General features: G+C 31.0%; 15 protein-coding genes, 1 long non-coding RNA gene and 1 pseudogene across 37 annotated transcripts; 7 read left to right on the top strand and 10 right to left on the bottom strand.

Annotated features, from left to right (window-relative positions):
• Window positions 1-4,096: 4,096 nt before the first annotated feature.
• LOC100791702 (calmodulin) lies at window positions 4,097-6,307 on the bottom strand. The gene is made up of 2 exons (XM_003545425.5): window positions 5,970-6,307; window positions 4,097-4,804 (listed from the first exon to the last, which is right to left on the bottom strand). The coding sequence occupies exons 1-2, from the start codon at window positions 6,043-6,045 to the stop codon at window positions 4,431-4,433; spliced, it is 450 nt and encodes a 149-aa protein (XP_003545473.1). The 5' UTR covers window positions 6,046-6,307; the 3' UTR covers window positions 4,097-4,430.
• A 9,264-nt stretch (window positions 6,308-15,571) lies between these two features.
• Window positions 15,572-16,825, bottom strand: LOC102665147 (uncharacterized). The gene is made up of 3 exons (XR_001384559.2): window positions 16,726-16,825; window positions 16,206-16,546; window positions 15,572-15,918 (listed from the first exon to the last, which is right to left on the bottom strand). It is a non-coding gene; the product is annotated as an uncharacterized lncRNA (long non-coding RNA).
• Window positions 16,826-17,864: 1,039 nt separating this feature from the next.
• On the top strand, window positions 17,865-24,216 carry LOC100527858 (Orn domain-containing protein). Its single transcript, NM_001251613.4, has 8 exons — window positions 17,865-17,969; window positions 18,708-18,842; window positions 19,406-19,482; window positions 20,510-20,591; window positions 20,855-20,910; window positions 21,883-21,975; window positions 22,493-22,583; window positions 23,768-24,216. Exons 1-8 carry the CDS (start codon window positions 17,897-17,899, stop codon window positions 23,887-23,889), a joined length of 729 nt encoding a protein of 242 aa, NP_001238542.3. The 5' UTR covers window positions 17,865-17,896; the 3' UTR covers window positions 23,890-24,216.
• Window positions 24,217-24,588: 372 nt separating this feature from the next.
• LOC102664671 (protein TRIGALACTOSYLDIACYLGLYCEROL 2, chloroplastic) lies at window positions 24,589-27,877 on the bottom strand. 4 transcript variants are annotated; one of them, XM_006595734.4, is made up of 6 exons: window positions 27,532-27,688; window positions 26,694-27,284; window positions 26,039-26,368; window positions 25,664-25,779; window positions 25,147-25,237; window positions 24,589-25,057 (listed from the first exon to the last, which is right to left on the bottom strand). In XM_006595734.4, exons 2-6 carry the CDS (start codon window positions 27,213-27,215, stop codon window positions 24,965-24,967), a joined length of 1,152 nt encoding a protein of 383 aa, XP_006595797.3. In that variant the 5' UTR covers window positions 27,216-27,284; window positions 27,532-27,688; the 3' UTR covers window positions 24,589-24,964. The 4 variants fall into 4 exon arrangements, with proteins under 4 accessions (XP_006595797.3, XP_006595800.3, XP_006595798.3 ...); XM_006595737.4 differs by having other exon boundaries at window positions 26,694-27,244; window positions 27,532-27,686; XM_006595735.4 differs by having other exon boundaries at window positions 27,407-27,639.
• A 3,147-nt stretch (window positions 27,878-31,024) lies between these two features.
• Window positions 31,025-38,950, bottom strand: LOC100795392 (CBL-interacting serine/threonine-protein kinase 3-like; annotated as a pseudogene). Its single transcript, XR_417853.4, has 15 exons — window positions 37,816-38,950; window positions 37,095-37,305; window positions 36,765-36,827; window positions 35,826-35,897; window positions 35,406-35,513; window positions 35,194-35,274; window positions 33,980-34,033; window positions 33,758-33,883; window positions 33,586-33,671; window positions 33,096-33,218; window positions 32,894-33,004; window positions 32,519-32,632; window positions 32,365-32,421; window positions 31,933-32,007; window positions 31,025-31,377 (listed from the first exon to the last, which is right to left on the bottom strand). The product of XR_417853.4 is annotated as a CBL-interacting serine/threonine-protein kinase 3-like (transcript).
• An 18,614-nt stretch (window positions 38,951-57,564) lies between these two features.
• On the top strand, window positions 57,565-62,301 carry LOC102664409 (probable serine/threonine-protein kinase PBL2). The gene is made up of 6 exons (XM_006595732.4): window positions 57,565-57,902; window positions 58,925-59,235; window positions 59,328-59,463; window positions 59,912-60,048; window positions 60,154-60,277; window positions 61,022-62,301. Exons 1-6 carry the CDS (start codon window positions 57,848-57,850, stop codon window positions 61,426-61,428), a joined length of 1,170 nt encoding a protein of 389 aa, XP_006595795.1. The 5' UTR covers window positions 57,565-57,847; the 3' UTR covers window positions 61,429-62,301.
• A 497-nt stretch (window positions 62,302-62,798) lies between these two features.
• On the bottom strand, window positions 62,799-68,437 carry LOC100780860 (cyclin-dependent kinase C-2). Its single transcript, XM_006595731.4, has 12 exons — window positions 68,114-68,437; window positions 67,039-67,120; window positions 66,726-66,816; window positions 66,629-66,658; window positions 66,354-66,463; window positions 66,197-66,269; window positions 65,994-66,114; window positions 65,803-65,920; window positions 64,634-64,773; window positions 64,451-64,508; window positions 63,891-63,961; window positions 62,799-63,708 (listed from the first exon to the last, which is right to left on the bottom strand). The coding sequence occupies exons 1-12, from the start codon at window positions 68,221-68,223 to the stop codon at window positions 63,162-63,164; spliced, it is 1,551 nt and encodes a 516-aa protein (XP_006595794.1). The 5' UTR covers window positions 68,224-68,437; the 3' UTR covers window positions 62,799-63,161.
• A 7,351-nt stretch (window positions 68,438-75,788) lies between these two features.
• On the top strand, window positions 75,789-76,549 carry LOC100777315 (uncharacterized). The gene is made up of 2 exons (XM_014766869.2): window positions 75,789-76,257; window positions 76,408-76,549. Exons 1-2 carry the CDS (start codon window positions 75,982-75,984, stop codon window positions 76,441-76,443), a joined length of 312 nt encoding a protein of 103 aa, XP_014622355.1. The 5' UTR covers window positions 75,789-75,981; the 3' UTR covers window positions 76,444-76,549.
• Window positions 76,550-81,745: 5,196 nt separating this feature from the next.
• Window positions 81,746-87,419, bottom strand: LOC100780322 (pentatricopeptide repeat-containing protein At1g71210, mitochondrial). Of its 6 annotated transcripts, none has more exons than XM_006595727.4 (4): window positions 84,365-87,419; window positions 83,646-83,777; window positions 82,907-83,129; window positions 81,746-82,299 (listed from the first exon to the last, which is right to left on the bottom strand). In XM_006595727.4, the coding sequence occupies exon 1, from the start codon at window positions 87,042-87,044 to the stop codon at window positions 84,438-84,440; it is 2,607 nt and encodes an 868-aa protein (XP_006595790.1). In that variant the 5' UTR covers window positions 87,045-87,419; the 3' UTR covers window positions 81,746-82,299; window positions 82,907-83,129; window positions 83,646-83,777; window positions 84,365-84,437. The 6 variants fall into 6 exon arrangements, with proteins under 6 accessions (XP_006595790.1, XP_040865159.1, XP_040865158.1 ...); XM_041009225.1 differs by having other exon boundaries at window positions 81,746-82,296; XM_041009224.1 differs by having other exon boundaries at window positions 82,915-83,129.
• Window positions 87,420-88,547: 1,128 nt separating this feature from the next.
• LOC547960 (urease accessory protein UreF) lies at window positions 88,548-90,698 on the top strand. 2 transcript variants are annotated; one of them, XM_006595564.4, is made up of 2 exons: window positions 88,548-88,756; window positions 89,732-90,698. In XM_006595564.4, exon 2 carries the CDS (start codon window positions 89,774-89,776, stop codon window positions 90,488-90,490), a length of 717 nt encoding a protein of 238 aa, XP_006595627.2. In that variant the 5' UTR covers window positions 88,548-88,756; window positions 89,732-89,773; the 3' UTR covers window positions 90,491-90,698.
• Window positions 90,699-96,108: 5,410 nt separating this feature from the next.
• On the bottom strand, window positions 96,109-100,773 carry LOC106795757 (transcription factor MYB65). The gene is made up of 5 exons (XM_014766651.2): window positions 100,708-100,773; window positions 100,233-100,618; window positions 99,866-100,149; window positions 97,428-97,489; window positions 96,109-96,201 (listed from the first exon to the last, which is right to left on the bottom strand). The coding sequence occupies exons 1-5, from the start codon at window positions 100,771-100,773 to the stop codon at window positions 96,109-96,111; spliced, it is 891 nt and encodes a 296-aa protein (XP_014622137.2).
• On the bottom strand, window positions 99,617-102,090 carry LOC121173475 (transcription factor MYB120-like). Its single transcript, XM_041009222.1, has 2 exons — window positions 101,946-102,090; window positions 99,617-101,290 (listed from the first exon to the last, which is right to left on the bottom strand). The coding sequence occupies exons 1-2, from the start codon at window positions 101,992-101,994 to the stop codon at window positions 100,896-100,898; spliced, it is 444 nt and encodes a 147-aa protein (XP_040865156.1). The 5' UTR covers window positions 101,995-102,090; the 3' UTR covers window positions 99,617-100,895.
• Window positions 102,091-104,539: 2,449 nt separating this feature from the next.
• Window positions 104,540-107,745, top strand: LOC100816855 (elongation factor 1-beta 2). Its single transcript, XM_003545405.5, has 6 exons — window positions 104,540-105,081; window positions 105,184-105,300; window positions 105,410-105,482; window positions 106,774-106,891; window positions 107,177-107,290; window positions 107,383-107,745. The coding sequence occupies exons 1-6, from the start codon at window positions 104,996-104,998 to the stop codon at window positions 107,544-107,546; spliced, it is 672 nt and encodes a 223-aa protein (XP_003545453.1). The 5' UTR covers window positions 104,540-104,995; the 3' UTR covers window positions 107,547-107,745.
• A 2,457-nt stretch (window positions 107,746-110,202) lies between these two features.
• Window positions 110,203-112,800, top strand: LOC100813674 (probable E3 ubiquitin-protein ligase RHC1A). Of its 12 annotated transcripts, none has more exons than XM_041009219.1 (3): window positions 110,203-110,408; window positions 111,082-111,160; window positions 111,591-112,800. In XM_041009219.1, the coding sequence occupies exon 3, from the start codon at window positions 111,623-111,625 to the stop codon at window positions 112,631-112,633; it is 1,011 nt and encodes a 336-aa protein (XP_040865153.1). In that variant the 5' UTR covers window positions 110,203-110,408; window positions 111,082-111,160; window positions 111,591-111,622; the 3' UTR covers window positions 112,634-112,800. The 12 variants fall into 12 exon arrangements, with proteins under 12 accessions (XP_040865153.1, XP_040865150.1, XP_040865154.1 ...); XM_041009216.1 differs by having other exon boundaries at window positions 110,216-110,408; window positions 111,132-111,318; XM_041009220.1 differs by having other exon boundaries at window positions 110,216-110,448; window positions 111,132-111,160.
• Window positions 112,801-119,862: 7,062 nt separating this feature from the next.
• LOC100812051 (uncharacterized) lies at window positions 119,863-123,438 on the bottom strand. The gene is made up of 2 exons (XM_003545399.5): window positions 123,246-123,438; window positions 119,863-121,882 (listed from the first exon to the last, which is right to left on the bottom strand). The coding sequence occupies exon 2, from the start codon at window positions 121,862-121,864 to the stop codon at window positions 119,915-119,917; it is 1,950 nt and encodes a 649-aa protein (XP_003545447.1). The 5' UTR covers window positions 121,865-121,882; window positions 123,246-123,438; the 3' UTR covers window positions 119,863-119,914.
• Window positions 123,439-126,578: 3,140 nt separating this feature from the next.
• LOC100779786 (class 2 transcription repressor NC2 alpha 5) lies at window positions 126,579-130,656 on the top strand. The gene is made up of 6 exons (XM_006595723.4): window positions 126,579-126,847; window positions 128,548-128,620; window positions 128,767-128,860; window positions 129,196-129,312; window positions 129,391-129,448; window positions 129,820-130,656. Exons 1-6 carry the CDS (start codon window positions 126,815-126,817, stop codon window positions 130,267-130,269), a joined length of 825 nt encoding a protein of 274 aa, XP_006595786.1. The 5' UTR covers window positions 126,579-126,814; the 3' UTR covers window positions 130,270-130,656.
• Window positions 130,657-138,135: 7,479 nt separating this feature from the next.
• Window positions 138,136-139,706, bottom strand: LOC102660976 (uncharacterized). The gene is made up of 2 exons (XM_014766650.2): window positions 139,309-139,706; window positions 138,136-138,838 (listed from the first exon to the last, which is right to left on the bottom strand). The coding sequence occupies exons 1-2, from the start codon at window positions 139,645-139,647 to the stop codon at window positions 138,599-138,601; spliced, it is 579 nt and encodes a 192-aa protein (XP_014622136.2). The 5' UTR covers window positions 139,648-139,706; the 3' UTR covers window positions 138,136-138,598.
• Window positions 139,707-142,910: the final 3,204 nt, after the last annotated feature.

Below are 142,910 nucleotides of genomic sequence, written 5' to 3'. Positions count from 1 at the left end.
CCTTTTCATTATTTGTGTTGGGTTAGCAAATAATAAACTTGAAATTAGAAAATTGTGTCTCACTTTTTACTTAAATAAATGTTAAAAGAGTAGTGACACTTTCTACCCATTGTGTTATTGGTTAAAGTTTATTAAAAATTAAAAAATTTTCTATCTCACTTTTTATTTAAAAGAGACTCACTTATAATTTTGTAGTAATAGATTTTAACTAATAAAATAATAGTGTGTACTCTTAAAAAAAATAAAATAATAGTTTGTTACGGAAAACATTATTCTTATACACTTTTTTTGGTTGCATAGAAAAGAAGGAAAGAGAGGAGAAAAAGTGAAGAAATAGAGAGTAGATTGTCATCTTTTCTTGAAGAAATCGAGGGAGAGAAATAAAAAGGTGCGGGATTTACATTTATTTTTCCACAAAATTATGCCGAAATGATCAATATATAGTACTCATTTCTTGCAGAAAATGATCGATTATTTTTAGTTGTTAGTCGATTATCATTAGCGTATATGATAAAAAGTCATTTTTCAAAAATAAAATTGATTTTCATTTCTCTCGAGTTGCTAAAATCTACTTTCATACAGAACTGGTTTTGGATATTCTAAAATAGTAATTGATTATGCATTGGACCCATGAACTTCAATCGATTTTCACGCAGTGGACAAAAAAAAACGATTTTCCTTTCCAGCACAATTGATTGCAAGAGTTTGATAGTGTTTTTTTTTTTTATTAAATTAATTCTTTTTTACTCTTTTTCTTATTTTTTATTTCTTTTAAATCAAATACCTCTATATTCATTCTATTTCTCTAATCTTTTTTTTTATCTATTATATTTTTCACCTATTTTTTTCTTCCTATCTAACACACTCCTAATCATTACAGGCCAAGAGTAAAAATAGTGAGTATAAGTTTAATAATCACAAGAAGACATCAATTTTCATTTTCGTTTAAAGGAGAAGGCATGAATAAATGTGATATCTTCTATCTCTAGAGTGACATTATATACAATAAATTTATATCAGGTACAAAATTGTGTGTTATGTGTTGTATGAGGGATCTGCATAAGTTTGCAAGGATATTTTGGGTTCTATTAGAGAGTTAAAAATTCTAATTAGGATGATTATATATATAAAAAAAAAGTTAAGGGATCAACAAACACCTCCTAGACTGAAAAAAAGTTGGTACATTTTTGTTGAATGAATTATTATTTTTCTTCTATAATTATGAGAAATATGGATCCAAAATATTCTTGTCCTTTAATTTAATGTATATATGCTGTTAAATTTATATTATTTGAATAATCTGCACTGCACCCCAAGAGATATTGATATGGTTCCTCCCTTACGTGCAACAAAATCATTGAGATTCTTCTATCCACCTTATTCTTTTCTCCCTCTTCCCTTGCATTTTTATCATTTCTTTTTCTTTTTCTTGGTGATTTATCTCCTTTTAACTTAATTGATTCCTTTAGTTTGCACACTTTACTCTGCCTACTTGCTTTTCTTTTTTAAAAATCCATGATTGCAGCTTTGATCTATTCGAGATATTTGAAGTATGTAGCTATTGCATGCATGCCTAAAGAGACCTGAGTCGGCATGATATTTTACAGACACCAAACAAAGCCAACAAACACGCTTGTTTCCTCTCCATGTTTGGTTGTGAAAAAAGTTTCACCATGCTAATGCTAAGGATATATTTGGTTTAAAGGAATAAAATGAATGTAAAAGTAAAAAAAGATGAAAGATTTAAATTAAAATTAAGATGAAGGGAACCAAACACTAACCATCCTGAGCCACATGCAAAATCCCAAAGTTGCAAAAATGAAGATGCCACAATATGGTAAGCAGGTTAGGCCGTACCATAAGGTACAGCATGTTACTATTTATAACATGACAACTGTGCCAATACAGTAGTACAAATGTACAATACCATGTACTGAAGATTCCTTTTCTTTTTAAGGATGCTATCACTTATCCAAGTTAACAAATCACGACAAATTGGACATCTGAAACATGAAACAAGGATCTGGATCATTTAGACTTCAAGAGTTTCAAAATAAACTGCACCTACAGTTGCAAATCAAGTCATTATTAAAGTTAATAAAATTTAATTTTAAATATTAATTTATTGCATAATAAAATAAAATCATTGGATTCGTAAGATTCATCCAGTTTCTCTAAAAACTGTTGAAGATCAAAATCCCGAAAACAGATGTTAACAAAGTCATTTCCGTGGGATAAATTATTCAAAGGTCCTCTCATGAGGGTGTTTGGTACAGATGCAGAAGTTATTTCAATAATCAATTACATGTATAATTGATTATAATTAGAATTGATTTTTATTTGTATAAGTTTGTTGTCAAAAATCAGCTTTCACATAATAAATTAGAAAAAAAGTAGAAGGTTATTGGAAAAAAGTTGTTGGGAAATTTGGGAATAACTAAAGAATAATGTTTTTAGGAGAAAAAAGGTTGTTGAGAAATAATCACAAATTTCAAATTTTTAGCTATATGAAAGCAACTTATTTTTTCAATGTATTTTTTTAACAAATTTTTAGATAACGAAAACAACTTATTTTTTCAATGAAAAAACCTTTTATCAAATTTTAGCTGATGCCCTAAACGCACTAATTATTTTTCAAACACTTTATCTCTATAAAAAAAGCTGAAATAAAAAAATAGGGTTAAATATGTTTTTTCCTTCAAAATTTAACAAATTTGTTTTTTCCCTTTAATTTCCTTTGCATTTTATTCCAAAATTTTAGAAATATTAGATTTTAGTCCTTTTCTTAACTATCTTAAGAGGTAGGAGACAATGTGATGAGGGGATTCAATGAGGATCTTGATCTTAACCAATTACATCAACTCAGAATAGTGACGACATCCGTCAAAGGAACATTATCTTCTCCAATCATCTATTACTTTTTTTCTTCTTTTTTTTTTACTTTATGTAATTATGTTTTTAATTGGTTAACTTAATTATGTTTTTAATTTTTTAATTGGTTAACTTAATTTTGTTTTTAATTTTTCTAATTAGTTACATGGAATGTCAAATTACTTCAAACCACTGCCTAGGACGACCACGTGGTCACATCTAACTATAGAAGAAGCAAACATAATTAAGAAAAAGACTAAAATTTGATATTTCTAAAATTCTGGAGATTAAATGTATTTTTTTCTTTAAAGAATTAAATTCAAATTAATCCAATGTATTTTCATTGGACAAAAATATATTTAACCCAAAAAAATATTATCCAAAACATGAGTGGAGGAATCCTCCAAACATTTAAATCATTGATTTAAGTAATATAAAAAAAATGGATGGCTTTTGACAACCAAATTGTCAAGGCAAAAGTGAAAAGAGTAATGCCTCATTCATCACCCAAATACATATTTTTTTTAATTGATTTCTTTTTATCACATCGCATCTTGGATAAGACATATACCAAAGAAAAGGAGGAAGTTGGTGCCTCCACGATGGTGGTTCTGGCATTGTGCATCTTCAAAAGCACCCACATGTTACGAATTGGCGCAGTGATTTTGACTTTGCTTGTGCTTTCACAGTGAATTTGGATTTGGATTTAGATTTGGATTTGGATTTTCTGCTGCTAGCACAATGCCTCATTCTGAAAGAAATTAATCTCGTGCCATCAGTAAGGGAAAATCTTTCGTGCTCAGGTTGGATTGTGCGGCATCAATGTCCCACGTAGAACCATTTAATGTAACAATAAATAATATAATGTTTCATTATCTTAACATAATTGCTAAGTAAACAAGTTTGGGGTTAGCTTCGATTTTCTTGATCCTATGTCTTTTTATTTGGGTTCCAAAGGCACGTTCATGCGACGTGCATTAGTTTGATGTTTGCATTTTAAGTACATTGTTATCGAAAACGAGATCATAAACAAGTTGGCAAGGCTGTGCATATTTCTTTAATTATTAGTAAAATCACTTTTTATTTTGCTAAAGGCGTTGACAAATTGAACACAGCACTCTTGATCTAGACCGTTGCAATGTTGTTATTAACTAAATCATTATTGGATTGAAGTCGAGAAATGCAAAATGATCACAGAAACAATCATATAATAGCATAAAGACGGTTTTAACAGTATAAGTCACCCATATGTAAAAGCACTAATTGCAACCAATTGTTCCAGTTTCATAGTAGTAACCCAAAAAACATGAAAAGTGAAGTACAAATGCATGGTGAGACACAGCTAATCCAAGCTACTAAAACAAGGGACAGAGCAAACAAGTAGAAAATACTAATGAGCAATACCAATAAATAAAAGCAAACACAAATCCGACCAACAAAAACTAATGACCCCAAATGAAGATTGTCCTAATGAAAATAGAATTTTCATCAAAACTTATCTGCCCTGTCCCTTTTCTGTTCATGTGCTTTCAAATGTTTTTGTTATGGTTGATTGGTCCTCACTTGGCCATCATGACTTTGACAAACTCCTCGTAGTTGATCTGCCCATCACCATCAACGTCAGCCTCACGAATCATCTCATCGACTTCCTCATCAGTCAGCTTCTCACCGAGATTGGTCATTACGTGGCGGAGCTCTGCTGCAGAGATGAAACCATTCTGATCCTTGTCAAACACACGGAAAGCCTCCTTCAGCTCTTCCTCTGAATCAGTGTCTTTCATCTTGCGCGCCATGAGATTGAGGAATTCTGGGAAATCAATGGTACCATTCCCATCAGCATCAACCTCATTTATCATGTCCTGCAGCTCAGCCTCAGTTGGGTTCTGCCCAAGCGACCGCATCACAGTCCCAAGTTCCTTGGTGGTAATACAACCTGTATCATTTGGAAACAAAAGAAAAAAGGTTAAACACAAACAAGAAATTCAGCCTCACAAGGAAATGCATGATCCAATTTAAGAATCAATCAAGTGCATGTTAGGAAACTCATCACAAAGCAAAATATTATGTCAATTTAGTTAGCTTCAGGTTGGAAAAACACATCAACAACATGCAACCAAACACGTTATAAGATGAACACTTAGATCTAAAATTTTGGTTTTCTGCTCAAATCATATTCCCAAGTTTCGTTCAAGAGCTTCAAACACATCAACACTAATGACAGGAATGTGCACATGGGGAGTGGTATCCATAATATTCCAGGTTAATTTGATCTTTTGCCTACAATTTCATAAATCTATAAATGTATCATGACGATACAAGACTCACAAATCCAGTACTATGGGGGTAAAAAATCCTTTACATTCATTATAAACCACAGCACAGCTCAACAATAATCAATCATAAATCCCACTTTCTTATTCTGATAAGAGATTCACATACCATGCAATTCTTATTTCATTCTCAGATATATCTTCAAAATTAACAAAAATGCAGTCAATAAACGTAAAGGGGGCCAATCCTACATGAGTAATTATATAAACATACATTCTCATATTTCCAATCCATTTTCTTCCTATCTCTTTCTTTCCCATCACATCATTATCACTATCTCTTCCTACCTAAATCCACCTCAAAATGGGGAGGGGGGGGGGGGCGGGGGTGGAAGTTTATATTTTTCCATCCTATTAAGTTATTTACAAATCCAAACATGTAGCACCACATGTCACATCCACAAACAATTCCGAATTTCTGATCGAGAAATCAAACACCCACAAATCAAATCCGGATTCACAGTTGAAAACATTCACCCCAACCAACCCCACAATCCTAGAACAGGAAAAATTATCACATCACAAGCAACATTAGCGAAGGGCAAAACGGGAAAAAGGTTGGATATTTCAGCGAGAATGCAAATCCAATTCATTCATACACACACCCACAAACATCAAGGAGCAAAAAATGAAAGGAGAAGACACCCAATGAGGAAAAGATTAAAAATTTCAACAAAATAATCAAAAGGGTAAGAAAGAAAAACGAGATTGGAATGAGATCTAATGATAAGAGGGCCAGAGAGAGAAAAGGGATCCGAGAAAAGAGACCATCGCCGTCCTTGTCGAAGAGGCTAAAGGCTTCCTTGAACTCAGAGATCTGTTCGTCGGTGAGCTGATCGGCCATTGGAAATTAATTGATCGATGGATCTCTCTCTCTCTCTGCGATGTGATGTGGAAAAACAAAGGAGGAGGACTATGTTATTTATATGCTCTTACAAACACCAACGAGGACTTCTCTTTTCTTTTTATGGTGTACTTAATTCCTTAATTCAAACATAACCTAGTTGTCATAACGCCAAATTAATGTATTATTCTCTAACAATAGAAACAACAACACTAGTACGGTCTACACAAAATTACAATGGTACTTAACTCTCTAATAATATGTGCTTTTGATTCTTTGTTTGATGTTTTTGAAAGGACATAAAATAAAAACTAAATACTAGTTTATACACTTTTATATGGTTAGTTAATCATAAATTATTATCTAAGATAATTTGTTAATTTTTATAATAATTTTTTTTAAAATAATATCTATTGAAATATTTTATTGGTGAATTGCGTAAATTTTTTTATGTTGATAATGCATAAAAAATAAAATCTAAAATGAAATAATAGGTCAACATGGTAATACACTTTAATTTTTTGAGGAATTAATATATTTTAATTTTAATAAAAGATAAATTATATAAAAAAGTAAGTAGAATGTTTTCCTCTATTCTTCTATTTATGTGACCTAAATACTTTGTTCAAAAAGTGACTCCTGAATACCCGTGATTTAATGGGAGGAAAAAAGGATAGTGTATTTATAGTGATAATTTTATTCATTGATCTAACATGACCTGATTGATTCTTTATTGAAGTAGATTTAGGACAGATGTTGTGAAGATGGAAAAAAAAGTATGAAAAATATTAATATGTAATTTTTTAAAAGTGTTTAATATGTTTTTAAAAAGAAATTGAAATAAAACCTGGTTCAATTATTTAAAACATAACATTCAATCATAAACTGTTACATAGCTGAAAAATGGTTGACTTTTGTTGTAATTATTTAAAAAATTATATTTAGGGTAATTTATAAGTTGATAATATAAAAAAGTTACACTAATAATGTATTATAATTAAATTCTTTTAAAAACCAATACTTTTATTATTTTGAATGGGTACACAATAACAAAGTTTTATAAAATAAATTCACAAATATTCTCAATAATTTTATAGGGATGGAAAATAAAACGAATGGTTGTATTGTTTTATATTATTATAATGTAGAAAATCAATGTATTAAACACATTGAATTCTTCACTTTATATTACAGGGTATATGAAGAATTTTATCATTAAAAGATGCATTAAAATAAACATTTTTTTTATAAAAGTAAAACGTTTATATAAACAATATTATTGTTATTATCATCGTAAATGTTTTACTCCAGGTATTGACTTTAGAACTTTTGTAACAATATGAGATTTGTGCTCGCTCTCAATTATTTTCTAGTATAGTGTCATCTCTTTAAGCGTGCAACAAATACAGGGTAACTTTTATGTTATAGTAATCCCTAATAAGCACTTTGATACTTATCATAGTGCTACAGTAACTTTTATGTTGAAAAAAGTGGCCGTATATTAAATATTAGAAACAACTTTTAATGCATTTGTTATAGGATGTGCGTAATCTGTGCTATAGGGGTGCCTATCTTTGCAACTGATGTTTCATGAGACTTATTTCTATAATTGATGAACTACAGATGCGACAAGTATGCAGGGCATTATCTGACATTTTATTTTATCGTAGGATTCTTCGGTTCATGTAAGAGTTGATTTACATTTCCTGTTTTTCGTTTCCTATATTAGGATTAAAAATAGGTGCATGGTGAGATGAAGTAGTTGTTGGCATTTAGGTAGCACAATTGGACCTTCAGCATCAGCAGAATTAGAAGCAGCAGCAAAGTATTATTGTCTTTGCTGGAAGGTGAGAATAGTTGTCTCTTCTGCATTATTGAAATTGTTTCTTTATTAGGACTATTTTCCCTCTAATTTATCTCATTGATGTTTTTTAGTTTTGTTAAGCATGAGAAGAAAATGTAGGAGATGATTGGGAGAAAATTGAAAAGGCATAGTGTAGCACTTAACACTGTCAATTTTGGTGAAGAAATGCAGCACAAGAATTTGATGCCATATGATTCAGCTCAAGCAACACTTATAATCAGTGACAGCAAATCACTACAACTAGATTTAGCTGAGGCTTTGCTGAATTAGATTTCTGATTGTCTATTATTTCCACATCCTTATAATGCTTTGCTAGCATCACGTGATGTACAATGGTAATGTAATTGTTAAATGTACATAAAAATGAAATAAGAAAACTAATCAATTCTTATGCATGAGGGCCTCTCTTTTCTTAGTTCCTTGACAACAGCAGCAAGCAAGTGCTTGGGGATTGACTCCAAGATTACAAAGTGCAATAAGAACAGAAAGTGTGTGATGGTCTATCTGTTAGAGATCCACGTTATGTGCACGTTGCACATTCCTTTATATTTTATTATTTTTGAAAAATTTGTTACTTCTGAATCTGGTCCATTTTCCATCCACATTCATCCCATATCTTTGCAAAATATATTTGCAACCACCTTCAGTAACAAATCACGTACCCATCATCTCACGTATTGATAACTTCTTATCTCACGTCTGATAACTTCCTATCTCACGTTCTGATAACAAGTTGAGAGAGCTCTGTGATGGACAGACTCTATAAATAGGATGGGGTGCTCTCAGTTTTGTATCACCAAACTCACTTCTCTATTCAGAAAAAATACACCATCTATTCAGAGTGAGTAAGGGTCTGGAAGAACAAAACTGTCTTTCAGGTTCGTGTGTGAGCCGCTTCCCGTTCGATTTGCAATGGCTGGAGGTACGTTTGTAATTCCTTTTAATTTCCGCTGTTTGATCTAAATATGCTATTTAAATTTATTTGCATGTTTAGATCAGTGTATGTATATTTTTACATTTGGTATCAGAGCCTATTTGTACCTCTGTCTTGCTTATTGGGTCGTTCCTATGTGGAGTTTATTTTCTGAGTATATGAGTGTTATGTTTTAAGCCTCCTTAATTCAAAATAACATCAAAATTAGGAATGATGTGAGTTTTCTAATTTTTCTATGATTTAGAACGTATTTTTGGGTGTCTAAAATGTATATAATGTGTGGGTTTTTCGAAATTGAGGTAATAATATTTTTTATTTTTTTTTACCACTGGTTTGAATCTCGTTGCTGCCCTTGTTGTTTGTTTTCGTTTTAATTAATTAAAAGGAAGTATAAATGAAACAAAAACGCCTTATGCTGGTTTCGAACCCTCACCCTACAAGCATGAAAGGACTCCCTTTGCCGCTAAGCTACTGCAATTTAATTGTTTATTAACTGCAGTTCACGTGTATTTATAACTTCTGAAGGATAAATCATTTATGCACAGGCTGTTTAAAAATTGTTTGTCTCTTAAGTTATGTTGAACATGCAATATTATGTTAAATACTGGTATGCATTGGATTTAATCCTTTAAAGTTTATTACATGTTGAATGAATATACGTGCAATGTTATTTTGAATTGGTATACATGTAATTTTTATGATTCAATATTGAGCACATTTGCATTATTAAGTATGTTTATGCAAGGTTTATTTTTAAATGTTAAGTGATTAATATAATTTTATTAAATTAGAGAATAGCCACAGCATCTTTAATTGAGTAAAATTATATACTAAATTTATAATCACATTAGAAATATTAATTGTGATTAATCATATGTAATGTGATGAAATCTACCCACAGGAATTTTGTTATATTTGTATGATTAATTAGGATAAAATATTAAATTATATTTCTTAATTTACCCACAGGAATTAAGGAAAAGAACATGATTTAATAGTTTTATCATAAAGTTGCATGATGAATCTAATTGAGTAGGACTTTAGCCCACAGGCAAGTTTTGTGTCACTAGATTCATATATTGAGACATGATTTGCATTGGCAAAACATGACATTTGTTTAGTCTCAAATTTTCTTAATGAGCATGTGTGTTTGTTTGCAGTTTCACAATCTATGAATATTTCTTGTGACCTTCCCATTTTGAAAGGTGATAATTATAAGGTTTGGAAGGAAAGAGTTCTCCTTCATTTGGGCTGGATGGATATTGACTATGCTATAAGGAAGGATGAGCCACCGGCTATTACTGAAACTAGCGAACCTGATGCTGTTGATCTTTATGAAAAGTGGGAGAGATCTAATCGTCTCTCCGTTATGTTCATAAAAACCAACATATCCGCTAGTATCCGGGGTTCAGTTGACCAGTATGATAAGGTCAGAGATCTGTTGAAAGCCATTGATGAACAGTTTACAACCTCTGAGAAGTCACTTGCTAGCACACTCATTATGCAATTCTCTTCCATTAAGCTTACTGGAACGAGAGGTGTGCGTGAACATATCATGCGCTTAAGGGACATAGTGGCTCAGTTGAAAACCTTGGAAGTTACCATGTCTGAATCCTTCCTGGTACATTTCATTTTGTGCACCCTACCTCAACAGTATACACCCTTCAAAATCTCCTACAACACACATAAGGATAAATGGTCTATTAATGAATTGATGACCATGTGTGTTCAAGAAGATGAGAGATTGATAATGGAAGAGGGTGAGAAGGTAAATTTGACTACTTCTAATTCTGGAAAGGATAGGAAGAAGTCTGTAGGCACCAATAAAGGAAAGATTCCGACTCAACCAACAATTAAAAAGGAGTCAAAGTGTTTCTTCTGTAAAAAGAAAGGACACATGAAGAAGGACTGCCCCAAATTTAAAAGTTGGTTTGAGAAGAAAGGTACACCATTTGCCTTTGTTTGTTATGAATCTAATATGATTAATGTGAATCATAATACATGGTGGATTGACTCTGGTTCTACAATCCATGTTTCTAATACCTTGCAGGGTATGGAAAGCCTAAGGAAGCCAGTGGGAAGTGAGCAGTGCATCTACTCAGGGAGTAGGATGAGCTCACATGTAGAGGCCATTGGAACGTGCGTCTTAGTCTTAAGTAGTGGCTTTAAATTACATTTGGAGAAAGTTTTTTATGTTCCTAGTTTCTGTAAAAACTTAATTTCTGTTTCTAAACCTGCACCTTTGGGATTTTATTTTAATTTTACAGACTTTGGTTTTAATTTACTAAATAAATCTGAAATTATTGGTTGTGGTCAATTGGTTGATGGTCTTTATTCGATTGAATTGCAAAATGACGCTACTTCTATGCATGTTTCTGTTGGGTTAAAACGATGTATTGTGAATGAAGAATCCTCTATGTTGTGGCACCGGAGATTAGGACATATCTCTATTGAAAGAATCAAGCGATTAGTAAATGAAGGAGTACTTAGTACTTTGGATTTCGCTGATTTTGAGACTTGTGTAGATTGCATTAAGGGTAAGCAAACTAACAAGTCTAAAAAGGGTGCAAAGAGGAGTTCTAATTTATTAGAAATCATACATACAGACATATGTTGTCCAGACATGGATGCAAATAGTCCGAAATACTTCATAACCTTTATAGATGATTATTCACGATATATGTATCTCTACTTACTTCATTCTAAGAATGAAGCTTTAGATGCCTTTAAAGTTTTTAAGGCTGAAGTTGAGAAACAATGTGGAAAACAAATTAAGATCGTGAGATCAGATAGAGGTGGGGAGTACTATGGTAGATACACAGAGGATGGACAAGCACCAGGTTCATTTGCGAAATTTCTTCAAGAACATGGGATTGTTGCCCAATACACTATGCCTGGTTCTCCGGATCAGAATGGTGTGGCAGAACGAAGAAATCAAACCTTATTAGACATGGTGAGAAACATGAGGAGTAATGTAAAGCTTCCTCAATTTTTGTGGATTGATGCTCTTAAGACGGCTGCGTATATATTAAACCGAGTTCCAACCAAGGCTGTCTCAAAGACACCTTTTGAATTATTCAAGGGTTGGAAACCAAGTTTGCGACATATACGCGTTTGGGGATGCCCGTCTGAAGTAAGAATCTATAATCCACAAGAGAAGAAACTAGACCCTAAGACTATTACTGGGTATTTCATTGGATATGCTGAAAGGTCTAAAGGGTATAGGTTCTATTGTCCATCCCACAACACTAGGATTGTGGAATCAAGGAATGCAAAGTTTCTTGAAAATGACTTGATCAGTGGGAGTGATCAATTTCAGAACATTTCTTCTGAAAGGGATCACTGTGAAGCTGAACCTTCTGGGACAAGTAATAGGTTGGTAGTCATTCCCACCCCTCAAGTTAAAATGGGTGTTAGACAACCAGTGATTGAAGTTCCACAAGCTGTTGAAAGTGATCATGTAGATCGAGTTGTTTGTGAGGAACAACATGATGATATTGAACAAACTGGTGAAGAACCAGTTGAACAAGTTCCTCAGCAAGATGACCAAACAACATTAAGAAGATCTACTAGAATAAAAAGGACAGCAATTCCTAGTGATTATGTAGTGTACCTACAAGAATCAGACTACAACATTGGAGCCGAAAATGATCCTGAGACGTTTTCACAAGCCATGAGTTCTAAGGAATCAAATTTGTGGTATAATGCTATGAGGGATGAGATGGATTCTATGGCATCTAACCAAGTTTGGGATCTCGTTGAGTTGCCTGTTGGTGTAAAAGCCATCGGATGTAGATGGGTCTTCAAAACAAAGAAAGACTCAGAAGGCAACATTGAGAGACATAAGGCAAGACTTGTTGCTAAAGGATTCACTCAAAGAGAAGGAATCGATTACAGAGAGACCTTTTCCCCTGTATCTAAGAAAGACTCTCTTCGAGTAATTCTGGCATCAGTAGCTCATTTTGATCTTGAGCTGCATCAAATGGATGTGAAAACGGCGTTCCTGAATGGTGATCTAGAAGAAGAGGTTTACATGAAACAACCTGAGGGATTCTTATCTAGTGTTGGTGAGCACTTAGTCTGCAAGCTTAATAAGTCCATCTATGGATTGAAACAAGCCTCCCGCCAATGGTATTTAAAATTTCATGAGGTCATTTCTTCATTTAGCTTTGAAGAGAATGTCATGGATCACTGTATATACCAGAAGGTTAGTGGGAGTAAGATTTGTTTCCTTGTATTATACGTAGATGACATTCTGCTTGCGACTAATGATAAGGGTATGCTATATGAGGTGAAACAATTTCTCTCAAAGAACTTTGATATGAAGGATATGGGAGAGGCATCTTATGTCATAGGCATAAAGATCCATAGAGAAAGATCTCGAGGCATTTTAGGCTTGTCTCAAGAAACCTATATCAACAAAGTTTTAGAGAGATTTAATATGAAAGATTGTTCACCAAGTGTAGCTCCCATTGTGAAGGGTGACAAACTTGCTTTGAGTCAATGCCCCAAAAATGATTTTGAGCGAGAACACATGAAAAATATTCCATATGCTTCAGCAGTCGGAAGCCTTATGTATGCTCAGGTTTGCACTAGACCTGATATTGCATTCGCTGTTGGAGTTTTGGGAAGATATCAAAGTAATCCAGGTATTGACCACTGGAAAGCTGCAAAGAAAGTGATGAGATATCTTCAAGGAACAAAAGATTACATGCTCATGTACAGACAAACTGATTGTCTGGAAGTGATTGGCTACTCCGACTCAGACTTTGCTGGTTGCGTTGATTCACGAAGATCAACATCTGGTTATATTTTTATGTTAGCCAGTGGAGCTGTATCTTGGAGAAGTGCCAAACAAACCTTGACTGCTACTTCCACTATGGAGGCTGAGTTCGTTTCTTGTTTTGAGGCTACCTCGCATGGTGTATGGTTGAAGAGTTTCATATCTGGCCTTAGAGTTGTGGACTCTATTTCTAGGCCATTAAAGTTGTATTGTGACAACTTTGCTGCGGTGTTTATGGCTAAAAATAACAAAAGTGGAAGTCGAAGTAAGCACATCGACATCAAGTACTTAGCCATAAGAGAACGTGTTAAAGAAAAGAAAGTGGTCATTGAACACGTCAACACTGAGTTAATGATTGCTGATCCTTTAACTAAAGGCATGCCACCAAAGAATTTTAAGGATCATGTAGTACGAATGGGACTTGGTTCCATGATGTAATTTCATTGTACGTACATTTGTTATTTTCAATGAAACTCTTATTCAGTTAGATATTTTCTCATATCGTTTTGTGCACATATTTATTTATTTCGAGAAAAATCATTCGGTTTAGATATAGAATAAACATATGGTTTATTCATTAAGTTGAGAGCTAGTGTTGAGAGACTTGATATATTGTGGTACATGGAAGATACTACTCATCATCAGAGGACCTATCGCCATGACTCATATATTATGTTTCTTGTTATGGTTGATGTTGAGTTAAATGGACCAAGTGGGAGAATGTTAGAGACCCACGTTATGTGCACGTTGCACATTCCTTTATATTTTATTATTTTGGAAAAATTTGTTACTTCTGAATCTGGTCCATTTTCCATCCACATTCATCCCATATCTTTGCAAAATATATTTGCAACCACCTTCAGTAACAAATCACGTACCCATCATCTCACGTACTGATAACTTCTTATCTCACGTCTGATAACTTCCTATCTCACGTTCTGATAACAAGTTGAGAGAGCTCTGTGATGGACAGACTCTATAAATAGGATGGGGTGCTCTCAGTTTTGTATCACCAAACTCACTTCTCTATTCAGAAAAAATACACCATCTATTCAGAGTGAGTAAGGGTCTGGAAGAACAAAACTGTCTTTCAGGTTCGTGTGTGAGCCGCTTCCCGTTCGATTTGCAATGGCTGGAGGTACGCTTGTAATTCCTTTTAATTTCCGCTGTTTGATCTAAATATGCTATTTAAATTTATTTGCATGTTTAGATCAGTGTATGTATATTTTTACACTATCAAGTATATTGGTCCTCCAATTGTTTGACAGCAACCTCAACCTTATCTTATCCAATCATGCATGATTTTTCTGGTGCATTGACCCCAACCACTTAATTGGAAGCACCCTTTTACATGGAATTCAAACTTGGTATAGAGTATAGACCTTTTTTCCCATGTAGTAGCTTCTCATATATTGGCTCCCCCTATTCAACAATTGCATCAAATGATATGCTGTTTTTTTTTTTGTGTGTGTGTTCATCATCCGATTAATCAAGGAAAAGAAATTGTGACTAATTCGGTATTCAGCCGAAAAATATTGATGTACTGGTTTAAAATCATACAGATGTTTCAAGCATAAGTGGAAATTGGAATGACCTCTCTTACTAGTATATTTATCTCTCATGCCAGGTAGCTAGTTATTATATAAGCTAACAATCAAGTTGCAAACACTTGGAGCAATGGCTGATTTGGCTCGTAATTTTAAGTCACAAGAACCTTAATCAAATATTTAATATTAATTGAATACAGTTGTACGTCTTTATATTGTAACACAACACCAGATTTAAAATATTTAATAGTAAAATTAAAAAAATCAAATATATACATTAATTGAACAAATTAAACAGTTTTAAAATAATAAAAAAATGTGTACGTACCAAACTGTTTTAGTACTATGTACAATAAACATACACATTAATTGCACAAGTAAATTGCCATCTGAATAGCACAAGTAAACTGTCCACGTTTTATATTTTTTCAATTTCAGGAAGACCAATAATTGGAAGACAAAAGTTTAAGAACATAAATCCAAAAAGAGCATATATGATATGACCATGCTCTAGAAATAGTAAACGATATTGCCTTCTAGCTACCCTTCACTTGTATGGTTATTGAAAAGAAAAACAGTATTAACATACTATATCTACAGCTAATTTTTTTTATGCTGTTTTGTCGAATTCACTATGTCTTCTTCATTTTTCTTCCGTTTCTTGTTAATCACCACAGCCTCCAAGTATCCATTAATAGTTGGAGACCATGGATCTAGATGGAAGGTCAGCTCTTGTTCCATTTCCCTATAATTTCATGCAAAAAATTGTGAAGGAACATGAGTAAGGATAAAATAAAAATGAAAAAACTAAAATGATATAGCAATGTTGTACGGAACATGAGTGAGGAATATGAGTAATGGATACAAATACAATAAAAATAGAAAGTATATTGCCGCATTTGTGTGTGATTTCAGTGTTCAAACATTATATTTTATTTTTATTACTTTTATCAATTGATGTTCTATCAATTTTCATAGACAAAACCTTTTTTATAAGCTATCACACACACAAGTAAAAACATTCAAATTCACCTCAGTGGTGCATCTGCATCCTGTGCAATCCCTTCGTCTTTATTGAGAGAGGGGTCAGTCTTTTCCATTGAGTCACTGGTGAAACAGAAACAAAACAAAAGAAAAAACAAGAGTATGGATAAATTAAAAAAAAAAAGAGGAACAAATGAAACACAAAAATGATTAAAAAAATGGCAGCAAAATTTACAATGCATGAAAAAAAGAACAGAAGTGTAAATAATGGAGATAGAAAATGCAGTTTTTTTAATTTTTTCTTAACCAAGGTGGTGCATCCTTGTCCTATGCGATGATCTCTATCTTTGTCTTTGTTGAGAGACTCATCAATCTTTTCCATTGAAGCACTGGTGAAACAGAAAAAGGAAAGAGTGAGGATAAAATAATAATAAGAAAGAAGAAATGCAAAAACAAAAATTAAGGATGATGGAAAGAAACAGCAGCAAATTGATTACAGTGTGAAGTGGAAAACTCAGTAATGGAAAATTGTGAGGAAAACGGTGAAGTGAAGGAACAGAACCCTTACACTGATTTGGCACATGCTTCTCAGAAATTGAAAGTTCGTTGAGACTGAGAGGGTGAAGAGAGGGAAAATGTATATACCCGATGTGGATATTTGGCCTTTTATTGGTCTCTTCATTGCAATGTTCTCATTTCATAAGTATTTTTTTGTTATATTATTATTACTATATTTATAACAAGTAAATATTTTGAAAATTTAAATAATTTATTACTCTAATTTTTTAAATCGATTCAATTTGATCATATAATTTAAATTGGATTAACCATGTTAAAAATCCACACTTTGTAACTATTTAAAACAACTTATTAATGATTTTAAATAGTCACAAAACACATATTTAAACCGTAAAATTAACTCTAGATGACATGATCACACATATTAATTTAGACAATAAAATCAAATAGAATAGATTTTAAAAATTAGAAGATCAAATTAAATAAAAAAAAATGTTGAGTAATTAACAATTCCTCAAACAAAATTACATATCTCACAAATAATAATAGTGAGAACATAACAAATAATACACCGTAGGAAAAATAATAATGAACATAAGAATTTAGTATGATTAGACAGTTCTTGTCTACGTCCACAAAATCGTTAAAAGTATTTCACTATCATAAAAGTTGATTATAAGACACCCTAAATTGTGTAATAATCTACAATTGAGTATCTCACTCAATAGTTACAAGAAAGAATATCACTCTTACACAAATATATTATTCTCTCAAGTGACTTTATTTCATTATCTCTCTTCTTCTTCTCACACAGTCTCTCATTTTCAACTAATTTTTTTTTTATAATAAAAATTACCACTATCTATAATAAATAAGTTTTTTTTAAGTTGAAATAAAAATAAATTTTAATACATCTATTCAAATATGTTTCATTTACTAAAATATAATATTTTATTTTGCATTAAAATCACGAAAATCTTAATGGTAAAAAATTTAATTTCCACTGTAAATATACTTTATCTTTTAACTTGGAATTTAAAAAAAAAAATAGGGGAACAATAAAATAATTTACCAATAGAAAATGTTTGGCCAGGGTGCAATTTTGGTGGGTTATATCCAAACCCGAAAAGTCCACAACCCGACCCATGAATTTTCTTCTTTCCAACAGCGCCAAAGTTGAAAGAGTTTGAAGAGAAAGAAAGAAAGAAACAGAGAGAGAAATGGAGAAACTAGCAAATTCATTTTCAGTGTTAGAACTCGACGCCGACGATAGCCATGTTCCCACCACTGCCGGTACCCTTTTCTCTCTTCTCTCTTCCATTCAATTTCCACCTTTCCATGCGTAGTTGATGAACTTTGGGTTAGGGTTTCACACCTGTTCATTTTTGTTGCTGAGGAATTTATAATTTTTTTCTTCATTTTTTTTTATTGAATTTTGCGTTGAAGTGTGTTTAATATCTTGCAAGTTGGTCGTTCAGTGCACTGCTCCAATGCTAGAGTGTATCACAGAGTGACAAAACATCAAATTTTTAAATATAAACGAAAATAACGATGGTTCAATTCTAACTTATAGTGTATTCACCTTGTTGAATATGAGTGCTGCTGCTGCAACAACACGGAAACACACTGCAAATTTTAAGCATAAAAAATAAAAAGACATCCTTTATCTATTTTTCTATCCCTCCCATTCTTTCTTTCTTTCTACTATTATGGTTATTTTTGTCTGCTGTAATCTAATCTTCGTGCAGCCACTGAATTACTACTTCTATTTTTTTTTTTGTTCAAATTTTCTTCTTTTGTGTTTTGATTCTTGTGTTTGAGAAACTCAAAAAATAAGCTTGTACCCGAATTAACAAAATATAAGCTTATGAATGACCTCATGCTGATATCTTCTGTAGTCAACTTGTTGTTCTCCATATTTATTTGTACTAACTAGTTACATAAATTTCCTGGATGGATGTTTGCTACGGGGAACATTATGTTGATTACTATGAAGTGAACTAGTAGCTAAAAGATTCTTTCATGGCGCAGATATTAGTGACAAGAGGGTTAATGCCGACGTTGACATTGTACCAGTAAAAAGCGAGAAACAAAATCAAGAAAATCCAGTGACTCCTTCGTGTGAATACAAGTTACCTCTTGTGTGGATTGACTTGGAAATGACTGGTAAGCTTGTAGAATGTTTTGTTTGGAGTGTGTTTTGCTTGTTTCTATTTAGATAAATATTTTTCATTATGTTTTTCTGTGTTTGGTTTGTATTGTTCTCAAACCTCTAAATCTTTCAGCAACAAAGCTCTTACATTTTTTGATATTGTATAAATACTTGTGTTAACATGGCTCTACATCTAAGGTAGAATTATAGTAACTCAAGTGAGCCTTCTTCCTAGCAATTTGGATAAACTTTATGCATGCACCCTCCTGATTTTGCTTATAAAATTTCACTGCTAGTTATCATTTCTCCATTTTGTAAATTTTATCCGGTAGAATGCATTTCTAATCCTGACTCTTTAATTGCACAACTTCTGTGTTATGCAATTTTCTCCTTGTTGACATAATTAGAATCTTACATTTGATTATCTATTGTTTTGTTGTATTTACTATGTTGTGGTGCTCACCAAGTAGGCTATATATTCTTTAGTCGCAAACTGTGTTACTGTCTGTTCTTGGATAACATTTGAATTGTTTAGCGCCTGATGATGATGAATGTTGAACCTTCCGTGTGTGCGCAGGCTTAAATATTGAAGTGGACAGAATATTGGAGATTGCTTGTATAATTACAGATGGAAATTTAACCAAAACAGTGGAGGTATTTAATTCAATGTTACAATTTCCATGCTCATTTTTTGTTTTCGTTACATTGTCGTTTCCATGCTTCACTATATTTTAAATGGGATTCTACATTCTCCCGTCTCTAGCTAATAACATTCCTCTTTCTTACTTTTCTTTTTCCCCTCTCTGTTTTTATATGGGAAAAAACTTGCTTATTCCATAGACTAGAACCCACCTTACTCGACATTTTGATGCTTGTAAGAGGGAAATTATTTAGAGTTTTTTCCTATCTGCATATCATACTAAGCACATGTTTGGTATAACTCTTTTCAACGGAAATAATTCATTTTCTCTATCCAAATCCTCTTCCAAGGAGTTGGTGAAAAATGAAAGATGATTTCTTCAAAATAAGTTAAACCAAATGTGTATTAATAGAGTTTAGAGCATTAAATAATGGTTAGCTTCCCTTTGCTTTTATTGTTTTTGGATGTGCACCTTTGCTCTCCTTTGTTTTCTTTTGTTTAGTGTAAACATCAACATTCATTGGGTGCCTTGTTGACTTTTCATTTTTATTTTGCTATGTAATGTGTTTTTAATACAAATTTGAATTAAGTACGAATTTGATCAAATTTTAACTTATGATCATATCCCCCAACCTTTTTACTGAAAAAAGGAGGGAAAATATTATTAGATCTATTTTATGTAAACAGAATTCCTTGACACTATCTCCCCCCCAAAAAAATATTTTTCGTTTTTCTTTCTCTTACTCTTTCTTGACAAAGGATGAATTGTTGATCACATTTGGTCAAATCTTGTGTATCTATTACAAGTAAGAGAAATGCTAGGAATACACTCTTTCTCATAGGTTGAATTTGATTCAAAATCACAAAATTTGATGGGTCCTTCACCTTATTTAATGAATCTCTCCCCTAGTTTTGCAGTTTTCAATAAATTGTAATCTATATGAGAGTGTGTATCTAGCACTCTGGTTAAAAGTAAATTGGTAATCTAGTATGTACGATCACGTAAGAGTGTGTATGAAAGAAAGTATCTGCTATTTTTAGGGTCCTGATTTGGTCATCCATCAAACCAAGGAGTGCCTTGACAGGATGGGAGAATGGTGTCAAAGTCATCATGCAGCTAGTGGTAAGTGGTAAATGTTGTATTTTGATACTTTAATTTTTATTGAGAAAAAAATATTTTATTGGAGAGATGGCCATGGGGAGTGTAAGATATCCTTCAAAATAGATCAACTAATTTAATACATTATAGAATATGAGGAAATTTGAGACTATATTATTCATGAGTTGCTGATTGGTTGTTTTTCCTTAACATTATTTAGTTCACTTTTATTTCCTGTTGAATTGGATTTTAAATGGCATTGACTAACAATTTTTCAATGAATTTAGGGTTGACAAAAAAGGTGCTAAAAAGTACAATAAGTGAAGGAGAAGCTGAAGAGCAGGTTTGTAGTAAATATACCATGTGGCAAGCTCTCTTTTCATAGGAGCTTACGTTCTATCAACTATCATGTTAAATGGGTACTGTATTTTCTATATATTCAATGAACTTGAAAAAAATGTTATCCTTTTTATAGACATATCAAATAGTTAAACTTGTCTATTAGGGATTTCAGAATCTTAGTGTACGGAAGGAAATTGAATTCCTCATTATCCATCACAAATTTCATAAAAAGTATGTGTGGCGCATTGTATGTCAGGAAAGTTTTTGGCAGCTGAGAAAAAAAATTTCCCGACCAGAAAACATATTCTCTTTTCTCTAAAGATTCATGTTACTGGCATGAACAGTTGAAATAAATGCATTTTAAATTTTACTTAAAGAGTGATCTGGTCATTGTGTAACTTGTATGATATATTTAAGTAGTTATAAGGCTATACAGTTATCAGCAGATCACTGCTGTTGCCCTTCTTCTAGGCTGGTGTTTAATGTAGCACAAATAGTTTCTTATGTTGTGGTATCCATGTAGTGACGTGTTTAGTCTTTTAGAACCACACCCCAAACTAGTTATTGTAGTTGGAGAACCTAAGGCCTTATGAATTCCATACTTCCAATGCAGGACTCAAGTCCCATACCTTGCAATTGGATCCTAACACACCAAAAACCAATAAGTTGGTAGTAGACAAAACCAGTTGGCATTTGGCATCCTAGTCCTGCATCAAGCCAATGATATCAGTTCTAGTCATATGGGAGTAGTGCTTGGTGACACCCATGTCATATTTGTTTGTTGTGTTGGAAGTGTCCTTAAACTGATATCCTTTTTCCTGTATATTGCCACTTGATCTGTGATGAATTGAACTATTGAAGTACTACTTTTGGTCTTTACTGGAATGCAATGACCGTGTCTCTTTCCCTTTCTTTGTTTTATTCATTTATTCTCTTTTATAATGAAAATCTGTAATGTCTTGCAAAATTGCAGGTTATTGAATTTGTTAAGAGATATGTTAATGTTGGTTCGTACACACCTCACTTGGCAGGAAATTCAATATATGTTGATTTTCAATTTCTGAAGGTATTGGTTCTGCCATAGTAACTTGTAGAAAGTGGCTTTGCTGAAACATCATTAATTTCCAAATTCTAATTATCATAATGTTGTTTGTCTTTATGGAGCCAGATGTATTCCTTAAGTCTTGGATTCTTTTGTTAATTTCTGCTGAAAATTATTGGTCACACATCGCATAATCAATTTTTTTTTTTAAATAACATCAGATTTCAATACAACAATATTGGGTATCGTTTATATTTCATGCTTGCCAAGTGATGGTAATTATGTTGGTCAACACATCTTAGCAATTATGAAGTTGGACATCTGGTAAAAGATCTGGTTGAGACTTGAGACACTGATGAAAATCTATGTCATCTGAATATAGAATCTCTATTTTTTTAGACCATTTCCCCTTCCATTCTGCATATCCTGATCAAGCCTTGTTGAAAGCATATACTGTTTTTTTTTTTTGGTACCGCTATATTTCCTATTGTTCCTCTTTGAAATGTTCTGGTATCTGTCTTAACTAGGTCAATTTTTGCAGAAATACATGCCAAAATTGGCAAGTCTCTTCTCTCATGTACTTGTTGATGTTAGTAGTGTTAAAGCTCTCTGCATTCGCTGGTATCCCAAAGGTGAGAAATTATACAATTAGTATATAATTAAATTTTCTTTGGTGTTAGTGCGTTAAATCATACTGAAGTTTAATATTTGTTATGAACTATCAATCGCTTCTTGATCCTTAAGGCCTTAATCTCTGCCCCATAACCATCTTCACCCCCATAAAAAGAAGGAATTGTTTCATGCTTGAGATTGTTGGTCAGTTCCAGTGCCTATCACTGCATTTTTTTACTGGATCTGTTATGTAAAGATGATTCTTCTAGTTTTTTTGGTACTATTCATGCAATATAGGTTAGCTCCATTTGGTTGAACTGGTAAGTAATATGATAAAACATCTCATTTCTATCAGAAAGTTTTCAATTTCCAGTGGTTATGATTTATGAATTAATATGGCCTTGTTAAAACTAAAATATGAAGAATTCCTTCTGTCAGCTGTCCTTTTGTGTCAAAATTCTGATTGACTTCCTAGTTTTGTTTCCCTACATTTTCTGCAAGCCATATTAGTAGGGCAACTTTAACACGTGGATCAGAGGTTTTAACATGACTACCCCCGTCTTTTGTATTTCTGACCTTCCCTCAACATCCCAAGGGCAAAATACATTTGAGAAGGTGAAAATTGGAAAGTTACCAAAAAAGTGATGTTTTAAAACTTACACAAGATAATGGACATGCTACCCGTCTCCTCAAAAACAATTCAACTTATGAACAAATATACATTCTATGCTGCTGTTATTTAGAGGTAAAATCCTTTGGTTTTTAGGTGCCTATGACTTTAGATATCTATGTAATAGGTAAAGATGCTTAGAAACTTGGCAAGGTAACTAAAGGAGATGCTTGTTGATATATTTTTTGTTAGTTCTTTTGATGTTTTTTAACTTTGAAGCTTGGAATCTCACCAGCTACCCTTTTGCTTTTGGGTTTGACTTGATCATAATTAATGACTATACTTACAAATATTCTTTGCCCCCAATTGTAATAATACACGGTAACCATTTACACAATTGGAAGAGACAAGAAACAATGCATATAAGTACTTATGGGATTTTGGTCCTTGTTTACACCTGATTTTTTAAAATTATAATCATTATGTTATTTCCTGTTTTCCAAGGGAGCTGTTGACTAATTATTAATTAATCAATCTGAGAAAGAACTTCAGATGTGCCTGCTTGTAAACTATAAAGGCTTATCATTTGTGCAGATCAGAAGAGAGCACCTTCAAAATTAAACAGACACAGAGCTTTGGATGACATTAGAGAAAGCATTGAAGAACTTAGATACTACAAGGCAAATATTTTTAAGCCCAAGTCCAGAAAGTCATAGGGATGCAGAGAAATCAGCGTGCGAATGTTGATGGGCAGGTTTTCAGGTCAAGTGTAAAATCTCATTGTTATGGAGGGTTTGCGCTGGGTAAATGGCTCGTGATTTTGTATAAAGTGTAGTTACTGCAAAATCATATTTAAATTTGTACTGAAAACCATCATGTGCAAGTTAAATTGAGCTTCAACTCCATTGTCCATTAAAGAAAGAAAAAGTAAAGGTAATTGTTGATTACAATGCCCAAAGAAATGTTACCTACTAATGTTGTGTTTGATTTTATGTTGAACAATTAATTCTTACTTCAAAATTAATTTTAGATGAATTTTCACATGTTTGATTTTACATTAAAGAAGATTTAAAGTTGATTCTGGGTTCATAATTTTAAGTTGAAATAATTTTGAGTAATTTTTGTGTTAATATCAAAAAATTTATATTGAATTTTATTTTTAACTTGATTTTATAATCAAAACATCTAAATATAAATTACATCACTTCAAAATTAATTTATCAATATCCATCCAAACATACACTTTACCAAGAAGCAAGGAGCATTTGCAATCGTACATTATTAATTCCCATGCCAGATATGTAAATAACATGGGTAAAAGACGTTTGGACAAAGAGTAGTAGATGCACGAATAACAATCACACCAAATAAGCAAGCATATTAACTTTTAAGGTAACAAACGAGGACACAAATTATAGTGTTGGAAATCACAATGGTTATTTCCATTTGCCAGTTTATATTAGAACCAAATTGCGGGAAAGAAAAACAAACAAAAACTATAGAAAACTCTACAAATATAATCCGTTCATAACCTCCTATAGTATTACACTTTGAATGCTATGAGCCTATGACCAGAAACTTTTTTTCTCTCTGAGGTCCTAGAGTGTCAACCATTAAAAACCAGTCCATCCAACACAGATGAGTGGATAACTTTATCAGGAAAAAAAGGTCATCCACAAAGAAATTAATTCCATCAGTCAATAACACACCTGCACTGCTTTGCAGCTGATGTAAACATTGTTTACAATACTATTACCTGTCATTTTCTACTTCCTATCTTTATATTGGACTTCACAAATGCCTGCTGAGATTCTGTAAAAGTAATTTCAAACTCCTTTTTGTAGTCTCGTCCCCAGTAAAACCCACAATATCCTTGCTAATATTCTACAGTGACAGCCAAAAATCAAATAATTAGATGGGGAAATGTATTCATAATAATTAGATTTAGTTATTTCGCCACATTAGGGTCATACCTCAAAGTTCTTCAAGGTAAAACTAATTGTGTTTATGGACTTCTGAAACAGTTCAGTGTTCTCAGGGGTCATGACGGATGAATGTACCCTTCTGCGTACCCAAAGGGTGATTTCTGTTAGTCATTATACTTAAGAATGTTCTGAGTGTGAAATTAAAGAGTACAAGGAATTTTGGAATCTGTTCAATTCTGTCAAGTCCTAATGAGCAAAAGCACATTCTGGATAAACATAATAGGTGAATGCTTTTCGTATTTACTAGATAGAATAATAAGAGGACTTTATGATCAATTTCAATTTATAGGGTGTGCAACTGAAGCACAAGAAAAAAGTTACAACATCATTTTTTTGCCATTATCCCATCAAGTCTCCCTCAATCAGAATTTAAAATGTTACTATGTTAGTTGGCATCCCCTACACTAATGAGTAATGTCAATTTGCTACATGGCTATCTGAATATAATGATGCATGCAAGCCAAATTGGTGATAGACAAGAGTCATAGAAGTTTAGGCAATTAACCTCAAATCATCAGAAGCTTGGATAAGGTTTTGGGTTAAATTCTCAACTTCCTTCAGCACGCCACAATCACGGACTTCAGCCAGCAAAGGTTGAACATCTTCAGCCATGGCTTTGATCTGAGCCATCAAAGTGAAAATATAGGCATGAGAATGCATGACAGAATAATTGAATGATAAAATAGAAACAAACAAATACCTACTGCATAGAGATGATAAACGAATGCCATAAGGGTACTATAAATGCATATTCACCATTATTATTTTATGTTTTTGGAGATAGAAGAAACTAATATTTCGTTTATCATCATGAACTTATCTATTTTTCTGTTGGCAAGAAAATTGTTTGATCCAACGGTTCATTCAAAGAGCACTACACCTGTGTAAGAAGTGGTTTCGCTTCTTCAATAATGGAAAATACTCGTTGAGCCATTGTATAGCTATTGATGATACCAATTTTCTCTATGTCACGACCAAGGCGGATGTAAATTCCAATCAATGTATCCAAACTTGTTCCTTGGTCACTATTGATCTTTTCGCGATCGCACACAATAAGACCTTCCTTAGTACAGTCTTGGTGAAGAGGGCCAACAGAAGGTGTTGGAATTGGCTCACGAGGAGTGATTTCAATTTTTGTTTCCATAAGAAGACCTGACTGGTTAACCTTGATCAATGAATTTCGCGGTATAACTGTTTTATCATCACCCACCTGCAAATGGAAAACTGGTGCTTTAATAAAACAATTCAACAACTAAGGTCCTGCTTAGATAAACTTCTCCATAAGCACTTACAGGAGAAGAAAATAAAAGATAAACTGAGTTGAGTTTTTCCTGTAAGTTAAAATCAACTTATGCACTTCAGCTTTTATCCCCCATAAGTTGATTTTAGTTCACAGCAGAAACATAATCTTATTTTCTTCTCCTCTCATAAATGTTTATGGAGAAATTTATCCGACGTTAAACAAACAATGTCAAACACAAGCAAGATTTGAATCCAGGGATACTAAAGTGCTCAATTAAAGAATTGAAAGACACCTCAACAACTGCTTCAATACTTTTCAAGGAAGGATTCACACCAATGACATTGCCAACAGTGGCCCCTCTGATTCTCACAGGCGTTCCTTTGCTTATGCCACAAGCTTCAGCAAACTCCAACACCACTGTGTACTTCCGGAATTTGGATCTGATTTGGAAGCCCCTCAACCAGGTCAAGCTAAGAACAAATAGGACAGTACCAGACACTAGAAACAGTCCAACCCCACCTTCCCAGATGCTCCTACCATTGAACCCAAAATCACTTAATGGCCGCAATGTTTGCCTCCAAATGGCCCACGGAATGTTTGACAAAGCTGAAAGTGGTTTCTTTGCTTCTGAAGAAGATGATGATGGCCTTTGGCCATGACCTGAATCAGCAGATGTAACTCTTATCCTGTTGATTTGTGTCTGGCGTCGAATTGGAAGAGGGATGGAACTTGAAGGATTTCTTGGTAGGATAATCAGAGATGAAAAAAAATAAGTTGGCAATGATGAAACATGGAGTGCAGGGTTCCCAACCATCTTCTCAACAACCTCTTAGCCCTGAAGTTCTATCATCCACACAGACGCAAAAAGAAACAAGGTTTTAAGCTACATCAACAAACCAATTGAACTAGAATCAAAATCGTATAAATCTAATCAGCAACTAATACACAATTAAATGACAACAATTAAAAAGAACAAAAAATACAAACACAGAAGGCACAAATTACATATATAAATTCCATTGGTTCTAATAACATCAGAAAAATCGAATTGGTTGGAAATGGATAGTGCAGAGGATATATAGTTATATTTCAAGCGTAGGATAAAAATAAAAAATAAAAACAGACTTCACCATTCCATAATGTGAATATTATTGCAGAAATGGAAAGTTAACAATTTGAGGGTAGCATAATGTTGGGTTTGGCTTGGCTGGACCCTAAACCAAAGCCTAACAAAAACGAAATACCGTGCAACACGTAAAAGCGCTTCCAATATGATATTCAGCACCAAAAGATACCATCTTTTACCTAACAAGCAAGTAAAGTAGAATTGAAGGATGAAAAAAATGTTTCTGATAAATTGAATGACAAATAAAAATCTCGTGATGGTGGAAAAAAATGACTAATGTTGGGTCCTTGAAAACAAGTTTGAGTGAATGGAAGAGACAGAAACCTATGCATGAATTAGCATGGACAAGTGAGGCATTTCAATTTTCACGTTCAAGAAATTGTTATGTACAACAATTTGGTTAAAAAAGTAAACGTATCACGACCAATTTGGTTTTTTTTTATAAAGACAATTTGTTTTTCTTTTCTAGAATCATGAATAAATTGTTATTAATAAATAATAACACTCTTTATAGCATTTATTTATACAAAATTTCATGTTAATCTTTTTGATTAAATAAAATTTTAAAAAAATTAGTGGAAAATATTAATTTATAATAAAGTGTTAAAAAAAGATACCGACCATGTATTATAAATATTTTATTAGAAAAACTACGTACCTTATTGTCAAATAACCGCTTAATATGTTATGTAATTTATCTTATGGTTAAATAATTTATGCACCTACAGTATAAATGATCTTACGTTATCATTTAATCATAAAAGAGATTAATGAAAAGTTTGGTGGTTTATAATATATTTGCGTTAAAAATGACACAAATGATGAATTTATTTTGTTGGTTTGGCCCACCATTAACATTCACGGCTGTGGCTGTGTGAGTGGTTCATGATGGTGATGCCCACCAAACAAGGTTCGTATAAGAATTTGACTGCAATATCATTCAAACGTCTTCCCATTTTGCAAAATTGAAAGAAATATTGATGAATTATATATACTTTAAAAAAGTAAATGCACAGTTAAAAGAAAAGAGAAAAAGGGAAAAGACATTCTCACTGAGAATGCAATTAATCCAAATCAAAGAAAATGCTCCTATAATGTCATCACGATTATTGCCGCTTGACCAGGCCAAGTTAGACAATTAGGTATGTTTAAGTATTATCATTCAATCAAAATCAAAATCAAAATTTTACAGTGGTTGGCATTAGTTTTTAATGTTAATTTTTATTGTTTGACTTACTAAAGTAAAACTTTAAGAATGACATTAAAATTTTAAAATAAAGAAAAAGATTTATGAACTCATGTAAATTACATTATCATTTAATTATAACTCATCATATACGATAAATAATTTAAATGATGATTTGTGATGAAATATAAATGTTATATACGGTTAATCCATAAACATTAAAATTTTTAAAATATTGTACATAAGTTTTGTTCAAATTTAAATTATTGTTATGTTGTGTGATTTAAAATACCATTAAATATTAATTTTCATGCTAATTATAATTTATTAAAATTTGGTTGATATATTAAATATTTGATTGTTTTAATTAGACATATTTAACTACATTAATAGTATTTGATTGATAATTAATTAATTTATTAAATAAATTTAAATTCAAAATTTAATAAAAGACATACTACCATTTTTTAGGTTAATTAAAGAAATATTTTTTTATCATTCTACTTATGATTTTTTCTCCTTTTTTATTTTTCAGTTTTAATTATTTTCCAACAAAATTTTACAGAATTATATAAAAAATTAACAAAATTACCACGACTATATATTTAGTTTAATTAAATCTTTAAATCTTATATGAATTTTTATTTTATATAATAGTTTAAATAATTTATTCATTCTCTGGAATAATTTTTATAGTTATAATAATCATGTGATCAAAATCATAAATAAAATATTTTATTTATTAATTCTGATGCATATAAAACGTTGAAACTATATAATTAACTTTAGGTAGATGTACCTACATAATAGGTATATTTAACAAACAAGACACAAAATTCTACTCTAATTAAACAACTTTGCTCAATTTTTTTTTATCATAAATAAAGCATGCAAACAAAAATAAAATAATAAACTAAATTAAAGTGAAAAAGGAACATGCAACACCACTAAAATAAAGAAGATTCTTGCTAAGACAACATTCTCAACAATAACAGTCTTCTAAAACACGTGTATAAAATACATTTAAATATTTATTGACATATTTATTAATATATATTTATTAAAATTTAAACTAAATAATTAATAATACATTAATAATTCAAATAATATAAAAAATTATTTTTATAAATCATAAAATATGAATTTAAAAGAGGGGGAACTAGTTTATATTTGAATGAAAGTATAAAAATCATTTATATGATCATTTGTATTCAAACTAAATCCAAGTTGTTTTTTGTCCTTTATTTATAGTGACTTACATTATTTTTATCTTCCAAACTATCCTTCTAGTTTTCTAAACATAGCGTAGGTGCTTCAGCGAGAATCCTAATTGTTATTTTTCTCTCTATATAATTTCATCTTTATCGCTCTAAAACAACCATGAATGAAACAAATCAAATCAGCATTCCCCAAGCTTATACTTGGATTGATGGTAGAAGCTGAAACAGAGGGGGATGAAGAAGTCATTTCATTATTAAACATAATATTTCATTCCATTACTATCCCAAAACAGAGCCAAACCTTATAAATACAAATTACTGTTTTGACCTTTCAAATTTTAGCTATACTATTACCTCAAGCAAATTACAAACTATCACTACATCACTTTTCAAGCATATGATTAGGATGCAGAAGTGACCTGATCCTATGTTTTTTTTTTCAAGCCTTAATAATACCCAAAATAAAATCAGTCAGGTATAAACTTTAAACATTTTTACAAAATATAGAATTGACTATGACTAACCACTGACCAAATAAGCACACAAACGTGAATGGATTGGGTGTCATGTTAACAAATGTATAAAGTTTGACTAGATATTGTTTTATTTTATTTAATTGAAAAATAAAAGATTTCACATATTTTATACTATTATAAGAAACAATTAATTAGAATAAAAACAAACATTTTCTTATATAACATCATTTCCTTGAAAAGTATTTTTTTTTATTTAAGGATATAAAATATTTTTAAAGTAAAAGTTATATGGAAATATTTTTTGGACACCAAATTCTTATACAAATTAAAAAAATTATAATTTGCTCTTTTCGTCGTTTTACTAAACAACGAAATGTAATTTTTGTTCCATTCCATTATAAAATATTTAAACGTAACGACACTTTTATTCTAATTCATTCCGCTCTATTATATTTTCGATCTACTTCCTTCTATTCTTTAGCATCAATTCAGACATGGGCAATTATAATTTTGTAGAATAATAACATTTTCTTTTAACTTCTTTCTCTCAATCTTCTATTTTCATTTTCCGGTTGCTAGATATAAGAAAGTAACAACAAATTGAAAAGATGTTACTAGCAAAAAAGGAAGATAGATATATACAACTTTTCTTACAATTTTTTGTTTCATGAACATAACTGGAACTGTTGATGAGTAAAATTCTTACATAAACTCTGCATGCTTTCAAAAAATAGTAGCATGGTACGCAATATATAAGTAATATGTAATTAAATGTCCAAACAAACCTACACGAAGGAACCTTAAGAGGAAATAACGAATGAAGAAATTGGAAAATAGTAGAACCTCAGACATAAAGAAAATTACACAAGATAATGATAATAACAATATCACTTTGTTTCTCGCATTTGCATATCATCTTCTGTTTTCCAGACAACATCATCCAGGCTTGTTGAAAGTTTCTTGTAGAACTGCAGAGGGTGGAAGCAAACAATTTAAATTACATTCTCTCTCCAATTATTCAAGAACAAGAGGATCTAAATTCCTTTCACAGAAGAGTTATTCAAAGGACAAATCTTAGGTAGTTTCTTATGTCTTTGTCATAAAGTTCTCAAGTCAAACAATGGCATGTTGTACTTTCCCTAATTCAGCCACATATTCTAATGAAGGCTATCAAACATTGGAAAAAAAATTCCATGTGTCATTGTTTAATTTAAGAACTTGATGATGATTGATGAGGATATAAGAAACTTGGTTCAAGTTTTTTTTTTTTTTCTTATTCAAATTTGTAATAGTGTACCAACACAAATGGGAAGTATAAGCCAGGCAGAAACAAATTATTGGTATAATTATTAATTATAAAAAAAAGTTGAAATTGACAAAATGAAAAAAGTTTATGCTCTTATTCCCACCCAACTGCTGATATAATAAGCTTCTTTAATTATTGTTAAAATTGACAATAGAAGAGTTGTTTTTGAAGTGGCAAGCAGTAACACAATTAAACAAATAAGGGGACAGAAGGTTACCTTATGGAACTCCAATGTATCTCCTTTTGCCTTCCGTACCTCAACCATGTGAAGAGAAGGTGCCACTTGGAATATCTGTTTATGATTGGGTACTTTTGAATTTCAGTACAATAATGTGACAAATAGTGTCCCACATCACCAAATAACAAAAAAAAAAAAATCATACAGGTTTAATTGATCATTTGGTCCTTATACTTATGCCAACTTTTTGCTACTTTTTAGTCCATATATGAGCAATTTTGTTTTACGTTTTAGTTTGTGTTGTTAGTTTTTTGGCCGTGTAAAACCACCACAAAATAGAGACATAAGGACTAAAATGTAAAAGAGATGCCTTGTATAGGGACGAAAATAATAAGTTTTTAGGTATAGGGACTGAAATGAAAAGTTGACAAAGGTGTAAGGAACAAATGATTAATTAAACCAATCATATACCTCTGTGGCAACATTAAGGTTTCCCTTCCTTCCAGCTTTCACATTTGCAAGCCTCATCTGCAGGAGGTGATGATTTATTAATTTTACAAACAATTATTTAATAGAAAGTTCCCTCTGAGTAGAAGCTTATAATTTGTCAAGGTGATAGGTTTACCTTGTAATTTTTCTTCTGCACATCAAAGCCAAGAGGTTTTGCAGCTTCCTCAATCTTGTTGATTATCTCATCCGCAGGGGATTTTGAGGTGAATCTTGTTTCCCTTTTAAATCCCTGTGGTCAGTGACATAAGAATAAAGCAAACATGTAACTTTAGCAAGGTCTCTCATAATCATCACCAATTTGGCTTGAAAGAAAGTTCTCATCCAAATTAAGTTCAAGTTTCAACAAAATTAACTATTTTTTATCTAACAAAGAAACTAGTTTATGTGTAAAAATTTAATGTAACTCATGTTTTCCCTATATTTGAATTCTACATGTTCATCAGAATAATAAAAAACTTTAGAAAGCATCTTATCATGTGAAGCTCCTTACCTGCTCTGTATCAAACAAGTTTTCAAGGTTCAGTCCTTTGGACATGGAAATTAACTCAAATGCATTCATGGCTGTAGGCTGCTCTTCTTTCTTCTCTGTCACATGGTGCTCCTGAATACACAGGCAAAATCCTTTATAAGACAAGATTCTAGAACTAACAGAAAATCAATACCAAAACCAGATCTAGTAATCTTCAACATACTTCAGAATCTTTAAAGACAGCTTCAACATCATCGAGGTTGGTTTCCCCGTTCTCCTCAAAAACTGGAGGCTTATAATCTTTCTTAAACCATTCATCATCCAATATCTCAGGTATAGTGATACGCTGCCATACAATCAGGGTAAATCAGAAATCAAGACCAAAAAAATTAACTAGAACAGAAAAATGACCATGATACTGTAGATTGATGATCAATGATCAATTATCTTTTCTTTATCACTTTTGTTGTGGTGCAGAGAACTAGATAAATGTAGTTCTAGAAGAACCATTATCCTGATTTGCATAATCATGAAATCAAGCTGATGCAGATGATATGAGGCCAAAAACTTGGTCCTTAGTGATCATTGGAAGCCACCAAGGAAATGAAGAAGGTTATAACTTGTTATAAGTAAAAGGACCCTTTTACTTTCAGAAAAAAAAATTCAATTTTACATGACAAGAAGCAGGCAGATAATCAAATGTTGCTTCTTACAGTGGTGGGATCAGGATCCAAGATGTAATCAATTTCCTGGCACTGAAAGAAAGCCATGGGGGGCAAGTAAATTCAGCAACTGAGATCTTGTGGATCAAAGAAATGAAAAATAATAAACAAAAAACAAAAGGAAAAACTAAAATTTTTGAAGAAAAGTGTAAACAGTGCTCACTTTTTTATACAGGTTCATAAGATTAGGGTCATCGAAAGGCAAGTAACCTGCAACCAATACAAAGAGAATAACCCCACATGACCACAAGTCTGCAGTTACCCCATCATAGCCTCTATCGTTAAGGACCTGTATATAACAAGAGTATATAGTTAGAAGTGTGACTCAAAATGTATGTATTTCGGTATACAATTCACATGAAAGTAGCATAACATTTGTCTTTACCTCAGGAGCAACATAATTAGGAGTGCCACATGTAGTATGAAGAAGTCCATCGTCCTATCAAGAAAAAAATAAACATCTTAGGATGCATGGCAACTTCGTCATGTTGTCATCAACATTATAAGAATATGTTCAAAATTATAACCGTTGACATGTTGGGAAGAGAGAGACCATTGTTGTTAGGAATGGGCTTCTATACTTAGCTAATTTCTACTGCTACTGCTATGAGACTATACTGATAACACTTTTTCCTTGCTTTATTTCATTCATTCATAGTATTTATAATGGCTGATACACTTGATAGTGGGGGACAAGAATATAACAGAATGGAAATATCACTAACAGAATTTGTGAAATTATCCTATTAGCTATAACAAACTCCAGACAAGATAATAGCAAGGCAAAGCTGGTCTGATTGTGGGCCTATGGCTGCTATCTGTGTGGTATTGCTATCAATTGTCTTAGACAGGATCCAACTTAATTTTCATTGAGTAAAGTAAAACGAATTCTAATTTTGACACATCAATTACAATAAAAGGGAACAATGGTACTTGATAAGCACTTCTTCTTGTCTTCTTAAACTCAAAAATTGCAAATCTACACATTCCATGCGAATGAAATTGTGGCCTTTTCTATTGCCAATGTGAATTATTTAGTTTTCCCTTTCACAGACTTGTACATAGTTAATGTAATTCTGGAGAGGTATCAAAGAATTAATGGCACAGGATAATTGAGTAATAAAAGGATTTTGATATTTATTAATGATGAATGAATGATTGAATACAATTTTCCGACACTGTCAACTCTTGTTCCTACTTCAATAATGTCACGCTCAAAACATGTTATGCTTTCTCTTCCTAAATCTTAAACCTACTATTGGCATAACCTCCTAACTCATCCATCCCAGAATTATTAAGACAAATCAAATCATGTCTCTGGTCAAAATAAATCACCTATTACTGTTCTTATCTTCCTGTGTGTGATTGATCTTCTTTATGCAGTTCTTAGAACTAAACATATATTTTACCATCACCTGAATAAGATAAGCATTTTCCCCACTTCTCTCGCATGTCTTCATACTTTCTAATTGTTTTATATTCTTTTACAACATCAATAATTGGGTCATAGTTCTACTTCAAAAAGCAAGATCAATTTACTGAACAAAGAGAAATACCAAAGAAAAGTTAAAGTCAGAAGGCAATGGAATTCATGATTACCCTAACTTGCTGGGAGAGGGCACTCAAACCAAAATCAGAAACTTTAAGGTTCCCATAAGCATCTAATAGCAAATTTTCTGGCTGCAGAAAGTATGTGAACAATTAGAAATGCTAGTAGTATTTTTTATTGTATCAAACTCAAAATAATCGTCATCGCACCTGCATGTTGTGTGTGTGTATGAGAGAGAGAGGGAGAGGCAGAGGGGCCTTACCTTCAGGTCTCTGTGGTAAACACCCCTGCTATGGCAATAATCAACAGCATTTATAAGCTGCTGGAAATATCTACGAGCTTCATTTTCACTCATCCTTCCATGGTTTACCTTTACAACAAAATGTTCATTAGAACGTATACAACACTTTTTCCATGTAATAAAGATGGAAAACATGTACTAAGATCCAAAGGAATCCTATCCACCAGGACCACTACAATGCCAATGAATGATGATGATAAATTGATAATCATGATTGAATGAATGAACAAGGATCATATTCTGGTTGCCAACACTAATCTAGTATCATAAGCTAAACAGGTTTGGTCAACTGCAAATGTGTTAAAAGAGTCACCATGTGTTCCTTTATCCTCCAAAAATTCTAGAATCAATTGAAAATGAAAAGAAGATTCATTTACTCACAATTTTGTCAAAGAGCTCTCCCCCGGTTACAAACTCTAAAACAATATATATTTTTGTCTTGCTTCCCATGACCTGCAAAAAAGATGTTACAAAATCAGAAACAGAATTAGGCAACAAAGTAAACTGTGCTGAGAATCAATTTTATTTCTATTAGCAGATATATTTCCTTCGAAAATTTCTGTTTAGTTGGATAGTATGCACTAGTTCAAATGCTAGATGACAAGCACACAAAATAGCACCATCAGCAAATTAATTACCAGATGGACTGAGAATGGTGAGTTAAAGTAATGAAATAACTCTGAAAAGAAATACGTATTTAACACATATTTATTTTAACTCCTAACTTCTTTTATTCCACATATATAAAAAAGTTCATCACGTGAGCAATTCATGATAGAAGAATATCTCAAGCCCAGTAGCAACAGAGGATTGGAAAGCTTTCTTCTGTCTCGTTTAGCCTTGGATCAAAGGCAGCAGTTTAATAATAATGATTCAAGCATTCAACATATTTGGAAGGGTGGGAAGAAAATGAGAAGGGAAAAGTTTGAAATTTGAATTGAAGAAAAGATTAAAAAAAAGTTTGAATTTTTATTTCTAAAAGTCAACTTTTTTCTCCATTTTCTTTCCACTATCTCCTCAACTAAATAAAAGAAAACAAGCTAATTGTTAATTTTACAAAAAAAAAAAAACCTTCCAAATCACCCCATGATTATAAATATTTACCAAGATACTTTAAGCATTTTCTGGAACGGTACACGCATTAGGCAGAATTCTTAGTGAAACATGCAAGAAAGTTCTAGACTCAACCACTAGCATCTGCTGCTATTAAAAATAGAAAAACTACATGGCAAGAATAAAATAAAGAAAAAGGTGATTTAAAAAAGAGAAAGACAAATAATTGCACGTGTGTGGTCCACAGAGAGAGAGAGAGAGAGAGACCTCACACAATCGAACAACATTTGGATGCTTGATTAGTTTCATTGTTGCTACTTCTCTCCTGATCTGCAAAAATACATTAAAAACATCTAAGACTTGACTTCATCGTGTCAGGTTCTAAACTATAAAGCAACTACCAATATAAAATACTACTATAATAAGCAGCATCTGAAATCTATAACCTCCCACCGAAAATTAGTTCAGAAAAACTAGGCTTTGACTGGTTTTGGAAAATGTGAAGAAGCAATTGTGTTATAAAAATTTATGCTTTCTAAAATTAAAGTAATAAGATTAACGGGCAGAGTAAGATCCCAAGTTACTTAAGTATTCAACCTGCTCAGCCATCTTGTGCTTTAGCACCTTCTCCTTATCAAGAATTTTAAGAGCCACAGGGTCTCCCGTCTCAGAGTTCCTTGCAAATTTCACCTTTGCAAATGTACCTTCACCAATGGTCCTCCCCACCTCATACTTACCAACTCGGCGCTTAATCTTAGGCTGACTCATTCTCTACACTTGAACTTATGCCCACTTATAAGGAATCTACCTGAAAATGCATATCAGAATTTAGTTCCTAATAATTTTTTATCCACAGGTTAAGTCATTCAACAAAAAAGAAACTTAATCCAAATCTTGTGTGATGTATGTCTAGGAAACGCTACTATTGCTTGTGGTTTAAAACAAGAGTAAATAGTGCATAGACAGCCACTATAAAGAGTTTTTACACTATCATGGAGGATGAGTTTCTGATTGGTTGACAGGGTAAAATGACCATGCACAAATTAAACTCTTAAAACAAAGTAATAGTTTCAATGTCAAAAAGATGCAAAGTAGGAAACAGTTCTCAATACATTTTCAGCACATAGCCATATACCCTCAGGAATAGTTTAGGTCCTTGTTCTAACAGGAATAATCAATCATTCATGATGTAACCCCTGAGATCCCACTTTTGACTAGTAATGCAGTACACTAGAGAGATCTTGGAGAAATTTAAAACCCATTGATACTGGATTTAAGTTGCTGAGAGAAGAGAACAATTGTTGGGATGAGAAATAACCTCAAAGTCTGTCTTCCAGTAAAAGATAAACCCAGAACCAGAATTGAGCTTGAAGATGAAACAAACAGGAAAGTTAACAGCACACCCCTGTGAAATCACCAATTTTGGAGACTAGATTTGTGATTGTGAGACAACCATCAATGCACAAAAACAAAATTGAAGGTCCTCAGTTAAAAAAAAAATCATGAATCACCACAAAATTTTCCAGCACTAGAGAGACTCAACAACCTTTGCCAGACAGAACTAATTTATTCAGCAACAAAACAAATTGGTTGGGGAAAAGAGAGAATTCATGAACTTCGGATCCACCCACCAAAAGGAAAAAAACACACTTCAAATCTCAGGGACCCGGCAGGACAATTGGAAATTCCAGTCAGTAGTTTATTTTTTGTGCCCTCAATTGAAAACAAAAAATCCTAGAAATTCACTTTGAAAAAAAGAATGAAAAGACAGAATAAAAAAAGGAAACTTTACAAAAATTCTGGAAGGATGAACTGAAAAGCAGTTGAGGTAACCAATATATGACCCAAAGGGGTGCTGATAATGAAAAAACAAAGCAAAGGCAGATCAAGTCTTCAAATTTCAAGTACCGCACAAGCTGCACAAGGCAGCATGTTATATATACAACACCTTGAGACTCATATGAGAAGAAGATAGACATGAAGATGAAAAAAAAAAATTAGAAACAAAAAACGTGAAAAGAGATGGAGAGAGAAAGAGAGAAGAAATACTTCAATCCAATCTACCGAGATAAGAATAAACTGAAATTCTGCAGTGGAACCAAGCAAAGTTGGCTTGATAATTGAGCAGCTTGATGAACAGTGTCTTGGTTTTTGATTATGGCCAAAGGGCAAGAGATTTTTGAGACAACTACCAACCAATGCTATGCAATCAGACAGAACTCATGAGAGAGTTTCTCATTTTCTGCTATTTATGCTGGGAACAACAACTTGAAACAGTTATTCATCAATACTTATCTCTTTTCATGGAATGTATGTCTAATAGTATAATAATAATAATAATAATAATAATAATAATAATAATAATAATAAAATATGTGTGGAAAAAAGAGAGAGAGAGAATATTTCTGGGGTTGATTGGTCTGAACCATAAAATGACCCATGCATTTGTTGTGGTCACAAATCACAGTGCCACTTGTTTTGGCACATTTCCACTGCCATACATTTCAATTTGCAGAAACAATAGTGATGGATTGAACAGCCACGTTTGTTTTGGTACAATGTTTCAATGTCATCATTAAATCTGATATTTTACTACTATTACCCTAGTTTTAGTGTGTTTGTTAAGGACACGGTAAGAGTGGTAAGGGCACTGATGCTAAGGCTTAGTTTTACCCACGTTTTTTATTTTCTTATATTTTTTTAATGTCTTAATTAGTTTCTTAAAAGTACTTGTTAGTAAGACTTTTTTTTAACATTTTGGTTACATTTATGGGGAATTTAATGATTTTATTAGAGAGATAATAACTGTTGAAAATAAGAATATGACAGAGAGTTGGCATAGTAATTGGGGTCAACCAGTTAGTTCAGGCAAATTAATCCACCGTGTGAAACAGACAAGTTGCTTTCTAATTAAGGAGTGTTATAAAATAATAGGTTGAAAAAAAATGTTATTTTAGCTATTCTCGTGAGACACATTGTAGGAAGACAGCATATGTTGTTTCTACTTTTTACCAAATTGAAGTGATATAAAGAAAGATAATCGAAATATATAAGTTTTTAACTATTTAAAATTAAATATTAATTTATGTTTTTATATTGAACATGTATTTAATAAACATTTTTTTGTTTTTTTAATAAGTATTATAATATATTAGTTAATTGATTAAGATTTGTAAAAAAAATTATGAATTGTACTAAATTTCTAGTCCATTTCTGATTTAATTAGGTTCTCTGAGTTGATTCATTTGTTTGCCTTTTCCAATCAATGATGTAATTAAATTTTAAAATACTAACTTAACTAAATTAATTCATTACATTATATCAAACTAATATAAAGAGATACAAGCAACAACATTTTTTTAAATTACTATTTGATTTTTAAATATTAAAATATCCAGTTTTAAATTTTTTACAACATTGTAATATCATTTGAATAACAAAAAATCATTTTAGTTTTTATATTCGACACATCAAACTTAAGGTCAACTCAATCAAGTGAATCAACTATTGGGGTATTCGGGAATTGATTTAAATTAAATTTGAGGGGGGAAATTACTCAATTCAATTTTATCATTTTTTCAAATTTATCATCTAATCAGTTTTTTTAAAATCAATTATAACCCAATTCAATTCAATTCATTATAAAATTAGATGAGTTTGATTAATGTTTAATTTTTATTTTATTTAGTAAAAAAATAAAATAGTAAATGAATCTCCTATTATCTCTCCTACACACTTAAAAATTATTTTTAAAATATTTTTTTCCATTGAAATTTTTAAAATGAACGTTTAAATATCCTTTAAAAACAAGTAAACAGATCTAAAAAAGGTACAATTTATGTAATAAATATGATGTTAATTTTAAGAACAAATAGTCTTTATATCCATTAAATTTGCCTTGTACTAATTTAAATATTAGTTTTTTTAAAAAAATGTTTTTTACAACCAAAACAAAATGTTGATGATAAAAGTTTTTCATATTTTTGTGGAAAATTACTTTAAATGGGATCATTTTATGTTGTGAAGCCATAAATTTTTATCATAATATGCTATTTTATGGTTTCCTAGCTATGTGTTTGTGGCACATTGTTTGCTATTCTAATCATAACCTGCTTTTCAGTTGCAACTACCGAAATTCTGCATTGATCTGATTAAGAGCATCTCCATATATTGATTTTGAGTTTTTATTTTTATTTCTTGTTAATTGGCTTTCACAATATGACATTATATTTAATCAACTCATACTCATTTTGCTTCAATAATATAATTTTAAGTGATCCTTAAATAACTCACTCCTTAATGACTCACACTTAAACGATCCACCATTAAAATGATAATTCTTTTGTTAATCAAAAGCAACGGTTGCCTATAGAAATAACATTATCTAACATCACACGAGAATTACCTCTAATGTTAAAAAAACAAAGCAATGATAACTTAAAATAAGCAATTGATTTAGCAAAGCAACAAGTGCCTGAGATACTCTAAGGGTTACAAAAATAATTTTTTATTATTAAAATTAATAATTTGGGTCACCAAAAACAAAATTATTTGAGAGACATTTTGAGAGTTAAATAGTCATGGATACTTTATGCTTTAATTTCTTAATGACTTTTTAATTCTCAAAATATGTGTCAAACAATGTAAGTTATTTGGTAAGAGAAAAGAAAGAGTAGGCATTTTTTAAGTTGTTTGGTAAAAGAGAGAAAATGAAGAGGAAAAAACTAAGAGCCTGTTTGTTTTACTTTTTTTTTTTCAAAACATTTTTCCTTTACTTATCAATCAGTTTCTCATTTAAAATCTACTGAATTCTAAAAAATATTATGAAGAAGTCTTTTAAAAACTAGAAAACAGAAACAACTTAAAGAAATTTTCCTTTTCAGTTCTCAATGACAACAAATGGGTTAAGATATCAGCTTGTTAAAATAGCAAGCACATTATGTTCTCAAGGAGAAAAAAGAAGATAAAAGTATAGAGAGAAAGAAAAATGGCATTGGCAGGAAGGTTGCTTCATGGCAAGATTAGGTAAGCCGGAGGCCACAATTGAAAATCAATCTAAAAAACTTAATTCACCAACCAAACATCTTTTTCTAATTTCTAGTTTTTGAAAACCAATAACAGTTTTTAAAAATGATATTCAAACACACCATAAATTTATTCTTTTCTTTTATTTGATTGCAAAGTAGAAGGAAAGAAAATATATATGTATATACTCTGGGATAAATATTCATTCTTAGTAAAAAAAAAAACAGAATAGTTTGATATTATAATCATACAAGAATTATTTTTTTTTCCTCCTTTCTCTTCAAAATGGAAAGATGAAAACAACCATGGCCACATTTATATATTTTCTTAATCAAAGATATAAGATTGATTAGATAATTAAAAAAAAGAAATAAAACATCATTTACGTACTTGATCTCTCCTGTTAATAAAAACTAACGATTAATATCCGTCGATAATTATTTTTTTATATACTTTTTTATTTTATTTTTCCTTTGACATTTGTCCCAAACAAATGAACAATGATTTTTGCTAACCATAAGTGTGTTAAACTAATCATTAATATCTGTCCATAAAAAAATATTTATATACTTTGTTACTTTTTTTTTTCTTTTGACATTTGTCCGAAACAAATGAACAATTACTTTTGCTAAGCATAAGTAAGTGTGTTAAACTATGATTGCTAATCATGGTTATCTCTTAATTTGTGGTACGAGGGAAGACATAGCTAGAAAGCAGCGTTCATCGCTTTTCCCTGCTTCCATTGAATATATAGTTTGTCCCATTGGTGTGGTAAAGGTTCCATAGTGCGCTTTAATTACATCCAACTTCATCAATGGCTTGGCACACCAATAAGTAGAAGAAGGGAAATTGGAATCTTCCTCTTTTGAAGAACAAGGAATTAGCTCTCTATTCTGCCATTGTTCTTCGTTGACAATTAGTTGAAGTACATCTAAAATTTCTCTTACTTCTAAGATCATCTTGATTTTTCATTTTTTATTTTACTGACAGTACGTTTAAATTAGGGGAAGATATATTCCTTTGTAAAGCCAAGAAATATCATTAACCTCGATCAACAATAATTTAATATCATATGTGAATAAAAAGAAAATATAAGAATGTACCCAAATCATAACTAGCGTAAGCAGAAAACTCAACCAGATATGTAGATGTTCAGTTACTCTATCTATAAGGCTAAAATGACCTTATTTAGAGGCAGCAAGAGGTTAGACCCCTTAATAATGCTTAGAGGTAGACTAAATGGTAATTTGCTCTTGAAGGCCCCAAATTTTTTTTAATCATATATTCATTCATTTTATTTGTAATTAATCTTTGTCAGAAAATCTAATTAATCACTTTTAATGTTTTTTTTGTTCAAATCACGTTTTTTTTCCCATCTAAGACTCAAATTTAAAATTGAAGGTCAAATTGATTACCATTAAAACCAACAACTTATTAATAAGACTCAAAAAGGTTTATACGGAACACTGGAATAAGAGACGAATAAAAACAAGGAGTGCAACTAAGGAGGATAGTGACCAGCCACTATTTGCCAGGAACATATGCCAACTTCTGTTAAAAAAAATTAATAGAAGATAAATTAAAAATAAATAAACCAAAACAAGCACATGAAAAGAATAGCAAGTACGCAAGATCTCCCATCAAGATACATAAAATATAGACAATTAAGTTCAAGATCTAACATATTTTAACAAATTATTAGAAAAAAGTTACATAAAAACAAAAGGGAAAAAAACAACGGGGCCCCCATTGGAGAAGTTAGACGGTGGCCCTACCCTTGCACTCTCACGAAAATGTATCAAATATTTACTTCAGAAAAATAATATCAGAAAGTTATTTTTAAGATACGAAAAAAAATGCAAAATTAGAATGTGGAGTAGTTGTCACAAAAAAAGTCGGATAAAATTAAACCATGTTATTTTTGAAAATATATCGAATGCTTGATCAAGAAAATTGTAACCAAAATTATAAATTGAGGTGCATATACCTTATACCTCCAACTCGAAGGAATGATATTTACAAGATGTACCGTGACTACGTGAGCTTTAACAGTGCATCGCATTAAGTCTCGATAAATATAGATACGATATACAATAAATATTATTGGTACTAACTTTTTATTTAAAATGATATTTATTTTGATAATTACTTTTTAACTCATTAATTAAAATAAAAAATTTATTATTAAAATGAAATATTGATTTTGATTAAAAATTCGTACTTAAGAACATATATGACCACCATAAAAATTACTTAGAATATATATAATGTATCTTAAGTTTTATTCATCTTACGTAAGGCTTACATCCTATTTCATTTTCCGCGCCTCCTTAAAAAATGCAACATTCCAATTTCCACCCCACGTGATACATATGCTGTGAAGTTTAATAATACAAGTAATATTAATTAGTTGAATATTGATAGAGAAGAATTAAAAATAATTTATGGCAGGTACTATGCAAAGTTTATTAATGCAAGTAATATTTAGTTGAATAATTTAATTAAAATATACTAAATAAAAATACAAAGATATTTTATACTGTTTTGATCACAAATTACTGTATATAGGAAGTTTTTCAAAAGTTGACTACTTCAAAAATTATTTTTCATAAGTTACTACTTACTAGTCAACATAAATTTTTATGAAAATCCATTTCACGTGCAAAATAATTTGTAATATCATACAACAAAATATATTTTATGATTAAGAAAAAAAAAACGCTATGACTATTGAATCCATGCAACCATTGCGTCAAGAATTTTTGCTGATACTCGATTGCCCATGGTCGTCACATCCTCAACCTTTGATTTAATAAAAACTTCGAGATCTGTTTTTGTGATTTTAATATATAAGGTTAAGCGTTTATGTACTTATTGCATGTTATGCGAACTTAGGAGATTCACCTCGTATGAGTCTCTTCAAAATGGGTTTGAAATACTAATCGTACGGATCAATTTTTTTTTTTTTTAGATTAGGGTGACATGTATTTTTTCTTTAATTTCTTAAAAAGAATGCAGTTAACTTGTCTTCTTTTAATTATTTATTTATGAGAGTTGAAAATAAAAAGATATTTTTTAAATTTCAATATATCAAAAGTTAATAATCAAATTAACCTTAAGATATTTATCGAACGCTTCTATATTCACATGAAATAAAAATATATTAAAAGTTAATCCTTTATATCTAAAAAAATGTTATTATATCAGATAAAAATATAAATACATGATTAAAGTGGGTTCAAATATTACAACCCCAATCAATCAATTAATAGCTTAGATTTGACTTTTCTAAAATTATGAAAGATAAAATATGTAATCTCAGTTGTTGATAAGAAAATTAATAGTGAATATTATAATATATTTATGATTTATTATATACATACATTAAAATCAACAATTGTTTTTTTTTATTCAACAAATAAAATTACTTCTTTCAATTTAGAAAGGCCGAATCCTAATGGTTTTTAGAGTCATCAGCAATACAATTTAGCAGCCAGGCTCCAATAGAAGTTAGAACTTGGAACCAGTAAAAAAAAAAAAACAAAGTTTGTTTACGTCTCTAGAAATTCAAAATTTTCCATTCGTGTGGGAGAATAATTATTTTTTAAGGCAAATTTTATTAAAATATTTGACCCACAAGGTGTGTTCCAAAACCTTACCAGAGGATACACACCATGTTTTCATATAGTAACCTCAAAAAAGCCTCACAAAAGACTTCTCAAAATGAGAAGCATGGAAAATAAAAGCTCAAGAACGTTCTTATTCGAGAGGAATGATTAAGCTAATATAACTCTCAGTCTATTTTGTCTAAAAAAAACTCTCAGTCAATTAATTCATATACTCAATAATAAGACATAAATTAAATTATATCATCATACATATTAATTATTAGATTCGATTTGAAATATTAATTCTGAATCTAAATTATACTTCAGTTTTTGAAAGTTCTATTATTCTCAAATCAAATACTTGAAAGTTTCTCTCTTCTCCTATTGTTTAGGAACTAGGAAGGTTCGATCGCTGTTGTTGGCGTGGCTAATTAGCGCACTTATTATTAAAATGAAATACATCTTTCAAGTGATTATTATCATTATTTTTCTTTCCTCGTTAAGTCACGTTATTCTTTAATAAATAATGATATGTCTTCTTACAAATTTTCTTATTATTTTATAAAAATTATTAAATAAAAGTAAATATTTTTAAATGTAAAATACCTTCAATATTTGTTATAAATATAAAAATTAAAAACCGAGCTAAAAGAATTTAAAATTACTTTTTTAAATTTATTGTAGCTTGTTGAAAAATTGGTGATTGAAACCTAACTTGCACTTTTCACACCGTTCCCCACTAGCACTCATATTAATTAAGTTGATCTCTTCAATGATTGAGACTTAAGCTTGTATTTTTTTGTAAATGACTCAGATTTGTATGGACGAACGACAATGCGATATTGCTAACACTAATATATTAAATAGGAGTCTCCTGCATTATTGTTGTTTTGCAAATTCATGATACTATTTTTATATTCGACAAATGAGGTCATTTACAATTTAATGAATTGGTATCTTTTTATAAAGCGGTGACACTATTTTTTATTATTATTAATTTTAAATAATGGGCATTAGAGAATTGTTTAAGAATACGTACGTAACATTATTGGTTTGTCTTAATCAAAATACATACACTAATTTTTCAATAATTAAATGAGATCATCTGGTAACAGTTAATTTTTTTTACAGATTAGTAACAGTTATTACTATATTTTTTATAGAAGTTATTACTATATTGTGCATTATAAGATTACCTTTTTAAATATTATTACGATTAGGAAGTTTTTCAAAAATTGCTTTTTTCCCTTAATAACTTTTCATTTACAATTGCTAATTGTTTTGGATTACGGTTAAGGTTCAATTTACATAATGATCTACTTTGGTCTATTTTGGATTAATTCAAATTGTAAGAGTCGAAGTTAGCATCAAGTATAGGCCTTCTAATATACATTCGCGAATCATAAATTACACATTAGTTTGAAGCAAATTTATAATGTTGCTACGCCAAGAAATAGTATTATTGCTCACACGAGGCCTTGGGTTTTGTGCCGTAGAATATAGACAATCTCAAATTCTTATAAATAAACCAATGTCATTATGACTTAAGTGTTATTATGGTATAATATTCAATGACTTAAGTGTTAAAATATCTTTTACAAGTTTTCATTCAATTACACAATGTTTTAATTATATTTAAGAGCTTACCACCATCTAAAGTTTTTGAACTTAAGTCTAGGTAGAAGTCGATCTCAGTCAACACTCACCAAAGTTCAGAGTCATAATTAGTACAATTCATCTTAGAGTATAATTGGTGACTTGGTGTCGTCTGTGAAATTTTTTTATATATCATAATTAATACAAGATGATAAACAACTCAATGTGAACTCACTTTAGATGGATATACTAAAGATGTAAGTTTTCCATTCAACTTGTTTGAAAAACTCAATAACTTTCGCATGTATTACAATTTACAATAGTTATGGCCGAGAATGAGATCACAATAGTCAATCTCAAAAACAAGATAATACAACAACTACAAAAATAAATAGTCAAATATTGAAGCAACATCCAAAACTAGTTTAATCACCCCATTAATGAGTTTTAAGTATAACTAAGTTTCATATCATCAAGTTAAAATTGTTAATTCATGTTTTAACACAAATTCAATGGATAAAAAAATAAAAATAAAAGCAAGAGATAAAATTCTTTTGTAAAAAGTACTTTTATCTCAAAAATCACTTTTCACCTAATTCTCAAATATATTCGCAATTGATTAAATAGTATGTAAAATGAATGTTTACGTGCTATTTATAGAGTTTGTTAGAAGGAGTAATAACAATATAATTATCATAAATTAACTAACTAACTAACCAATTTCAACTAAGGAAAATAAATATTTATTTTTTTCCTAATTATAAAATCTCTTTAACTAATTCACGTGAAAAATGATCAATTTAATTAATACATTAAATCTATTAATTAATTATACTATTATTCTAAAATTATTATTTTTTTATCTATCTATTTATTTAATTATTTCTCATTAATTTTGGAGAGAAAATAATTGAGTAAAAATACGTAAAAAAAATTAATATATCTATAAATTAAAAAAATCTATAAATAAATAAATAATTTTTTTAAAAAAAAATCTTATAATCAGAAAAAAAATACACTAACCGTACGAAAAAAAAATTATACAGTAAATCTCGTGAGGCTAGTTCGCTATACTGCAAAAACCAAGTACAAATGCAATTAATTGATACTTAGATACAACCTGTAAAAAATTGCCTCTTTATCAAACACGTGTACAAACGACACTGACTCGACTTTGCATACAGATGGATTTATCAATTATCATCACCTTATATTAAAACCACACTAATTCAGATCTGTACCCAACATAACTACTAACAAATATGTCACTATTGAAAATGCTTCAAACCAAAATTAATGCACAGTAGTTTTTTTGTTAGAAGTTACAGTATGAACTAGAAGTCTCTAAATTGTTTTGGAAATTTTTAATTAATTAAATCTTTTTAAATTGAGTTTCTGATCTTTTATAATTTTTGTAATTAAATCTCGGAGTTAGTAAAATTCTCAAATTATTACTTTTACGGAGGTTTCAATTCTATATAAACTAATTATAGAAATCCAATTAAAAAATTTATATATAGAAGATTAGGAATCTAATTATATTTTGTTTAATTTAGTAACCTAACTGAAAATGTCCAATTTTTTAAGGACATATTGATAAATTAAACCTATTAAAAAAGAACAAACGTAGCCCTTCTCTCACAGCTGCAAAGTGCAAACCTGTGAAAAGAAAGAAAAAAGAAAAATCCTAATAAATGCAATATCGAATGATCATCTACATGACTCCATCTAATCTATTTTACACGATGTCCTTTTTATTTTAAATATTTGGTTTAGTTGCATTTTTTATTCTCAAATTTTTAATTTATATGTTTTATTCTTAATTTTAAAAAAAATTGTAATTTTTATCTTTCGTGATTTATTTATTAATAAGTACAAAAGTTAAGGATGCAGTTTGGCCGAAAAACAAAAGGTTAAAAATAAAATTTATCAAAAAAATACAAAAAGTTAGGTGCAAAAATTATCCAAACAAAAGAAGTTGAGATTAAAAAGTGCAATTAAGTTTATAGTAAAATGATAAAAGATAAAATTTGTAAGTTTGATAAAAAAAAAATTGAATAAAATGTGTGAAATGAATTAATTTATTGAAAATAAAATTCATAAAAAAATATAATTAAACTTAAATATTTTTTCCGCTAGTTTGGACGTAAAAATAAAATAAAAGAAGGATAGTGATAGTTGTACGTGTTGAGCTGTGAGTCATACCAAATTATAGGCGAAAAAAAACACCACGGTGGCATATCCGAAAGGAAAGGGAAATCCTTGTTCTTGTATTAATTTGAAATCATATAATTTATGGTTCACTAAAGACACCTACACTAATGGTTGGGTCCCAGACACGTGAAGTGTAAATAATGGCCATGTTCCTATCAACTCCTTACCAAAAATTCAGAAAACACAGCAAAGCCTAAACACTGTACTAACTAAGGTTTACCAAATTGTTCAGATTTCTTATTATAGAACATACAACTTCATGTCTTACAAAAAATATCAAAACCTGCCTCTTAGATTTGTTCGTACATATAAGACATGGTTATTATCATGTAAAGATAATATAAGAACAAAGTAAATTTAGCATAAATTTCAGTGTTTCAAAATAATATGTTAGATCCGACATTGATAGAGACTATCCTCTTCTAGATATAGATCAGATCTAACTAACTCTTCGTACACCTAGAGCCAGAACAATGTTGCTGCAGTTTGGGTGCAAATCACTTTAAGGGAAGAAATATAAAGGAGGAAAGTTATTTTGATGGGACTCACCACAAAATAATTTCATTTCAAATTGGAATAAAATGAGAGATGAATAGTCTTTCTCTTTTTCATTTTCTAGTTAATTTTAATTAATATAAAATATTTTGATATAATTTATTTATTTTTCATTCTTTGTTCCATTTATTTAAACAAGCAAAAAGAAATTTTTAATTTGGAAGAAAAGTAAAATAAAAATGAAAAAAAAATAAGGCTTAAATATGTTTTAAATTTTTAATATATACCTCCTTTTTTATATTTGAAAACTTTTTAAAAAATTCGAGGTGTAATTCCACTCAAGTAGTGCAAAAAAATTTCAAACTAATGACAAAAATCTCAAATAAAACTTTTTAAATATTAAAGATTAAATTTAAAAGAAAAATTTATCAATGATTAAATAAAAAAATCAAGTATAAATCAGGATGAAAAATATATTTAAACCAAAAAATAATATGAATAAAAATATCAGTGAGTAATTTTTCAATAAATGAAAGAAATAAACTTAAATGGTTCAAATGGATGGATCATGGATGCATAATTGTCAGGAAAATAATTGTGGCTGATTTACATATCAATCAAGTTCAGGAAAATAATTGTCATTCATAATTAGTGATCCATATGGATGGATCATGGATGCATAATTGCGTTTTAACTGTCTATAAAGATGGAAAAACTGTTAAGCCAATCATTCTTGTTTTTAAATAGCAGTTAAGGAATATGCCACGATTTTCGCGCGTATTAATTAATCTTTTCATATTAACACTATCTACCTAAATAATTTTGAACAATATTAACACTCTTCTTTTTCGATCTAAACTACAGTACATGTATCTCTTACTCAAGAGATTAATTCTATTTTAGCATATAATTAAAATCATTATGGGAATAAGATTCTCCATCTAAATATTTAATTTAACTTGATTGTATACTCAGGTCTCAAACGTGTTCAGTGCTGAATCATAACTCATCTATTACTGAACTTATATATATATTTTTTTTCATTTTACATTTTTTTGGAGGCTTTTACTTGAAGAATGGTTGTTTTTTTTTTTCCTTTTCTAATTTTTATAAGTAATAATACTATCACTTTTTCTTCTTCTTCTGAACAATACTATCAAGTTAAACTCATTAATTAAAATAATTACAAACTAGTTTTGTCAAATTTAAATCATATAAATTTAGGGAGAAAATTAAACTACAGCTTCGAAGTTCTTTTCATCGTCTAATATTTAAAATCAAATTGAAAAAAAGTTTTTAATTTTAAAAGGATTTATAATATTATTATCGAGAAGTTATACGAGATAATCGATTTTTCTTATATTTAGCGCTCTGGTATTTTAAAATAAAAAAGGTGATTAAAATTATTTAAAAAAAAAAGAATCATATATTTTTTCTTGAATTCATGGCACAAAAAAATCGTGGTTTGCTAGCTTTTTGAACCACACTTTGCATTTAGAAAATATTTAGACAGAATTAGTACTTTAATTCTCTAATTTTTATTGTTTGTTTTGCATTGGCATTTTTTTTTCACTTTTGCTTCATTTTAATTGATCTATAACTTTTACTCTTGTTTAACGTGTTTGGTATTTTCAGTTAACTCTTTTTAATTAACTCCATCAATAACTCTCATCATTCTTAGTTTAAAAGGAGCACGAGACAAAAAAGATGGAGATTTTCATGAGAAATCCATCTTAAAGAAAAAGGAATGTGAAAGAGATGAAGGTGATTAGCTCAAGAAACTTGAAGGAACATGAAGAGTGAGGAAAGTGTGGGGAATAGAGAAAAAAGAAGCAACAAGTGATTAACTTGATTATAAAGTTATAATAGAGTCAATGAAAATGACTTACTTGTCAAGCCTTTTGAAAATTATGAACTAAAATAAAAGCAAAATAATAAATAAATGGCCAAATTGAATCAAAATACTGGTTTTCTTACATGTTTAAAGTTTATAAATAAAGAAATAATAAACTAGAAGTCTGTATTATAAAACGTTAAAATCAAGTTAATTATACATGTCCAAGGATCGAGAATAGCCATTTACTTTGGCTATTTATTTTTCAAAGTATTGATTTTTAATTTAGTTTGGCTACGGGTGCAACTCATGTAACTAGATATTAAAAAAACTAAATATATTAAATATATAAATAGTTAGCCATTAAAGAATATAGGAAATATTTTTATTTTGCATTAATATAAAATTAAAAATTGTATAAAATAGACAATAAGTGTATATAAAATATTAAAAACATTATATATATATATATATATATATATATATATATATATATATATATTATCATAACTCGATGGTGCAAACAAAATCATCTACACACTGATATGTAGCTCTAATGGCATAAAATAAGCACCTCGATAGATTATTGTATAAACCAGAATAATATTTAATCTGTTCAATATGATTTGGATTGACCCAAAAAAATTTCAAAATTCGAATCAAAAGTCAATTAAATATTATCGGTTCAAAGTCGATTTTACGCAAAATCTAAACTAACCAATCAACTAATTTACGAACACTCCTAGTTGAATGTCTAGTTTTCAATTGGATAGCCAGTCCAATTTTGACGGTGTAAATTAAGACAAAAATGGGAGGACAAGTTAAAATTCATTTTAAAGTTGTGAGAATTTTTCAATTAGAATATTTATTTGTCTTCCATTGATATTTTATGTGGTTACGTTGGGGACATGTTATTTGAAGATGTCTTAATAAAAATAAGCACTTAATTATAGAAAAGTTAGATGTGCATGCAATTTATTTAAAAGAAATTGAAATAGATGTAGGGTTTTTCATTGGACCACTGAGCTGCTTCTGGATGTGGGGTTTTTTTTCCGTGCAACTTTGGGACCGTTTTGGCTTGTCTAATTAGTCCACGATGTGCATGCATAACATTTAAAAAACAATGTACGTACATTTTCGTAACCATATTATCTGTTTTGGCATATAGGGAATTTCATTTTGAATTGAACTTGGCTTTTATATTACTGAGAGGCAAATTGGTAAGCAATTTGATATGCAAGAAGTTGAGAACCCAAGAATATTCCCTATCCCCCTCGGGGGAAAAAACCAAAAGGAAGTGTGGTCTCTTGGTATAATGTGGAATTCAGTTTTCAAATTTCATCTTGTCTATATTTATCAAAAAAAACAAAAATATCACTCTCTACACATTTGTAGCTCTATTGGCATAAAATCAGCACCTCAGGAGATTATTTGATGTGACATGGTTAGGAGTTCACCCCTTAAAAAATATATATTAAAAGATATTATTTTTTTAAAATAAAATTCAGTATTTTAAAGAATTTATTATTGATTCTTAGCTGAAAAATACAACGACAAAAAAAAATATAATGTGTAACTTTTTTTTATTAGTTTAAAGAATATTGTGTCACATCATTTTTAAGAAAAAAGATTAATCCTTTTAAAAATGAAACTGTGGAGTAGAGAAATTAATTCATAGATATTTAAAGATAAAATAATAGTAAAGTTTGTTTTATAAATTTGTTATATATTTTTTATTTGTCTATTATTTTATTTTTTAATTTGTGTAAAAGAAAAATAGGACAACACTTAATATTGGACGAGTTACATAATTAATGTTATTTATTGATGTGGTCGAGGTGGTGCAAGATGCATCAATTGTTCTTCATTGAATTTTACAGGAAAGTTCCTAGTATTAATATGCATTCAATTTCCCGTACTGATGTGAGCAAATTAATCTTTTTTTATTAGTGCAAATTGAAAACAATGTGAGAAAATGACATATTTTTCTTAACCAACAAAGTTTTATTCTGAGAGCAAATTTATTTGAACCTATAAAGGAAAATGTTAAAAGCGCCTTGAAAATTTTATAGCACAAGTTGATTGGTTTCACAAATTTTGTGAACATTTGAGTTGCTGCTGCTCCCCAGAAGAGTACAAGATGATGCTATTGGGTTGCGGAATGATTCTTTCACACCCTTTTACATTTCTGGTCTATCTTAATTTCACTACCTTTTTCTTTAATTCAACATTCCATTACTCTTTTTCATTTACATGTGGAAGCAGAGTGTGAATTCCAAAAAGTGAGAGACTTTATGCTCTATTTTGGATGTAATCATTTTCGAAAATCTATGCTCTGTATCAGTGGTATGTGGGCCTTGCCGTGTGTAGTGTTGTGTTCTGGGCCTTTTGTACTTTCAAGTGCTCTGTGTCTGATTGTAAATTTTTACACTATCAACTTATTAGATATCATCCTAAATATAATTTTTAAAATAATTATTATATAAGTCAATGAAATTATCATAAATAATAATATATAATTAGATAATAGTAGTGTAATTTTTTTATTTTTAATATCTTTTAATTAAATTAAATTTTTTATTATTGAGAATTAGGGTAAAATTACGATAAAAATCAGAGTGTGTATTGGGAAGTGATAACATGTTTTCACTAAATACTATATATATTAAATTGTTTTAGTATTATCCTGAAAGTACTTGTTAGCATTCTTAAGTAATAAGCTAAAATGTGAACTTCAATATCAGCAAGCCAATCTCATTGATAATGGGATTAATTTACTTTATCAATTCACTGGAAACACTAATGTGGTATTTTGCTAGGTACATACATATTCTGGACGTCACTTTACCAATTTTATCTGGAGAAAAAAGGTTTATTGTCTCTTGTACAATCTTGTTAACGTCACGTATTTGAAGGTGTAGGTATTTTTAGTAATTGAATAAAAAAATCACTCCTATTCAAAGAGGAAACTAATTGGTCAATCAAACGGTCAAGAACAGGTCAAGTGTGGACTTGGTAAGCTTTATAAAGATAAATTAAAAGTGTTGATTAGGTAATTAAAACAAATGAACTGCCGGCATTATGATTTTATTCTACCAAAATGAATATCTTATGATTTTATTCTAACCTTATTCAACACGATACAAAAAAATTCAGGGAGTGTTCAAAGGTTAATATTTAATTATAATTTAAATTTTGGCATGTAATTAGGTTAAATAATTAAAGAAAGAATACTTAAAGTAAGTGCAAGTAAGATGTAGCACTCATAATAATTGATGTTTAAGTTTTTTTTTACGTAGATTAAGAAAACAAGTATTTTAATAGAATTAACATTTATTAGCAAATAATTTTATTAAAATGTTTTTTTCTCTCTTAATTTTAATTTTAATAAATGTATTATTAAATCTTTCAAGATAATATTATTTATTAAACGGTCAAATTAGAATAAATGTTTTAATAATTTATTGAAAAGTAAGAACATATATAAACAAAAATAACTAATTTCACACTAATTAAGTAGAAAAATAAAATTTCACATTAATTATATCATTTAACTTTACAAATTTCAAGTAGAAAAATAAAATTATTCCTAAAATTTTCTTTATTAGAACTTGTTATAAATAAATAAAAATCATTGAAAATATAGTTTAATTTAATCAAAGATATTCATTAAATATGGGTAAAATTGGTTATATTTCTTTATAGTTAAATCCAAGGTATAAAACTTTTTTGCATATGAATCCGGAGGATGTATATTTTATGTTTTATCTCTAGAAAGCCTTTGGTGAATTAAAACAAGAGAGTGCTACTTTTGATTAATCTCGACTTCAAAGTGAATGTAGGCTTATGAAAACAAAACAAAAAAAAAATGATTCTTAATTATCACATTAAACCTCTTAAAGAGCTTAACTATGATTAGACCATTCAAAAGTGAGTTCTATTAATTTTTTAGGTTTGAGGGAATTTTAAACTCGAGTTAGTGTGCAAATTTTGAAATGACTTGAAATCTCTAGTGAAATGGACATGGAATACACGTTTTTCATTTTCCATTGTAGATGGGGAGGGACTAGTTCAATTCAACATGCCCATGCATGAATTCTTAAACGAGGGACTAACAATGGGTTGCTTGTAATACAGTCAAAGTATGACACGGTCTTCATCAATTATTGATCATTCCTTGCTTGCCTCTATGCGGACACCATTCCCACAAGAGAATATGCTGTCCCCAAACTAAGAACCAATATTTGCAACACTAGTTGGAGAGGGTTCATAAAGCATGGTTAATTAATTAATACGGCACTCCAAGTACAAATGTATGAACCTTACTAAATAGACTAATAAGTTGTGTAATCAAGTTTTGTTTTTAGTGATATCCACCCAATTAAAATATACTTCTAGACTCATATAAAAAAGAATAATTAAATGATAACATTAAATATGACAAATATTTTAAATATGATAATATAAATCTAAATGATAACATTAAATGATAACATTAAATATGACAAATATTTTAAAAATGATAATATTTAATAAATATATAATTATATTAAAGAATATCGTATTAGTACTTTTTCCATTATTTATCTTAAAAGTTAAAAGAGAGGCATGTGCAATTTAAAAGAGGTTAGATGAAACTTCTTCCTGATTATCGTCATAAGAGAACTACAAATTCTTTCTTAATGGAATCAACAACGGATAGAAAGTTCTCGTCACCCAAATGTTACTTTGAATATGCATGCAATCTTGAAATTTTCCAAACTTCATGTTCATTCCTTGTTGTTGGACTAAAAGGGTTTAATTTGAATATGCAACTAAATATGGTTTAATGAAACTTTGAATCACGATTAATTTGAAAATAAAAAAAAATGAGGAACGTATGTCTAATTCCTTCATCCATATGTAACCATGTTCACATGCATGACTCGATTTAAGGAAAAGAAAGAAGAAAGAAAAATCCTTATCCTCATATAATAGGGGACCACCAAATATTGCGGTCATCAAAGGCACCACACGGTAATGAAACAAGAAATATTTGACCAACAAAGTAAAACTGCGACAAAAGAATCACATAAAACACTCAGGGACAAATTATCAACCATTAATATATACCTGACGTCAAGTTACATGATAAAGTTTATCAAATAATTTAACATAAAAAATCACTTATCTCAGCAACATAACAAATCAGATGAAATTAGATAGAATATGATAAAATATATAATATTGATAGGCATGACATTACTTCATCCCTACCAAAATAAATATTGTATTTGAAAAGATAATTATTCCAAAATAAATTTTATATTTAACTTTTCATTATAATATTAATTATTCTTTTTTATCAACAACCCTAATAAATATCACTTTAGTTTTTAAATTTAATATTAATACTACTCTCTTTTATTTATTTAATAAGGTTAGTTTTAAAAAATTATTACTCTATTTCATCTATTTGTTAATTTTTTTATCTACATAAAATAATATAAGATACTTATTTTGGGACAACAAAATTAAAATTACTTTTTCGTTTAGGATAAGAAAATACTATCTCAACTCCTATATATAAAAGCAATAAATGATATTTTTATTTGATTTTAACTATAAGCAACGATCACTTGTTTTCAAAATTTATTTTAACTCAAAGATATTTTTAAAATAAAATTTAAGTTTATGATAATATTAATTTTGATCACCATTTTTCTTAATCTAAATAATTTATACTATATTGCTTATATAGTTATATACAACACCATGATAACTTGTTATGAAAGTAGTAATACAAGTAATAAATATGCCTTCAACACAAAATTTAAGATAGTGTCATTGATATATATATGACAACAAATTAAACCTTTGAAATTTTCAATACTAATAATAACAATAATAGTGCCTTGGCGTATCAAAGTTGTTGGGAAGTTGGCTATTAAATATAAAGTCCAAACAATATATTTTGTGATATATGTTCTTTTTAATAATTTTACTATGTAGAAACTAGTAAAAAATTATTAGAGACTAACCATCAAAAAAGGAATTATACTTACACAATTTCATATTTTTTTATTTAGTTTTAACTAACACGAGTAATAAAAATGTGTGTATATTGGAGTATGTTAGAAAAAAATAATACCATTGCTGTCAAATGTAATATTACTATTTACTAGTTGACATTTTTTTTCCAACTTTCAACGTCATGTTGGCAATTCAGGCATTAAAGAAGTTTTCGTGTGCATGAACATAAGAGTCAAAATCTTACCAATACTCAATAAAAGCAGGTAGGATTTTAGAGGCTGGTTTGGGGCGCTTGGCCCTTACTTCAATCTTTGAAGAGTCAACGTGAACAAAACAGTTATGTTTACATTGGTTCAACGAATAACAATTGACTACGCTATTTCCTCAGTTACCCTTTGCTTCACTTCTTTATCAAAAGGCCATACACTGGACATTTTCTTCTTACTTCTTCCTACACAGACAAATACTTACAATTTTGGAGAAATTTTTCATTTCATTCACACCCTTTTCATCATTGGTGTTGTTTTGGCCTGAGAAAGAAAAATAAAAATAAAAAAACTTTCATCATGGGAAACTCCTGCAGAAAACCAGTGGCTCATGTATCTTCAGCAAGTTTCTTTGGTCAGTTTTAATTTGGTTACTTTAACCATATCTATATGACTATATCACTTTTTCTAATTTATCTTTTTTAGTACAAAGTATAAAGCCTTCATTTGTTTTTCATCAACTTTTCTGTTATCATCAGTTAGCACTTGTCATGCCACTTAGTTTGATGATGATGATGCCTTAAATATGATTACGGTTTGTTATAGTGGATGATTCTATTTTAGTCTCTTTGGTATCCACGGAGAGAAGAAGAAGGCGATGTTCTCAAAATGGTAAAGGTTAAAACAATAGTTCATAGGCTGTAACGTGAAAGATTATAGGACTAACTAGTCTTGAATGGACCTTCTTTTGTTTTCTTGTTTATTTATTGCTCTCAAGTCCTTGGCTTCCTAGGATCGAATTAAATTTTTGTCTTTTGAGTAATTTATATATAAACCTTCTGTATTGTGTCAATATTGGCCTTAAAAAATGGAGATTATGAGGCTACTTCGGTCTGAATCAGGTTCTAAATAATGTTAAATAATTTTTGCTTTTTTCTCTTAATGTAGTAGCTAGTATGTGGATTGAAATTAGCTGCATTTTCTTTTGGCTATTTTTTCTTTCTTTTCAACAATAAGGCACTGGTGCTCCGAATGAGCTAATTGTATGTTACTGGATGTTTGTATAACATCTCCCTGCCCCTTTGCTTGTTTAAAACAATTCTTGTCTATCGAGAGTAATGTAAAAGGGGTTAGTTCAATGCTGAAATTCGTTCAGCAAAAAAAGTTTTCAATTTATTATGTTTTAAGTTTGGAATTCGAATAGCCTTTGGTTGTTTTTCATTATTATTCTTATATTTTGTGCATGCAGTGTAGCAAAAATCAATGAATCACTCTAACACTTAATGTCTATATATGCATGCTCAATCAATCACTCTTTTATCACCTCATAGCTAGTAATCAACTTCTAGATGCTACACATAATAGTGCAATCTTCTGCACTGGGTTTTAGATGTTACTCCAATGGCTGATTGTAACTTGCATATCATCTACTCTCAGGAAGCACAAAGTGTCAGAGTAAGACAAAACAGAACTCAAATTCTTCTGAACGAAAAGCTCCTTTAAAAACATCAGCATCAAATGTTGGCAAACCCATTTCCAATAGCCTCAAGTCCTTCACCTTCAATGATCTAAGAGAGGCCACTAAGAACTTCAGGCAAGAAAACTTAATTGGAGAAGGAGGGTTTGGATTTGTCTACAAGGGATGGATAGATGAGAACACATGCACTCCAACAAAACCAGGGACTGGAATTGTAGTGGCCATCAAGAAACTTAAACCAGAAAGCTTTCAAGGCCACAGAGAATGGCTGGTATGTCCAAGTCCAACACAACCTCTTAATCTGTTTTCTAACTGCTTGGTCTTGCTAGGTGTTGACTAATTTTCTTCCCTTTTTGTTTGCAGGCAGAAGTCAATTATCTAGGCCAGCTTCACCACGAAAATATGGTGAAACTTATTGGTTACTGCACAGATGGTAAAAACAGGCTTCTAGTTTATGAGTTTATGCAGAAAGGAAGTTTGGAAAATCATTTATTCAGAAGTAAGTAGTACATTCACTCTTCAACAATCAACATATTTAGTCTCAAATGATCCACTGAGTACTAATGGACAAATGAGTGGAAATAGGGCAGGCCAGACTTGCCTATGGTAGGCCTGAGCCCGATCTGGTTTATAATTACAAAGTCTGTTTGACTTGTAAGCCTAAAAGTCCTTCAGAAAAATCAATTTTAATAATAATGATTTTATATTTTTATTAGGTGCAAATTGTAGTATATGTATAATGTATTATGTATTATTTTTATAAATAGACAGACTTATGAGGCTTAATAGGTTTTTTTAAGTCCTGAAACTTGATCTTTTCACTAGAACAAACTTTTTATAAAGTTTAAGTCTAACCTTTTAATATACGGGACAGGCTTGACACATGCCCTGAACCATAATTTCTTCTTTATTCACAATACCTCAAATTTTGTTTTCTATTACTGCAGAAGGTGTTCAACCTATTCCATGGATTACACGGATCAACATTGCAGTTGCTGTTGCAAGAGGATTAACATTTTTACATACCCTCGATACAAATGTTATATATCGTGACTTGAAGGCTTCCAACATCCTACTTGATTCGGTATGTGACACTGAAAGTTTGGCTTGTAGATTTGTGAAGAAAACCGCACCTGCTGTTTTGCATGTAAATCTCCATTCTGAAAGAGTAGCACTATTATTTATGCAGGATTTCAATGCTAAGCTTTCGGATTTTGGCTTAGCAAGAGATGGTCCTACTGGAGATAACACTCATGTTTCAACAAGAGTTATTGGTACTCATGGTTATGCTGCACCTGAGTATGTAGCTACAGGTAGATTTGCCTTTCCATTTTTCTTTATCTTTATCAAAGTGTTAGTTTCTTAGCTTTTGGATGTTGAGGTAGATACCAGAAAGCAAAACAAAAGCAAGGAGCAATGGAGACAAAGGAAGATGCAATGATGCTGTGTTATACTAATAATGGACATTTGTGACTTTTTTTAATTCTAAAAATTCATTTGGACACCAGTTTGAATGCATACTAGTTCACTACATTAATTTCTTAGTCCTTGGTATAAGAGACCTAGTGTGTGTTTGGGAAGCAGTTGAATACTTGAATTCAACACCAACAGACTTTCACATGAAAGCTACTACAACTTAGTTGCTTTGAAGTTTTTGCATTGGAATGTGCAATTTCTCCATTCGACGTGGTTTCATCGCTAATCCAAACACAATCCTAGTTAACTTGTCTGTCACTTCTTCTTAGAGGGTCACAGCTCAAAATGAAGTAATCAAATTGGCCAACATTGTGAATGTTTGGATAACCATTTTGGACCTACTTTTGGGTGTTGAACATACTTTTGGAGAATGATACTCTTTATTTGAACGTACTTTTAAAAGGGGTGAACGGTGATCCAAACAGAAAGCAAATCGGTTTATTTCTTCAAAACTCTACACATAAGAGACAAAAACTAAATAATGTTCCATTTGCTGTGATGTTATATGTCCATGATTTGTAAAGTTGATGAGCATATCTTTTTCCCATTTATAATAAGTTGCTTTTTGAATAAACAAACAGGTCATTTGACCCCAAGGAGTGATGTATACAGCTTTGGAGTTGTGTTGTTAGAATTACTAACAGGAAGGCGTGTAGTTGAAGATGATAGACCTGGATTTTCAGAAGAAACACTGGTGGATTGGGCAAGGCCATTCTTGAGTGATAGCAGAAGAATTTTGAGAATCATGGATTCAAGGTTGGGTGGTCAATACTCCAAGAAAGGAGCACGGGCTGCAGCAGCACTTGTACTACAATGTCTAAATACTGATCCCAAATATAGACCAACTATGGTAACTGTTCTAGCAGAATTGGAAGCACTACATTCCTCAAATTCATTCCCAAGGACCCCAAAATCTGGAACTGAGAATCATACAACAGAGCATTCTAGTCATTCCCACAAGTCAGCTACAAGTAGTAACAAACTATGAGCTGTTCTTTCTCTGTGGACTAATGCTTTTGCATCACAACAAGTGCTTTGTTCTTTCAGTTTTGCGGCTAAGTGATCTTCATCTAGGGCAAAGCATTATTTTATTTTCGGATCATCGTAACATTGTTGGAAAGCATTACCATGCTTAAACAACGGGGCATTATTCATGTGATATCTTATTAATTGTTTCAAATGTGAAACGGTAGTGTTTTTTTAAGGAGTTCAAAAGGGTATATAGTTAGAAAAACCGAACTTTTGCACCGTTGTATTCATATCCATGTAAAATAACATAATTTTTCCTTCATATTACTCATCATCTCTCCAAAATGAGTTGTAAGTTGCTCTGAAATGTTTAAAATTTACTCAGACATCTCATTAAACAATGCTTGGTTGACGTATAAAGACTAACCTTAGACAAACTTTACATATGATATCTCTATTTAAGACGAAGACATTAGTTCAAACATTATTAGTTTTCTCTAAAACAAAACCATTGTTAGTTCCTTTGGATTTTTTTTATCCTCCTTTTTTCTTAATCTTTAGGGATGAATCTTCCTATGTTTCCTTTCATGTTGATGAAGAAAGACAAAAACAAGTATTATAAAATCTTTTGTAATTTCTGTTGGATCCATTACATTTTCCTATGCCAATGATCGCTCTTATATTCCTTCTATCATCGCTTGCATAGCAACCAAAAAAAAAGTTAATAAAAACCACTCATGATCACAATACATCGATATGGAGATAAGAACGTTTAGAAGCTTGCAGAAAAGTCTCAATATATAGGAAGCAAAACTGGCTCTAGGCTTAATCGTTGAATATTTACGGTCACAACATCATAAAGGGAACAATAAGTTACAATGCAGAATGTTTTGTTACTGTGTTGGGAACCAGAATATAAATGGTAAAGGTAACTCTATACAAGTATAAACCTCGGTTTAGTCAGTTACAACTTACAATGCTGAAATTTAAGAAAATTTAAAGAAATAAAACTAGGGTAGCGGTTGGAGACTGGCTCCTTACAAGATGAACAATAGAAAAATAAATAACAAATTAGGGAACTAGCTTCTTCACTCATTCTTACCAATTTCCTCATACCTCCTATTCGGTTATAACACCCATCATATAACCCCCTCTCTCCTCTCTCCTTGTCACCTGTTATTTTCTCTCTCCTTAAACCACATCCACACGTTACACTCCTCCCTACTTCTGCCAGTGCAATTTGTTTATTTTGTCTTCCTTAATCTCTCGTACCCATATTCATTAATTTCACTTCCCTACCACTACCATAACCACATATACAGTGCATATCATACTACAGTGTAAAACTAAAGAAAACAAAATATTGTACAAGGCAGTATCCCAATAAGATACTCGGTAAGCAGCAGCTTGTTACCCATTTTGAAGTATGCTGCTATCATTCATACATACTGCACAGGAATTAATGTATATAGTGAAGAAAACGAAAAAAAACTACAAAATCGGGGGTTCACTCTTCTCTTGTGGTGCCCTTGTAATAAGGAGCCCCAAACATTACCTAAGGTGCATGCATACATCACAAAAGTTTCCAAGCACTTCAAGTAATGAGAACAAATATCTCAGTAGTATACAAACCATAGAGGTCATATCTCATTTCTTCTTCTCAGTAACTTGATCCATAAACAGTCCAATCCTTCTCAAATTTATCAGGGTATTGCCAAATTGTAGTACTAATACTGATCATCATAAGTATATTTACTGCTGCCAACCATACTGTTGTTGATTGCGGTTTCCACCCATCATGTTCGAGCCACGACCAGCCGCTGAGCCCCCATATGGACCACCTTGTTGGGGATAATTTGGAGCTCCAACATAGCCGCTGGCACCACCGCCACGAGGACCGCCACCAGGCATACTATTGGACCCGTAAGGTGCCCCCCGCCCTTGAGGAGGATAAGGTCCACTGCCATAACCACCACCACCTTGACCTCCTCGATTTGGGTGATTGTATCCTCCACCTGGGTTCCCATTGGGAGGATATCTTCCTGGCCCACCAGATGGACCCCGGGGCTTCCCATAATGATGTGTAGGTCCTGCCGCAACTTGGGGTTGAGAACCATGAACTGGTTGGTTTGGTCCTGACCGCATTTGGCCATGTTGTCCAGGCTGCTGAATGGGGGGAAGACGAGTGTGAGGCTGTGGGTGCTGAATTTTCTGACGCTTAGCCATTTCTTCATTTTGCCGTTGTTGTTGGCGCTTTTTCTTTGTCTGAAACTCATGTGATGATTCGTACTTGGGTAAACTAAGCCATACAGAAGAGTATGAAGTTGAAAGGTATTGACCAGAAAAGGATTAGTTGAGTAGAAACAATAAAGTAAAAAGGAAAGGAATCAATGAGACAGACATTTAATCCTCCTATTAAGATCACATAATTTCAAAGTAACATTCTCAAAATAAATAACTAATGTACATGGAAGGTCTAACCTCTTGGGATCGCACGGTAATGGATCTGTCCAGAAATACTCAGCATCAAGTGCATCTTTCGCAGTAATTCTCTGTAGAAATAAAATTGACAAACAAATATCAGGATGCAGATCATAAACAAAATTAATTATCATAAAACCATGCAGCCAAGTGGCAGATAATAATTTTCTTGGTTACATTTATAAATTTATAATTATCTTTGTTACCATAAATTTTCAGATTACACCAGGAACAACACAACATATTTATAAATGACAGCACAAAGATAATTACTTTAAAAAATTCGTCTCAACTAGCACTATGCCATCAATGTTCACCTTACATAAGTTTCTCACAAAGGACAACAGATGTATAACATTTTTCTCTTAAGCTCACTGAGATTTTTGTCAACATATATGATATAACTAATAACAATTGAGGATACAGTTAACCAAGTAAAGTTAAAACAGATTGAATGATAAAAGATAAAACTGGAAAAACAGGTATTTGAAGCACTTAAAATAGCAATTCAATATCATTTAACAATTAATAAATCAGACTTATAAGTGAAGAAGTGATACCTGAGCCGGATCAAGTGTCAACATCTTCTCCAACAATTCCAGAGCATGATGATCAAAACTATAAGTCATGGGGAAGAAGCTATTAGATATATAAAAATTTCTAGAAAATGATGTACACACTAACTTTTTTGGTGGATAAAAAAGCCTATATATACTTTCTGATACTCTTTCTTTGATACTTACTGCCTGAAAACTTCCCTCAAACGTCTTTTCATCGGCCTTGTTGGCATAAATTTATTATAATAAGGTATCTTGGAAACCCCAGGCCAATTGACTTCATTTGGTGCTCCACACAGCTCATATATTTTATTTAATTGTTCTGGCTACAATAATTACAAACAAAACCTGTATTACACTTAAGCTGTACGAAAAATTATCGTTTTTTTTCACGAAAAATTATCGTGAACATATACAGTAATGCCATGTATATTAAAAGAAAGATCTGGAGTGAATGTAAAGACTAAATAACTGAAAACTATTCAGCAGGTTTGATTCAGCAACGTACCCAAACATTAACATTCCATCTTTTCTTGACAATTAAGTATAAAATAAAAAAAATTTCCCCACACCTAACACTGTTTTTCATTTTAGTTTCTGCATGAAAAAACTCTACATTTTGGTTCCTACATGAAAAATGTTTACCCTGCTAATTTAATCAGTATTAAATTTGGAACCTATACTAGACACTTTTTTGTTTGTTCTTATACCAAAAATAAATAAATTACACTTTGTGTTGGTTCCTATATGAAAAAAAAATCTACATTTTGATCTCCACACCTGACACACCATTTTTCGTTTTGGTCCCTACTCCCTACATAAAAAATCTCTAAGACTGTATTAACTTTAGCAAACGACAGAAACCAATTTGAAAATATTACAGATTATGGACCAAAACATAGAATTCTTACAGGGACTACAATGAAAACAGTGTCACTTATGAGGACTAAAATTTTAATTTAACCAAAAATTAATTAAGCAAAATGCACACATTCAAAATCAAAATACATAAACATCATTGACCTCCTGAATGAAATGACATTTTCCAAGTTAAACAATTAATTAGCTTGGCACCCGAAGAAAACAATCAATGTAAAGCCATTTAAATGAAAACAGAAAGGTTATTTTATGCTCGTGGGTCGTGGCAACTAGGCTCAGATAATATGCAGTAAAAGAAATATGGCAGCAAGTGTCAAGAGATTGAATATTAAGAGTCAGAATGTAGAGAATATCTTCTTGCAGCCATTTACAAGATAAAAGTTAAAACCATATCTAGCCCATAATCAATATCACACCAATCATTCATCAATCCAGCTCTAATTTCTCTGACCTATCATACATTAAATATCACTAACCTCATCTTTTCCAGGAAATATAGGCTTCCCTTGAAGAAGCTCAGCAAAAATGCACCCAACAGACCACATATCCACAGCTGGCCCATACTTTGTTGTTCCTAGCAGCAACTCAGGTGGTCTAGATATAGCCAAAAATCAATACATGCATTGGCCAATTTGATAACTCATGATAAAAAAATGACACCAATTACCTGTACCATAACGTAATGACACGATTAGTAAGATTTGCATTTTGGTCATTAGAAAATGATCGTGCCAGTCCAAAATCTGCAAGCTTAAGATTTCCTTCATTGTCTATAAGAAGATTTGAGCCTGCAACAGAACAAAATACATCAAATAGGAATAATAATAGATTTAACATTCTGATGTAAAAACATAATCTTTTAACACAGACCTTTGATATCACGATGAAGTACTTGATTTACATGACAATAGTGAAGCCCAGTCAAAAGCTGTCTCATGTAACACTTAAGAAGGGAAACACAACTCAGACAACAATAAAACGAACAACGATTAATATATGAAATAACACTTGGTATTAACAGTAATACCTTAATTTGGGGAACTGTAAATCTCATCCCAGGTCGGTCAGCAAGACCTGTTAAATCATGGTCCATGTATTCAAAGACCATATAGATGCCACCTTTATATTTGTTACCATCTGCAATCCCCAAAAAAAGAATGAAAAACAGATGAACTAAGTTTAGTATGCAAACCACAAAGGAAATTGATGGAATCATGGAAATATTCACACCACTAGAACTATAAAGCATATTATGTGTTACTGTCTAGATATTGGCTAATTAAACGAGAAGGAATTACTTGCCTGGCTTCCCCTGTTCATCTTTCTCAGGACCTGAAAGAAATAACACAATTTTATATATAAAACAAATTTTTAAATCCTAAATCTTGAAAAAGGGTACCTGTATCAGTCACAATTTCCTTCAGCTTGATCACATTTTCATGGTGTAGTTTCTTTAGAATTTTGATTTCTCGTATGGCAGTTATAGGAAACTGCAATGGCAAAATTTATAATATAGTTCAGAGGAGCAACTGTAGCAACAGATTTTAACTGTAACTTCCGATTTAGGTTCATTGAATAGCATGTACAATGAAAAAAAGTTGTAAAAGCAGAGGAGACTAATAAGGAAGCATACCATTGAAGCAAAACACAAATAAAATACATTATGCACCCATAATGTAATAAATAATGAAATATTCAAATCAAAGATATACCCCCTCTCTCTCATTGTCCATTCGTATTTTCTTCAGAGCAACAATTTCACCAGTTTTGATCTCTTTAGCCATGTAAACCTGACTGCAAGCATGAATATATTAAGGTATACATCAGTTCACTTGAGAAAGTATCAGCAATGAAGTGGAAACAAGTTTTTTTTTCTGACTGTAAAGTTAAAACAAGAGCTTAAGGAACATAAAGGGGGGAAAAATTGCATTGCTATGAACAAAGCTAAAACTAGATGACATTTTAAAGGTGTGATGGAGTTGGGAACTATGTCCAAAGAAGAAAGCAATGTGGCAAAAAGTACTACTTCAGAAACAGACAAGAGGACAAGGGAACACAAGACACCAAATTGCACAAGATGGGGATATAAGGTATGTTTGGTGGTGAAGGGAGAAGGGAAGGGGGGGGGGAGGTTGTGGATTCGAATCCCCCGCTAACAAAAACAAACAAACTAACAACTAACATATGACTAAAAAAAAATTGCACATACAGTCAAATAAACCATAAAGAACCAATCAAGGTTTTAAAAAACATCTTGTAACTGCAATTGCAGCCACAACACCAAGGTTTTAGGGGTCTCTGGCTCTGCAACCACATCACAAGTTCACAACCACAATTGCAGCTGCATTAGCCACATATGTCTACAATTTCCCACAATATCAATGATCGCCATTGAAACCGTAACCATGAATGCAATTTAAAACCTAGGAACCAATAAATAATAATAATTTTTTTTAAAAAAAGAGAGAGATACAAAGCAATTAAACCTCAAAGCACCGAACAATAGATAACTATGATGATTTCTCCACAGATAAAATTTTCTGATTGATAATAGCTACACGATAAAGAATCAAGAGTTCTAAAAACCTCACGTTTAAGTTGTTTTCAAGTTCAACCTAGCCCGGCAGAATCTTTCCCATAATCCCAATAGAGTGTTGCATAGAAAACACTCATAATAGTTACCATTGACTTCATAAATTTTCATCTACCATTTTCACAAAGACAACCCAAAGTAAAAACTTGTTTTTGATAACGTAAAGCTTAAGCAGTAGAGAAATTGAAACAAACCCATATGTGCCCTCGCCAATTTGCTCCAATTTCTCGAAGCAATCAACACTTCTAGATCCCCAAATGGGTGATTCATTCACGTTCAGATGCCCTGGGGCTGCAATTGCCATTGCTCCCTAATCTTCCAAGGAACGAAATTCGAAGGCAACAGCGAATCGATTGAATCAGGGTTCCTCTAGGGTTTCTGGGGCGCGAAATTTTTCTAGAAAATCTCTCACAAAATAGATAAGCTGCTATTCGATTGCTTTAAACTGAAAATTCTATTTTAGAGAAAAAATAAAGTGTGTGATCATTGAAAAAAAAAAAATTAAGATTATGATGTTCACCGTACGATTCGCTCGTAGATTCGATTTCAGCCTATTAGACTTTATTTTAGTATTTGGGCCGAACCCAATCCAATTTGTTTATATCTGTTTATGTACATTGGGTCACAGACTCACGGGCTTTGTTTTTTGAACCGTGAATCTTATTGGAGTCATTTCTTAGTTGAATTTATCTTTTAGTTGTTATCCAATGAAACACATTGACTTTTCTATTATTGAAATCAAGTACTTCTTAAACGTTCACTAAAATGTTTGGATGATGCGCCAAGCAAGTGCCAGAGACAGTTTATTAGTGAGAAATGCTAAGGTTAGGATACATGTAATGGTGAATAAGATCTAAAGTAAATTTTAAGAGTTTTTTTTTTATAGTTTAAATAGCAGTATAATGTATTAGCTCATTTTGTCAATATATATGATATATTTTGTCCAAATATGAGATATTTTTTGTTTTATAAAAACTTATAAAAAATATTTTTTTGTTGGTTGGCTGGCTTAAAATTTGAGCTTTAACTTGTTTGTCCTTAGAACCATCCTAACTAATGTCACATCCTCACACACTCTTCTTTTAATTGGACCAAATCATCATATTTTAAAAACTAATCTCATGTTCACCAATTGGTTAAGTTTTGTCACTTTATATTTTCTTCATTTTGTTTTATTATTATTAAGAACTAAAACATTGTCTACCCAATACTGCCACCTCACATTTGATGGTAACCCTTAGTGCAACCTCTTCCCTAGGGCAGTGATTTGGTCAATGTTGTTGGTGGTGGTTGTTAATCCACTACTAGTCTGATAGGAGTATGTGGATCACCATAAGAGGTTGTCCAAGGCCTTGTAGTTTGAGTTCAACTCAGTGCAGGTCGTACACACCCAACAACTTGTCCATCGCTGCAACCAATGCTCTGCCTCCACTTTGTTTTTGCCACTATCATCTTTGGTAGTTCTAACTTTTCAAAATGGACCAGACCATAAAGGACACACAGGTTCATAGGGATTCACGTTTTGGGGAACCAGGAAAATTTCATGTTTTTTTTTCTCTCTCTCTCTCCATGCTAAGGCAAGACAAATTTGTTATTACTATCTTTAATTTTAGGGATACACTTTTGAAAAAAAGAAACTTTGGACCTTTTTGTGTCCATCGTTTTTGTTCTTAATATTAATAAAATAATAATTTTACATAGTGACTGATTTAAAGAATATGATGATATGATCCAATAAAAATAAATGCGTGTAAGAATGTGAAACTAACATTTCTCTAAAAGAAAATACTAAAAAAAAAACTTTATGGCAAAAATACTTAATATATTATGTGACAATATAAAAAAATATTATCACATAATATAAAATTTCCTCTACTGTAACGATTTTTTTAATTATATAATTGATTAAATAATACTTAGAAATCTTTTTTCAACACACGCTTATGTTAGAGAGAAGGGTATGGGTCTCTTCAAGATTTTTCTTTTAGAAAAATAAAATTATGAAAAAAATTTAACCTCCCGTTGCTATACAATTATTTGTTTTTAAAGTTTAAACCCCACCAATATATTGATAAAAAAAAAACAAAGTTGATATAAAAAAACCCCACCAATACAAGCCTTGATGGTCAATACTATAATGTTTGGTAAAGATAGTTGACTTTGACATTGAAACACAATTCCCATTTGTTTTAAGGCGATGATACCACTAATCTAATTTTCATATAAGGATAATGGGAGGAATACCATCATTGTTCTCTTTATTCTTGAGTTTAAAGTAAAACTTCATTAGAAAAAGTTAACACACTAAAATAATAAGTGATGCATTTAGTTGAGGCTCTGTGAATCCAGTGCAATTCTATAAAGTCACATGGTCCAGTGCAAGGATAAAGATAATGCAGATAAATGTTGAATATTTTTATTTCATGGCCTTGCTATAGTCATTTTGCTTTGCTTTCTTGGCTACAGAACCAATTAAGGTGTTTCCCTGAGCTGTGGTGATATAGTCGGCAGGTCAAGAGGACATAAATATATGCAAAATGTGCAAACATTCCAATTAAATAATAATGTGTAATCCATCACTTTATACTCCCCCCAATCCTCATGAAATAATAGTAAACCAAATTAATATTTGTATAATATATATATATATATATATATATATATATATATATATATATATATATATATATATATATATATATATATATATATTTTGATCGTAAGAAGTTTATCAAGTAATACAAGACAAAATTTTATATTTTTTTGGCTATTATATTATTAATATAGAGTAATTATTGATTTTGCGAATGATTAATTTTTATATAAAAATCTGATTGATATTTTTATGAAATTTTTTTCATTCAATCATCTCATATCAATGATTTATTGATACAAATTTTTTTATTTAATAGGTATCCTAAATATAATTTTTTATAAATGTTTTTTAAACCCACAACCTTTCTTTATCTTGAACCTAACGTATTCTTCCCCCTAAATTTTTTATGCACCAAAAACTCCTTAATTTTTAAACAAATTTATTTTCGTCCACTTAATCTTTAGTCGCCCACTTAATCTTGAGTTGTACGTTAAACATATTATATAAGTGAAAATTTACACGCGCAAAGAAGGTACAGAAAGGACAAAAGTAAAGCCCACTACGATAACTTCAGAAATTGTACAAGTATAAAACTTGGGAGATTGCAATAAAACTAATTAAAAATTGATTGATGATAACATATTCATGAAGGTTCATTTCATACTGTTAGTAATTTCTGCTGCCACGAAAAGAATAGTTGATAGAAAGTGCTTAATTTGTGTGCTTGGTAAAGGAAGTTTTTGGATCAGAACCAGCATAGTTCCATAGTCCTAGGTTAGCCTAACTTGCACATACAGGATTAATAAATGAGTAGTTTAAAATATAGGCGAAGCTTCTTACAATTATGTAATTTAATCACAATAATTTTTATATGTTTGCACATATTTATTTATAGTCTTTATTGTCAATTTTTTAATTAATAATTATAACTTGTTATTTTATTCATTAAATCTTTTGTGTAGAAGAATCAAATTTAACCCCCTGTTTAAGCTATGATACTAAGAACATAAATTCCTATCCTCACAATTATGACTCATGCATTGTCAAAATGATGTACTGTTAATTACTCTGTAATTAAACGGAAGACTGAAAATTTAAGACTAAAACCCTTTATTGAGAGTAAGAGCTCTAGGGGTGCATGAGTCTATTGGTGGTTACTCTTGGATAAGTAATGGAAAAAGTAGCTCAAATAGTAATTACTAATTAGAGATAATCAGAGAACAACTTATCATGAATATCTAAGTTTCTCTTGGAATTTTAAAACGCATAATTTTTTTATAGCAAATTTAGGATGATATGTGCATACCATGAAATAGAATTTAAAAAAAATCCTGAAATAGATTTTTTAAAATTTTTTTTTCAAAACTTTTTAGATTCCTTTAAATTTCATTTAAGATTATCTCTCGTAATTATTTTGTGGATTCAGATTTAAATAACTTGCATTCATGAGGATTAAAGAAGACACGTATTATATTTGACATCATTTTCGAATTGTCATTTTTCTTTATTGTGACAGCTTGTTTTATTATTACTCTTAAAAATTTTGAATTGTAAAGTTGTCAATAATATTTTAGTGCGATCACTCCCTTCTCTCTAAATGATTACAATGTTCATTATAACTGTTTTGATTCTTATTCAAAAATAATTTTTTTTTACCTCTATAATCATCCATTGACTAAGAAATATTCATTCATTGTAAATCTTGCTTTAAAATTTGTATGATCATCATGTGTTCTTCATTAATATTATAATATTCAATCATGATTGACTAAGAAATACATTTATTTATTGTAATTTTTATTTTAAAATTTATATGATTATCCTTTGTTCTTCGTCAATTATTTATTTTTAAAATTAACTTAAAAAGATAAAGGTAGAACTTCATACTTTATGAAATTAACTAGTATTTGAGACTGTAGATTGAATCAATTCTCACCACTAATACTCAATGAAATCCCACCAAAGATGTTATGGGTAGTTGTTGTGATTAAAAATTCAATCCACATTCCAAATGAATTTCCTATTTGACAAATATCTGGGTGAAAAGAATTATGGAATGGAACCATAGGAAAATTCCTATGGCTGAGTTAAAAGAATTTGAAGAAATTGGAAGATTTTTTATTAATTGAAGGTTTAGAATTTTGCATCTAATTTTAAAAAATAGATTATATTAATTAAGATGCAATCCTTAGGAAAATAAAGGGAATACAAAGTTGAGAATTTGAGAAAATAAATAGATACAAGAAGATGAAAAATATTTTACGTAAAATAAAATATTATGAATTAAGGTATTTATAAATGAGTTTAATTTTCATACATCCAATCAAATTTTTTTAATAAGAAATTGACATGTATGGTATTTTATTTTCTTTTACAATAATACTTTAAAAGTTATTCTTATCATAATTTTATTGACTTTTACACTGTTAATTAATGAATTTTTTTATAAGGATAAATTTTAAAGTATTATTGTAAAATCCATTAAAATACATGCATTTCAAATTTTTATTCGAAATAATTGATCGGATGCAATAACTTTTCTTTATTTTTACAGGTGCTAATTTGACCGTTTGCAACTTTGCATCTCCTAGTATTTCCGGACTCTTTTCCTACTGTTTACATTTTTTTTCTGTTATTTTGATAAGTATTTCCTATTATTTTTGTATTCTGTTTCCTATAAAAAAATTATTTCTTACCATATAATATAGAAACAAAATAGGATAAATTTACGTATAATTTATTATATATGTTCTTTTATTATTCTTTGATTAAAATGTTTGTTTCACTTTGGTAACTCATTTCGTTTTTTCCCCCCACTGAAATGGTAAATCACACAAAAAAATGTCACATTAATAATCGACATTACTAGTTCTTAAAAAAAGACATTAGTTATTTGAGTTAAAACTCGAATTTTAATTAAAAATAACACACAAAAATACAAAAGGTGCTATCCCAAAGTTTTATTCAAACAAAGATTGATGGTGGCATAAAAGTCGAAATGAGACCCACAAAATTAATAAATAGCAACCGGTGTTATGACATGGCAATCCTTAGTTGCCTCCCCAATGTGATAAACTTGCTACTAAAAGCACTTATTAAGTTGTTTTCCGTGACCAATTTATGTTGATCTTGTTCTTAAAGCAGTAAAAATGACGTAGCATTATAAGCAAGTATGAAAACTATATAAGCTTAAAAGAAAGTATGAAAATTATATTAAATGATTTTTATCAACTCGTTGGATATTTGCTTTTATTGGAGTTTTTCTAAAGTAGAAAAGGGATGCATACATGCATCTGATTCTCTTTATTATGTCAGTTGTAAGTTTGTAGTTCAAAATAGATAACAGCTTAAGTTTCTGAGTACGTTTTCTAGGTACTACCACTTTGATCATGGTCTAACCCTGACATTTTCAATTTCAGTTCAACACACTTTGGTATGTTAAAACGCAATTAGACTCTGGTGGTTAGATAAACTGAATTGAGTTTCTTTGATATGTTAAAATTGACGTATGTACTTCAACTTTTAAAAAACTTAAATGAGGAAATTTCTATAAAAGTTAAATATATAAATTGATTTTAATTAACTAATGAAAAAAACTCAATTTATTTTATTTTCTTATTTTCCTTTCATTTAATTAGTTACGGAGGAGGTTATATATCCAAAAGGAGCCTTAATTTAATTATTTTATTTCCAAAAGAATTAGATACTTCAAATGCAATAGTTGAGGAATGTTTAGTTGGTCGTGTACAGTGGTCCTGCTAGGCAAATGAGGGTCAATCTATGATGAAGGAATTGAAAGTCTTCGGTTCACGAACATTCTAGTGCCAAATTAAGTCAATGGAATAAGCTAGATAAGGAATGAAAGTGAGGGTATGAGAGAAAGAGAGGGAAGAGTGATGGATTGATATTACTACAAACAAATGGGAGGTTGGTGGTGGTGTCAACTTTAACTGGACTATGTTTTGAGTATAATCATATATTTATCCTTAGGTTGTGATGAGTTGACTTGTTGTATATTGATCGTGGATCATGCAAATCCACGTTTGGTTGGAAAAAAATAATTATTAAAAAATAAGAATGATTTGATTAGATGTCTTGGGTTCAAGTAATCATGATTTAGGTTTAGTATAATATATTTATCTCATATGTTGACTTAAATTTTTGTAATCAAAGTCATATGATTCATAGGAATGGTTAATTCTTTAAATAAATTCCAATATCTTGAAGGAGTAGTTCTTAACTTTCAACTAAACTCCTGATTAAAAAAAAAAAAAGTTACATCACTCACACAACATTAATTTGTTGTGGAGCCTCTTACATGAGTAAAATACTAGATAACTAAGAAGGCATTATATACTTGATTGTTTTGCTTAATGAAAATCCAATTGCATATTTTTCTCCCTAATTGCTTCTTGATCAAGTTTAATCATGTGTGCATTTTTATCTAGGCATTGGTTTTTCCACAAGTTGATAAGGCTTCATTAGTGGAGGAATAGTACTCATTGACAAACCCCCACATGGGTCTGCATCACATTTTGGCACCGGTATATTGACTCTTGATTTGTGGGGAACCCAAAAACTTTGCATTATTCTGATGAATTGCTCTTCTAATAAACAAGCCATGTCAATCTATGTACAAAGATCAATCATGGACGGTTAAGATTCTCTGCTGAAGTTTCTAATCCAATGATTGATACCACCCTACACAATTTTGATAAGATCTGCAGCTAAACCTTTTGTCCAAAGCTTCATGTGTGGTAGTGTTAGGGACCCTTCTAATTGTAGCCAAATGAACTGTAAAGTGTAAAAGCTATACCTTAAAATTCCTTCTTGTGTTTAAGTAAAAACAGTTATGTGTAACTGATGCACCATTAAGTAAACCCAAAGTTTGACAGTAAAAAGACTCCTCAAGAGACTTTTTGTCCAATTAGACAGCTTTGTCGGCAAGTTGGGCATAATAGACCCCACCTTTGATTAATGGGAAGAGAAATGCTGCTACATATATAGTCGCCCTCTTTAAAACTACAATGCACCAACAAACCTTTGTGATAATTTTTTTTTGGATGAATTAAGGATATCTCGCTTAGAGTTAAAGATTAATTTCTTGATAATTAATATTTATTTAAAAATTAATCTCTCTAGATAAATATTTTTTCATATAAAGAATTAGAAATTAAATCTTTTACTATTAGTTGAAGGTATAAAATTATCCGTCAATCATGTCATACTAGATGATTATATCTTTTGTGATAAACACAAGCACTAGGTAACACCACCACCAAAATACCATTATTAAAAGGTTTTGTACAAATTGTTGGCCCTTCCAACAACCCTTTGTTTTTCTCTGCAAAGTTCAGAGTCTCCAATATTCTGTCTTACTCCAACTAGCTGAGAGCCATATACATATATATATATAATACTTAATCTAAGTTCTAGGTAGCAAAAGTAAACCAAAGATAGTTGAAGATGTGGCGTCTTCTAGCTGCAGTGGCAAGAAACCTTCAGAACACAAGAAAGAGTTCCAAGGTGGCAGATGAGAGCATGTTTGAAGCAGGAAACGGTGTAGAGCTATTTGGACATGAGAGGGGCAGAAGACAACATGGTTGGGGGCTTGTGTGTAGCATTCTTCAAGCCCCCATATCAATACTCTCATGTGTTTCTCAGCCTCAGGTTAATAATGGCTCTGATGGGGTTTGGGTAACTGGGGAATTCTCACAAGTGTCTGAAATGAACCATCTCATGGTAAGTGATAGCATGAGATATGCAATTTTGATGTAGGAAATATTGTGAATATCAATTGTTGCTCTTGGTTTCTAACTTCTAAAGACAACAACATCACATAACTCTCTCTCTCTCTTGTCCTCATTTTTCTTTTCTCTTGTCTGTTTACAGTTTGGATCATATATATGTAATACACTAGGTGATTGAATGGATCAGCCAAAGTTATGACCTACTTTTTGGTGTGTATTTATTTTCATCCCATTTTTCCATTGTTAATAAACAAAGAGGTGTATATATGTATGGAATTGAGATATAGAGTGTGTTTGATTTGTAGTTGGCAAGCCTCAAACGTCCATTCAGCAATTGTCACTTCTTATTTATTGGAAAGTGAGAATTTCTGTTTACAAGGATGCGAACGGGTTCATAATCATATAAAAAATTGAATGAAACCCCCCTCCCCTTTTTCCATTTTTATTTATCTCTCGCTTTAATTTAAATACATATATGCTTAAAATAAGAACAAGAAAAACATTTTGTCAGCATAAAACATGACTAGGTTCATGTCCTACAAAGAAAGAGAAAACATTTGAAAGAGTTTGGCTTTAAGCAGTTGATGCCTTTTTCCTTTTGCTCATAAATAAATGTTGATATAAAAAGCACATGCACAAGCGACTTTGTATTGCGATGGCTGATTTCTGTTTTACTCATAGTTTTTTTTTGTGAGAAAATTTTACTCACATAGTTAATTTGGTCACTGTTCTTTGTTGTTAAAGCAAAGCTTCTAAGATATAACTTGCAGTATACACGTTGGTATGATAAGGTTTGCATACCATGAAGATAATTATGAAAAGTGGGATTGTATGCGTTGTCTGGTATAATGATGTCAAGTTGGGGAGAATTCTCATGGGATGCCTTGGAGGAAAATAATATATAAATTACTCTTGTTTTCACTTTAATTAAGTAGTGTCACTATTTTTATTTTTATTTTGGGTGAGATTAAGTAGACTCACTATGTTAATTACGAATAAGTAGAGGTAAAAGATCCTCTCTGTCATTTAGGATTTATAGCTTTAATCTGACTCTAATTGGTAATGGCATCCTCTTTGTTCCAAACGTATTTTCCCTAATTAAAAGAGCCTGCGCAATTTTACTTGAGAAATTATTCGATGGGACGGTAAAATTTATTTGAGAAGTATAAAATTATGAGTGAGATTCTTTAAATAAGAAATGAGTCTCATATAACATTATGATTTCTAACAAAGTTAAACTAACAATGAAGAATGTGTTAGAGTGTATGATGTTAGCTAGCCTTTTTTCTTTCTTTGATTTTAACCATTATTACGAAAAAATTATTAGATAATCTTGAAATATCAAATATTTAGAGTCTTAATCAATTTTTATATAACATGCATTTAGATTCTTTTAATTTACAAAGAAATAATAACATTTGATTTATATGTTATGTGATGATTAATTAAGAATCACATAGTTTAAGACTATCGAATAATTTCTCCTTCCACCCCAAAACATCAGATGATTTCACACAACATTTTGAGGAATAATAATGGTTGATGAATTACTAAATGCATCCTAATCTTGTGAGTTAATCAAACAAATCAAGATGATAAAAAAAATGCTAAGATCGGAGTAATAATTAATTTAGGGGAGAAAATATAAATATAATTGCAGTAATAAAATAAAATACATAAAATTTATCGTTTTGCTTAAGGTGGCCCTAATCAGGGCGGCGCAGGAGGGCACCAACATATATAGAATATAATTCTTGGAAAGCAATTGGTGATCCATCATGAGAACCCTATTAGTTCAAATTCATTTAATCTAAGGGTACCCACAGAATGCCATATTCAAAAAATTGAAATTATTGATGCGAATGTAAAGGTGAATTTGGACGTCATTTTCTGTTCATGAATAAACTAAAGAATGAATTCAACAGTATAACACGTGAAAATTATTAAAGGAATATCTAACTATACATAGTTTTCACTATTAGCTTAGATTTTTGGATATTACCTCTTGGATTTAGATTTCTCTTTCCCATTCCTTTTTGGAAGATTTTCGATACAGCTTATTGATTACACTTCTCCAAAAGTCGTCTCTCTAAGAGAAACTTTGATCTTAAGTCTTACTAAGTGAAAGAAATTTATCTTAATTATATAACTGTACACAAATAATTTTTTTTGCAGCAATAACTATACTCAAATACTGAATATTACTTTATTGAAGCTAATTTTTATCACCGATTTTAATTATACGATCAAAACTAAATTCTTCATTTCCTATCGTCTTTCTCTTCATCATGTGTTATATATGTTCGGCATTTTGGTATGTGAGAGGCATTATCATTACAAAAACTCGCGACCTACTCATTTCTCCACTATTGCAACTACCTAAGCTCTAACTCTCTCTGCAGCTTTATTTTCAATAGTGCTAAGATTGCACTTTTTACTGAATTTTCAATAAAAATAATTCGTAGTGTACAATGTATTTGCTACAATTGCCCACATGCAAGTCACTAATTCATGCAAGACAATGGAATCAATATGTATTGATCAACAATCACAAAAAAAAAGTATTGGTTTAGTTAGGTGGGTAGGGTTCAAGTTTCTTAACAATGTAATTTTAGGTTCAATTTAGAATTTTTTTGCTTATCAAACAAAATATTTTGAGATGTATATATTCTTATCATTAAAATCTGTTTATATTTTACAAAATAAGTATTTTATGGATTAAGTAACCCAATATATAATACTAAAGAATTCATTTTGTTAACCCTTTTACGTTAGATAATTATCTGAAAAAGTTAGCTAGAAAGTTAATTAGAAATTGGTATTTAGAAGTTAAAAAATTAGCTTATTAAATTATAAATATTTAGTAAAATTAACGGTTAAAATAACTAAAAAATGTAAAATAAAAAAATAATAAACTCATAATTTATTTAAAAATGTTAAACAAGAAATTAGAAAAATATATTAAAAATAAAAATAAAAAATATAAAAAATTAGAAACTAACATGTTAAAAAACATTACTTTGAGTAACGTTTAAAAAATACTAAAAATAATTAAATAATTATTAAAAAAATTATTTACTCAACAATCAAACAAATTTTTTAATTAATAAAAAAAGTTAAAAATTAACTAAAATATTTTTACAAGGTCTAAGCATTAAGGGATTGATTTTACGTACAAGTTTTTCATTAAATTATAAATAGTTGTTATTATTATATAAGATTATTCTAATGCTAGCTAAGTCACATTTGCAAAGGTTTCCCACGTTTTTCAACCATTATCATCAAAAGCACCATGATTTGTAGACATACATATCTATATAGGCATATTGTTGATCTCCACTTTCTTAATGAGTAGTGATGACTACTATGAACTGATGAAAGACTTTTGATTTTACATATTCACCATTAATAGTAGAAGCTTTGCTGGACTTGGTTTTGTGGTCTTACTCTTTACATTGATAAGTTATTCAAATTAAAATTTGTCAATGTGGTCGGTTTTATCAGTTATCTAATATTAATTAGCTAATGAAAGAAAAGGAACTATTACCCACAATAATTTTGGCCACTTATATTTCCCATCAATAGTTGCTAATTGTTTCAGCCATAATGGGAGGATCGGAGAAAAAGAAAGATAATAGGAGGCAATAGAGAAATAAACGAATAATATGATTGGTAATTTGTTTGTCAACATTAAGTGGGAAACAATGAAAAAATAGTCAACTATTATGGCTTTTATCTTTGTCATCTTCTGTCTTAAACTGAATTTGACACCAAACTGCATTTTGAAATAATTTATCTATGCCGTAGTAGTTTTTTTTTTATAATATTGATCAATTATAAATCATTTTATGATTTTAAAATAGTCATTAAAAAAAGTTAACGATTTTATAAATTCACATAAATATTTAAGGTATTTTTTAATATAATTTTTTTTAGAAAAATAACACATTTTTTTATTTACTTTTTAAGGTGAAAAAGGAACGTCGTAGCAGTTTAAATTTATTAAACAAGATTATGGAAAAATTAAAATAAAAAATATTTATCAAAATAGTCAAATTAATTATGTGATGAATGAAAATAAAAACAAAACATAATAATGTTAAAAAAAATTAGATAACAAACTACATTTATTTTCACTACCTTAATGGTTTTAAAAACGTTTTACACTCCTAAATATAATATGCCTTCACCTTGAGGGTGCGTTTAGTTTAAAGAAAAACATGAAAGGAAAGAAAATGAAAAAAGAAAGAAAAAAAATAGAAGATTAATGAGATGATTTTTGAAATTATTTAAAATGAGAAAATGATAGTTAATTTTTTCTCTTGTTTAATTATGTAAAAAGAAAATAGAATAAATATAAATATTATCTAAAAATGAAAAATATATATAAAAATGAAGGCAATTTAATATTTTTGTAAATAAAAATAACACTCATTTCTTTACGTTTCCTTCCACTTTAGACAAATTAAAGATAATGTGAATCTATTTAGCCACTTACACTTCCTCTATCTCATGTTATACATTATACTTTATTTTTCTTTAATTATAAGATTATTTCAATTAATTTAAGCTTTCACATTAAATATGTTAATTAATTATTTCATTTCAGAATTATCATTTTCTTATCTTTCTATTAACTTGATTGTTTATCATTAATATTTGAAGAAAATAATTAAATAAGAATATGTTGAAAAAATATCAATACATCTAAAAACTAGAAAAAAATCTTATAAAAAAAAGATGAACAAATTTGTGAAAAAAATTTATGATTGGAGACAGATTACTTCGACATCGATAGAAAGATATAAAAAATTGTATTTTCCTTGTTTTGTATTTCATTCCTTCCTCCATTCATCAACCTAGCAATTGTGAGAAATAAATATAAATTTAAATGCAAAAATGAAATTATTGATGTGCTCAGTCATGTGCACATGTGGTCATAGCTGTTGCCTGTACAATTACTGTTATCCGTAATAATTGGTTTCTGAATTTTCCTTGGTTTAATTTGGATTATCTTATTATCTATTCCGTTGATTGACATTAGTAAACCAACATTTATAGAATAGAATGCGTTGAAGTCTTTATTTTTGTAATATTGTTTGGAACTCTATCACTGTACTACGTGGGATACATATAATTACAAGTTTGAATGACCGAAAAACTAGAGAAAATGAATAGTTCTGAAAAAGCACAAAAGAATACATTCCGGTAAATAATAATTAAACACCCTGCATACGTGGACAGCGTCTGCAGCACTAATTTTCAGAAATACACGATTCATTTGCACGTAACACATTTACCAGATATATATACTCTCAAATCTTGTTCAAATTTAGTACTTAGAATTACCAAGAGTTAGAAAATTTTATCTCTAAATATTTAACACTATTGTATATACATGAACCTTTATAACTTAATATTAAACTTTAATTCGAGTGAAAAAAATGTTGAATAAAATTCTTTAAAATAATACAAAAAAATTAAAGCAATCTATGTTGGTTCTTCATCATCCATTTGAAACTGGTTTTCACAATCAAACCATGTAGTTCAGTTCTGTGTTAGAAGTAATTAATGGTTCATCATTCATGAATAGCATGCATGCTAGAATCCGCCCCTAGTATCCCACTATCACAAGAAAATTGAAGTTGCAATCTAACATTTCCTACTAGCTACTACCAACTTACTTTATGGCTTAATCGAAACAATGGCAAGACTTTATGAACTCAGGCTACCATAGTACGATGAATTCTTGTAGTAGCAAATCGATGACTTGGATGGTGCTAACAATAGGCATCAACAAGCGATAACGATTTTCTCTCTTCTTGATCATGCACCCAGTGTTGTATTGTCTTCTAGCTTTCTTAAAGATAAATTCCTCCCCATGAGGTAATTGTATGATTTTCCAAGGTAAACGAGCCCCCGATCAATTAGAAACGCAGTTTCAATAAAAGGAACCCCGAACCATATTCTTCTCCAATCCGAGTTTTGCTCACGTCTAAAAAGCCTCCTACCCATTTATTTATGTTACCATCTTCTGTTAAAGAACTAGAATAAATTACTGTCGGATGCAACAAAAAATAAATGTTACATAGGCCATAGGGTATAGATTACATTTCCGTGATTCTCTATTAATCTTATGCAACTATCCAGCTAAACTTTAAATCAAATCTATGATGCACAGACATTCCAAATAAGGAATTGTTGCCATGTAATGTTAGAAAAGATGCAACTCTTTGAACCCTAATGGAAAAGTTCAAACTTAAATTTGTTGCACTGCCTATGCTAAGCTCATGCTCCTTTGTGAGATTCATTCTCTCCACTTTAACACTTCTCGAAAAAGATTATTATTTCCTTCATTCTTAATTATAAGACTCTTTCAACTAATTTATGTCCCTTGAAAAAATAATTAATTTAGTTAATCATATTAAATTTGTCAATTATATATTCTATCATTCCAAAATTATCCTTTCCTTATTTTTTTATCTATTTAATTGTTTTTTATTAATATTTAGAGAGAGAATAATTAAATAAGAACATACAGGAGAAAATAATTTATGCATTTAAAAATTAGAAAATAATTTCATAAAAAAGGAGAAACAAATTTTTAAAAATAGTTTTATAAATAGGGATAGAGGGAGTACTCTTTTACTTAATCACAGCTTCAGTTATTAGGACCTCTCAGGTAACGGACTAATGGCTGTCTTCGCTGCATCAGTTCTTTATTTGTCTTCTTCCTCCCTTCTTTACTTCTTTCATAACTTTTTCCTCCCTTCTCTGTTTCTTTCTACAAGACCAGTTCTCCATTTCAGCTTTGAATTAGATTCTGCCAGCAGTGATGAGCATGCACCTGGTCACGAAGTACTACTGCCATGCAAAATCCAACCAATACCTCAAATGTGGCATACAATTTTTCAAATAAAGTTATGAATGGAGGAATTACTAGGGCCAGAAAACATCTGATTTGAGGAAAAAGAATACCATTGCATATATATCATGCCTCAAAAACCAGAGCGATCCTAATTATTACTCGGTTGAAACTATAAAGTAGAAAGTATGTAAATAATGATAATAAAAAAAATCCAGGGCTAAACAAATTTGGTATCAGATTTTGAGGAATTTGACATAAATCATATAACCTGAGACTAAAAATGACAGAAGAAACACAAAAATGATGATGTCAAGTACAAGTTCCAAACACTGCCCATCAAAGAAATCAAAGCAAAAGGCACCAATTGATAATTTTGCATGCCACAATAATAATAATAAAAAAAAATAGAAATCTTGCCAAAAAGATAATAAACCACAACAGATTAAGCTTACATGAAAGGATGTAAGGAATCTCATCGGGAAAATTACTAGGTAGATGTATGAAGCAAATACCTTTTAATTCTGATAACTACAATATGTTTGTTGCAATGACTACTGTCCATGGCCAATATGGTACTGGCATTAAACCCCAAGCCCTCATGAAGTAAGCAGTCCACTTCTCAATGAATTTGAGCACATTCTCAACTTGATGAGAGAATACAGCAAGAAGTGCATAAAACATATGATATTAGATCATGGCAGATGACAAGAAAGAAAGAAAGAAAGTGCCACATGAAACATATAACTGAGAGCAACGATCTCATATCAGAAGCTTCAGCTCTTATTCTGCAATCATATTAAAATCTCTTTGAATAGAAAATCACATAGATAAACCAAAGTCAATGATTCAGTAATTAGTGACACTAACAACTACTTTATCAAGATTCAAAATCAGTCAAATTTGAGTCCTGATTCATGAATAATCTGTTATTATTTTTTATTCTGTGTGATGACAATAGCACAAAAAGAGGATAAGAAGCAAAGCCTCTAACTTAAACGATTCAGTATGGAGAATAAAATAATGTATAAAAGCTATGCCAAATATCATAGCTTATGTCAATCTAGTGTGATGAATAATACAAGGTGGAAACATATTCGGTTTCCCAATGCTTCCACCAAAAGAAAAAAAGGGGGAGGGGAGTAAGAGATACAAGGATTGCTAAAGAATAACAATTAAACAGAAAAACTAAAACCAATGCATCCAATGTAGCCCATTTTTCAAAAATCCTTACCAAAATTGGATGAACCATTTTACATCTTTAACACATTGATTGGCCCTTGACCAATTCTCCTTAAATGAATATTCTATTGATTTTCATCATAAAATCCTTTTCGGAACATTTCTTCAAGCCACCGCCTAGCCTCATGTTTCCTCCCATGAATTGAGAAACCACGTACCATGATATCATATGTCCAACAATTAGGTTGATAACCCCTTTGACACATCCGAGCAAACAACAAACGAGCTTTGTCCATATCACTCTTGGCTACTTGTTTCAACAACAGATTGTATGTGAAAATATTAGGTGGAAAGCATCTCTCTACTAATCTTTCCAGGTCCGCAATATAATGGCTCACTCTGAGACGACCAGAAAAAGCACCAATCATCCAGCAAAGTGTTGAATTACCAGAAAATACCCCCTCTTCCGCACCTCTTAAATAATTGCATGTATCATAGAGTTGTGGTGAAATCAAAGAATGATAAAGAAGTACATTGCCAATAAAAGAACTTACTGGACGTCCCATTTTCTGAGATACATTAATGATATGTATTGCTTCACTATATTTTTGCAATGAGCAAAGCTTTTGCACAAGTAGCTCATAGCATTCAAGGCTTGGATTCAATCCAACTCTTAACATGCTGAAAAAGTACTCACGTGAAATGTCTATCTTATTGAACTTGCAGAGACCAGTAATCAAGGCAACATATAACTTCTTAGTTGCCAAACCCTGGCGCCGTACACCATTAAAAAAATTCAGAGCATCAGAAATTCTCCCACTGAGTAAATAAACATGCAACATAAGAATAAGAGAAGACAAATTGGGCTTAATACCATTCCTTTGCATCAACTCAAATACTTCCCTAGCCAACTCAGGCTTCATAGCATGTCCAGCTCCGTCAAGGAAAAAGTTGTAAGTCTGACAAGAATGTTGATAACGAGTCAGCATCTCCAGTAAATTGAAAAAGCGCCCTCTTGAATTATCCATTTCAAGCAAGCGGCAAATAACATCTCTACACCATGGACGAATCAGTTTATGACCCTTCCCTTTCATTTCAACAAGAAGCCGAGCAGCAATATCTCCCCTACCAGACTTAACAAAACTCTTAATCATCTTAACATACGATGTCCTGGCAGCAACACTCTTAAGTTCCCCATGTACCAAATAACCATCTTCCACTCTCCCAGCCCGGCACAGAGCCAATATGTACTTATCATACATTGACGTAGGAGGCACGAAATTCTTCCCCACGGCAAGATACAACAACTCCTTCATCTCATCAATCTTGTGCTCCCTGCACAAAGCACTCGCAAGTGTGCAAAATGTCCGCCCATCAGGAAAATAACTCCGCTGAGCTGAGCTTCTGAGCACCTTGAACGCTTCCTCAGCGCCCCCATCCCAGCACAAAGTAAGTATCAAATACTTGCAAGCCAAGTGATTGAGAGACAACCCAAAGTCAGACCTCGAATGGTACAACTCAAATGCGACATCCGCCATCCCCACTTTGCAAAAGAAGCATAAGACAGCATTCATGGTAACCACATCAGGAGGAATGCAACTCTCATTCATATCCACCAACAAATCATACACCTCGCGAAACCGATTCTCCTGCAAAAGCCTACAAATCAAAACATTATACCTAACAGTGGCAGGAAAATACCCTTCAGAGTCCTTCTTCTGAGAGAAAAACTCCAATGCCTCATCCACCCTCCCACCCCGAACAAGACCCTTTATCCAAACCCCATAAGCATGATCCAACGGAACCAATCCAGAGCTCCCAAATTGCTTAACCAACTCAACCGCACGCTCAAACCTATAACTCTCACACAATGCATCAATTAAAAAACTCACTTCAGGCCCTTTTAACTCCTCCCCACGACACATCAAACCATTGAGAAAATCCTCAGCCTCCTCCAACCTTCTCTCCTTGCACAAATGCTTAACAACAATGACATTTGTCATGTGATTCTCGTAGCCCCTGGCGCGAATTTGCCTCATGATGATGTCAAACGCGTTGAGGTAGTTTTTCTCGACGAGGGCCTCCAACAGGACGTGGTAGGCGAAGGAATCGAGGTCTAGGCCGTGGAAGCGCATTCGGGCGAACGCATGGAGGGCGTTTTGGGGTTTTCCGGCGATGGCGTAGCCGACGACGAGGATGTCGTGGAAGCGGCCCCGGTGGTGGAAGATGCGGCGGCGGAAGGCGTCGAGGAATTCGAGGACGAGGGGCTTGAGGTCGGCGCGGGCGAGGATTTTGAAGATGGAGACGAAGGTGGCGCGGGTGTGGTGGAAGTGGGGCTGGCGGCCGGCCCAGTCGAAGAACTTGAGGCAGGGGAGAATGTCGCGGCGGGCGGCGCCGTGACAGAGGACGCGGAGGACGAGGCGCTCCGATAAGGGGAGGCGGAGGGCGGAGAGCGCGGCGGAGAAATCCTCGTCGTCGGGGGAGGAGAGGATTTGGTGGATGCGGTTCAGGAGGGGGTCGAAGGGGAGCTGCTGCTGCCGCGCCGACGCGAACCACGTCTTGAAGGAGGAGGCGACGTCGTTTTGGGAGATAAAAAAGGAAGTTGAGGCTGAGGAAGATGATGATGCTAGAGAAGTGTATGGAGCATGGTCAGAGCACGGGTCGAGAATTGAGGAGATGAAGGATTTGGATCTGAGACGGTGTTTGGTTACATGTTTGAGTGGGAGCATCATGGATCAATGGAATTGGAATGGGAATGTTCTTCTTCTTCTTCTCCTCTCGGTCTCAGGGTTCCATTGCATTCCAAGTGTTTGTGTTTATGTCTCTGTGTGTATCCATACCTGCGACTTCTCAGTACTTCTTACTTCGGGGGTTAAGGGTTTATGGGGGGTTTCACCCTCCGTAAATGTCTAAATGCTTTGATCGACTAACTGCACCACCCCCATTGTGGTTTGAGTTAGGTCTTAGACCTTCTGAATATTACTATCTACTAGAATAGTAGAGTCAGGAGTACTTTTGATATCATATTTTACTTCCCTGAAAATATGTTTCATGTTAAAATTTAATTTGATAACTCAATTTTAGCAAAATAATTATTAAAATATTTTTATAAATTCTGTTTGTAAACTTAAATTTTACTTAGATTTAAATTTGCAATCTATAATCCAAACATATATTTGGTTGAAGGGGTGTTTGTTTCTAGTTTCATATTATTCTCCCATAATCACATTTCTATAAATATTATGATTCAAAATGCTATTTTTGGATATATTTAAAAGTATTTCTGATTGTATTTTAATTTTTTTAGAAATATCTTTTAAAATTAAAAAAAGAAATAGTAAAGGATGTTTATGGTATTTTTGAAAATAACTTCTCTTATACTAATAAAATATGTTATTCTCGTATTGTTCATAGGAACAAAGTGTAAAAAATATGTTAAAAATAAAAGTTATAACATTTATGAGAATTAGTAATATCCATAAATAAGTTTTCGAAACTTATAGCAAATATGGGTATATAATACTCTCATGTTATAATTCTGGGAATAAAACTTTTATTCTTTTAATACGTTAAATATACACACTCTTAAAATTGTATAATATGAGTAGAAAAAACTCCAATATTGATTATAATTCAGTTAAATAACACACTAGAATTAATAAAAATTGGGGTCCAAATTGATTTTTTTCTCAAAAATGATGTTTTTAAATGATTTAAAAATAGATAAAGGTGCATATTTGAAAGTTTGCATAAATTAATATTATGTAATTATTTAGTATATTTTTTAAAATATATGGATTATTTTTTTTAATTCATATTTTTTTCCTCATATTACATATGCAAAGTAGCCACAAACTTGATGAATAACTAGTTTTTGTTAAGAAACATATCTGACCATTCTTTCTATCAATTGGGTTGACTCCCAAAACTAATTATACTCAAAACAACCAGCAAAGATATGTTGCTTTTCTTGAATGACCTATAAAGCTTGATTTTTTCAACTAAAAAAACTTAGTACTCCTTTCATCATATTTTTTTTTTAATTGTTTAAGGTTGATGCACATGTTAAAAATATTTAATGGATGTAAAATATTTTATGGTTGGACTTATTTAATACTTTGATGTTTTATATTTGTAACACTAACAAGAGATATTAAATGAAGAAACAAAACATTATTAAGATTTTGAAATTCTAAAACAATGATTTATTTTTAGAAAAAAGTAGAAAGCTAAAACAAGTAAACAACCAAAGAGGTGAGAAGAAGGGAGTAAAAGCCTTTACATGATTTATTTTGTATAAAAGTTTGGATTGTTATTGTAAATTCTCCTATATGTGAATTGGATTCATATGCGTATAAAACTCAACCGAGTTCACAAGCCTTACAACTGTAGAAGCCGATCCAGTGTGTTGGCAGCGAAAGGGTGAGACAAGAGGCTTCACCTGGTAAACTTCAAATACCCTAAAGCTTCTTTTCCACTTTCTTTTCTATGCCCGAATTCCTTTGTGGGTTTTGTAGCTCAGTAGTGATTATACTCCTATATGGGTTGTACCCTTCGGGGAGTTTATTCCCTTGTTCTTTTTTCTCAGTTATTAATGAATTAAGTACTGGGAACAATCATGAACAAGTTTTTTTTTCCCCTTATTAATATAAAAGTTAATATTTTGTAGATTTAAGCTGTCCTGGTCCGTTAACATCGACTTTCACCAATAGATGACGATTGTTTTCCCAACAATTAGGAAATTTTTCATTAGGGTTTCTGTGTGTTGGTGATGGGTGATTTTCTCCATTTTGGTGAGTTAATAAGAGTAATGGGAACACTCAGTATATTATATTGGAAGAGGTGGTATATATACCCAAAATTCATGTCACAGTACTCAGTGGCAATGGTCCTAATCTTGTTCATGAATTACGATCACTATGTAAGCAAAATGTTTGTTGGAAGTCCACAGTAAGTAGGTACCCTCGTTTGTTTCAGATTCCATTGGTGAAAGTCGAGTAGGCACTGGAGTTCTGCTGCCATAGATGGGTTTTGGGACACTGAGTGTATCCAAGGTGGGTGATTTGGTTCACCTGAGAGTTGAGAGTTGACAACTTGATAAGCCTTTTGACAAGTATTTTTTGACAAATCCACATCTTAATTTTTTTTTCTCTTGGCAAAGCTGTTGCTGTTGTCATACTAGATCTGCTGTATCAGTAGAAGTATACTGATGCATAGCAACTATTTTCTGTGAGCTTATTGCATTTGGTAGTGATAGAACCATGGACCCTTTTGGAAATTCAATTTTGGTCAGGTTGAATCTCCCAAAATGTCTATCTCTTACATATATGATTCATTTTCAAAACTTATATGGAAATATTTCAGATTGTTTTACAAGTTTGAATACATAAACCTGGTTTATTCGTTTGGGCATTTGTAGTAATCAGACAATTGTGGTCAATGCGAGAGTCATACCATTACAATGCAAGTAAATGAAGGACACAACAGACCTTGCTCAGACCCATTTTTACAGTGGAGTAAATGGCAGTTGCTTGATTCTCTTTTACCTACTGGTGAATTTGCTCATTCTTTTGGCCTCGAAGCAACAGTTCAGTCCCACTTAGTGTCTAATTCCAATGACCTTAAGACATTTGTTATCCATATATTGGAGAATACAGGAAGCTTACTCCTTCCTTTTGTGTACTCAGCTTCCATGTTACCCAATTTGGAAACTTGGCATAAGCTTGACAAAATATTGGATGCTACCCTAACTAATGAAGTGGGTCGAAAGGCATCAATCTCGCAAGGATCTGCATTAATGAGGGTGGCTTCAGCTGTGTTTTCCGAGGTTCCCTCCCTCAAAACCATGAGAGATGCTTCTCTGGGTTTAGAGACTGTATCTTTTCATCATGCTCCTGTATTTGGACTTATATGTGGAGCACTAGGATTTGATAGAACTAGTTCTCAGAGAGCTTACATGTTCATCACAATGAGAGATGTGATTTCTGCTGCTACAAGGCTAAATTTGATAGGACCCCTTGGTGCAGCATTGCTGCAGCATCGGGTTGCTCCTATTGCTGAAGTTATATTAGAAAAATGGATGAATCGAGTTGTTGAGGAAGCTTGCCAAACTATGCCTTTGCTAGATACTGTGCAGGGCTGCCATGGTTACTTGTTTTCAAGATTGTTTTCATCCTAGAAGGCAAAATGTGGATATTGCACTTAATATTTTGATGCATGTAAAAAGTTTGTTTGTAATAGTGATGTGCTTAAGTTTTTGAGTTTTCTAACTTCAATGATGCCCTCTCTTCATTTTGCTGCAGATTATGTGATATGTTTTAGACCGAACTAATTGGTACATTCATTTTGTGTACTATTTGTTATAGTGTTTGCATTGTTGGCTTGTTCTTTTTGCCTCACTACTTTAGCATTCAACAAGAATTAATGTGGCGATGTTTTGAAATTTTATGAGATTAATTTGGTCACAAAGATATTGGTGGTGATCCATTAATTTTTGAGAGACTTAGAGACTAGTATGGTCTTTGAAGAAACATGGTAATGTATTGCTGACATTTTACTGTGTAGTCAACCCAATTTAGAGACGATTCTTCAAAGCAATATTTTGAAATTGATTATTGATCTAATGAACGTGTTGGCTTACACTTTACAGTTTATTAGTTGAAGTATTGTTAACCAATGGCCAAATTAGTGATAATTATGCATTTTAATTAATAAAGGAAGAAATTAAATTATACCGGTAAGTCTATTAGGGTTACTTAGAAAAAAAAGAGAACATGGACCAATTAAACCTAACACTCTTTACTTGATTTAGACTTCTAATTACCTTAAGCTTGACCCATTTGCTAGACTAAAATACTAGTTAAAAGTAATTTCAAAAGAATAAAATAGTAGCCTTGTTATTTAAATAAATTTAATAGGCTTAAATAAGCTTTTGGTTTTTGATAAATTATTGATTTTTTTTTGTTCTTATTAATTTTTTTGTGTTTAGTCCCTGATAAAATAAAAGTTGTTTTTGATCCCTATTCTTAGCTTGGCTTTGTTAAGCTGTGACATGGTAGTTAAATTTCTAAAACAGGATTCCGACTGTTTTAAAAAACGTCGGTATTCATTTAAATAATTAAATTATAATTTTTAGCTAATTTCTCTATGTTGTTTCTAAAGAATTATATTTGTTCATTGCTCAAATTCTTCACTTTAAATTGAACTTGCAAACTAGAGTTAGCTTTTTTTTTTTCTTTCCAAAACATAACTATTAGTTTTACGTCTTAAAAATGAAAAATTGCTAATTTTTTTGGTTTCGTTTGTAGTCATTGCTTCCCACATTCTTCACTTTAGATTGAATTTGCAAATACATCAGCACATCTGTGATTTTGTCAATTGCTAACTTTATTTCTTTTTAGTTTATAATTGAGAAAATTTTACGGAGATTTGTGTTCTAGCCTTTTAGACAAGTTAGCATTGTTGGAAAAAAAAGTTAATTATATGTGTTCTCACACTTTTCACAAATTTTTAATTGTGTTAGAGATTAAGTTAACTATTATCTCATGAAAGTTGGTATGATATCTTAAAAAACTTGAGTTTTGGTATAAGAAAGAGTAGTTGAAAGACTGATTTCAGTACAAAAGGGAGGGAAAAAAAGTTGTAAAACTCTTAAATGTTTAGAGTACATGGGTTGTTTTTCCATCTCATGACATTAGATATGCACAGGGCTTGCTTAGTTATGTTGAGAAAAACTATACTAGCATATTTGTTTGTCATGCTTGTAACCGGGTGTCTTTTTTGTATATATGTGGGAGTACTTCCTGTACTATTTGTTCATATATAAATTACTCTCTCTACTTCATAGACATGGTGTCCTCCTTATAACAAGAGGAAAGTAGTGACAATCACAAGTCAATAGAAAATAGTTTTATAAAATGGATGCAATCTTGGTTGCTTACGTGACAAACAACCAAATGAGACATTTGAATGCAGTGGAAAAGAACTCTGGGGAAAATTAGTTTAGGGATTAAAGTATTTGTTTTTTTTTATTACAAAAGTTAAAAGATAACTGGTATTTTAGCGCTTATATATATATATATATATAGGAAATTATAAGATAAAAAAGATAATATGTTGGCAAGGATGTCAACGGGACAAGTAGTGCTCCCCGACTCCCATCTCCATCCCCTGATAACCCGATTCAGGATTCTCGTGGGGCTTCAAAATTAAAAAAGAAATATATTAATTTTAAATTCTAATACAAGTAGATTTTAAAAAGACTTAAAAAGTCTTACTAACATAATATTTAAACTCAAATAATTCATATACTATTAAATTTAAATAAAAAAACATGGATAATAAATTTAATTTGAAATAATACAAACATAATATTCAATAATAATACAAATAATTCAAATTACAAATATTTTTATGCAATATTTTCCTCGGAGTGGGGACCCATAGGGGTGGGGTGTGATTCTCATTCTTGTCCCTTATGTCCATGGAGGAATATTTATTTCCATCCCCATCTCTGCGAGGAAAAAATTCTCATATGCGGGATCCACATGGAGCAATTCCTACGGAATTCCTGTTTACGGGTCCAAGTTGACACCTATATATGTTGATATCAATTTTACCACTTTATTATTTTAAATTTTTATCATTTCTACACTTCTAGTATTAAATACATAGTAAGTCAGTGATATAAAATATACACCTGGATACAATTCCTAAAGGATGGAAAAGAAAAATTTGTTATCACTTGTTGTTATTTCTTGGATCAATTAGATCATGTAATTTTTAAAAAAATATATGATTCAATATGGTCCTTTACTTTTAAAATATTCAATTTAGTTTTTTATTTTATCAAATGAATCCAATTTAGTTTTATTATTCTTTCATTTGCTCCAAAAATTTTAATAAGTAAAACTTAAATTGATTTTAAATAAGACCAAATTAAATCCATTTTAAAGAATAAAGTATCTAATTGAACATTTTAAAAGTAGAATACCTAATTGAATTTTTTTTCTTAAAAAAAACACATGACTTAATTGAACATGTAAATAATAAGAGTATTAAATTGAACTAGAAAAATAAGTTAAAGGAAAAAAATTAAACCATTTTATTATTGACTATTTCTTTATCTCTACTAAGTAAAATTATTGGATTTGCCAGTATGCATGACACAAAATAAATGTTTATTCTATTCAATTATAATTTATAATAAATAAATATTTCTAAATAAAAAATTATATTATAATTAAAATTTACAATAAATATTTTTAAACATATAAATTATATTTAAATTTTTATAAATATTTTTTTGTGATATATTATTATTTTGAAGATATTTTTTTAAAATTCAAATTCAAGTTAAAATTAAAGATGTTAAAATGATAGATGGAAAGCTATTAGAGGTTAAGTTAACCTGTTTAGTTAACATTAAAAAAGTATAAGATGATATATTATATCTTAGAAACATATTTAAATTTTGAAATACATTTTGTTTCATGGATAAAAAGTATAAGATGGATTATTTGAATATACATATATATATTTGAGAGATATATTTTATTTCATGGATTATTAGTTTATTTTTTAGAATAAGAGGTTCAAGAAAATTTATTCACACGTTTATTATGAGATAATAAAATATTTTAAAGAAATGTATTTTCACTTTTATTTTCTGTTTTCTTTAAAAACAAAAACAGAAAACACTCAAACCAAGTATCATTTTAAGATTTTCAAGAAACTCAAAACTTCTCCCCTACCAATCACCTCCTTATATTAAACAATTTATTGAGTTGTAGAAATTAAAAAAAATATTTTGAAGAAAGAAATTTAAAAAAAGGTCATCATCTAAATTTTTTATTTATCATTTAATTTAGGAATTTCAGTATTTATGTATGTACGATATTTAAAATGGAGTTTATGTTGGAATTGAAAATTTTTTACTTTTGAAAAAAAGGAATTCTCAGTGTCTAACGTAGGTTTTGATAAATGTGCAAATACAGTAAACGCATTACACAAAGAAGTTATTATAATTTAATTTTACCGAACTAGGTTAGTCCATTTCTCGGGATAGACCGAATCTAACGGGTTGGAGCAGCTAATTTTGACATACAAATCCTTAATATGATTTTAAGTGTGTTTGTTTACCATCATATTTGTGTTAAATTCATCCTTAGCAATAAAACAGTGTAGAATCAAATTTTGCACATTAGTACAACCACATACTTCAAATTTCAGTTGCTCTTTTATTACGAGTTCCCACTTCACATATTATGCCTACACGTCATCACAACTTTGTTCTATTTTCTAAAAAAACACATGTACCATATGTCGCAGCTCCATGAGAAAATGATTGAAAGAGAACAAATAGAAGTAATGAAATAATAACATGAGAATACTTTATCTACATAGCAATTAATGCCGTCTTTGAATCATTCAGGCCAATCACGAATAACCATTTTTAAGGGGTTACTTAGGATACTTGATAAGCACAAGAAATCCCGTCTTAAGATATCATCACTCATTGACAAAATCACTTTGGACACACACTGTCTTTAACACCAAGTCTCGTTGGGAAACTCATACTTTATTAAGCTGCAAGAACTTACTTTTGTGTTACACAATTTCCTTGAACCACTTGTGTAATAAAAAGTTGGAGTTCCTTAATAAGGTATATTGAAGTCATTGACATGGAAGGGCAAAGTGTAGTTGTGATCCATGATGCATCTAGAGAAATCAATGTTAAAATCTTTGAATGGTCTCTACATGGCTTGTTACTTGTGCCAGGAGATATGCTCACACTAATTGCCGTCATGCACCAGGTTATTACTCCTAGTAAGTCATCTTCTCTCTCTTTGGTTTTAAAATTTGTTTGCTAGAACAATTCTGCACTACTCAACAATCAGTTTCTCATCCAATATCTATTAAATGTTGAAAACTATTTCTAAAACAAGTGTCTTAAAATCCAAAAACTACTTAAGTGATGTTTTCTCATATTCTTCTATTTTCATCTTGTTCAACTTCTCCATCAACTAAAGTTACAAGCATCTCTTATAAATCAATCACCTTTTATAACTTCAAGAATTCTGTTTCTAACTCACAGCAAGATCACAACATAATTCTGACATACAATTTGTTTTAGTCAAAATCTGTTATATATCTATATAAATCTCAGTTGTACTCCTAGATAATCATTCAGGCTACCCACTCAAGCAATAGCAAGTTAGGCCTTCACAATACAACTGCTTAAATTGAAGTATACATTGAACAAAAAGAAGAAAGACAAAATGATAGATAACTTATGAATCAGTCTACGTAGGTGAAGTAGAATTTGGATGTTGGCATTTAGTTATGGGTATTTGTACTAGTTTATTAAATAACATAGTTACAAAAAATTTGAAAATTATAAACTTGTCTAACCCAAATCTACATAGGAAAATGAAGAATGATGAGGAGTATTTCCTCCAAAAGCTTTCTTGTGGTATATTAAGAGTAAGGCGTTTCAATAAAATTGTACGTTTAAGAGAACCACTACAACTCCACCAAGAAACGCCACCCGGTAGCACCCATGAAACATACACAGACAGTATACCACTACCAGACACTTCAACTGAACATGATCTTTACCTCTTCCCAACAGTAAGTACTAGAATACTTTTAGATTTAACATCTAGTCATAATATAACCATGTGATCTTTATCGACTTCAATATTTTCAATTGTTTTCATTTTTGCATTTCACATGTGGGTTAGCATTAGCAAATGCTTTGTTTTATTGCATGTTTCTTCTCCTGACCCTCAGCATCTAAAATGATAGGTCAAGGAGGAGATAATCAGATGAACCAGGAACAAGGACAAACCCAATAGAGCCTCCATCTTGAAGAAGGGTTCTCAACTCCTGATAAGATGAGCATATAAGAAAAAGACAATAGTATTAAGCACATGGAAAGTAAAACAGAAAGAAGCCAAAACTGGATTTGATCTATTTTCTTATCTATTTTTTTTATCTTTATTTTAAATTTCATCTTTTTTTATCTTAATCTTTTAAGAAAATAAAAGTAAAAGATAAGAAAAATAAAAGATTGAAATAAAGATAAGATAAAAAAATAAAAGAAAATCATAGCATGATAATATTGAGACTTAACATAATTTGTTTGTTTAGGACGTATAATTTTATGATTTTTCTTTATCAATTCATATGATTCTATTCTACACACATTTGTTCATCTACTTGTTATTTATTGCTTAGGATGACAAACTTATTTTATTTATTTATCTTTCAAATCCCTTAAAAAACATTCAACAAATAAAATATGTGAAAATTCAATTCTAGATATTTGTTTGTCACATGAACATAGATGTTTCTCTCACTTGTCCCTTTATCATCATCATACTTTGGTTTATAACCTTCACATAACTCAGAATATGAATTACTCATCTTCTATATCTTTTTTGATATTAACTTACCATCAATTCACCAAGATCATTCATTGGTTTGGAGAAAAGGAAAAATAAAATAAACATACGGAAAAAATGAGCTGTATCCTACGACTAAGGAAGGAAACAACGTGAAAGAGCATAACTTAATACCTGGTGTGACCCACTATGAAACTTATTTTGTTGATCACAATCAATCTCAATATTTAGGATTAAAAAGAAGACACCCAATTAGAGTAACGTGAGAGTCGATCTGGGAAGATACATGATGGAAATAACAAAAAAATAGAGAGGAGAGGATATCAGAGGATCACAATGATAATGGAAATTTTGTTGAAAGCAATTAAATGATAGTATTTTCCAAGATAAAAGATTTTGATTGAAAATAAATCTTTAATTACCAATTTATCAGAATCAATTTATGTATATATCAAATTTGTTAATTATAATTATAATAATTAGGACTTTTGACTCTGAATAGGACTGATTGAATTCCACAAGCTTTGGTGTTTTTGACTGATTATGAGACTAATTAAAGTATCTTGTCCCTCAAAGAGGTATTCTCTAAAGATCGAACCTGAATCTTCTCTTACTACCAATACTCGTGTGTTTGTTAATTAAGTTATATACACTCAATAAATAAGTTTGTTAATGTTCCAGACTGGTCCAAGGACAGTAATCGCATACCTCATGTCTTGTTGGAGTTAAGTTTGGTGTCACCTTGGCCATGGAGTCAATAGAATCAAAACCTAAGATCAAGAGATACCGATATAACCTACTTTACATGAACTGGTACTAGGGATTTACTTTACATTTAAAGTGTGTTAACATTTGGGATAAAGAGAACTACATGCAATGATGACTCCGAGAGACATGAGGATTATTTGTCAATTATTGCATGAATAAACAGGATTATTTGTTGATTATTTAAAGTTGATATAATATTTACTTATTCTTTTATTTATTATTAAATGACAAATATTCTTACTTGATTTCTTCTTCTTCTAAATTTTAAGATCAAATTCTCTAGATAAGTACATTTCAATCTATATTTTTACACGTTAATCCGATATTAGTTATTTTTAATATTTAATTAAAAATTAACTCGTTAAAATTTGAAAAATATAAATAACATGCATACAAAATATAATAATACATAAATTAAATTATAATTTTAATCCTTTTAATTTTTTAAATACATGATTTTAATGCTTGTATAACTACTATATACTTAACATGACAGGCATGATAGTTCCCAATAAAGTTGAGAAATAAGTTGTCCAGAGTCTGCCCTCTCCACTTTGATTGCCAAGGTGCAACTTATGTATAATTTGTATTTTTATACGTTGAAAAGCTATGACATGTATTAGGAGGAAAAACAATGTTTCTTTTTACATACACACATTCCTTAAACTCTATTCTAACAAAAAAATGGATTTTAAGAATTTGATTCGAAATTGAACGGGTTTCAAATCATTTTTAACTAAAAATTGATTTTAAGAATTGAACCAATTTTGATATGATTTTCAAACTATTTTTTAGATATATTTCAGTTTTAGAAAAAATAAATCTAGCTATTAAGTGAATTAAATCAATTTTAAAACTAGTTTGTTAAATTAAGTAAAAAAAATATAGTTTAACATTATTTGACCGAACCAATTCAGTTCAAAAACTTGTTGGCTTCATGCAGTCCAAAAATGCTTCTATTTGAACCAATTTATATGAACACCCCTAGTGGTTTATGATTAAAAAAAAACAAAATACGTTATCATTGTTGTAAAATTGTATTTAAGTTACTTAAAATTATTTATATTCCCAGGGCATACACTATTTTTAAAAACAATTAAATATAAAGATTATAAAAATTAAATTGACAAAAATTTCATAAATATGTAGTGGGTGATATTATAATTTTAAAAGAAAAAAATGAAAATATATATGATCTTTATTTTAAATTATTTTTAGAGAAATAATGTATGCACTGACATTATAAATAATTTTACCACTATCATCCAATGACAATTTACTATGACTTAGAAAAAAATAAATTACAATATACTATGTTTAATAAGTTTATTTATTTTTATAATAATTATTTTAAAAAGTTATGTGATTTCCTAACTGCTGGTATTCCTATCCCTTACATGACTTTTTTTTCTTTCTATACAATGTTACGTGATTGGAGTTAACTGTGAGCAAATTTTTTTACATGACTCAATTAGAAGAGTATTAGTAACACATTGTTGTGTTGTTATGTGTCAATGGATGGGCATCCAGCTTCTCATCTTTGAATTAAATATGGATTCTTCAGTTTCACACTCAGCTTTCTCTTAGCCAATACATTTGATACATTTGATGCATCATCGTCTTCCAACTCGATCACTAATACTAGAAATATCTTCCATGATCATGTACTTATTGTAGAGGGACTTGTAGGATGGGAAATCCTTCTTAAAAATAAACAACTGAATTTGTCACCCAGCATAAACTTATTTGCGGAGAAATTAATGATGTCATTGCGGATAATTTCGAAGTATTTCCTAAGTTTTCATAAAATAACATTTTAAATATTTAATATTTCCCAAAATTAATAATATAATTTATCTTAGCCCAGTTAATAAAAAATATAGCAAATATTAACAAAATATACTAACCCCCTCAAAGATGGTCTTTGTATTATTAATGTTTTTACTAAAATTTTCATTAATCGGTATATATACTATAATAAATTTATTTAAAAGATCAACATCACACAAATTAAAAGATCAATTGCAGAACATAGGATGTAAAATATACCTGAATGAAACTACTAAACTCGAGAAGCCGACAATAATAATAATAATAATAATAAACCAAAGAATAAATGGCTGTCTGTATCATCACTCGTGATGGTGCCATGAACTCTTCAAGGTCAAAACCAAATGGTATTTTTTCCACCTTTCGACCAAAGAAGAAAAAGACAAGCCTCCACCAGATTGAAGCCATGCATCTTTATCGATGCTCTTACAAAATTCTCCAACTTAAAATCATGATGTATTAGTGTGGAAAAAAGGGGTAGATAATGCTGAATAAAGTATCCTTAAGAGCGTATTGATCCTTGTCATAATTCTCTACCCAAGTGTCACCTAAAGTATCTTGATTCATAATGGGGTCTAAATTTTCTCCGTTTCCTAAACTTGACTCTCCTTGCATGGAACAATCATCTGATCCTTCCACAATCTTTGGTGGTGGGCAAAATATGGATTCCAAATAGCCATTGCTGCGTGGAGAACGTGGTTCATAGTATTGATCATGAGTCTGAGTCGGAGGATCCTCTCCCATTCTCAATAAGTCATCGTCAAATGATGGCAGGGAAATGCCACTTGAACATTTATCATCACAAGACATGTAATCACCCTGAAACTTTATACTACATATTATTTTGTTATATGAACATATAAACAGACAGCATAGGAAGCTCAGAAAATTTCTCAGAAAATTTCTCATACTTACTAATCATTTGGTAGCGAGTCTTGAAGCTGCTCGTGGGAACGATGCATAATTTGCAAATGTGGCGGATGCATAACTTGCTTATCTGAATTATCTTGTTGCTCAAAGGTGCTGTTTTCAGGCATCACTGAAATGGGTGGAACACAGGATGGATGCTTTCCATTGACAAGTTTGTAATTGTTGAATACCAATTCTGGTACATTATGAGATGATGTGCCTGGTTGTGAGTCATTAGCATGCTGGGTGGAATCATTTTGATTAATACTTTGTGGGTTGTCAACATTCAACACTTCTATGTCTTCTGGGTAGAGTGGCAAACCAGCACGTTTCCTTTTCTTTTGTCTTGTGTTCCAAAAGTTCTTTATTTCGTTGTCTGTGCGACCAGGCAGCTAACACATGCAAATGAAGGCACAATAAACACAATGAAACACACAATTCTATTTGCTTTTAAGTATTCAATATCAATACTCTTAGATACTTTACAATATATATCCAAACTTATAAAGCAAGCTATGAAAATCCAATACAGCTGCATGAAACTCATAACTATGTGTAATATAAAACCATAAAAATACTAACTCACGAATCAAGAATGAAAAATGTTCTTGTAACAAACAATTTTCACTCCCCGTATAGACTTAGTTTATGGAATTTACTATTTTTCAATTAGCCCACAAAAAATCTATAACAAACCAAGAAGAAAAAAACCTCCTGTGCCATTCTAGCCCATTTATTTCCCATTAAAGCATGAAGTTGAATAACTTTGAGTTGTTCTTCTTGGGTAAATGCTCCTTTTTTTAGGTCTGGTCTAAGATGATTTGTCCACCTTAATCGGCAGCTTTTCCCACATCGAGCTAGTCCAGTATTCTTTCGCACTATATTCCAGTTTCCCACTCCATTGCTTGTCACATATGCTGCCAATATTGCATCTTCTTCCGCTGTCCATGGTCCTTTCTTCAGAAAACTATCTTCTTCTTCTGCTAAATGATCTACTACTAACTGGTCCTCTTGATCATCCTTACCATTATCTCCCTCTTGTGGTAACCAAGATATCACAACTACTGTATTTAAATACAAAAAATTAAAAGAAATTCTAATGTTTGCTAAAAAAAAATTATTAACAAAAGAACTTATGCATGAACAAAGAGTATGCACTCTCACAAACATACAAAAAGACACTCAGTTGCGAAAGCTTAAAAAGAAAAGTTCTCTTTAACAAATAAAAAAACTTATTTCAAATAAGTTAGTTTTTTTCATTAAATGGTGTAATTTTTAATTAAAAAATAATATTTTTTAAAACTATTTTCATTAAAATTTAATATTAAGTACAAACTCTCCTCAAATAGAAATACTTGAACATAATCTCATCAAATAAGATAAAAATAAACTTATGTTTTCGAGGGTCATCCATTACGAAAAGACCTTCCTTTGAGCGAGGAGAAACATATGGTTTCTGAACTCATTGAGATGACCCAAAAATTTCGCTATTTCGATTTTGCTCATCCTTGGTAGCAAGGGATAATTCAGAATTAAGTAAGTTTTTTTAATATAAAAGAGAAGCGAGTATTATGTTCTAAGGAGAACACCCCACATTTAAGAGTTTTGCTGTGAGGAACTCTTTTTTTAAGTCTTCTTCTCTCTCCCTTATATGCTAAAACTGGTTAACTATTGTTTAGTGTCAAAACTCTCAAATCTTTACAACATTGATTAACTTACCTTTGATCAGCAGAAAGATGATGCTCATGACGGCCATAGCTGAAATCATATGTGTATACGTTGAGTTTTGACTTTCTTTCAGATTGTATAGTGATGTGGAGAACTGCACAGAAAATTCCCTGGCTAATTAAGAAGAATATATGAAGTCTTTGACTTGAATAAACTTCTTTTTGGTAAATTGAGTTGATTTTATAATGGCAAAAGAGCTTATCACATTTAAATTGATAATACCACTGAGTGGAAAGATAAAGATTATAATAATAAGCGGCTTTGAAAATCTTTGGTACTAGATAAGCCGATAAGATAATTTTAAAAGTAGTATTTTTTTAATATATTGCATAACAAATTATTCACCAACAACATCTTTAACAAGTTTAATTTGATTCCTTTCAAATTATCAGTTGTATTTATTATTTTTTAAAATATTCCAGGGGCAATTGCTTCATTGATTATTTGTTTTTTTTTCCCACAAATATAATATGAGAATGTTATTTTCAGAATTTTTAAAAAATTATCATATACCAAACAATAATTTAAAAAAATATTTTCTCCAAAAATAATTTTCAAAAACAAACCCAAAACAGTAAACATGCAACACATTGATGTTTCCATCTTTTTTCGAAAAAGTGAAAATGTGATGACACCTTAAAGTGCATTCTTCTCCATACATATTTTTTAAATCTTGAAAATTTTAAAATGTGAATTATTTATTTTAGAAAATAAAAATAGAAAATAGATATTCAAACCAAACACCACCCTTAATTTTTCATGTTTGTTATCCTTAAAAAATAAAAAATCCTAAACATGGGAAACAGGATGTTGCTTTCCCTGATTCAACTTTTCTTTGACTAACAAAATATCATGTTACTCTTATCAATATGATAAATAAATAATAAACAGGATGTTGCTTTCCCTGGTTCAACTTTTCTTTCACTAAAAAAATATCATGTTACTCTTATCCATATGATAAATAAATAATAAAAATATTATGTAATTCTTAAATTCATAAAAATATTTAAATGTTTTTAATAACCAATCAAACAAATTTTACTCGTTCATAAGAAATATAAATCTCATGATTCTTCCTAAGAATTATGATTCCTGGACATAAATTTTTTTATCTCCTAACAAACACCTGCTAAATTATAAGAGTAAAAGGAATTGATGATTTACATGATCTCAAATAAATAGAATAAATACAATCACAAATTTATATTTCTAAATAATTAAATAACTAAAGTATTTTTCATATAATATATGTCGTGCATAGTTTTTTTTTAATATCTTATGCAACTCACAAAACATGATAAACATGCATTTAATTCGATAAGTATAAAAATTAACTTAGAATAAATAATAAAAAGTATGATTTCCATTAAATTACTTAAATCCCTGCTAAATCCAACCCAAAAATTTGTAAAATTTTATACACATATCAAACATCATTTATAAATTTTTTTAAAAATTTCATGAAAAATAATATACTCTTATAATATAAATTAGAATATACAATTTAGAGAATAAAACTATGGATTTTTTGTTATAAAAAAAAGTCTGTCTTAATATAATTTTTTTGTTCTCTCCTATGGATGTGTATTTAGCACACTACTCTCCCAAGCAAAAATTTCTCTCTCGACCATTTCAAACTACTCTTTTTCATGTCTATCTCTATTTTTTTATACTATCTCTAAATTGAATTTTAATATCATAATATAATTTGTATTAATTATTATAAACTTTTATTATATAAAAATAATCATTTCTGTCCTACGATATAGATACATAAATTAAAATACTGTTACTCTTTATTTTTATAAGCATTTAATTGTTTACTTTTTTATCGGCACTTAATTGTTTACTTGATCCCTCTAATTTAGATTGTCACACGATTTTGATCTTCACCGTTTTATCTTGAAGAAATCAAATACCCTAATTTTAAAAATCAAACAAACACAATCCTCATATAATTTTTTTTTTATCTAAAATCTTCGAAATCTTATTTTAAATTCCTAGGTCAAGAAGGCTTTTATAAAAAAAATGGTTAAAAATATCAATAATATTTTTTTAGTATTATTATTATATTAATTTTTTATAATGTATTGAAATTATTTATTTATTTATTCATTTTAAACACTAAGTTTATTGACCTACATAAAGAGTTGAGCATATAAATTTATTAAAGGATAATTTTATGACTTATTTTAAAAAAATCACTACAAAATAAGTTACCATAACAATCAGATTATTAGACCTTAAAAATAGGTCCACATCATATAAATAATTTTGACTCAATTCATATAAACCTTAAACTACCTATTTTTATTCGTCTCATGCCTTGAGTAGTCATGATTTTAATTTTTATATTTTTTTTGTAGTTTTTTGTTTCCTTTATCTCATGTAACAAATAGAGTTTTCTATATTAACTTATTATTTGGTTAGCTAATTAAATAATAGGTCAAGCCTATCGCAACATTTTAATATGCTATGGATCGTTAAGTAAGCTAACAAGATAAGATGTGTTTTAAAAAAGGTTATGCTTAAAAGATACTATGACAAATAATAGATCAAACAAGTCCTAAATTTTTAAACAGGTTGAGTCCATTTACCCAAAATGCAAAGTCTTGTTTGGCTCGATGTATTTTCAACCGTCTGTTCAATTCTGGCCATGTATTTAGGAAAATAAACTTTAGGAAAGCAAAGCCAACTTTATTGATTTCTATGTCCTGAGGGAACTAATCTTAGGAGATATAATTTGATGTATAACTTATTTCTTAATTATGATATAAATGTTTGTCTTTATAATTTATATATTGATTGTTATTCTTTTTAATTATATGTAAAATCACTCTAGATTTTAAAACAGAAATTTGCTTTTCCTAAAGTGGGTCTGCAACGTGAATTTGAGTTCAGAATACAGAAGTGGGGACTGATCTAGGGTTTGTGACTGTACATGCTATAAATATAAATTATTGAGCATCGAAGGAGTGTCTCTCTTTTTCACTCACTCTGCACCCACCATTACTCAGCACTGCCACTCTTCAATCACACTAATGGCTGTCACCTTCTCAGATCCTCACACCGAAGAGGGCATCAAATCCCTCGATCAATTCCTTTCTGGGAAAACCTATATCTCTGGGTAACACTCATAATATCAACTCAATTTTTATGAAAAAAAATTGATTTTTTACTGTTTCTGATATTTGGGTTATTGAATCTGTGTGTGGGTTTTCGAGTTCAGGGATCAATTGACAAAGGATGATATCAAAGTGTATGCAGCTGTTGTGGAAAAGCCAGGAGACTCTTTTCCTAATGCTGCTAAGTGGTACGATGCCGTCTCTTCTCAACTTGCTCCAAGGTTTGTTCCTCTCTCACTTTTTTTTTCCTGCTGCAAATTATAGTTTTGTTTTTCTTTATTAGATTTTGCGAATTTTGATTTTTGTTAATTTCCATTTTTATTTGAGTAGCTTCCCTGGGCACGCTCAAGGGGTAAGATTCAGTGGCGCTGCTGCTCCAGCTGAAGCTGCACCTGCCAAAGCGGTATGCTTTTTCCTTAATTTTATATTTTGTTGTTGCCTTTTTTCTAAAAATCGTTTGTTATATTGAAAATGCATGTATGTATCATTTAGTATTTGACTTTTTTAGTAATTTAGGGCGCTCGATAGCTAGACTTTTAATTTATATTAAAATATGTGAAAGTTATACGGAATTTGTTGTTAATACTTAATAGGAAACTAATAGCAAAAGCCTTATCTTATCTTAATAAGAGTGTGGCTGTTTGGGGGTGATTGATTGCCATGCATATTGCTATTATGAGGGACGTATGGGAATGAGTAGCTCAGTAGAAATGTTAAGTTTATTTTCATACATTAAAAAGGTTGATAAATGTATGCTAAAAAAATTTAAGCCATTGGATTATGACTGCAGGACCTTGCACTTGCAGTTGCTGTTCTGACAGCAGGCAATTCTGCTCCAGTTAGTTCATATAAGAGATAGGAAGTGGAGATTGCCTGCAATCAGTGTGTGAAAGTAGAATCATTACTGGCTATTTTGTTTTTCAAATTTCATAAATGAAATATAAATTAAAGAAACTTGAGCTGCGGGATCATGACTGCAGAGTTGACTGCATTAAAATTGAATGTAGAGAATCTTGGTCTAAAAGAAATGGACGATGCTGACAACCATTGTCTCTCTCTTTCTATATGTGTGTGTGTGATTTTTTATCTGGATTTTCCGCATTTAAATTTTATGCAATCAGCCCCAGTCATGATCCCATGCAATGTTATTAGACTAGTTCAGGGCACTTGATCACTGATTGAACCAATGACTTTATAATATGTGAATTTGAAATCAAATAATCCATTTGGGTGAACAACTGACTTGAAGTACTTTGATATTGAGTTTAAGAAAGAACAGAGCTTGATTATGTAACCATATTCATATGTAACATAACATGTTTACTATATAGTTCCTGAACGTTATAAGTATTAGCCAAGATTGCAACATTGAAGGCTCATTTTAGAGTTGAATAACACTATAATTTGCTTTTGACTTGAGATAGTTACTTGAGTTTTATACCCCATGCAGAGTAGTAGCAGTTTTGATTGAATTCATCATGATGTGATTACTAAGTGAAATTGTTGTTATCTATGATAATAATATTGAAATGAATGGAAGTACTTGTATTGTAAAATTATATAAATAGACTTTTGACTTTATAGTGTACAGATATACTTATTGTGAAATGTAAGATATTATTGTGGTTGTACTGAAGCTGCTAAGTGAACTAATTCAACTAATTTGATCATTGGGATTTGTTTGAATTTGTCAGGCTGCCACTGCTGAAGAAGATGATGATGATCTTGATCTCTTTGGTGATGAGACAGAGGAGGATAAGAAGGCAGCAGAGGAAAGGGAGGCTGCTAAAAAGCCTGCCAAGAAAAAAGAGAGTACGCTTTAAGTCTCCTGACTGTAAATTGTAATTTTTGGTCCATGAAACATTTCTCAATTCCTAGAAATATAATATTGATAGAAGCCATACTTGAATTTGTCTATTCGACCTAAAATTGCATAGTTATTTGGGGAAAGTAGGAATGTCTTGTTATATGGTAGATTAATAATAGGTCAAATTTGATTCTATTTTCTTAATTTCTCACATGGACTATTTTCTTATCGCTAGATCTTATTTTCTTGCTGAAAGCGTTTGACACTGTGACTTAATTGACATTTTATAGGTGGCAAGTCTTCTGTCCTTCTCGATGTTAAGCCTTGGGACGATGAGACCGACATGAAGAAGCTGGAAGAGGCTGTCCGTAGTATTGAGATGCCTGGTTTATTGTGGGGAGCATGTATGAAATTTTCATAAACTTTTGCATATTTGATGCATTTAACTTCTTTCAAAATTATATTTTATCTAAAATGTTTGTTTCAATTGGTACAGCCAAACTAGTTCCCGTGGGATATGGTATCAAGAAGTTGCAGATCATGATGACTATTGTTGATGACCTTGTATCAGTGGACACTCTTGTTGAGGAACGCTTGACAGTTGAGCCATGCAACGAGTATATCCAGAGCTGTGACATTGTTGCATTCAACAAAATCTAAGTTTTCTTGTTGACTTTTGAGTTTGGCCATTTTCAAGCGGCTGATCAGTCTGTTACTCTTCCTTTAATCGTTCATGTTTGGTCTGTTTCAATGGTGGTTTTCTTGCAAGAATTGTGAGAAGTAAAAAGAGATATTATAGATATATCAAGTATCCATGTTATGGTGGTTTTCTTGAATTAGATATATGGGATTAAAATAACTGAACGATGTGCTTCCATTTAAATTTTGATAAGTTTCTCTAAACCTCTAAATTTCATTGAATGAGCTTCAGGCTATATAGAATAAAACCAGTTTGGTTTTTGACTTATTATGATAATTATATCATTTTCTTTTCAAGCTATTTATTGGTGCTTAGGGGTTCTCGAAACCAACCAAGAATATGCCATCGTTTGAGTGCATGCCTTCACCAACGCCAAATTTGCTGACCTTAGCTTCATCAGCACCACCGAACAATCATTATTGCTACCACCGTTACTACTACAATATCCAAACAAATTTTGATTTGATTCCAAGACATAATACATATTGTTGTAGTATTACACCAAATACTAAATATGTTAAGGGATATTTTGTGCATTTCACCAAATATAATTTCCTTCAAATTTTTTGTCATGTTAGCCTTGATTGTTTTGACTATATTTAATGCAACTGCTTTGCCTGTTCAAACCCAATTCAGCCAAGTTGTTTCAACTTTTAACATATTCACATAACTTCTACAGTTATAAAACACTGACTTTTACCAAATTCTTTGCCTGTCTTCTCATTATCACCTTTGTTTTGTAAAGTTCATTTGTTCTGATTGGAACTTTATTTGATTTAGTATTTAATAATTGGAATTTTGATGTTTGAAGAGGTGAAAGATGATATTGACCTTCCATAATTTCAGAAAATGTAATGGTACTTGACTAAATTACCCTTTATTGATGTTCTTATTCAGCAAAAAAATATTATTTTTTTGTCAGCATAAAAAAATATTATTTAACTTAGTGGAGGTATTACTATTAAGAGTAAAAAATATTTTTTTAAAAAATAATATATTCCTTTTTTAAAAACAATAGTTTTTCTTCTTTACAATGACTAATACTTTTGTAACATGTAGGATAGAAATTAAATTCAGTAAGAAGCTCTACTTTCAAACAGTTGCTCAACTTCAAATATGAAAATATAATATTAGTTATAATTCTTTGCAAGACATTAAAGTAAATGTCCTAAAGCACTATGTTGCATTTGGGGGCCTGTGATAACTGAATATAATTGCTCTCATTTGTTTGGTACAAGAAGTTGCCTCGACTATTAAGAAACCACGCAAAACTTTTATTTTCTTGATGCATCAGGGATTCAGAACGAAGTAGCCTTACATAATAAGTAAGGGTGTATTATGAAACATATCACTATTTGATCATCGACCCAATAAAAAGAATATTTTTACCTATCAATTGTTTCATTCTAATCTATAAAATATTAAAAACAACTTGTCTACTAACATTAGAATTTAGAAATGCATATTGAAAAAGTAGTTAAGATTAAAAAAAATGCTTTAATTGCGGGTCAAACAAATGTCCAAATCAGAAGTCTTGAGTCACATTTATTTATGAGTGACATAAAGTTAGTTGAGAGACTTAAAAAATTGGGACTAATGCAATTATAGGGCACCATCACCTTGTCGTGCTATATAGTATATACATATATCCATGGTCCTTCTTAAGTTGTTGGATCCATTCATAATTGGTGTTATCGGTGACTCCTATCATCTATGATCTGTCTCACGTGCATGGCAAGACAATTTTTAAATATTTTTGAAAAAAATAGTTAAATTTAAGTGAATTGTCAGTAAAATATTTTTTAAAAAAGAAAAGGGTAAACTCTCGTTTTAATAATCAAGATTATAAACTAACGGGAGTTCAATTTAATGGTGGAATATCAAAAATATAATTATTTGAAAATTATTTTAATACATTGGAGCATTGGAGCAGTCATTGACAGACCTGGACATTTGTTTCTGCTTCTTTGTCGTCGTCTCAAATCCGCTTTGATCGTTGTCTTCATTGTCGGAGGTGAGAGGCGGTGGAGGACGTGGTCGGCGGTGTGGCGATGGATGTAGAAGCCAGAGAGAAAGGGAATCAAGAGGAACTAATCGATGATGATGATGATTCTCAGTGTTTTTTTTTTTCTTACTTTTTTAATTATTTTATCCATTTCTCACTTATAATAATTTCTAAAATTTCAAAACTCAAAGCAAGATTGAAATTGGATTTAATTTTTAATAATTTTAAAATTGAAAATAAAAAATTAACCCAATTAAATCTAAGAGAATGTTTGGAAAGAGATTTTTCTTTTCATTCTACCAATTTAGGATTCTTGAAAAATACAAATTTTTTACCTACCAAACACCCCTTAAAAACACACACACACACATATATATATATATATATATATATATGCTTTTGATTGTAAATTCTTGAAATCTAATTAATTCTTATAGATAAAAAAATCTAACTCACCCCTAAAATTATATGAACAGTAAAAAGGGTAATAAATGGATAACAAAATCACACAAAAACTACCAAACAACACACATGATAATAATTAATAACTATTCCGTGTTTTGTTAAAATTTCCATTCAAAAAGTTTGAAGGTAACTTCTGTAACTGCATTTCTACAACAAACGCGGTAAAAAGATGGCGTGTTTTAATAATTATTCCATAGAAACTGCTGATGGTTTGTGTTAGAAATTCCACCAAGTTTTTTTTTCTCCCACTACGAATTTTACTTTATTTTATGATATAAAAGAAAGAGTCATAAATTCTGAAGTGGTAAAAATAACGAGACTTTTTCCTCAGTGGAACAAACCTCAGAAAAAGGTCTTCTCTTCTCTCTTTCCCTCACTCTCAGAATCTCACGGTACTAAGCTCCGAGTTCTTGCTTTTAATTTGTCTTTTTAATTTTGTAAGTTCACTATGATAAATCCTGAACCTTTCTGCTCTCATGCAATTTTTATTTTTTATTTTTTCAGTTTATGCTTTTTTTTTTTTTTTTTGCGGTTGATTGTGTATGATTTCGAGCTTAATTTGGCCATTGGAGTATATGGGTATTGATTGATTGAAACCCCATTTGAAAAAAAATTGTGCTTTATTGACAAGTTCTTTGTTTTCTTCTTAATTTTCAATTGGGGGTTGGTTACGCCTTCTCTCTACTGTTACTGTCTCCGAGGTTATGATTCATGATAAGTTTTCTTTGCATCATGCATGAATTTTGTTATTCCTTTATTCACCTTTTATAAAAAAAATCCTTTAAGGAAAAACTTGATTTCATTTCAATTTGTTTATTATGATGAATATGCAGAGTATTTCCCCCCCTATTGTTACTGTTGGACCTAATTCCTTAACTGTTCTTTGCTGTGCTGATGGCCGGATATATGGTTTTTTTGTCTGAGGAAATTGTTGTGTTGGGTAATTTTACACTGATTTCTAGCATCTGGTTTAACGGGTTCATTCAATTGATGATTTGCACTTTGTGATCTGATTGTGAAATTAGGGGTGCTTGCAACACAATTTCTATTGGTTAATGTTTGTTGAAATTCACAGGATTACTAGTGAAAGTCATTACATGGAAGGTGAGACCAGCATCATTTTGTGAGCCCAATAAATTTCCATTGATAGTAAAAAATGTGTCAAAGGATGGGTTGCTATCATTTCCCTCATCAAATTTGTTCTAGTGTTTCATAATTTGATCCAAAGATATGACACTGTAGCAACAGCTTCTCTGTTCATGGTAGTCTTGACTCTTGACTTGTCCTTGGTCCAAATTTAAGTTATAGGATGGTTTAATGTGCTTTTATGTATATACATAGCCATCACTCACTTTTGGCGAGATAACCTGTTCTTGTGTGTTACTAAGTTGGTGGCGGTTTAGGATACACATGGATACTAGCATAGCCAATTGGCCTATTGAATCTTCATGTCTTTTTGATTAAATAACTCTTTTTTATTTCTGATTATGTGTGAGTATATTTGACAAAAAACGAAAGTTGAATTTTGGTGCAGATTTTACAAATTAAATATTGTTTAAAAGAAAGATGTCAAGTGGAGCAACACACTGGTGTTATGCATGCAGACAGCCAATTGTGCTTGATGGGAGAGATCCTGTTTGCCCTTACTGTGATGGAGGATTTGTGCAAGAACTTGACGAGTTGCGAGGAATTGCACCCAACCATAACCATACCTTTTCGTCACAGTCAGGAGACTTTCATCAAATGCCTGACATTTTCGATGCTATACATGCTTTTATGGGGCAGAGAGGTTCTGACCAGAGATTTGGGCTTATGGACGCCGTTGATAATTTCATGAGGCATAGAATGGCCGGAAGAAACTCAAACTTTGATGTTAGAGGGAGGTCTGGTTCTCTCCCAGTTCCTGAACAGAGTTGGGGCGTTTATAGTTCCGGTCCTTATTTAATATTTCACGGTCAAGTTCCTGGATTCACCTTGTCTGCTGGCAGCCCAAGAGGTGGTCCTAGGCGTGTTGATTTTGGTGACTACTTTATGGGTCCTGGACTGGAAGAACTTATTGAGCAACTCACCATGAATGATCAGCGTGGTCCAGCCCCAGCTGCACGATCTTCAATTGATGCAATGCCTACTATTAAGATAACACAGGCGCATCTTCGCTCGGATTCACACTGTCCAGTTTGTAAGGAAAAATTTGAATTGGGCACTGAAGCCAGAGAGATGCCATGCAACCATATTTACCATTCTGACTGTATTGTTCCTTGGTTGGTTCAGCATAACTCATGTCCTGTTTGCCGTGTTGAGCTGCCACCTCAAGGACAGGCTAGTTCCCGTGGTACTCGAAGTTGGGGAGGAAGGAATGCCAGCAACAGCAGCAGCAGTGGCAGCAATGATAGCTCCAGGGGCAGAGAGAACAGCCATCAGAACCATGGAAGGAGAAATCCATTTTCATTTTTGTGGCCATTCCGCTCGTCTAACTCGAACAATAATCATTATTCTGAGACTGGGGGAAGCAGCTCTTCAACCACTCCTGACCAGAATAATGGAACAAGTTATAGCGGTTGGCCCTTTGATCGCTAAAAGTATCCTTTCTTCTCCTGGATAAGTACAATTTGCTGTCTAATAATGCTTGTAATTTAAAATGCCAAGGAAAGAGTTTATTAGTATTGTATTTTAAACTTAAGCTCATGTAAGGAAGATAGAAGTTTCTTAAAATCTTTGTACATGAAATTGCCTGGTTTGTTGAATCTCTTTGAAACTTTAATGCCGCACCTGTCATTATTCAATTTGATTGTATCTTGCTGCTTAGTTGGTTTGTTTGGTTCCTTTGGGGTCTTGGCAGCAAGCACAATATGCTAAAGACTAATGAGAGTGAATTTGGTTTGTTAGATGAATCTTTTAGCCAGTGAATGTGAATTGCCTGATGACAGATTAAGGTTGCTTCCTGAGATAACTGCATCATCAAGCTTATGGAGTGCACTTTTGAGAATGGTGTCAAGCTAATTCTCTTTTCTGTTTGTTAGCATGGTTCTTTCAAAACTCATTAGTGAGGTCTAGCAATGGAAGCCTTTAGAAAATACTTGGGTTGAGTTATGGCCAAAATACTATGGGAAATTTATAGGAATTTTGCCATACAATTTAATGTTTACATGTCCCTGCTCCCATCAGTCCCATGCCATGATGACTTATTGTCTTTTTGGTTTATCTCGAACAAAAGTTGAGAAAAAGTAAGATTTTACGTAGTCAAAGATTGTACATTGCATCCATCGACATTATTCTGATGTATATCGAAATTAATCGTAGTCAAAGATTTTATATTAGAATGCGTCTCGCAATGACTATAGTCATAAATACACAAGCACTTAAATGTTGTACGTTTTAAAGTCCTAGTTTGCTAACCCACCCATCAACAGCCTAAATAGGAAATTCATAGCATTGATTGGCCATGTAGATTGTGTGAAAGTTGGCAGCATAAAGAGATTCAAAACCCTTGATAGCAGATAGTTTCAAAGCTTAAATTAATGGAAAAATTAGTTTAAATTGTTACAATTATCTATTTTGAAAATGTAAAAATTGATTAGTTTCATCTTAAGGCATCCTATTGCTGTGAGAACTTCGACTTACACGATGTAATATGTAGTGTATTGGAATTTTATTTAATTTTGTAATGAAACACGGAGATAGTCACCGGATTGAGTCTATATATGGAAGAGTAGGAATGTAGCCTAGAGTCCTAGACTTAGATGAATGTGTGTTTTCTTGTGTCCAGATAATCATAGATGAATGATAACGATCAACAAGAGTGGGGGCCAACTTGGCAACTTCTAATATTTATGTATTTATTTATTTATAACTTGCTTTATTTGACTTTTTCATTTAGATAAAAGTTAAAATTATTGTAGTTAAGTTTCTTTATACATCATATATCATATTTAAAATTTATAAATAAAATAAAGTAATAAGAATCAAAAAGTATTTTATTATATTTATGAAAAAAATAATAACCTGTCTAATAAAATAAATATTATACTTAATTGACATTACAAAACTTAAACTAGAGAAAATTTATTTTTTATGAAACATTAAATATAATTTTAAAAATAAAATAAAGAAAAGCAGGAAGAGGGAATATCATTCATTTCTTGTTTTTAGTTTACATAACAATAACATGATGGATTGTGATTTTTATTTGTGTTAATAACTAAAAAATAAATTTAATTAACAAAAAAATATTCAACATGAAGATAAGTTAACAAAAGATATTTTGGGTAATTAAGGTTATAATCAACTAAAAGAAAAGGTAGATAAATAGATGAGTGTTCATGCTTGTTTTCAAATCATATGAAGTGTCACTATGAGCTAGTAAAGTAAACATAGAAGTTGAACTATCGAAACATTACATTATTTTCAAATTTTAACTTATTTAACTGAAGATTTTTTATGTTTGTTTTTAGTTTTTCATTTTATGGTTAAAGCTATAATTACTATTTTATTAAATAAAAATAAATTTTCTCAAGTTTTTTTTTTATAAAAATTTAATTATCCATTTACTTCGTATAGTTTTCAAATTTAATTCGTTTAGTCCCTATAATTAATTAGTAAATTTTTTAGTCCCTTAACATTTATATTTTAATTCTCAAAAATTCTTAATTATTAAAAAAATTTAACTAATGAAATAAAAAATATTTACAAAAATCTTTTAGAAATTCAAATGTAAACTTCATGTATTAAATTTTTTTTCATTAAACTGAAATTTAAAAATTTATTTATTAACTATAACGATTAAAAGTAATAAATTTAAAATTATAAAAATTAAATGAGTAAGTTTTATAAATATACTCATTAACGAAAATAAAGTGTTAATAATTAACCAGTATCTTTATCATGATCTTGCTTTTGTGATTTTGTCATGTACACAGAAAAACAAAAGGTGGGACCCTGTTGGCATGCATGCATTAATTACCACGCCTAGGAGTCACAAGCAGCATAATTCTCTGGCACCAAAGGTTTGTATATCTGTCACAAAAAATACAAACAACAAGAAGGGTCGCATATCAAGAGGTACTACATATACTTTTTTTTCTCCTGATCATTGTTCTTTTTAATGGTTAAATAATTAAAATAATAAAACATTTGTTGTGAAAATTATAGGAGAATTTAAAAATAGTTACAAATAATATAATTTATGTATTTCAATAAAAATCCTTTTTTCTTTTAATTATTTAGTTATTGTTCTAAGAGTATTGGTTGATATTTGTCTTTTTTTATATACCAATGGTTATTTTTGCATTGAAAAATATTACTTGGACAATCTTAAGTTATTTACAACAAGAAGCGTTGCATATCAAGAGTTACTGCATATACTTTCTTTTCTGATCATTGTTCTTTTGTAATGGTTAAAGAATTAAAATAGTAAAATATTTATTGTGAAAATTATAGGAGAATTTAAAAATAATTGCAAACAATATAATTTTTTTGTATTTTAATAAAAATATTTTTCCTTTAGTTATTTAGCTAGTGTTCTAAGAGTATTGGTTGATATTTGTCTTTTTTTATATATTAATGGTTTTTTTTGCATTGAAAAATATTTTTTGGACAATCTAAGTTATTTATAATTTGAGAGAGAAAGAAAGAAATGAGAGATAAATGATTGATTTAATTGGTGGTGTATATTGTAATAAGAAAAAAAAGAATTTTTAATTGAGTGTTTGAAATTTTTGGTTTTCAAAATATAATCACTTTTTTGCATTTGATGTGGCACTCTCGGGGTATTGTTGTCCTCAAAACCCCTTAACCCTACGGGAATTTTTTTTTTATAGATGAAAAGTAGTAAAAAATAAAAAAGTAAGGTAATGGACAAATTATGCTTTTCTTTTTATTACGTTATTTATTATATGAACTTATAGACACATTAAACTGATGAGTAGCCAGGTAAATGATAGATTCTCCACACACTGCGCAATACGCATGTTAAAAAGTTGGATCGCTACTAATTGAGTTTTAAAATCACTGGCTATTTTTATATTTTCCTATTGATATTTAGGAAAGAAGGTTGGACTTTGAGATGATAAAAGAAATAATTACTCTCTGATCCACGTTTTCTTCATTTTATTTTCATGTTAATTTCAAATGAATTCACAAAAGATTAATTTCATGTTATAGATTAGAATATATAATTTGAATATGCCCTTGTAATATTCTCTCTTCCTTTGATGTGTTTTCACACATTATTTCTGCAACTAGCTAGCCATTCAATAAAGTGGATATTCTCATATCACTGGTTAATTGTGTCAATGTCAACTGTTAGATTTGGCTACTCTCATATATTGCTATACAATGAAGCTGGGGCAGACTTAACAGGGGAAGGACATGCAGGCTCTAATCAAACCACACTACTTTTTATCATATATATGAAATTATTGGGATATTTGTAGTACTTTTGGCTATGGAAAATTATTGGAGACAAAATGGACAGTTCACATGCTCTACTCTACACAACCCTTTTTGTATTCTTTTATAATAAGAAAATTAGAGAGGGAAAAAAAAAGTTAAAGGATTCACCTAGCAAACAAAATAGAGCCAACTGTGATGCTGCCAACTTGGACTAAACTTTGAGTACTTAGTTATCTTTGGAAGCCAACACCTAGCTAGCCGCTAGCCACAAGTGCATAAAGAAAAACCAAGATATCTTGTCACATTAATTTGTGTCTTTATTTATTGTTGTTATTCTTCTTCACTTTGAGTTTGTGATTGTGTTTGATCTCTAATCAATTTGACACCTAGCAGGCTCACTACCACCAGTTATTGCATCCATATTGGGGTGGGATTTCAGACCAAAATCCAAATGATTTTGATAGTGAAACGATGCAAAGAATGGAACTAAAAGTAGGAAGTGACGGCAAAATTTTAACCCCACTTGTTGGTGCTTACAAGATAAGGTAAAAGTGAATGATTCAATGAACGTAGTTTGAAGGTCTAAAGGAACAAAATGGAATAACATGTACACGACCTTTTCTCCAAAGTTACCCCCTTAACTTTTGCATAATAAAATATACTAAGGTCAGTTTGCATAAGTTTCTTTATAAAAATGAAATAAGTTTATCTCAAGCAAGCTAAAACTAGTGAGAATCTAAATAATTTTAAACAGTTTGATTTTAACTTATACATAAGTTAATGGAAAAGCTTATTTTATTTTTATTACTTTTTTCTTCTGAGTATTTACGAAGAAATTTATCTAAATAAAGCCTTAAATTAAATAATAACCGATAACTGAAAACAGAAACATAAAATGTGGAAAAAAAATAGCCGTATGACTTTTTCAAAGGTGCTGCAATCTCTCAATTAATTCAGAAGGAACTAGGAATCTTTAACATCCAAGCAGTAGTAATAGGGTTATCCTCCCTCCTGGAACTAATTAATTGAGGTAGCTTCAACAATGAAGATGAATTTGAGTTCCTATCAGACCAGGACATTGCAGCAGAAACAACTCCAAAAAGTAACAACACTGTCAATGACAAAAACTTGCTATGTCAAAACTTAAAACTACTTTTCAAGAAACAACTATGACTTGCACATGTTTGTTGTATTAAAGATTAACATAACATGATCATGAAAAAAATGAGCAATCAACACATGCAAACATGCAGGGTTACACATATTAGCTATACCTCCATACGTTCAGCAAAGTCCAGGGCCTTAAAAATTATTTCTGGGACCGACAGTGAGAGTATAAGTGGTGAAGTAAGCGTGTACGGCAGAGGCCTATTGGGAGATCAAGCACTGAAAATCAACATGATGAAACAATAAAGAAGTAGAAGACTTGGATTTCATTTCATAATTAAAAAATACAAAGTAGAATCATGCCAATTCCTAGCATTTCAACTGTTCAATATACTTATTTGCTGAAGCTGAATACAAAAAGGTACAACTCACATTCATAAGTTGATTGTATCAAATTTCAGTATTAGCTTTTAATCGAAAGATAAGAAAGAAAATGAAAAATCTAACACTTTAGCAAGACGGATGAAGAAACCTTATAAAGGGGAGTCGATTTTTTTTCCCTTTATAATTATTTAGATGTCCAACTTTTAATAGTAATTAGAATAGTAATTAGAATTTAACTTGGAGGACAGAGATTGTCAGAAAGTGGGTCTTTTATGAGTTTAACTCATCCCTACAGAGATTCTAACATCTAAGCTTAACTCATCCCTACAGAGATTCTAACATCTAAGCTTCACTTGCGAGCAGTCTCACCTTGAATTACCTTAAAAACAAAGGGCATGTCTTAGTATTTCCATGAAGAGTGATATGTGATAAACATTGTTGAAATCTAGTAACTAACATGATACTCATACATTCAATGTTGTAATACACAAAATGGTTTCCATAAACAGGTTCATATTATACCATATAAGATTGCAATAATATATATTAGTTATTTACATGTTACAAATGAAACAACTTTATTCTCCAATGTGGAGGGCAATATCACTCTAAACACATCCCTGTTTAGTCAGAATTTGCTTACAAGAGCCTGCTAAGCCAGTTGGAAGGAAGCAAACCATTTAAAAGTTATTCAAAGTGACAGTATCCAAGTTAATTAAGTTAAAAAAATTAACATATGCATGCTCCCGTGGGAACACTCACATGCAGATCAAGAAGAAACACAAAACATTGGTAGTAGAAAAAAAATATATAAAGAGCAAAAAATGGCGCAACTTGGTGCCTGCAACCAGTATTAACACAAGGAAAAAATGAATAAACTTACAGATGAGACACTAAAAATGAATAAAAAATTATAAGAACCAAAATAGAAAATAAAATTTAGGAGAATTTAAATAAAATTTTAGAAACCAAAAAGCATTCAAATATTATATTAATTAGCTACAAGTTTATAAGTTAAATATATAATTCTAATTCCAATAAGATAAAATTCCTAAATAAAAAACAATATCAAACCAAATTTTCCCCACAAAATCAAAACCATTATTAACACTAGTAGATTAGCCAGAATGTGCACAGTGGTTAGATATCCTGTGTTTCACAAGTTGTGGAAATAATGTATTTAATAGAAAATTAATAATATATCAATATCGTCCACACATTCGTATTGTACGGAAGAACATTGTGTATCATATTCATAGTTACGGTCTCTCTTGTAGGTCGCCATGCATTAAAAAATGACCACTGAAAAGGTTTAAGCGGATCCATTTCGATCAAACAAACTATTTGAGTGGGGTCTGTAGAATTTGGACAGTTGGGAGAAATGGGATTTTGTCACAAGTAAAAAATCGATGATATTCAGTGCATTTAATTCAACCTTCCCTAGGTGACTCATTAATTTTTACTGAGTTGACATGATTTAATTTGTTATTTTTAAAATATCATTCATTAAAACCTGTTATCATAAATAAAAAAATTATTAAAAATTAAATTAAAATCAAATGAAAAATAGTTTATAAATAATAATATTATTATTTTTTTTTGTTTATATGTAAATCCAGATAGAGCAATAACTTGAACTAGAGATCCCTTAACACGGATTTATTTAAATTTGGTTAGCTTAAAACGGTATCCATTTTAGAAATTAATCACCCATTCCTTATTCTTACAGTTTATTATTCGACACAAGTTGTTCATTAACGCGTTAGACCCATAACTTCTACTAATATAAATATAAATTTGCTGCATAATTTGTGTTTTGTGTGATGAGTGGCGGGTTAGAACTTAGAATGTATAATTTGCATGTTCCAGCCACTGAAAGCTTACCGCCAACAATCAACTGTAGAATCATAAGAACCAACATCAAATCACACATATTCTGGGTCTTTCATTTTATTCATTCAACTTTCTCCCCTCATTTTACTGAGAAGGAGAAGAAACAAACTGTCTCGGTAAACTAAAAAGATCTTTCCCTTCAAATGGAGAACCCCACTCCCGGGAACCAGCAGCAGATGTCTCAGCAGAAGCTACTCCATCTTGCAATCCAGGCCTGGGAGCATTCATGCTCCTATTTGTGGGCACTGGTCTCATAGATGATTCAGCAACAACTCCTAAAGCATTTGAGTCATACATCTGAGCACTACTACTCCTTGAAAACGGTGAAAATCCTAGCCATAAACCATTCGACCTTGGTGAAGCTAAACTTCTGTCCAAGGACCAGTCTATGTTTGTATAATCAAACTGCACGGTCCCACCAGTGCTCCAGTCTACTGGAGAAGAAGCCCCTGATGAGCCTGCTGATCCTAGACCGGAAAAGAGTCCTAGAGAAGTAGCAGCAGCAAGTGGTGCAATTGCATCTGTTCTATTCCAAATTCTATTCCCTTGATGATCTACTGAATTGCTGCTGCTACCAACAAACTGTTGTTGAGGTTGATACTGAAGTTGGTGGTCCATTTGATTGGAATTGAGATAGTTTGGACTGAGGCTTCTAGTGCTAGGAGCATGAGATATAAAGCCATTATTAGATCTGACAGCATCTGAACTGTTAGTTGGATACCGACCAGCGGCTATTTCAGGAGGTGATGAGATCATGCTTGTGGCTGGAACTTGCTCTTCATTTACAGTCTGGGGCTGCTGCATCATGATTAATGGTTCCCTGGCTACTCCAGGTTGAAGGTTCTTAAAATCACCTCCAGCAGGCATATATTGTGCTTCGGACTTAGCAGGTTGGGGTGACATTTGCAACGGTGATGCCAGTGAATAAGAAATGGAAGGATTAGATTCTGCACTTGGCCACCTTTTATCAGCTGGTACAGTAGCCTGTTGGGGCTTTGCCCATTCAGACTTAGGTTGGATTCTCTTTAGAGGTTGCGTATTTCTATTGCTAGAATCTGAAGATACTCCAATCGTCAATGCAGCCTTTGTATAGTTAAAATCCTTGTCATCTTTTTTGGGTTGATTTGGTAAAGGAACAGGTTTTGTTTGTGGCCTTGAGTTCTGACTTGCAACTCCTGACTGCTTAACATTGTTAATAATAGGAGGATCACCAGTTTCCTCTGGTTTTGGTGGAGCAGATGGTGGATCAAGTTTGAACTCTCTCAAGGTCTCTGCAGCCCTATCAAGATCACCCTCACAATTAACAATCACTCTTTCGACCTCCTGTTTTGAGCAATCATACTTGGTTACCATGTCTGCAATCCGAGCAAGCTCACCTGATATGTCAATTTTCAAATTGCCCCTACCTATGTTTGTATCCTTGTTACCATCTGCATCTTCACCACCTTCAAACAGCCACGCTACTGATTCCTCCACCCTACCTTCATTTAATATCAGTGCCATTGTTGCCCTTTCATGAGAAAATCCCATTGCCACAAGCTGTTGAGAAAGTGCCTCAAGTTTCCTTGACATAAGATAACCAGTACACCTCTCATGCAATTCCTGTGCTCGCCTTTCCTTCTGCCGTTGATGTTTTCTCTCATTCTTCTGGCGGATTTTCTCTCGCTTGTCATTATCAGCTCCTGGTACTGATTCCGGTCGAACAGAAACATTAGAACTTTTCTCTTTATGTTCTTCGGACTCACCAGACCAACTACCATTGTTAGAAACAGAATCATACTCAACACCAGCAACCACTGAGCTGACAGGATGTTCATCTGTCTCATCTATGTTCCGAAAACGACCATTAGAATGTATTGGTGAGGTAGGTGTCGGTGACATGTCCAGAGTATGGAATGTTCCTAATAAGGGGTTATATGCACTGGCTGGAACTCCAGCTGCTACATTACCAGATCCTGTAGGCTTTGCAGAAGCCTTCTGAGCTTCCTTGCTAGGCTTCCTGTCTTTAGACTTGGATCGGGATGCAGGAGACATCCTTAATAGTCAATGGCCCTGTAACATTAAAAGAAAACAAGTTATAGTACATTGCATTTTAATTACCAAATCAATACAGGATTACATGCATCAACAAAACACAAACCTATTGACCAAATAATATTCTGTTCAACCCCCCCACCCCCCCCCAAAAAAAAAGAAAAAACAAATCTGTTCAAATGAGGACCATCATGTTTGTATAGATCCTTTGGCAAAGAAGCAGCAGCTTACAAGTTGGGGGAAACTTGAAAAAAAAACTAATGAGAATGAAAACTAACTTCCATTCTCTAGTTTAAAGTATAACACACTAGACACTGTGGGGAGGGAGGGGGGACAAATGAACAAAGGCAAAAAGAAATTGAACAAGCCAAAAAACAAGTACATGTTAAAATAATTAAACAAAACCAAACAGTATATCTTCCCCTTATAAAGAAGTTTTAATAAAAATCATTGAGGAATATGGGAAGAGGGAGGGGGAAGGATTTCCTGTCCATACACTTTAATACATTTTAAAAAGAGAATTTAATCACACAGTAACTTTTTTTACCAATGATGTCTAACTTCATTTATATATGCAGCAACAGAAATTTATACAATTACACACAACCAATCTGACAGCAAAAAGCAAGATCCCTCTCTACACTGGAATGGCACAGTATCAAAATTGAGAATGTTTCAGTTGAATTTACCAGAAGAATGCACACCACTTATTAAAAAGACAACTGAGAGCAGGTATCATACAGTCCAGTATCATTTTTAACAAAAGTTCAGCTATTCAATCGTGCCGAAATTTTCAAATAATCAACCGTAAGACAATAAGAAAACCACCATTCCGTGTTCTCCCATCCTCCACCATTCCACTTATACATTAATCAACACAGTAAATGAAAGAAAGATTTTCATATTCCTCAAAGGTCATGACATGATTGGTGACTCCGCCAAATTTTCACACGATCACCCCACCCCTAACAAAAAATCCAAATTCTAGAGAACCAACCATGACCCCACAATCCCCCATAACACTGATATGTGATACGTCTATCCAAACACCAAAAAAATCCACTTTCTGGCAAAAAAAAAATCCCCAATGGCCACTCAGTACAAAAAATCTATAATCACACACATCCTATTCAAAATTATTTATAAAAGAAACGCAATCAAGGTTAAAATTACAAGAATCAGCACGCTATTCCCTCTATAGGATCCGTGATATTCATACTTCCCCAATCCAAACAGACCCGAAATCCCCAAATCCCACAAAAAGGAAAAATGCGGAATTCGAATTGCCGAATTCCGCGAGAGAGGATCATAGCTGCGGTTTGAGATTGAAAGAAAGAGAGAGAAAAAGCGAAAAATGGGAACACAAAGAAGAAGAACCAACCTGGGGTTCCGAAAATGGGAGCGTTGATGACGATGATGGTGACGGAAGGATCGCTGTTGAATGGCGAAATCGTTGGAGAGAGAGAGAACGAAGATAAATAAAAAGAGAGATAGGTTTTTCGAGGCTCAGACTGAATTTGACAGAATTAGGGTTTTGAAGAAACAGAGATCTGATAAAAGATAAAAACAACGACATGAAATTTTATAAACAAAATTTAACTTATAGAGTAAAATAATTAATTTTAATTGTTGATATAAGAAAATTAATCATTAGAGAGTAGTACTAGTAGTATTTATACATTAACTTTTCGATAATGATTGAGATTATTTCTTTTATTTTTATTCACTTATAAAAAGTCAAATATTTCTTTTGTATATTAGCATTTTAGTTTGTGTAATATATAAGATAATTATTCGATTTTACATATTTGAATTGAAATTTTACAAACATTTTAAAGTGTAAATATCATTGAAGTTTAAAATAAATAAATATTTGCAATATTTAAATTATATTTTAAATTTGCAATAAATGTATTATATTATGATTATGATATAATGTTATTTTCTACTATTTAATAAGTGTTTAAAAATATATTTCAACTGAATTTAAAAATAAAGATGAATAAATTATATTAAAAATATAAGATTTTAAGACAAATTAATATACAAATGAAAATAATAAAAAAATAATTTAAAATAGTAGAGAAATTTATTTTTTTGAACGAGATGTTAAATTAAATTATATAATTAAATTTGATTTGATATTAAAATTAAGAAATATACTAGTATTTTAGGTTGTGCTTTACACATAAATAAATCTTTTTTATACAGTAAAGTTTATAATTGATATTTTTTCTAAATATGTAAATTATATGATAATTAAAATATGTAATAAATAAATATTTTTAACACATAAATTGTATTTTATATTTTGATAAATAATTTATTTATGTTGTGATATATTTGTAGTGATTATGATAAAATACTAGTATTTACATATATAACTAGATAGTACTTGCGTGAATTATAAAGATGTAAATTTGTTGTATATATATGAAAATATGTTGACCGTTTTTTTAATTTTTGTTGTTAAAAACAACATAAAATTAATTAAAAGCTATACAATAAATAAATTAATTGACTTATCTCTTCAGTAAAACAAAATTTCCTTTTAAATCATTTATTCATTTACAAAAAAAAGGCTTGTACAATTTTTTTAATTGATTATAAAAATCGAATATAGTTACGAAATAATACTTTTATATTATACTTAGAGACTATAATATTAATTATTTTTTATTAAGATTTACTTTTTTATCTTATAAACATTTTTATATATTATATTATAAGACTAAAAAATAAACAAATAAGGAAGATTAAAAAGTTACATGAATTTAGAAGAAAGTATGATTGATTAAATATGTGTTTATAATGTTTAACACATCATACTACAAAAGGAAAAACTTTTTTGAAGTAAACTTATTAGTTTAAAATAATGGTACAACTTAGTTATAATAACTTTGAAAAAATCGAGAACATGAAACCCTTAAGGAAATTAAACCAACTAAGAGGTATGCAAATTCACCGAATTCAAAAGTTCCAAACTGAGCCAATTTACACTAAAAAATATGAACAAATTTTTCCTATTCAAAATTATTTTGCCTTAGACTAAATATATATAACATTCTATTATTGTAGATATATTGTATATACACAAAAACAAAATTAAAGGCATAAAAAGTATAAAAAAACATAATTTTATTTGGTTAATCATATATGTTACATCATATTTTTTTTGTTTATACAATTACAAAAATGTAGAGATTATTTTTTTCCGCAATGGACTGCTGGATTTTATTTCGCAAAAAAATAATATTAAAACCAACTCTTTGAGGAGTAAACAACAACATTGATACAAATGAAAACATCAATTTAATAAGATAAAATAAATAACAATAGAGATATATATGGAAAGAATGGGTTGCTCACATTTTTTCTTCTTCATGTATTCAGTGATTCAAACATATTTTATGAAGTAGAAATAACATAAACCTGTGAATATTAAGAGCGAAGAAGATATATATATATATATATATATATATATATATAAAGAAGGATTACACAAACTAGTATAGAAAAAAAATAATATTTGGAAGCATCTTTTATTATGGAGAAGAAAGGGCGTTCAGATTTTTGAAGAATATGGAAGAAAAGGGTTATTTGAAATATTGTGCCTAGTTCAGTTTTTAAATCTTTTGATAAACATACTTAAAATTTGAAAATATATATAAATTAAAAATCACATAAAATTATATGATATTTTTTTATATTAAAGTTTTAGCTTGGTAAAATTGAAGTTTTCTTTATATTTAGTATTTTTAAAAATTATCCTTTCAATGGATTGATATCAATTGATTAACGATTAATACCCTTATTTTTTGTGTTTTGTGTAAAATATGTTTGAAGTTGATGTAAAATTTGAAAATTATTAATTTTTTTCTTATAAAATTTTTCATATCAACTTCATTTTTGAACAAAAAATGAATATATTTATTATGGTCTTAAGTGATAAATGATATTTTTTATTACAAATAAATTAAATGATTTATTATGGTTAAAACTCTCAAAATAAATTTAATTTTTTTAGCTAAAATCCTCAAAAATTACAAATTTTTGTTACTTCCGATGTGATTTTTTCATACTTCCTAGTGAGATTAGGGGGAAAGACCAAATAACATGAATATGCTTAGGAACGTAAAATAATAAAATAATTGAATTTATTAGTTACTTGAGAAAATTCTATTTAACATAAATATTATTGAGGATCATAAAAAATATATTTTATTTTTATAGAGATTAAATTAATACAATTTTTTTATGAAAATAAAAATAATATTTTTCAAATTTTATAAAAACCCAAAATATATATATTTTATCCTTATTTTCATAATTTTTTTATATCTGATATGGCTATTTTAAAAATTAAAATTTATAATCAAAATAAACAACACATAATAATTAATAAATTAATGTATAAATTCAAATACTCAAAACTCACCTTTTAATAAATAGTATGACTAATTGATACAATTTATTAAATAAATAAAAATAAAATAGAAAATGTTCAAAATTTCCATTTTTATTATACCAAAGGTAACTAAGAAAAGAAAGATAAATATATAAAATATAATAAATAATATTTTTTCTTAAGTGATGATATATTCGAGTTTTGATTGGTCTATAAAATAAATAGTGTTAAAAAAATATGTATTTTATGTGTGCTTACATATCAACCAATATTAATAACCACTTCAAGACTATTTTATATTAATACTATGTTTAGAAAAAAAAATTGTGATAAAGAAATAAAAATATTATTAAGTAGCGGTTTGAAAGAAACGCAAAGTGTGCACCGTTGGACTTGGAGGCTCCTAAATTAGCGCTTTCGTGGGAGGGGAAGACACACGCACTTCAAACACACGACAAAATAAAAATAAAAACTTTCCCACTTTGCTTCTTCGTCTTCTTCAACGACAAAATAAAGTGGGGTTTCGCCTTCTTCTCCAAAATATGAGGAAGAAGCTAGATACTCGTTTCCCTGCGGTAAGGTTTCTCTTTCCCTTTGCTTTTGTTTTCTTTTTTCATGTACAAAATATTGTTCCTTGTTGTTTTGCATTCTATTCATTGTGAGTTGTTTATGTTTTTTTTTTTTGTGTCATTGGGTTTGTTGTTTTTTGTTTTCCTTGTGTAAATTGATGTTTCTGGATAACATGGGAGATGGGTTTCTCTTGGTTTTGGAATGTCTGTTAGTTATGCTTTAATGTGCAAACGTGCTTTGTATTAACATGTGAGGCTTTGGAATTGTTGCGATAATTTTTTTTCTATGAATTGTTGACTTTGTTAATGAATTAGATGTTAAAGTTAATGTTTTACGGGTCAATATTGTTTTGAAGAACCATGCCCATAGGATGTTGTTAATTTGGATAAAATAAGTTTTCTTTCTGAAAGAGAAAGAAGGATGGGGAGCCTGATGTTGAATTTTAATGTAGTGCAACATATTTATTCAGAAAGGAAACAAATGTTTTGACGTTGTGATTGGTGCATATCTTAAATCTTTTTTTATCATGTGTATGTCTTAACTTGGAGATTTTGTTGGTATAATTTCATTTTTCGTTTTTATGTCTATGTAGTTTGGAAATAGTTGTTGTCCTGTAAAGCATCCGCATGCTTTGGTTTGGCTGTGGAATATCAATTACCGATTTTGAAATGTAAAACATTATCTGTGGTTTGCCACTGCTTTAGGTCATGCTTTGTGTATTGTAAGCTAGGACAGCAAGTTGTGTGTAGTACTGTGGTATGGTGTGATATATTCCCCTTCTAACGTTTTCTAAATTTGGTATTTTGTATTGTTTTAAAAAATTCCCTGAATTTGGTCCCTCTCAAACAATGTTTTGCGGTGTAGGTTGGTCGCTACCTATCCTGTAGATATATTTTAGAAATGATGCTTTAGATAGATGTAAAGTTAAGCAAATTTATTTGTATGCCAAAGGGTTTGCAAAATTGCCTCCAATTTTGGATTTTATTCTTTGACCTTCTGAGAAGGGATTGCTTATTCCTTTGTTAAAACTCCTGCTTCCAAGTATTTCCATACTATAATTCTGGAGGATAGCATATCACACGTGCTCAAACAGAATAATACAACAACAACAAAAACTCTTTTCCCACTAGGTGGGGGTGGAATATATGGACCAAACAATGCCACGATGTCCTATTATAAATCATGTCCATAGGCTAATCATTTAAATATAAATACAGTTTTTGTTGGTCTCTCTATCTCTAACTATGGGACTTCCCATCATCTGTTGTACTTTCTTTATTCAAATTTTATAGTTTTTCTCCACACATACCTAAACCTTGTTCATGTGGGAAATAGGCACAAGGGTCTTCTGTTGCCCACCTTGTATTCTTGCACTTTTGGCCCCATTGTACATGTATTTGATTGCTTGAATATAGACAATATACCTTTTTGTCTCCACAGCCTTGCGCAATACACATATCTTTTATACTTTTATTTGTAAGAGGAGAGTGACTAGTGGAATTTGAGCATAGATTACTTCTGGTGGAGTAGGACAAACACTCAGTTTTTTCCTTTTAACTATTAGTTGAAAATTTATTTCTTTCTTCATTAATTGCAGTGAAATTTCCTTAATTGTATCAAATTTGAATCCTCTTCTATCCAACATGATTTAGTTTTAGACATTTTAGTAATGATTGTGTAATCTTATTGAATTGATTATTGGCAGGCTAGGATTAAGAAAATTATGCAAGCTGACGAGGATGTAGGGAAGATTGCAATGGCTGTGCCTCTTCTAGTCTGTAAGTAGTCTTTCTCTTCCATGCATATTCTACGGTGTTTTCTTCTTCTCTAGAAAATGGATTTTATTTTTTATTTTTTTATTGTGCATTTGGGAGTTTCAATGAATTATCTCTGATTTATGATTATTTGTGTTTATGTATTGCAGCTAAAGCACTAGAGCTATTTCTGCAAGATTTGTGTGATCAAACATATGAGATAACTTTGAGGAGGGGGGCAAAGACTATGAATGCTTTTCATTTGTAAGTGAAGTTTCTATTATTTTCTTGGTTCAAATTTGTGTCTATGTCAAGTCTGTTCAAGGTGGTTACAAGGCTGCAGGTTTCTTTCTTTTGGAGGACGGTTATTACTTTGTACTTATAAGAACATCAGATCTGCAATTCTAATGATAATGTGCTCAGTCTCAAAAAATTTCCCTATTGTGCCTTTTATTTATCACATGCACAAACATGATTAGACATGTAAATGAGATCTGCAGGAGAAAATGTTGGGATGGTCTTGCTTTTGGAACATGTGCTGTTTGTTTCACTTTCCAGTTTCTAAAATGTCTGAGTTACTAGCATCCTTGCCTTTGCAGAAAACAGTGTGTGCAGACTTTTAATGTCTTTGATTTTCTGAAAGATATTGTCAGCAAGGTTCCTGATTTAGGCTCTTCTGTTGCAACCGGTGATGACCATGCTGTCACTAAGAGGAGGTTTGTGCTCTGGTTAATAATACTCTTTTTACTTGGAACAAGTTTTCTTTATGCTGAACTTTGTTTACTTTATATTAGGAAAGTTGCCGGAGATGATGATAATGACAGCGACGAGGAACTCAAGAGAAATAAGAAGGTAATTTATCAACTTTATTCAATTACTTCATCAGTGGTTAGCTTAAATTTTTATTGTGTGATTAAACCTTTTGCTGAGTAATTATCTCTTGTTCATGCACACTGTGAACCTTTTGCTGGATACAAAAAAATTTACTTCAGTCAATAGGGAAACTCACTAGTGGCTTGTGAATGCAAGTAGTCTAAATGTCTAATAGTCTGTGAGGCTAGGCCCCACTTCAACTTAAAGCTTACCACTCAAAGGACCAAAACTGTCTGGTTTTCTGAAAGCTTTTGCTGAAAACTATAGAATTGGCACTAAAGAACCTGGCAGCTGTTTAATATTAAATATTATCTGAATTATGGAACTTTTTTTTTTCATGATTTGCACAGCCAGAGCCTGGACATAGCAGTGGCAGAGGAAGGGGTAGGGGTCGTGGCCGTGGAATCAGAACTGTAGATCAAGAGATGGGTTCACATGCCAAGTGTGAAGATGATTCTCATGTATTGAAGCAGAATGACAACCATCAAAGCAATGAAAGCATGGAAAATGCATCGGAACCTGCAGAAGTTAAGCAGAGTTTTCCAGTAAGCAAACCGACCGAAGTGTGCATTCGAAATTTTGACTTAAATTTGGACCCAGATGAGGATATGGATTCATTAGACACACCAACTTCTGTCCCAGCTAGTTCATCTGCAAAATCAGTGTCAGAAGAGAAGCATGAGGAATACCCTGGATGGCCCTTGTCTGATATGGAAAAAATGACCATTGATCCCATTCAACTAGCTAACATAAATGGAAGGATTGATGAAGATGAAGAGGATTATGATGAAGAAATGTAGATGAACCTGTGTTGGTTTATTCATTACTTCTCATATAGGTCCGTCATTAGAATGTTCTTGTGGGGAATTAGAGTAGATTTTATAGGAGCAGTGTTAGATAGATACTTACTCCTTAGTAGTTTAGGAAGATTAGGAGGGATAGGGCATTGAATACTCTCCTTATAACCCTTGTTTTAGGTTAAAAGTGGAGATATAGATTGTTCCAATTAGAAATAGCCATTTGCCAGTATAGTTAATTATGACTTATGAGAAATTTTAATCTCATGTAGGTATTGCTTATGGTAGGCACTACCTTCAGATTTTGGGTGTGTTATGGCTCAAAATTTTACGGGGATGCCTATCTTAATCACACTTGTATCTAGCGGAACTAACTCACTGCTCCGGCAACATGATTTGCATGCAACCTTTTGAATTTTTGTTATAGTGAACTTATTGCACGATGAGACAAGAGGAAAATAATAAGACGTTAGACGGATAGAAATAAATAGGAAATAAAATAAAAAAGATGTGTTATTTAGATGAATAAAAATAGAAAGGGAATAAGTGTAGAAATTCATTATTTATGTTTGTTTTGGACAAATGAAAGAGAAAATACAAACAAATGAATTGTTTGAAAAAAAATTATACGTTTTTTTAAAATTATTTCCATTATTTTTCTAACATAAAATTATTATTATTTTATTATATAATATACTTATTTGATTTTTAATATATAAGCACCACTAATACTAATAGCTGCTCTGTAAAACCAATCTTGCCTCAAATTAGTTTGTTTAAACTTATAAAAATTAAAATAAATTTTTTTAAATAAGCACTTATTTAGTAAACAAATAATGTTGATCAAAATAAGCAAAAAATTGTTTTTTAAGTTTAAATACAATTCAGACAAACACACTAAAAAAATATTTATTTTATTCAACAAATAAATTTAAACAATCTCATCAAACAACATCACTTGACTTAAAAGCTAGTGTTATCGAATTGGGCTAATTAGTACACATCTCAGACAATTATAAAGAATAATTTGAATAATTAACTAGTCAATATTGTGGAACTTGTGCCTACCATGAGGTGAACGTTATCTAAGGTGGAACATAAAGAATGTTCTTATGGTTTTGAATCTACTTGGAATACTACTAAGAAAGACGTGAAACTAAAATTCCAAAGTACAGTTAACTTGGTCCTAGTTCTAGATCCACATGATGAAGTTTATAGTTAACATGGATAAGTAATAGGAAACAGAGAAGAGTCGGAGTCAATCTCAATGTTTGGAATAACTATAATTTCTTATTAAAACACACGGATCTAAATGTTATGTTCTTAACATGTATACTTATATACTTGCTCCCTTCACCAACCACACAGGGAAATAAGGGGCAAAGCTTTGACATGGGATATGCAGTTTTCGGAAAAGACAGTATAGTCTCAAATTAAGTCGGAAACACTAAGATAGGAAATTCACAATAGTCTTAATTAAATTCAAAGACGAGCTTAATTGTTTCACAAACAAATTAACACAGTGTGGACACTGCCACACGTACTTTCTATAAATCAAGATACAGAACAAATGAGGAGAAAGTTTGAGAGTTTGCCATATAACTAGGTAATAAGTTACTAGAGTTCGGATGGAAGATAAAATCTAGACCACAAGTGTTTGTTGAAAAAGTTAAATTGAGAGAGAAGAAACAGAAGTATTGGGAAAACCCCATTGAAGCCCACTGCATAAGAAACCCACTTGGAAGTGTGATCAAATATCTAGAGATAAACATAGAGCAAAAGAGATAATAAGTAACGCACGCCCAAAAGTCAAGCTCGGATGCAGTGATTTGACAAATTTGCGATCGTTTTTTGCGAGTCTTGATGAAGTGAAATTTGACGAGAAAGATAGTAGAGATGCAGAAGAAGTGAACAATGCGACTGCATTTGTTAAGATGAAGACAGTAAACCACGCATTGTTCTTGTTGTCAGCAAGAACAGTAAGAGCAGTTGGAAATGCTACCGTAGCAACAAGTGCTGCCACAAGCATGCCATAATCGGCTATTCCTTTGGCTGCATCTTTAATTTCTTCAGATAACTTCTTGTGTTCTTCTTGAAATGCATCCTTTGGTTTCTTGCGGCCCTTGTTGTTTCTCATTGTGCTTAATTTATCATCAACATACGACTTCACTAACTATTTATCAATCAAGAGTATATGTAAATGATGGTATCCAAATATATATTTGCGCATGCATTGGTTGGCATAAATTAATGTCAATGCATAACTATAACCTAATTAATCTTTTCACTTTTTTAAAGCAAAATATTATTGATAAAGCTTAAACAGTGCCTTGGTTAATCTTTTAATTACAAATTTTTTTTAAAGAAATCTTTTAATGCATGACAACTTAATAACTATTACATTGGATCGAGTAACTACAAAAACACTTCTTAAAGTTTCTTGGAATTACACACAATATTCCTCATTTTTTTCCGCTTAAACTAAACCTCTAATTGTTTGAAAAACATTACACTCACACCCCTTACACATTATATTAATCTTTTTTAATTGTTTGCAAAACATTACATTGGATGGATAAGGGAGCTGCTGTAATGATAAAAAAAGTTGGAGATTTATTGTAATTTCAATTTACTCTTATAATAATCCAAAGATGCGGCCTACAGTACTAGCTTACTAGCTGGGTTCTAAATTACTTGAGGCAAAGGACAAAGTATGTTGAAATTTATATCTTGATCAGATCAGGGTTTCTTTCAAAATTTGATATAGATAATTTGAATCAAGTAGTGCTTTTTAGTCTCTTTTCATTATATATGCTATATTAATTCCCATTATCTGTTAATTAGAAAAGCTAGCTACGTATAATTGCTAAAATAAACAATTATGTCATTCACGTTAATTACTCATAAAAAACTACTGTAAAAATTAATTTTAAATAAGAAATCAATCAGAAATTGGACCTGTTGGGTTTTAAAGGATGATATCACAATTTTTTTTAAAAAGAACCTAGGGATCGTAATATAAGTATTACTACAGTTCTCTACTGATAATTAAATGTTATTGAATTATATATGGTCAATTAAACCGAAAGACGTTGGAATTGAAAACCTATAGCTTATATATGATAAGCTCAATTGGTTCATGAATTCAGATTGCATGTTTAGTTTTACACTCACCAAACATGTTGCTTTCTATGGTCATAAAAAAACAGTCGTTGAATATCCTTGGAAGTCATTTTGTCAAGCACATTCTCAGAGGACAAAACTTGCACCATTTTGTTGTCGCCATACAAAGCAGCCAAGTGAACTGTAAGCCTCTCTTGTGAGTTTGGTATGAGCAGGTCTTCTGGGTTCATAAGCTTAACCAACCCTTCCTCACAAGTAATGCTCCCTCCATATACTGCTACATTAAGAGCTGTGTCTCTTCTACTATCATTTAACGGAATGCGTACCATATCAGGATATTTATCAAAAATCGTTTGTGCTTCGCTCCACTCACCCCATAATATATGTTTGCCCAGATCATCTTTTAAAGAACCCGCAATCCTTTCAAACTTCACATTATTACATCTAATTCCTTTATATAACCTTAACCATATATTATTTGCAAAAAAAAAAACCCTTTTCTTGATTACCAATTTACCATAAATATTAATGTGTAGAAATTCTTCATATTGAAACTGTCTCAATTTTGAATTCCTATTAATTTCATAGTTTGTAAGTCTCTGTTTTTTCAAGACACCCTAATTGAAATCTAGCTGAGAAACTGGAGATCACGGATATGTTTGGCCCAACTTTTCTTTCTACTTACAAGTTATTTTTAGTTTTAAGCTAAAATTTAGAACTGAAAATAAAAGATAAAAGCTGTTCGTGGTTTTTATTTTTTCAGCTTAAAAGTTCTTTTTAAATTAAAAGCTGCTTTATAAAAAATTAAAAGTTTTAATTTTATTTAAAAGTAGTTATCTCTTCCAAAAAAAAAATAGACTTATAAAAAAATATTGTACTAATCATATAATATAAATCAATTTTTTTATCGTCAAAATTGTTTCAACTTCAAAATATTCAAAATCCAAACTAAACAAACTCTGAGTGTTGTGTCAATGCAATATAACTTACTCCGGAAGTGATTTCATTCTCCACTATATGTTCATCTAATTGCGGTGAGGTTGAGGCAGCAGCTGAAGTAGCAACTAGAGTTATGTCATCAAATGTCGAAGTTTCAGATGACCACAAAATTCAGATTATAATATCATCATCAATTCACATTCCTAGTCAAAGCCATGAACAAAACTCCAGTTACCACTTCAGCTGTTGCTGCCTCGGCCACACCGCAACATGAAAGCAGAAGTGTGCCATGACGAAAATAATAAAATTGTTGAGCCCACATGCAAATAACGTGTACTGATTTTTTGAGGGGGGGAAAAGCAACTGCAGTAGACACAAGGATCGGAAAACAATCTTCTTCTCTACCCAAAATTGTTACCTTACTTTTTTTTCTTTTTGTTTTGTCATCTTCTTTATTTTAATATTTCCTATATCTTTTGCATTATTTATTCTTTTGACTTATTTTTATCCATTTTTTTAGGAGTATTTGAAATGTTACTTTGGATTAGTTGTAAAGCTAATTAAGCAAATTGCTTTGTTTGATTCTTCTGGATGTCATTCTTTTTCACCTTCCGAGAAGCTAGAATGGGTCCTTTATTCCTTTGTTAAAACTACTGCTTCCAAGTATTCCATACTATAATCCTGGACGATAAAAATTATAAAGCCACAATGTCTTATTATAAATCATGCCATAACACTAATCATTCAAGTATAATTAATAAAGTTTTTCTTGGTCTCTCCCTATCTCTAACTAATGCGACTACCCTGCATTTGATCCTCATGCACTTCCTGTATTCGGATTCCATAGCTTTTCTCCACACATACGTGGGAAATAGACACTAAGTTCTTCTGTGACCCACCTCGTGTTCTTACATTAGCCTTGACCCCATTGTACATATCTCTGATTGCTCGAATACAGACAATATATATACCCTTATGTCTCAACAGGATCACAGCCTTGCGAATACATAACAGGTTATATAAAAAGTACGTATAATAATCCCAAATTCAAACAGAACCTTGGTTAATTATTTCACAAACAAATTATACAGTGTGGACACGCCACCTTCTATATAGGACGTAAAGATATGAAAGTCTTTGCGAGTAGGTTACTGAACTTGGGCATACGTTAGTATCTTTACCATAAGAAGTCGAAACGGTTCAATTGAAAGAAAAGAAACAGAAGTATTGGGAAAACCCCCATTGAAGCCAAAGAAACCCACTTGGAACTGTGATCAAATATCAGAAAGTAGGCTGCAGTAAAAGCTACAACCATAGCAGCAAAGGAGATAAAAATTAACACAGGCCCAAAAGTCAAGCTGGGTTGTAGTGATATCACAAACTCGCTTTCTGCAAATCTTGATGAAGTGAAATTTGACAAGAATGAGAGTATAGACGCATACAGAAGAAGTGAATAATGCGACTGCATTTGTTAATATGAAGACAGTGAACCATGCATTAGTCTTTTCACCTGAAACAGTGAGAGCAGCGGCAAATGCTACGGTAGCAACAAGTGCTGCCAGGAGCATGCCAGACTCAGCTATTCCTTTGGCTGCATCTTTAATTTCTTCAGATAACTTCTTGTGTTCATCATAAAATACATCAATTGGTATCTTGCCCATGTTGTTTCTCATTGTCCTTAACTCACGAGGAACATCCATCTATACTTTCATTTATCAATCAAAAGTAGTATATGTCAATGATGGTATCTGATCGGTTTAATGGTATCCTTGCCTTTGCAGAAAACAGTGCGTGCAGACTTTTAATATCTTTGATTTTCTAAAAGATATTGTCAGCAGGGTTTCTGATTTAGGTGGTTCTGTTGCAACTGCTGATGACCATACTGGCCATAAGAGGAGGTTTGTGCTCTGATTGGTACTCATGTTACTTGGAACATGTTTTCTGTGTGGTGAATTTTGTTTATTTTATATTAGAAAAGATGATGATAATGACAACCACGAGGATCCCAAGAGAAATAACAAGGTAATATCTCAATTACTTCTAAGTAGTTAGCTTAAATTTTTCTTGTGTGATTAAACCTTCTGCTGAGTAATTATCTCTTGTCACTGTGAACCTTTTTTCTGGTTACAAAAGAATTTACCTCAGTCATTCGGGAAATTCACAAGTTGCTTCACTGACTTGCGAATGCAAGTACATTTAATAGTCTCGTAAACCCTACTATACAAAGAACCAAAACTATCTGGTTTTCTTAAAACTTTAGGTGAAAACTGTTGTTGTAATTGAGCAAACTTTTCACTATAGAATCAGCACTAGCACATAATGTGGAACTTCAAGACAATCTAAAGAACCTGGCAGCAGCTTGATGTTAAATATTATCTGAATAATGAAATGTTTTTTTTTTTCACGATTTGCACAGAACCTGGACATTACAGTGGCAGAGGAAGTGGTATGAATGTCAGAAGAGAAGCACGAGAAATACCCTGAACCGTCCTTGTCTGATATGGAAAAAATGAACATTGATCCCATGCAACTAGCTAATTAACTTAAATGGAAGGATTGATGAAGATGAAGAAATGTAGATGAACCTGTTTTGGTTTAGAAAGTTCTAATTGAGAATTAGAGTAGAATTTTTAGGAGTAGTATTAGACAAATCCTTAGTGGTTAGGAAGATTAGGAGGGATGGGACATTGAAAACTTTAGTCCTAACAACCTTTGTTTTAGGATAAAAGTGGAGATATAGATTGTTCCAATTAGAAGTAGCCATGGTATTGTTGTTTGAGAAATTTTAATCTCATACAGGTGTTGCCTATGGTAGGCACTACATTCAGATCCTTAAATTACCAATTTTGGTTTTGTTTGGGTTATTAGCTTTGATTGTGGCGTTGTGGATGTAAATCTGTTGCATGACGTTTCCTCTCGTGTACAATTTGCGAGCAAATCATGGGAGCAAACTCACTGATCCTACCGCATGACTTGCAATTGAACCTTTTTTGTTATCTTGAACTTGACGAGAAATCAGATAAATGGAAAAGAAATCAGAGGGATAGAAATAAAACTTTAATGGCTATGAGTATAAAAAAGTTTTAGCATCTTATAAATTATTATTCAATGGTAAATTATCGTTTTAAAAGTTAATAAATTTATTCTTTTCTAGATTGAAATGATCACAAAATAAGATGAAATGTATTATTTAGATGAATAGAAATAAAAAAAAAAAGAAAAACGTAAATTTTTATTTGTTTGAATAAATAAATAGAAAACAAAAATATGGTCATTATTGCAAAAATGTTCATACAAACAAAGAAATCAAATTTAATTTAAAAAACATGAGCTTTTTATTTCATTATTTTTCAAAATAAAAATATTTTGTTATAAAAAAAGTTATTTGATTTTAAAAAAATTTAAACGTAAGTAAAAGAACACTGCTATTTGTCGCTCCATTTCACGTCTCTTGGTGAGAAATATGGTTTGATTAGGACTCGTTAGTTATAATTTCAGTTCTCATTTTCAAACACATTCAATCAAGAATTTTTTTAATTACTTTATTTCTCTTCATTTTAATTTTATATTTATTATAGTTTAATTTGTTTTCTATAGTAATTCTTTTCAACTCTAGTAAGATTAAGTCTCGTGAGAGATATGTTATATATAATTTGCTCCATGCATCATCAACCACATGGAAGGAAGGGGAAAAGCTTTGACATGGGTTATGCAGTATAGTCTCAAATCAAGACAGGAACAATAAGAAACGTAATATTTCATGAGATAGAAAATATAGAATAATCTCAAATTTGAACACAAGCTTGATTGAATCACAAACAAATAATACAGTGACTTAAAGTTACGCCAATGTGTGTAACTCTGTAATAAGTTACACAAGTACTCTCACCAACATAGGAAGTATTAAACGAGTAAATATTAAACTAGTAAAACTACGATCGGTGTAAACTTCGGACAAACGATAATATCTAGACCACAAGAAGTCGTCCAAAAAGTTAACTTGAAAGAGAATAAACAGAAGGATTGGGAAAACGGCCATTGAAGCCACTAAATAAGCAACCCACTTGGATTTGTGATCAAATATCAAAAAGGAGGCTGCAGTGAAGGACACAATCATAGCAAAAACGGAGATGAAAAGTAAGGCACGCCCAAAAGTCAAGCTGGGATGTTGTGATATCACAAATTCACTTTGTGCGAATCTTGATGAAGTGAAATTTGACAAGAATGAAAGTATAGACGCAGAAGAAGTGAATAATGCGACTGCATTTGCCTATATGAAGACAACAAACCAAGCATTGGTCTTATCACCTGGAACATTACTCAGAGCAGCCGCAAATGCTACGGTAGCAACAAGTGCTGCCACGAGCATGCCAGATTCGGCTATTCCTTTGGCTGCATCTTTTATTTCTTCGGATAACTTCTTGTGTTCTTCATAAAATACATCAATTGGTCTCTTGCCCATGTTGTTTCTCATTCTTCTTAGTTCACCAGGAACACGCCACTCCACCAACTATTTACAAATCAAGAGTATATATATGTAAACGATGGTATCCAAATGCATAACTTAATTCATCTTTCAATTATCACTAATGCATAACTTAATTCATCTTTCAATTATCACTTAATAACCAGAGCATATATATGTAAATGATGATATTTAATTGTACAAATTCACTTGTATAATTTTTAATAAAAAATTTCTATATATTTATATATTGGCTGCTTAAGTATATATTATGCTAAAGACAATGGATAATAAGTTTTTAAAAAATATTACAATAATCAACAAATAATACATACAATGATTTCTATTTTTCATTAAAAGTTGTACTTTTAAAGACTTAAAATAGTCTTGTTAACAAAAGCCTAAAATTTGTGGAATTTTTAATTTTTAAAATAAGATTGCTAGAACTGATGGATGCCATGCATGCCAGAGAATAAAGAATGGTTGAAAAAGAAAAACTAAGCAAATTAATTGACCTTGAACCATTCGAGCTCTCTTTGCATTTGAATGCTTGCTCTGAAACTGGACAATTCTTCGAATTCAACTGGAAGATGCGCAGCCAAGTGTAGAATGTTGTTACCTTCATTGTCCACTTCCACTGCTCGTACTATATGCTCTTCCAATCCCCATAGCATACTTATAAATATTCTTTTTTGTCGAAATAGCACAACCAAGTGCAGTAGGTTCCGTCCATTTTTGGGGTCCTTTATTGTCACTAATTCACAATTCTTGTCAATAAGGATCTTCACAGCCTCAGCATTTCCTGATTTTATTGCATCAAACAGCACTAGCGGAGGACGAGTTATCAAGTCCATTATCGTATTGTGTTCCAATTGGTTAACTTGAGTCCATAATTTTTTAAGTAGCTGACCAGCTTTTGATTCCTTGTTGTCCCCCATGTCTAGCAAGAGGTATATATACGTGATTGGTTCAACCAATGTTTAACATGAAATGAAACAAACAAAAGTTAAATTAAAATTTTAATGTTATATATATGAAGCAACATTTTTTTATCTCTATTTATAAAATTTTATATTTTAATCCGTATATGAAAAAAATTGTAAGATATTTTTACTCATATGACTCGTGTTGACAAACATCAATTAATTTGTGTTATTAGAATAACTCAACAAACATCTAATACCATTATTATACTGGATATTGATAATTAAGGACTTATTCTTAATTTTTTATATAAAAAATATATAATTTTCTAAAGTAAGAATCAAAATGAAAATTATGTCAAATAAAATCTAAATTATAGCTTAGCGCGCACACACACAAAAAAGGATATTTTCAACTTGTGAAAGCTTACCTAAACGTTTTGGAGGCTTTTGCGCCAACATATGCAATGCTGTAAGGTGCTCTTTATTTCTTGCAATGACCAGAGTAGTTGGATGCTTTTCAAATAATTGCATTCCCAAATCTGTTGTATGCACAAATTAAATAGTACAAGGCAAGGTAAAACTCCAACTAAATTGAAAAACCACGTACGAGTTTCATATATATCTCCTTTTATATATATGAAATCAATGAGAATTTAGTTAGGACCTGTTTGATTTTAAAGGATGATATGACAGTCTTTCAGAAACCTAATAGTCATAATTAATTATTTTTACTGATTCTCATTAAATTTGTTTTTGAATTATGATCAATTGTACTGAATGACGTTGGAATTGTAAACATAAACACACACACACACACATATATATATATATATATATATATATATATATATATATATATATATATATATATATATATATATATATATATATCGGTTTAATGGGTTCGATTCAGTTAAACATGCAACATGATATGTAAAAGAGAATTAGATTAAAAAAAGGATAAATAAGGTTGTTTAATTAGTTTTACACTTACCAAACATGTCGACCCTAATGGTCATTAAAAACAGTCGTTTAATATCCTCCAACTTCATTTTGTCAAGCACTTCCTGAGAAGACAAAATTTTCACGATTTGGTTGCGGCCATATAAAACAGCCAAGTGAACTGGAAGCATCCCATCTAAGTTTGGTATTAGCATGTCTTCTGGCCTCATACGTTTAACCAACTCTTTCACAGTTTCATCGCTCCGTTCACTTACTGCTTCATGAAGAGCTGTGTCTCCCCTATCATTTAACGGAATGCGTACTATATCAGCACATTTATCAATTATCGATTTTAATTCGAGCCCCTCATGATCATCCCACCTTATATATCTCGTCAGATCTTCTTTTAAAGAACCTGCAATCCTTTCAAACTTCACATTATAACATGTCCTTTATATGATAATCTTAACTTTTAGTATTTAGTTGCAATGAAAACCCTTTTAATTTCTCCTTTACCCTAAATCTGTAAAAATTATCTTGGAAACTTGTCTCAAATTTTGAATTCCTAATAATTTTGTAAATCGAAATCTAGCTTATAAATTCGAGATTATCTAGTCGAAGGGATCCAATTAATTAAGTTCGAAAATTGAATTTCAATTTTTGTTTGAAAATTAATTTTAGGATGATAAGTAAAATTGTTTTTCAGAGAAGTAATTTATTTTTTATTTTCTTCAGTTGACAAAAGCTAGTTGATCTTAACATGCGATTTATACTCCTGCTTTAAAAGTGATTTTACTTTTTTTATCTTTTTGAATAAAAAAATAATTTTCTAAACCCATTGTTGGAATATCATTCGTATAATAGTAGTATAAATATATTTTTTTTAACGTCAAGCCGTTTCAAATTCAATTTTTTCAAAATGTAAATAAACAAACTCTTAATTAAGACATGATGTCTGGAATGCACCCTCTTATAAATGCAATAGTTTCAAGTATATATAACGTACTCAGCTCTTCTGGAGTCATTTGATTCACTCCTCTACTTTCATGTCTTGGTGTCGGTGGGTTTGTTGAAGTGGCAACTGGAGTTTGCTCATGATTTTGATTAGTAGTTGTTAGCCCATATTTTTTATGAGCTAAAAATATGCTCTAAGTTCGAATTTTGTTAGATACTGTTCGAATCGAAAAGACAAGAAGGAGGGCTTCGAACCATTGGGCTAGTCGAGCAGGTGTATGGTCGAGTCGAAGGCAATGCAGCAAGATTTCTGGACTTAGCGTAATTTTTGACAAGACTTCACAAAATCAGTTCGACTTCGAACAATGTGGATAACCGTTCTAAGGAGCAGTTATGTGCATGCAAGGTGTACGTAGCAGGACACTTGGCGTTAGGATAATGTTCGACCGTTAGGGCAGTTTATTTTTTTTTTTAATGTCTATATATAGCAGTTGTTAGTCAGATTTCGAGGTCGCAAATCATTTATACAAATCCTTATACTCAAAGTACCCAGCGTAGAGAGAAACGAGTACGCAAGGAGAATGTATGTTTGTGAACCATTTTAAGTTTCTGTAAACTTTACATTTCGAATGCAATCCAATTTACGTTTCACTTTATAATTTCTGCCTTTTAAATGGTTCATTCGATCGAATGAACTCACTACTCCTTTACATTCTGCAATTTTCCTTTCCCTTGTTAATTTACTTCCAGCTTTTCGATTCTTTCAAAGAAATTTTACTTTCTGCAAACCTCAAAACCATCAAGTGTTCGTTGCAACGATGAACATAAAAAACTTGACATTTTATGCAAATACACACAAATGGCATGCTCCTGAGATTCACTAGTTGGTCTCGCAAGCAATTAACTTAGACTAGCGGTTGTTTACCAAATTTCAGTGTAAACAAATTGGCACGCCCGGTGGGACCGGTCAATTGTGTGTTTTGGTTTTAAATTATTATTAAAGTTGTTTAGTGCAGTTGGTTTATTGCATTCTTAATTGTTTTGATTTTGTATGCATTTAAGAAGTGGGAAATCTGTTCCACACTTAACAGAATTCAAAACTCGTACAAGGATGGCTAGACCACCCCCAAGTAATCGAAACAATGACCTTCCAAATATGGAGGGGCAACCAACGCAATCATCTGTCAGTAATGCCAATATAAATCCTGGCATAGGAGCAATTCCTGACCAGGTTGTTGGCACGATAAGTTCGACCGCTTCGACGGTTATGAATCAGACAGGGGTAACTTCTCCCA

The sequence above is a fragment of the Glycine max genome, chromosome 14 (genome assembly GCF_000004515.6).
Source record: "Glycine max cultivar Williams 82 chromosome 14, Glycine_max_v4.0, whole genome shotgun sequence".
In the NCBI taxonomy this organism is placed as follows: domain Eukaryota; kingdom Viridiplantae; phylum Streptophyta; class Magnoliopsida; order Fabales; family Fabaceae; genus Glycine; species Glycine max.
Note: the sequence above shows the minus strand (reverse complement) of the source record. Positions and strands in the feature narration are given on the sequence as shown.

What these genes read in the sequence shown, in the direction of transcription:
- LOC100791702 (XM_003545425.5), bottom strand. Translation starts at nt 6,045, where the DNA reads ATGGCCGATCAGCTCACCGACGAACAGATCTCTGAGTTCAAGGAAGCC. An exon ending in CTTCGACAAGGACGGCGATG is followed by an intron (nt 4,805 to 5,969) that starts GTCTCTTTTCTC and finishes CAAATGATACAG; the next exon opens with GTTGTATTACCACCAAGGAA.
- LOC100527858 (NM_001251613.4), top strand. Translation starts at nt 17,897, where the DNA reads ATGGAGAAACTAGCAAATTCATTTTCAGTGTTAGAACTCGACGCCGAC. An exon ending in CCATGTTCCCACCACTGCCG is followed by an intron (nt 17,970 to 18,707) that starts GTACCCTTTTCT and finishes TTCATGGCGCAG; the next exon opens with ATATTAGTGACAAGAGGGTT. An exon ending in AAGGAGAAGCTGAAGAGCAG is followed by an intron (nt 20,911 to 21,882) that starts GTTTGTAGTAAA and finishes GCAAAATTGCAG; the next exon opens with GTTATTGAATTTGTTAAGAG.
- LOC102664671 (XM_006595733.4), bottom strand. Translation starts at nt 27,215, where the DNA reads ATGGTTGGGAACCCTGCACTCCATGTTTCATCATTGCCAACTTATTTT. An exon ending in CGAAACCACTTCTTACACAG is followed by an intron (nt 25,780 to 26,038) that starts GTGTAGTGCTCT and finishes TTGATGGCTCAG; the next exon opens with ATCAAAGCCATGGCTGAAGA. An exon ending in CAAGCTTCTGATGATTTGAG is followed by an intron (nt 25,238 to 25,663) that starts GTTAATTGCCTA and finishes TTGGGTACGCAG; the next exon opens with AAGGGTACATTCATCCGTCA.
- LOC102664409 (XM_006595732.4), top strand. Translation starts at nt 57,848, where the DNA reads ATGGGAAACTCCTGCAGAAAACCAGTGGCTCATGTATCTTCAGCAAGT. An exon ending in GGAAAATCATTTATTCAGAA is followed by an intron (nt 59,464 to 59,911) that starts GTAAGTAGTACA and finishes CTATTACTGCAG; the next exon opens with AAGGTGTTCAACCTATTCCA. An exon ending in CCAACATCCTACTTGATTCG is followed by an intron (nt 60,049 to 60,153) that starts GTATGTGACACT and finishes TTATTTATGCAG; the next exon opens with GATTTCAATGCTAAGCTTTC.
- LOC100780860 (XM_006595731.4), bottom strand. Translation starts at nt 68,223, where the DNA reads ATGGCAATTGCAGCCCCAGGGCATCTGAACGTGAATGAATCACCCATT. An exon ending in GGAAATTGTGACTGATACAG is followed by an intron (nt 66,659 to 66,725) that starts GTACCCTTTTTC and finishes TATTTCTTTCAG; the next exon opens with GTCCTGAGAAAGATGAACAG. An exon ending in ACTTCATCGTGATATCAAAG is followed by an intron (nt 66,115 to 66,196) that starts GTCTGTGTTAAA and finishes GTTCTGTTGCAG; the next exon opens with GCTCAAATCTTCTTATAGAC.
- LOC100777315 (XM_014766869.2), top strand. Translation starts at nt 75,982, where the DNA reads ATGTGGCGTCTTCTAGCTGCAGTGGCAAGAAACCTTCAGAACACAAGA. An exon ending in CTGAAATGAACCATCTCATG is followed by an intron (nt 76,258 to 76,407) that starts GTAAGTGATAGC and finishes GTCTGTTTACAG; the next exon opens with TTTGGATCATATATATGTAA.
- LOC100780322 (XM_006595727.4), bottom strand. Translation starts at nt 87,044, where the DNA reads ATGATGCTCCCACTCAAACATGTAACCAAACACCGTCTCAGATCCAAA.
- LOC547960 (XM_006595564.4), top strand. Translation starts at nt 89,774, where the DNA reads ATGCAAGTAAATGAAGGACACAACAGACCTTGCTCAGACCCATTTTTA.
- LOC106795757 (XM_014766651.2), bottom strand. Translation starts at nt 100,773, where the DNA reads ATGAGTTTCATGCAGCTGTATTGGATTTTCATAGCTTGCTTTATAAGT. An exon ending in GACTCGCTACCAAATGATTA is followed by an intron (nt 100,150 to 100,232) that starts GTAAGTATGAGA and finishes AATAATATGTAG; the next exon opens with TATAAAGTTTCAGGGTGATT. An exon ending in TATGAATCAAGATACTTTAG is followed by an intron (nt 97,490 to 99,865) that starts GTGACACTTGGG and finishes TCTTGATCTTAG; the next exon opens with GTTTTGATTCTATTGACTCC.
- LOC121173475 (XM_041009222.1), bottom strand. Translation starts at nt 101,994, where the DNA reads ATGATTTCAGCTATGGCCGTCATGAGCATCATCTTTCTGCTGATCAAA. An exon ending in CATCTTTCTGCTGATCAAAG is followed by an intron (nt 101,291 to 101,945) that starts GTAAGTTAATCA and finishes ATTTAAATACAG; the next exon opens with TAGTTGTGATATCTTGGTTA.
- LOC100816855 (XM_003545405.5), top strand. Translation starts at nt 104,996, where the DNA reads ATGGCTGTCACCTTCTCAGATCCTCACACCGAAGAGGGCATCAAATCC. An exon ending in TCTTCTCAACTTGCTCCAAG is followed by an intron (nt 105,301 to 105,409) that starts GTTTGTTCCTCT and finishes TTATTTGAGTAG; the next exon opens with CTTCCCTGGGCACGCTCAAG. An exon ending in GCCTGCCAAGAAAAAAGAGA is followed by an intron (nt 106,892 to 107,176) that starts GTACGCTTTAAG and finishes GACATTTTATAG; the next exon opens with GTGGCAAGTCTTCTGTCCTT.
- LOC100813674 (XM_041009219.1), top strand. Translation starts at nt 111,623, where the DNA reads ATGTCAAGTGGAGCAACACACTGGTGTTATGCATGCAGACAGCCAATT.
- LOC100812051 (XM_003545399.5), bottom strand. Translation starts at nt 121,864, where the DNA reads ATGTCTCCTGCATCCCGATCCAAGTCTAAAGACAGGAAGCCTAGCAAG.
- LOC100779786 (XM_006595723.4), top strand. Translation starts at nt 126,815, where the DNA reads ATGAGGAAGAAGCTAGATACTCGTTTCCCTGCG. An exon ending in GGCTGTGCCTCTTCTAGTCT is followed by an intron (nt 128,621 to 128,766) that starts GTAAGTAGTCTT and finishes TATGTATTGCAG; the next exon opens with CTAAAGCACTAGAGCTATTT. An exon ending in CATGCTGTCACTAAGAGGAG is followed by an intron (nt 129,313 to 129,390) that starts GTTTGTGCTCTG and finishes ACTTTATATTAG; the next exon opens with GAAAGTTGCCGGAGATGATG.
- LOC102660976 (XM_014766650.2), bottom strand. Translation starts at nt 139,647, where the DNA reads ATGGACTTGATAACTCGTCCTCCGCTAGTGCTGTTTGATGCAATAAAA. An exon ending in GAGAGCTCGAATGGTTCAAG is followed by an intron (nt 138,839 to 139,308) that starts GTCAATTAATTT and finishes ATTTGTAAATAG; the next exon opens with TTGGTGGAGTGGCGTGTTCC.